Source organism: Phyllobates terribilis, unplaced genomic scaffold (assembly GCF_046119375.1).
Source record: "Phyllobates terribilis strain yellow unplaced genomic scaffold, ASM4611937v1 Scaffold_71__1_contigs__length_7168151, whole genome shotgun sequence".
NCBI lineage: Eukaryota > Metazoa > Chordata > Amphibia > Anura > Dendrobatidae > Phyllobates > Phyllobates terribilis.
The window spans coordinates 2324303-2468481 of NW_027362831.1; the positions used below are offsets into that span (position 1 = coordinate 2324303).

A 144179-nucleotide genomic window follows, 5' to 3' on the forward strand; every position below is an offset into this window, starting at 1 on the left:
CAGTACAGAATATATACATACTCACCCTATATACATACAGTACAGAATATATACATACTGACCCTATATACATACAGTACAGAATATATACATACTGATCCTATACACATACAGTACAGAATATATACATACTGACCCTATACTCATACAGTACAGAATATATACATACTGACCCTATACACATACAGTACAGAATATATACATACTGACCCTATGCACATACAGTACAGAATATATACATACTGACCCTATATACATACAGTACAGAATATATACATACTGACCCTATACACATACAGTACAGAATATATACATACTGATCCTATATACATACAGTACAGAATATATACATACTGACCCTATATACATACAGTACAGAATATATACATACTGACCCTATATACATACAGTACAGAATATATACATACTGACCCTATACACATACAGTACAGAATATATACATACTCACCCTATACACATACAGTACAGAATATATACATACTGACCCTATATACATACAGTACAGAATATATACATACTGACCCTATACACATACAGTACAGAATATATACATACTCACCCTATAAACATACAGTACAGAATATATACATACTGATCCTATACACATACAGTACAGAATATATACATACTGATCCTATACACATACAGTACAGAATATATACATACTGACCCTATACACATACAGTACAGCATATATACATACTGACCCTATACACATACAGTACAGAATATATATACATACTGACCCTATGCACATACAGTACAGAATATATACAGTACATATTGATCCTATATACATACAGTACAGAATATATACACACTGACCCTATATACATTCTTTACCCTATTACCTTTTGTACATTGCTGATAAATCCGGACATAATGACGACACATGGACTGAAGAACAATATGGATGAGACTCGTCCGTGGTTTCTAGATGGAGTCGGCTCGTCTCTGCTGTGAAGGGTTTGTCCGGTCAGTCGGTGACGCTCTCAGGATTTCCCAGTGTTGATTAGCGCTGGGCTACAAATAAATGAGAAGCTCATTAGTCTGGGACATAAAATATCACAAATTACATAATTACATAATAAAAATTGCAATAAAATCAGGTAAAAAACAAGGAAACCTCAGGAAAGTGCAGAGCATTAGATTGTGACCATCAGATTAGTAATATGCAGAAGTATATGTAAAATAGGAAAGAAGAATTAATAACTGATTAAGTGCTAGTGCAATATATTCTCCCTGTATGGTAATAATTACCCGCAGTTTATAAATCATATAAAGTCTTTTCTCTATTGATCCACTATTCCCGTTTCATCACTTCTACACGTCTGTATAGTTTTGCACTGTTCTTACAATTTCTCAGCATGATTTCTCCATATTTCCATCATACATCCTTAGTCACAATTTCTTTTCACACATTTGGGCAAATTATTTTTCCTACACTAATTTCACTTATCCAAACAATAAGTATAATAATATTCTTCTCCCATGGGCTCTTTTTTTTTTTAAGTAGTTGTACAGTTTTCATAGTGATGGGTACACGCTATAACAGGGGTCTGAAACTCGGCTGGCTATATGGGCCGCACACGGAAAAAAATTTAATTTGGGGGGCCACATTCTTTGCAGGATAAAGTGACATTTTAAGTGATACCATTTTTTTTTCTATATGCCTTTTGAAAATTTTTGCTGTGTTTTTTTTATTTTTTTGTAGCTTGGGTCGTTACTGATGTGTCGATAACACAGCAGCATTTTTAGTGATAAAATATTTTTTCATGCTTTGTTTTGAAATTATTTATTTTTAATTTTTACAATTTTGTTTCCCTCAATTGACCACATACAGTAATATTGTCTTACAGTTAGCACCATATAGTAATTCTGGCAAACAGCTTGTAGTAATGTGCCCCATCCTGGTCCGCATCTGTCTCAATGTCACTCATCCAAGTCCCCATCTTGTAGTAATGCCACATCATGGTCCTCATCTTGTCGTAATGTGCCCCATCCTGGTCCCTATCTTGTCGTAATGTCCCCCATCTAGCTCCCCATATTGTATGTATATCCCCATCCAGGTCCCTATATTGCAGGAATGTCCCCATCCAGGTCCCCATATTGCAGGAATGCCCCCATCCAGGTCCCCATATTGCAGGAATGCCCCCATCCAGGTCCCCATATTGTAGGAATGTCCCCATCCAGGTCCCTATATTGTAGGTATGTCCCCATCCAGGTCCCCATATCGTAGGTATGTCCCCATCCAGATCCCCATATCGTAGGAATGCCCCCATCCAGGTCCCCATATTGTAGGAATGTCCCCATCCAGGTCCCCATATTGTAGATATGTCCCCATCCAGGTCCCCATATTGTAGGTATGTCCCTATATTGTAGGTATGTCCCTATCCAGGTCGCCATATCGTAGGTATGTCCCCATCCAAGTCCCCATATCGTTGGTATGTCCCCATATCGTTCGTATGTCCCCATCCAGGTCCCCATATCGTAGCAATGTCCTCATCCAGGTCCCCATATCGTAGGAATGTCCCCATCCAAGTCCCCATATCGTAGGAATGTCCTCATCCAGGTCCCCATGTTGTAGGAATCTCCCCATCCAGGTCCCCATGTTGTAGGAATCTCCCCATCCAGGTCCCCATGTTGTAGGAATGTCCCCATCCAGGTCCTCATGTTGTAGGAATGTCCCTATACAGGTCCCCATGTTGTAGGAATGTCCCCATGTTGTAGGAATGTCTCCATCCAGGTCGCCATGTTGTAGGAATGTCCCCATCCAGGTCCCCATGTTGTAGGAATGTCCCCATCCAGGTCCCCATGTTGTAGGAATGTCCCCATATTGTAGGAATGTCCCCATCCAGGTGGCCATGTTGTAGGAATGTCCCCATCCAGGTCCCCATATTGTAAGAATGTCCCCTTTGCCGTTTCTTCACACATACCTAAAATACTATGACAATGGGTGACGTGCGCAGCGATGTTCAACTTCCAGCGGTCTATCCAGGTAATTATTGTTTCCTTGAATATTCCATGTGCCTTGTGCACTTTTAAATATTGTTGCGCTGGATATTATTGTTTTAGATATTAGTACCTGGATGACAATAATATTGATTTAACATTGTCATAGTATTTTAGGATATGACCAGGAGTGTTTGATATTCATATCAACAGATCTCTTTATAATTACCTCCCATATATAATAATCTTTATCTGGCTAGTTGCACCCCGGTGACGTCTTTGATGATTTTATTTTATATATATAATATGTATTAATAAAATTTGTATATTTTATATAATGGACTGTAGTGATTGGCACTTTTTTTGCTCTGCAGATACCCCCCATTAGAATAGGAGATCAGTAGAAGAGTTGGGCTCCACACATATGCTGCAATAGATGTGCATCACATCTTACCCAGTGGTTGCATGGGAAGAGGCAATCTATGCCTTTTGCAGTCCCAATAATCTGGAGAGAGCCAACCGATCACACTACCAATTGATATTTCTGCATGGTGCCCCCCATTAGGAAAGGAGTTTCAAGGAAGAAGTGGACTTTACAGTATCCAAACATTCCATCTGCATTGTGCTCTGTACCACATACAGAAGAACTGCCAGTTCCAAAAGCTCCAGAAACATTTCCAGTCAAGGCAAGTGAGGAAGAAGAGGGCGCTTGTTGTCATGAAGCATCTTCCTCTCATGACCCAGACTTTCTGTCAGCAACCTCAACTAAACCACACCTTATAACAAAGTGAACTGAAAGATCTTGTTACAGATTTGGATCTGTCCCAAGAGTAAGGCTGAGCTCTTAGGGTTCACGCTTTAGCAGTGGAATCTCCTAGCGGACGATGTTCGGATTTCTTGGTTTCACAACCGTGATAAAGATCTTGTCCAATACATCTTCATGGAGGGCGATCTTGTGGCATGTAACAACATCAACAGTTTAATGGAAGCTCTGAAGATAAGTCATAATTCAGAGGAGTGGAGGCTCTTCATCGATCGTCCAAAACATCCGCTACCTTCAATTCCATTAGGTTATGCAGTCCACATGAAAGAAACCTATAACAACATGAAACAGCTGTTGAGGTGCCTGAACTATGACCAACATTTGCAGCCCCTCTGTGGTGACTTAAAAGTGGTTGCCCTCTAACTTGGTCTCCAGGTTGGATACACAAAGTACTGCTTCTTTCTGAGTGGAATAGTCATGCAAGAGAATATCACTACAATAAAAGACTTGCCTTTCCAACATTCACTTCAACCAGGGAGTAAAAATGTCCTGCATCCAGCACTTCTTGACCTAGTTAAGATTTTGTTGCCACCATTGAATATTACGTGGGCCTAATGAAGAACTTTGTAAAGGCAATGGATAAAAATGCAAAAGCATAAAAGTATCTCATTGATACATTTCTAAGGTTGAGTGAAGCAAAGATAAAAGAAGGAGTCTTTATTGGACCTCAGATTCGTAAGCTTCTTCAAGATGAGCAGTATGTCCATTGCAGGGCAAGGAAAAGGCTGCATGGGTAGCATTCACATTAGTGGTAACTAATTTTTTGGGAAACTCCAGAGTAGATAACTATGAAAAATTGGGAGAAATTCTCCTCAAAACATATAATGATCTTGGCTATAACATGCCCTTAAAGATTAATTTCTTACATTCGCATCTAGACTTTTTTCCACCAAACTGTGGAGCAGTAAATGAAGAGCACTGTGAGAGATTTCACCAAGATATTACGGCTATGGAGAAAAGATATCAAGAAAAATGGAAGCCATCAATGCTTGAACATTACCGTTATACAATTGTAAGAGATGATCCAGTGTAGGAGTACAAGAGACAAGCAAGAAAGAGTGGTCACTGAATGAGGAGCAAATGTTGTAGTGCAATTTCTGTATCTGTCAATAATTCGCAATAGTGTTTAGACAGGTTTTAGTTATTTGAATTGTTGCTAAGTTTCCTCTACATAAATATCAGAAGATTGGCATAGCAAAATATTCTGCATTTTTATATTTGCAAAAATAATAATGTTTCAAAGTACTGAAACTTTTATGCTTTCATTATATGTAGCAGTAAAAGGAAAACTCTTTGATTTCAGAGAAACAAGAGACAACTAAAAATTCTCATTGTGAGATTTGAATTCAGGAGGTCAAAATCATTAACAAATGGCTCATTTCATAAATGAACCTGACAACTTTTGAAAATATGTAGAACAGTGTATTCTGTTGTAATTCCCATTAAGATTAAGTAATCTGAATAAAATAAAATATACTATATATTATGACGTATGTATAATTGATTGCGTCACTTGCCATGCTGGAAGTGATACTCGTTTTTCACCAGACACATTTCAAAGATGCGTTCCATGTTCCTGAAGGCATCGGCAAGAATATCGGGGGTATAGCATTAACTTCACGTTGGATATTTTCCTTCAAATCTTCCGAAGTGCAAGGCTAGTTCTGATAAACTTTTCCTTTGAGCATACCCCAAAAGGAAGAAGTCTGGTAGTGTTAGATCCAGAAACGGTGATTGCCAATTACCCTGTTGCCGAAAAAGGACTCAATTTCTGCTGTGTTTCTTGCCAAGGGATGGAAGTCGCAAACAGAGGTTAAGCGCTACAACAGCTGTCTACCTCAATGCATCCTGGCTTGTTCGAAGCTCCATATACTGAGATTCATATTGCATCTGTTTAGATCAGATTGCTTTGTCATAGTAAGAGTTGTTACAGAATATTCAGGGCCTCATTCGAGTGAATTTCCTTCTATTACACACTTTCCATGAAGCTGCTGATGCCAATAGCTTACCAAGCTCATTGCATGAAGCCATTATTGTAGCATTATTGAAGCAGAAAAAGGATCCACTTGTACCTGATTCTTATAGGCCAATATTTTTACTACCCACAGACATCAAAATATTGGCCGAGATGTTGGCTCTGAGGTTGAGTAAATTTATTTTTACAATAAGCCACGCTGATCAAAATGGGTTAATGCCTATGAGGTCTAACATTGGTATGTTCACTTGAATCTCTAGATACCACGTGACAATTCAGGAGACAGGGTCATCGACTCGATGAATGCCACTAAGGCATTTCATAGCATAGAGTGAGAGTACCTCTGGTAGTGTTGGGAAGGTTCAGATTAGGACCTAAATTTATCTCTTGGATTAAATTGTTGTACCTGTAACCAAGGGCAAGGTTGAGAATCTTCTCACAAAGTCTTTGGGCAGGGTCACGCGGAAGAGGTGTACCTCGTCTCCCCTGCTCATTGTGATGGCCACAGAGCCGCTGGCAGCAGATATTGAAGAGCATTCAGACATTGCTGATTTTCGTTGTTAAGACGTGGAGAAAATGGTTGCCCTTTAAGCCGATGACTCATTGTTATTTTTAGCAGATGCTTCCTCTGCGTTATTAGTGGCAATATCCGTAATTGAAAGATTTGGATATTTGTCTGATTTGACCATCACCTGGTCTAAATCCATTCTACTTCCCATAGAGAAAATGTGTTGCTCTTTGATCGCTCCAACTTCTGTCAGAGGTCCAATATTTCGGACTAAAGAGAACGGCCACTGTCATGGATTACAAGACATAAATTATTACAAAATATAAAACAGAATATAGAGGTTTGGTCCAGATGAACTCTGTCATTAGTGGGACACACAAATCTTATTAAACTAGTATAGGTGCCACAGCTGTTATATATACTACACAATTCTCCAGTGTAGATTCCATTATGCTATTTACCCCAAAATAATAAGACATTTATATGGAATAAGCATCCAGCTCATAACTTAGAATCTCTGATGTGGGGAGGTTTGGCAGTGCTGAATCTTTGGATATATTTTTTGGCAACACAGTTGGAGCATATCCGTGGCTGAGAGGAGGAGGGAAAGCTCAGCACTTACAGCTCCAATAACAATCTAGTCTCAATTAAGTTTTAGAGACCTATAAATTTAGAATAACGCCATATCAAATGCTCACCCTTACCTTGATCCATAGGGTTTAGTGGAAAGTTGAGGTACTTTTAGGGTATGTGGAGGATCTCGAAACTGAGGAGCAGGGAAAGTCTGCAGTGGAAGAATGCTTTACATGGTAATGAAGTTGTTAGCACAACGTTGGATAGAGGCGAAGGGTCCGACTGTACAATAATTTATTTCTAAGATAAACTGGCATATAACTCTGGAGAAGGCAGTGTATACTAAATGAGGTGTCATATGAGTGTGATATTGATACATCTGGAATGGCCTACGTAGAGTTAATCTGGTTCCATCTAGGTTTCTTGTAGCTTATTATCAGGGAGAGGTGAAACGTTAATAGAACAAGTTAATTTCTCAGTTGGGGTTTGGGAGATGGAAGGTAGTGCTTAATATCTAAAAAATTATATAATGTCAAAATAGTACAGATGAGCGAATCGCTTTGCTCAACCCTGGTCCACGGTCCAAGTCCATGCTCTCTGGCCATGGACAGGAGCTGCGCGAGTTTCCTGAGCTTCCAGGTTCCCAGCCACAGCGTTTGACTAACTGGTCTAGCACCATCTGTGTGGCATGGTGCAAAGGTGATGACGTGTCAGCTCGGCAAAGCATAAACTGAGCCTAAGATTCCAGAGGGTAAAGAAATTCTAGCAGCTCCTGTCATCGGCCAGAGATCACTGACCTGATCCATGGACCAGGGTTGAGCGAAGCGATCTGCTCATTTCTACTAAACAGATAATGGGTCCTACATAGTCCTCCATACAGAATAATGAGTTCCACATAGTCCTCCATACAGAATAATGGGCCCACATAGTCCTCCATACAGTATAATGGGCCCACATAGTCCTCCATACAGTATAATGGGCCCACATAGTCCTCGACACAGAATAATGGGCCCCATATAGTCCTCCATACAGTATAATGGGCCCCACATAGTCCTCCATACAGTATAATGGGCCCCACATAGTCCTCCATACAGTATAATCGGCCCCACATAGTTCTCCTTTCATACTGTATACATGGCCCCGCATAGTGCTTCATACTGTTTATATGGCCCCGCATAGTGCTCCATATTGTACATATGACCCTGCATAGTGCTCCGTACTGTATATATGGACCTGCATAGTGCTCCGTACTGTATATATGGCCCTGCATAGTGCTTCATACTGTATACAGGGCCCCGCATAGTGCTCCGTACTGTACACTGTGTGCAGAATTATTAGGCAAATGAGTATTTTGATCACATGATATTTTTTATACATGTTGTCCTACTCCAAGCTGCATAGGCTTGAGAGCCAACTCCCATTTAAGTAAATCTGGTGATGTGCATCTCTGTAATGAGGAGGGGTGTTGACTAAGGACATCAACACCCTATATAAGGTGTGCTTAATTATTAGGCAACTTCCTTTCCTTTGGCAAAATGGGTCAGAAGAGAGATTTGACGGGCTCTGAAAAGTCCAAAATTGTGAGATGTCTTGCAGAGGGATGCAGTAATCTTGAAATTTCCAAACTTTTGAAGCGTGATCACCAAACAATCAAGCGTTTCATGGCAAATAGCCAACAGGGTCGCAAGAAGCGTGTTGGCCAAAAAAGGCGCAAAATAACTGCCCATGAATTGAGGAAAATCAAGCGTGAAGCTGCCAAGATGCCATTCGCCACCAGTTTTACCATATTTCAGAGCTCCAACGTTACTGGAGTATCAAAAAGTACAAGGTGTGCGATACTCAGGGACATGGCCAAGGTAAGGAAGGCTGAAAAACAACCACCTTTGAACAAGAAACATAAGATAAAACGTCAAGAATGGGCCAAGAAATATCTTAAGACTGATTTTTCAAAGGTTTTATGGACTGATGAAATGAGAGTGACTCTTGATGGGCCAGATGGATGGGCCAGAGGCTGGATCAATAAAGGGTAGAGAGTTCCACTCCGACTCAGACGCCAGCAAGGTGGAGGTGGGGTACTGGTATGGGCTGGTATCATCAAAGATGAACTTGTGGGACCTTTTCGGGTTGAGGATGGAGTGAAGCTCAACTCCCAGACCTACTGCCAGTTTCTGGAAGACAACTTCTTCAAGCAGTGGTACAGGAAAAAGTCGGTATCGTTCAAGAAAAACATGATTTTCATGCAGGACAATGCTCCATCACATGCATCCAACTACTCCACAGCATGGCTGGCCAGTAAAGGTCTAAAAGAAGAAAAAATAATGACATGGCCCCCTTGTTCACCTGATCTGAACCCTATAGAGAACCTGTAGTCCATCATAAAATGTGAGATCTACAGGGGGGGGAAACAGTACACCTCTCGGAACAGTGTCTGGGAGGCTGTGGTGGCTGCTGCACACAATGTTGATGGAAAACAGATCAAGCAACTGACAGAATCTATGGATGGAAGGCTGTTGAGTATCATCATAAAGAAAGGTGGCTATACTGATCACAAATTTTTTTGGTTTTGGTTTTTGCATGTCAGAAATGTTTATTTCTAAATTTTGTGCACTGATATTGGTTTACCTGGTGAAAATAAACAAGTGAGATGGGATTATATTTGTTTTTTATTAAGTTGCCTAATAATTCGGCACAGTAATAGTTACCTGCACAAACAGATATCCTCCTAAGATAGCCAAATCTAAAAAAAAAACACTCCAACTTCCAAAAATATTAAGCTTGGATATTTATGAGTCTTTTGGGTTGATTGAGAACATAGTTGTTCATCAATAATAAAAATAATCCTCTAAAATACAACTTGCCTAATAATTCTGCACACAGTGTATATATGACCCTGAATAGTGCTCAATATTGTATATATGGTCCTGCATAGTGCTCCGTAATTTATACATGACCCCGCATAGTGCTCCGTACTATATACATGGCCCCGCATAGTGCTCCGTACTGTATATATGGCCCTGCATAGTGCTCCGTACTGTATATATGGCCCTGCACAGTGCTCCTTATTGTATATATGGTCCTTCATAGTGCTCCGTACTGTATACATGGCCCCGCATAGTGCTCCATACTGTATATATGGCCCTGCATAGTGCTCTGTTCTGTATATATGGCCCCGCATAGTACTCCGTATTGTATGTATGGCCCTGCATAGTGCTTCATACTGTATACTGGACCCCGTATAGTGCTCCGTACTGTATATTTGGCCCTGCATAGTACTCCGTATTGTATATATGGCCCCGCATAGTGCTCCGTAATGTATATATGGCCCTGCATAGTGCTCCGTAATTTATACATGGCCCCGCATAGTGCTCCGTACTGTATACGTTGCCCCGGATAGTGCTCTGTACTATATATATGGCCCTGCATAGTGCTCCGTACTGTATATATGGCCCTGCACAGTGCTCTGTATTGTATATATGGCCCTGCATAGTGCTTCATACTGTATACAGGGCCCCGCATAGTGCTCCATACTGTATATATGGCCCTGCATAGTGCTCTGTATTGTATATATGGCCCTGCATAGTGACCTCACATTATAAAGGCCCCAGATTAAAAAAATAAATAAATACTCACCTATGCCATTCCAGCGCTGATCCCTGCCTACCTGTGGCCCACGAGCCATCCCCCTTTCACTAGCACCGCAGCTCCCGTCAGGCGGCGCGCCTTCCCGTCAGTCGGCGCGCCCTCCCATCAGGCCGCGCACCCTGATGGGTTTGGGCGTGAAAAGGAGAGTGGCCGCGGCAGTATTGCAGTCAGGCGGCACAGTTTGGGTCGCTCAGCCGAGGCGATGGCTGACGGCTGGGTGGCCCAAAACCGCAGCTAGAGGACCGACATGGAGAGCAATTGCCCCTCTGCCACCTGGCCCAGCCCGCCCCTGGAGATTCTAGTGAATTAAAGTGAGAGTGAGATGGAAAAAAAATTTGGAACCATGTTGAATTTTCCTTGGAGGATTCAACCTACAAAAATTTCACCTTACTTATCCAGGATGTCACAAAAGAACCAAGATGAACGTCTAAAGAACTAAAGGCCTCTTTTATCTCCTCAGTTAATGTCAATGTCCTTAATTTCACAATAAGAAAGATGATGGGCAGAAATTGCATGAGAGAGTTGCAAACCGTGGCTGACCAAAAAGAACATAAAGGTTTTGTGACACTAATCACTACTTACGGACAGACTGTGAGGCAGAGAAGTCAGACGTTGCGGGGTCAGTACCAAGAGAGCACATAGAAAACCATAGGGAATAGACAAAGACATAAGTCAGGTCATGGTCCGGGGTCAAAATACCAGGAGAGAGTGGATCAAGGCAAAAGGACAAGACGAAGGGATAGTCAGAACAAAGGGTCAGGCAGTGTAAGATCAGAACTCAGCACAACATAACCAGGCACTCACCAGGAAGCACATACTACCTCTGACAGGGATTAATGGCAGACAGCTCAGTTAAGTAGCTGGGCAATCTCCAGAACAGAGAACACCTGGAGAAAGTTCTTTACCTCCCAGTCACAGATTGGGCGGCAAAGGTGTCAATCAAGGTACCGACAGCTCAGCACGCCCTTCACAATATTGGATGCCCGAGCTGTCAGTCAAAACACCAACAATTCAGCATGACCCAGATTCCATAGTGCAGCAAAACAGTCATTCACTGAGTGGAGGAATTCTGACAGGCTTGACCCCCAGACTTTTATTATAATATTCTGTGAAATTGTGATTCAAAGGTGGAATTTTTTTGAAGACATAGGTCCCATCATATCTGATTAACACAGAATTCCACCATAATAACATCATACTAACAGACAAATGAGGTGATGTGATGGTGTGGAGCTGCTTCTACAAGAAGTGGCCGAGTTACCAGAATTGACGGAAACATGTATTCTGAACTCTATCACAAATTCACAGAAATTGGTCTCTCTCTGAATGACTAAAAAGAAACAAAACTAGGGTGTTGGAGTGGCTTAGTCAACGTCCTAACTTGAACTTCATTGAGATGCTGTGGCAAGACTTTCAACGAGAACCTTCCAATGTAGCCGAATAAAAACAATTCTGCAAAGACAAGTGTCCAAAATTCCTCCACATTGATGTAAAAAAATTCATCACAGGTTATCGCAAGCTAATGATTTGCAGTTGTTACTGCAGAGGATGGCATGACCAATTATTTGGTTTAGGAAAGCAATTATTCTTTTTTTACAAGGTGGATTTTTAGGGTTTGTATAAATCTTTAAACTTCAGTAAATGGAATGATCAATTAGAAGCTGCATTTTGTAGTTACTTGTTTAAACTTTATTTTATGGTAAAAATAGTTGGATGATCAAACATTTACATGTGACAAAAAAAGTAAAACTGAAAGAAACTACAAAAAGGCAAATACTTTTTTATATACATTTTTATAGGGGTTATCCCCTTTTAGAAAATCATCGTCTCCAACTGAAGTTTGTTAGAAAATAACCAATCACTCGTTACTCACCGTCCCAGGATCCAGCACTAAGTCTTTACCCATGTTCCTGGTGTCTGGTATTGGCTGTGGCACTGACTCAACATCGACAGCGCGGCGGTCAATCAGAGAACTCAGAAACTCTGAATGGGACGGTTCAGTTTCCACGGGCAGAGTCGCTGAGCTCACTGATTGGGTACCACACTTTTGCCATGAAGTCAACGCAGCATCCAATACTGGTCACAGGCAGCAGAGCCAGAAACTCAGTGTTGGACCCAGAGAAGGTGAGTGAAGAGTGGATTGTTATTTTATAACAAACGGCAGCATGGGACGAGGATTTTCTGAAAGGAGACAACCCTTTAAGTTCTTGACCAATGTTATATCTTTTCCTATCTCATCAATGATTTATTTTGACTATAAATTGAATGTCTGTTATAATTTTAGTACATAAAACAGATTGAAAAAATGCTGTCACTGAATAAATCCATTTGTTTTTAAGCAGATGTGATTTGTGTGTAAAACATTCAGGAATTGGAAATCTTTTTCCGGTAAAAGATTTCTCATGCAGAATTAGAGCTGGCTTTGATTAAAACACTCTCCGAATAGGGTAGATGAAAGTTTTCTCTTATATATTTGAGTTTTTTAATACTTATTAAGATTTGATTTCTTGGTAAGATATTTCTGACATTATTGCATGAAAATGGCTTCTCCCCTGTGAGAGTTCTTTGATGTCTAAAAACTTCTGACTAAAACATTTCCCACATTCTGAACATGAATATGGCATTGATCCTGTATGAACACTTTAATGGTTAACAAGAGATGATTTATCGGTAAAAAATGCCCCACACTCTGAACATGAAAATGGCTTCACCCCTGTGTGAACCCACTGATGTCTGGCAAGATGTGTTTTATTATTATATCGTTTCCCACATTCTGAACATGAGAATGGCTTCCCCCCTGTGTGAATTCTCTGATGGAATGGAGGCCCCCTTTAAACAGATGTTCAGAGAGAAGAGGCCCTCTCCTCTTCTCTCTATACACTGCCCCGATTGGACAAACCATCAGCAGATTTGGGTTTCATTATCTCTATGCTGACGACACCCACTCATACACTTCTTCCCCTGACATCACCCTAACCTAATACAAAATACCAAGGATTATTTGTCTGCTGTGTCTAACATCATGTCCTTCTTCTATCTTAAGCTGAATCTCTCCAAAACTGAACTTCTTGTGTTTCTCCCCTCTACTAACCTAACTCTACCTAACATTGAAATTACCTTGGAGGGTTCAACCATAACTCCCAAGCAGCACGCCTTGGGGTCATATTCGACACTAACCTTTCCTTTACCCCCCATATCCAATCACTAACTCACTCTTGTCACCTGCATCTTAAAAACATCTCCAGAATTCGACCTTTTATCATCTTTGAAACTGCTAAAACTCTTACTTTCGCTCTTATTCACTGTTGTCTGGACTACTGCAACTCTCTTCTGATCGGTCTCCCTCTTACCAAACTTTCTCCTCTCCAATCCATCCTGAATGCGGCAGCCAGGGTCGTATTTCTGTCCAGCCGCTTCACCGATGCCTCCACCTTGTGCCAGTCATTACACTGGTTGCCCATTTGCTACAGGGTCCAATATAAACTCATCGCTCTCACCCACAAAGCTCTCCACAGTTCTGCACCGCCTTAAATTCCTCTCTCATCTCTGTCTATCGCCCTACACGTGTCCTCCGTTCTACAAATGACCTAAGACTAACATCCCACATAATCCGAACCTTGCACCTCCGTCTCCAAGACTTCTCTCGCGCTGCGCCAGTTCTCTGGAATGCACTACCCCAGACGATCCGACTGATGCCTAGCCACCACGTCTTCAAGCGTGCTTTAAAAACCCATCAGCTTAAAAAAGCCTAGCACGTCAACTACTCAGTAAACTAACTTTCCCCTGTCCCCTCCTTCTAAATATTATTCAGAATCTGCGCCCTACTCTTCATCTGTCTCCACACCCTCCATGCACATGATAACTGCACTCGATACTTGAGTATTGCATTTAAACATACTGATATGAAAATCCCTATTTATTATAATTGCCAGACCTGAAATAACAAACACTTTTCACCTATTGTGTCCCCCCCATTTCCTTGTAGAATGTAATTTTGCGAGCAGGGACCTCACTCCTAATTTAACTGTTTAACTGTCTTACATTGTATTGAATTTATTGTCTGTACATGTCCCTGCTTAATTGTACAGTGCTGCGGAATATATTGGTGCTATATAAATATAAATTATTATTATTATTAAAGGCTTTCTGAGGCTGGATAAACCAGAAGATATTTCCAGCATTTAATCTCTTTCGGATGAATATTTTGAGCAGATTCAACAGAAGTAAATCTGCACCAGAAGGAAGGTGAGCAGCGTTCTCGACACCCATGGCACTGACCTTCCATCCTCCTAGGAATCTTCTGTTGTTTGGCTATATACCTCCATGTTATCACACAGTAATATTATCTGACATATTTACATAGTTAATACGAATGAAAAAAGACAAATGTTCACAAGTTTTAATCGGATGGGAGAAAATGAACGTACAACCATAATGCATGTTCTGTTCTGACCAAAAGAGCTAAATATTTGCTTCTGATCTCAATTGTCAATCTACTGGAGATTCATGAAAGCACCTTACATATTTACATCATTATTTATGTTATTGTTTTTAAAAAAGCATCTAAGTCTAAAAAACATCTATACGGTATAAAAACCCATCCAGACCGATGGTTTTGTCTAGTTCAAGTAAAGGAGCTAAAAAGCCCTCACCCTCCAAGTAATTTTGTCTTATCCTTTATCGTTGTTGTTTTACAAAGAACTGTCGATCAGCTTATATTTTATTGGATACAAATTACCTTTGATGTGGCGCATATACACTGCTCAAAAAAATAAAGGGAACACTCAAATAACACATCCTAGATCTGAATGAATGAAATATTCTCATTGAATACTTTGTTCTGTACAAAGTTGAATTTGCTGACAACAAAATCACCCAAAAATCATCAATGGAAATCAAATTTATTAACCAATGGAGGCCTGGATTTGGAGTAACCCCAAAAATTAAAGTGGAAAAACACCCTACAGGCTGATCCAATTTTGATGTAATGTCCTTAAGACAAGTCAAAATGAGGTTCAGTATTGTGTGTGGCCTCCACGTGCCTGTATGACCTCCCTACAACGCCTGGGCATGCTCCTAATGAGGTTGCGGATGGTCTCCTGTGCGATCTCCTCCCAGACCTGGACTAAAGCATCCGCCAACTTCTGGACAGTCTGTGGTGCAACGTGATGTTGCTGGATGGAGCGAGACATGATGTCCCAGATGTGCTCAATCGGATTCAGATCTGGGGAAAGGGCGGGCCAGTCCATAGCTTCAATGCCTTTATCTTGCAGGAACTGCTGACACACTCCAGCCACATGAGGTCTGGCATTGTCCTGCATTAGTAGGAACCCAGGGCCAACCACACCAGCATATGGTCTCACAAGGGGTCTGAGGATCTCATCTTGGTACCTAATGGCAGTCAGGCTACCTCTGGCGAGCACATGGAGGGCTGTGCAGCCCTCCAAAGAAATGCCACCCCACAGCATTACTGACCCACTGCCAAACCGGTCATGCTGAAGGATGTTGCAGGAAGCAGATTGCTCTCCACGGCATCTCCAGACTCTGTCACATGTGCTCAGTGTGAACCTGCTTTCATCTGTGAATAGCACAGGGCGCCAGTGGCGACTTTGCCAATCCTGCTGTTCTGTGGCAAATGCCAAGCGTCCTGCACGGTGTTGGGCTGTGAGCACAACCCCCATCTGTGGACATCGGGCGCTCATACCACCCTCATGGAGTCGGCATCTAACCGTTTATGCAGACACATGCACATTTGTGGCCTGCTGGAGGTCATTTTGCAGGGCTCTGGCAGTGCTCCTCCTGTTCCTCCTTGCACAAAGGCGGAGGTAGCGGTCCTGCTGCTGGGTTTTTGCCCTCCTACGGCCCCCTCCACGTCTCCTGGTGTACTGGCCTGTATCTTGGTAGCGCCTCCAGCCTCTGGACACTACGCTGACAGACACAGCAAACCTTCTTGCCACAGCTCGCATTGATGTGCCATCCTGGATGAGCTGCACTATCTGAGCAACTTCTGTGGGTTGTAGAGTCCGTCTCATGCTACCACGAGTGTGAAAGCACAACCAACATTCAAAAGTGACCAAAACATCTGCCAGAAAGCATTGGTACTGAGATGTGGTCTGTGGTCCCCACCTGCAGAACCACTCCTTTATTGAGGGTGTCTTGATAATTGCCAATAATTTCCATCTATTGTCTATTCCATTTGCACAACAGCATGTGAAATTGATTGTCAATCAGTGTTGATTCCTAAGTGGACAGTTCGATTTCACAGAAGTTTGATTTACTTGGAGTTATCTTCTGTTGTTTAAGTGTTCCCTTTATTTTTTTGAGCAGTGTATATATTCCCATGAGAAGAATCTGTGACTTCTCTGCATTTAGTGGTCACTACTCACCTGTGTAGTCATATGTAGGAATCTCCTCTTTACACTGCTCATCACCCCTCACATATGTCTCTGTAGTATTAATATGGGTCAGATCTTCACCCTGAAGTCACAGACAGATGGAGAAGTCTCATCTATGATCAGCTCTAATCCAGCCATCAACACCGTTCTCATTACACAAGTATAAAACATATAATACTGGTGGATAAAACAAGACTGAACACAAGACCTTCACAGCCGTCTACACATCATAGAGGAGATCTCATGACACCTTCTCTCCATCTACCTGATGATCCTGAGGAACATTAGGATCTTCTTGTTTACAGTCCTGTGGAAGAAGAGGACGGGGACATCTCTCTGGTGTTGTCCTCTTACTGGATAGATCTGGAGGAAACACATACAGGGGCTGAATTCATTCTTTCCATACAGATAATTATAGGCCGTGTGTATTTAGTCCTGTCTATTACCTGGTGATGTGAGGGGCTGGGGAACCTCCATCATGATGTCCTTGTACAGATCTTTGTGTCCTTCTAAATACTCCAACTCCTCCATGGAGAAATAGACGGCGACATCCTGACATCTTATAGGAACCTGACACATACAATGATACCGTCATCCCCCAGATCCCTTCATAGAGTTACTGTATAATGTCCCAGCATTCCCAGCAGTGTCACCTCTCCAGTCAGCAGCTCAATCATCTTGTAGGTGAGTTCTAGGATCTTCTGGTCATTGATGTCCTCATGTATCAGGGGGTGAGGGGTAGGCCCTGTGATTGGGCTCGGGGGTCTTTCACATCCCTCAGACACAGGGTCCTGACAGCGCTCACTAGAGGTCTTCTTCACTACTGTGTAATCCTGATTATGGAGAGACACATTATCTATCGTCAGCAGACAACTTCATCCAGCACCATGACAACCAGCACAGCAGAGTCCTGCATCCACTGAGGCCCCTGATCATGTGACCCCTGACTCCTCCCCTCCTGTGACGTCATCACAGGTCCTGTGCGCACAGAGCAGCCATATATGTGGTGGCGGCTCTGCAGGTGGAGGTATGTGGAGACCCCCATTACTGGGCGCAGGGGGCATTAACCCCTTCAGCACGGAGACTCTTTTGGGGTCTTGTGTTGCCCCTTTATAAGAATCATAAGGTTTTTGTTCTGTTTCCTGTAATAGATACATACGACCCAACTATGGAGACAGGAAGGGAGGAAACGTATTGTTCTCATAGTACAGGACCCCGTTACTGGCCCCACAGTGTAATGCCCCCATTATGCCCCTTATGCAGGATGTATGATGCCCCCCACACAGTGTAATGCCCCCATTATGCCCCTTATGCAGGATGTATGATGCCCCCACACAGTGTAATGCCCCCATTATTTCCCTTATGCTGGATGTATGATGCCCCCACACAGTGTAATGCCTCCATTATGCCCCTTATGCAGGATGTATGATGCCCCTATTATGCCCCTTATGCAGTATGTATGATGCCCCCAGACAGTGTAATGCCCCCATTATGCCCCTTATGCAGGATGTATGATGCCCCCACACAGTGTAATGCCCCCATTATGTCCCTTATGCAGGATGTATGATGCCCCCCACACAGTATAATGTCCCCATTATGCCCCTTATGCAGGATGTATGATGCCCCCACAGTGTAATGCCCCCATTATGCCCCTTATGCAGGATGTATGATGCCCCCCACAGTGTAATGCCCCCATTATGCCCCTTATGCAGTATGTATGATGCCCCACACAATGTAATGCCCCCATTATGCCCCTTATGTATTATGTATGATGCCCTCCACACAGTGTAATGCCCCCATTATGCCCCTTATGCAGGATGTATGATGCCCCCACAGTGTAATGCCCCCATTATGCCCCTTCTGCAGTATTTATGATTCCCCCCACAGTGTAATGTCCCCATTATGCCCCTTATGCAGTATATATGATGCCCCCCACACAATGTAATGCCCTCTTTATGCCCCTTATGCAGGATGTATGATGCCCCCACACAGTGTAATGCCCTCATTATGCCCCTTATGCAGTATGTATGATGCCCCCACACAGTGTAATGCCCCCATTATGCCCCTTATGCAGGATGTATGATGCCCCCACACAGTGTAATGCCCCCATTATGCTCCTTATGCAGGATGTATGATGCCCCCAAACAGTGTAATGCCCCCATTATGCTCCTTATGCAGGATGTATGATCCCCCCACACAGTGTAATGTCCCCATTATGCCCCTTATACAGTATGTATGATGTCCCCACACAGTGTAATGCCCCCATTATGCCCCTTATGCAGGATGTATGATGCCCCCACAGTGTAATGCCCCCATTATGCCCCTTATGCAGGATGTATGATGCCCCCACACAATGTAATGCCCCTTATGTATTATGTATGATGCCCTCCACACAGTGTAATGCCCCCATTATGCCCCTTATGCAGGATGTATGATGCCCCCACAGTGTAATGCCCCCATTATGCCCCTTATATAGGATGTATGATGCCTCCACACAGTGTAATGCCCCCATTATGTCCCTTATGCAGTATGTATGATGCCCCCCACGCAATGTAATGCCCTCCTTATGCCCCTTATGCAGTATGTATGATGCCCCCACACAGTGTAATGCCCCCATTATGCCCCTTAAGCAGTATGTATGATGCCCCCACACAGTGTAATTCCCCCATTATGCCCCTTATTCAGTATGTATGATGCCCCCACACAGTGTAATGCCCCCATTATGCCCCTTATGCAGTATATATGATGCCCCCCACACAGTGTAATGCCCCCATTATGCCCCTGTAATCAGGTGAACGGATACAACGCACAGACATACACAATGTGGAAGTAACTAATATAATTATTTATGTCCCTGATATGGGGGAATTGTGATAACTATAGCAACAGTGAAAAATGCAGAACAGGGAGATTACAAGATGAAATCTACAATATCAGATATACAATGAATTCTCCGGCTCACTAACTGTAATCGCAGCCTCTAACCATATGTTACTTTTATCTACTGACAAGGGTGATGGTCCGGACACATATAGGCCATTATGCTCTCCGGCGTGGAACACATAACTACGGGCATGAGCAGTCACGGGTATGAGTGGTGTGGCGGCAATCAGTTTATCTGGCGTTTCAGTGTAAAGCGCGTCACTTCCGGACATGCACACTAGGTGATGGACATTATCGAACCTCTAGCGCATGAGAAGTAGCGCAGGCGCAGTACATTATTGTAGACAGACTCCATTCTATATATCCTGTGACAATTCACCTCTAGGAAAGGGAATGGGTCTCCTAGTCTGGGGAGGGGTTTTGGATGAAGTGGGATATTTAAACATGGACACCTGACTGTATCAAGCCTCCTGTTGAACCTGTTGGGGAAACGCATCAGGGCGGATTATAGAAACATTCTTTGATGAGTCCATACTCTTTCCTATATACAGTGGGGAAAATAAGTATTTGATACACTGCCGATTTTGCAAGTTTTCCCACCTACAAAGAATCGAGAGGGCTGTAATTTTTATCATAGGTACACTTCAATGGTAAGACAGAATCTAAAACAAAATCCAGAAAATCACATTGTATGATTTTTACATAATTAATTTGCATTTAATTGCATGAAATAAGGATTTAATTCAATAGACAAACAGAACTTAATATTTGGTCTAGAAGCCTTTGTTTGTCAGACATTTCCTATAGTTCTTGACCAGGTTTGCCCACACTGCAGGAGGGATTTTGGCCAACTCCTCCATACAGATCTTCACCAGATCTTCCAGATTTCAGGGCTGTCACTGGACAACATTGAGTTCAGCTCCCTCAGAAGATTTTCTATTGGGTTCAGGTCTGGAGACTGGCTAGGCCACTCCAGAACCTTAAAATGCTTCTTACGGAGATCCTTTTTGGTTGCCCTGGCTGTGTGTTTCAACTCATTTTCATGCTGGAAGACCCAGCTGCGACCCATCTTCAATGTTCTTACTGAGAGAAGGAGGTTGTTGGTCAAAATCGCTCAATATATGATCCCATCCATCCTCCCTTCAATATGGTGCCGTCGTCCTGTCCACTTTGCAGAAAAGCACACTCAAAGTATGATGTTTCTCCCACCCTGCTTCACAGTTGGGACGGTGTCCTTGGGGTTGTATTCATATCCTTCTTCTTACAAACATGGCGAGTGTAGTTGATACTAAAAAGTTCTATTTTGGTCTTATCTGAGCACATGACCTTCTCCCATGCCTCCTTTGGATGATCCAGATGGTCATTGGCAAACTTCAAAGGGGTCTGGATGTGTGCTGACATGAGCAGGGGGACCTTGTGTGCCCTGCAGGATTTTAATCAATGTCAACGTAGTGTGTTAATAACAGTAATGTTTGACAATGTGGTCCCAGCTCTCATCAGGTCAATTATCAGTTCCTCCCATCTAGTTATGAGCTGATTCCTGACCTTTCTCAAAATCATCCTTACCCCACGAGGTGAGATCTTGCATGGAGCCCCAGACCGAGGAAAATTGACAGTCATCTTGTGTTTATTCCATTTTCTAATAATTGTGCCAACAGTTGTTGCCTTCTCAGTAGGCTGCTTGCCTATTGTCCTATAGCCCATCCCAGCTTTGTGCAGGTCTACAATTTTGTCCCTTAGCTCTTTGGTCTTGGCCATGTTAGAGAGGCTGGAGTGTGATTGAGTGATTGTGTGGACGTGTCTTTTATACAGATAACGAATTCAACCAAATGCAATTAATACAGGTAATGAGGGCAGAGTAGGAGGGCTTCTTAAAGAAAAACTAACTGGTCTGTGAGAGCCAGAATTCTTGCTGGTTAGTAGGCGATCAGATACTTATTTCATGCAATAAAATGCAATTTAAAAAATCATACAATGTGATTGTCTGTTTTTTTATTTTTATATTCTGTCTGTCACAGTTGAAGTGTACCTGCGATAAAAATTACAGACCACTCCATTCTTTGTAGGTGAGAAAACTTGCAAAATCAGCAGTGTATTAAATACTTATTTTCCCCACTGTATATACCATGAGGCATATCTGGTCCTATTAAATTTATCAGTGCATTTTTTATATATATATATATATATATATATATATATATATATATATATATCTCTATCTATCTATCAGGGTCAACTAGGGCTTTTGAGGGACAACCACCAGTGAGCGGGGACGCCATTGTTGTTCCTTAGTCTGCCAGCCTCCCCGTTTAGGCAGTATCAGCTTTGCTTAGGTACAGGATAGGGTACGGTAGTGACTGTATCAATTATTCAGCAACATCTTTGTTTACATCTGTTTATACACAGTTGAAACCAGAAGTTTACATACACTATATAAAAAAGACACATCTGCATGTATTTCTCAATATCTGACATGAAATCAGAATAAACCTTTCCTGTTTTAGGTCAATTAGGATTACCATCATTTTTAATATCTGCCAAATACCAGAATAATGAGAGAGAATGTTTTAAGGCATTTTTATTACTTACTGCAAAGGCAAAAGTTTACATACATTTCATTAGTATTTGGCACCATTGCCCTTAACCCCTTTACAGCCTGTGGTGTATTAGTACGCACCAGGCTGTCACCCCCTGTTAATCGCGGGCTCCGGCGCTGAGCCCACACTGAACCGGGCACATGTCAGCTGATTTTTACAGCTGACATGTGCCTGCAACAGCCGCGGGTGGAATTGCGATCCACCCGCGGCTGTTAACATGCTAAATGCCGCTGTCAATCTCTGACAGCGGCATTTAACATCGCCGCACCGGAAGCGCATCACTTATCCTGCCCATCGGTGACACCGGGTCACTGATGGGTGTGCATGACAACCCTGGGTCTGCAGCAGACCCCAGTGGTTGTCATGTGCTGATCGCTATGAGCACCACCTAGTGGTCGGCGCTCATAGCACAGGGGCATTTCTGCTACATAGAGGTGATCTGCTCATCACCTCTATGTAGCAGAGGCGATCAGACAAGTGCTGCTTCTAGTCTCCTATGGAGACTATAGAAGCAAGAAAAAAGTGAAAAAAAATGTTTTTAAAAATATTTAAAAAAAATTTAAAATATAAAAGTTTAAATCACCCCCTTTTCGCCCCATTCAAAATAAAATAATTAAAAAAAAAACACATACACATATTTGGTATTGCCGTGTTCAGAATCACCCGATCTTTCAATATAAAAAAAGAATTAATCCGATCGGTAAACGGCGTAATGAGAAAAAAATTCAAAACGCCAGAATTACATTTTTTGGTCGCCGCAACATTGTAATAAAATTCAATAACGGGCGATCAAAACATCAGATCTACCCCAAAATGGTATCAATTAAAACTTCAGCTCGGCGCGCAAAAAATAAGCCCTCACCCGGCCCCAGATCCCAAACTTTGGATTTTTTTTTCACCATTTAAATAAAAAAAGAACCTATACATATTTGGTCTCTACGAACTCGTAATGACCTGGAGAATAATAATCGCAGGTCAGTTTTAGCATTCAGTAAACGTGGTAAAAAAAAATTAAAATAAATATCATATTGCACTTTTTTCACAATTTCACCGCACTTAGAATTTTATTCCTGTTTTCCCATACGCGATATGGTAAAACCAGTAATGTCGTTCAAAAGTACAACTCATCCCGCAAAAAATAAGCCCTCACACGGCCATATTGACCAAAAAATAAAAACTCTATGACTCTGGGAACAAGGGGAGCAAGAAACAAAAATGCAAAAACGGAAAAGGCTCGCACCTGCCTTTTCAGCTTTGCAAAAAATTTTCAATAGGATTGAGATCAGGGCTATGTGATGGGCACTCTAAAACATTGACTTTGTTATCCTCAAGTCACTTTGTTACCATTTTGGCAGTATGCTTCTGGTCATTGTCCATTTGGAAGACCCATTTCCGCTCAAGCTTTAACTTCCTGGCTGAGATGTTGCTTCAGTATTGCCACATAATCTTCTTTTCTCATGATGCCATCTATTTTGTGAAGTGTACCAGTCCCTCTTGCAGCAAAACAACTCCACAATATGATGCTGCCACCCCCGTGTTTCACATTTGGGATGGTGTTTTTAGGCTTCCAATCTTCTCCCTTTTTCCTCCAAACGTAACAATGGTCATTATGCCCAAAAAGTTCAATTTTAGTTTCATCAGACCACAGGACATGTCTCCAAAAATTAAGGCCTTTGTTCCTTTGTGCATTTGCAAACATTAATCTGGCTTTTTTTTGTTTCGTTTGGAGTAATGGCTTCTTCCTGCAAAAGTGGCCTTTCAGCCCATGTTAATACCGTACTTGATTCACTGTGGTTATTGACACAATCTTACCAGCTTACACCATCATCTTCACAGGGTCTTTTGCTTTTGTCCATGGTTTAATATGCACATGTTGGACCAAAGCACGTTCATCTGTGGGACACAGAACTCGTCTACTTCCTGAGCCGTATGATGGCTGGACATTCCCATCTTGTTTGTTCTTGCGTATAATTGTTTGTACAGATGAACGAGGTACCTTCAGGTATCTTGAAATTGTACCCAAGGATGAGCCAAACTTGTGCAAGTCCACAATTCTCTTTGTGATATCTTGACTAATTTCTTTAGACTTTCACATGATGCTGAACAAATAAGTAGTGTGTTTCAGGTGTGCATTAAAATACATCCACAGGTGTGTCTCTAATCAACTCAGCTGTTGCCAAAAAGCTTCCAAACACATGGCATCATCATATGGACAATCCAGAATTGTTTAAAGGCATAGTATGTAAACTTTTGACTTTGAAGTAAGTAATAAAAACGCCTTAAAACATTCTCTCTCATTATTCTGGCATTTGTCAAATATTAAAAATTATGGTAATCTTAATTGACCTAAAATGGGAAAGGTTTATTCTGATTTCATGTCAGATATTGAGAAAAACATGCATATGTGTCTTTTTATATAGTGTATGTAAACTTCTGGTTTCAACTGTACATCCACAACAAGCCATTCAGCTTATTTTTTTTTCCTTAGATTTAAGTATATATATATGTTGTTAGTTCAGTTTTTAATGCATATATTTAATAAAGGTTTAAGAACAGGGCTGTGGAGTCGGTAAGCCAAACCTCCGACTCCAACTCCACGACTCCGATTCCCTCATACACGGCTCATGTTTAAGTGATAAATTTACTGTAGCTCAGATTCATCTCAGCTAAAAGTCTAGATCCTTAGATCAGGGATAGGACAGATATTTACAGGACATTTCATAACTTTCCCAAATTCTTATGAAAAAAAATATTCCCCACAAACTGCATTGAACTACTGTACCCAGTTTATTATATATTTTAGGAGTTGGAATTGGTCTATTTTATACCGACTCCGATTCCGACTCCACCAAAATGGACACAGACTCCGACTCCAGCTCCACAGCCCTGTTTAAGAATTTACTTTAGAGTGCTGTCCCCACAGCACTGCCTCTAAACACACTATGCTATGTGACGACACAGCATTTGATCTCAATTTTCCAGACATAAATTCAGTAGGCCAGGAGACATACGCTATTATTTTTTTGTTGACTTTTTAATTTGTGGTTGGTCAAGAAGCACAGACTATTGTTTGTATAAACCTGGATGTTGACACTTGAGTTGATATTTACTGCAACTTATTGTCTACTAGCTTTGCAAAACGGGTGCAGGGTCATTGAATAATGGATGTTTACTAATTATGTTGATTGACCATTGTGTGGGCCCTGTGGCTTGTTTTTTTCATAAAACAGAGAAGGATGAACTGTGCAGATCGATTAAATGTTCAAAACAATGAGTTAAACTCATCCCACCTCCCCCTGTGGATGATGACCTGAGCCACAGATGTAAATATAAAAAGTGATTTATATCTTTCTGCAAGAAGAATGAGAGTCAACTGCCAGAGCAACAGCTAAGACAACATGGCCCCATGAAGAGGGACACAGATTTGACTTTCTATAGGATGTCAGCTTAGGGGACCATGGCCCCAGCTGGAAGAACACAGAAGTGTTCCACTGAATATCACTGAACCCATGGATACGTTTGGTAAAGCTAGGATTGTGACCATCTGGTCATCTGACCCCCAAGGATACATTTGGGTCACCTGTTCCCATGGAGATGTTTGGGGTAGCCAGGTTGTCATGCTAGGTATGGGAAGGACCCAGCATACGATGAAGGGAAAAGGGGGGAAGCCCAGCAACTAAGGAAAGGGAGAGTGGAGACCCCCTAGGCAGATCTAACACCCTGACTCCCCTACACTTAGCTTTGAGAAGACACCAGAAAGATCACGACTAAAGTCCACAAAGGAACTCCAAGAAGAATCTAGCCGACTGCTAGAACTCCAGACCTGAACAGAGGAATTTACTCTATCACAAGCTATTCTCTGAAGAAACTGAGAGTTTTTAAAGATCCAGCTATGGTGTGTTAATTAGCAGCAGGAGGTCGAGATCACTGCTGGGTCCTAGAGAGGGAGGCATGATGAAAGGATCAAGAAGGTGTCTGCAAGGCCAAGTGCAGCAACATTCTACAGCCGGATCCAGAATGACTGTCTGTCAAACCTGACACACCCGTGACAGGTTGGGACCCTACGGTCACTTGGAACCCAGGGAGATGTTTGAAGTAGCCAGGTTAGGACCCTCCAGTCACCTGGAACCCATGGATATGTGCAGAGAAGCCAGGTTGCAACCCTCCGGTCACCTGGTCACGTACCTCTATGGACTGTCAGCTTTCTAAGCTTGTCATTACCTCCTCTCTGTGGATGCCCGCTAAAAGCGAGGTGCCATTGGTGGGGGTAGTCGGCCCTGGAAGCCCCGAAGTCTAAGCGGCTTTAATCCCCGCGAGTCAGCGGAAGGGTGGGACTTTGTGATTTTACACCATTTTGGGTATTTTGCTGGGACTGTTCTATATGTTATTGTCTGTTTGGTGGTTCAAGTATTGCCACACTGTTTTATCCTCACCCTGTGTTGTCCGAGCAGAATTCTGCTCACAGGAGACCCCCCGTGTCTCCGCATGGTACCATGTACCCCTTGTGAGGCAGTGACCGGGATCATATACGAGGGGCGTTATATATCACCCAGAATGTGTACAGAGTCCTATTAAATCCATTGGAGTGCATTGCAGTCACAAACTCACATGTGGCTGCAATGCAGGACTGAAGGTCAGCATTGACCTGGTCAGGCTATCTGGCTAAGGCTGATTAGTAAAACCCGGCAGGGCCTTCATTTCTTGGAGGAGGTTACAGGAAGGCAGTGGGGCGGGCTCCTCCCTCCAACCCGGGTTTCCAATGGCTCTTGCCACAGGTCCTTTAAAAACCCTGCAGTAAGGATTAGTGTTGTTCAGTGTTGGGACCTGCTAGGAGGATAGCAGGAAAACTCGGCAGGACTGTGTATAGCTGAACCCACGCCTGGGAAGGCTCTGCACCCGTCAGGCTCTGAGTGGCCCGGCGCGGCCGTTAACCACGGCATCCATTGTCTATAGACTTTCTGTTAACCCGGCTGCGAACCGGAGGACTTTTTGTTAACCCGTGAGTTGCTGAAATAAAAGCTGTTTATGTTGGACTTGCTTGGGTCACTGCCTCAGTTACTGCACGGTGTGAACACCGCTGCCTTACCATTTGGTGGAGAAAGCGGGCGTTGTGACTGAGGCATACCTCACCGGCAGCTGCATGACCACAATCCGGCCTGCCACCTTTCAGTTCCACCCCGTGGACAAAATGGAGGAGCTGTTAAAGCAGCTGGTACTCACTCAGCGGCAACAGCAGGAGCAGCACCTGAGTCTCCAGCGGCAACAGCAGGAGCGGGAGCAGCAGCATAATCAGCAGCAGCAGCAGCTACTGTACCAGCAGCAACAAAAAACAAAAGAACTGTTGCTGCAATAGATTGCTGCTCTGTGGGAGACGTCGACGGCACCAGCCCCGGAACGTCGAGAGGCCCGGGACAAGGTTCGCTCAGCGTTAAGGAAAATGGAACCGGAGGACGACATGGAAGCCTTCCTGACCATTTATGAGTGCACAGCAGAGCGGGAAAACCTACCAGCCAGCCAGTGGGCAGAAGTGGTGGCTCAGTTTCTGGTCTGCGATGCCCAAAAGGCCTACTTCGACCTCAGTCGGGAGGACGCCCAGGACTACTAGAGGCTCAAAGGTGAGATCCTTGCCCGACTGGGGGTCAATACATACGTGAGGGCTCAGCGCGTATTTTCATGGGCCTATGTGGAGACCCGACCCCCCCGGTCTCAGGCTTATGACCTTTTGCAGCTGGTAAAGAGGTGGCTCCAGCCTGAGTCTTTCACTCCAGCCCAGATGGTGGAGAGGGTGGTGGTCGACCGGCTGGTGAGGACTCTGCCGGCCGCTATCCAACGTTGGGTGGGGAAAGGGGACCCCGGCACCCTCGACCAGGTGGTTAGCCTGATCGAGCACTACTCGGCCACTCAGGACTGCGTCCGAGACTCTGCCCCCTCGCGGCTGTCACGCCGATCCCTGCCAACCCAGGAACCGGGAAAGGGGTCACGCCCCTTTGCTGTGGACAGTCAGCACCTTACCCCTGCTGAAGGGGTACCCCGGAGTCAGAGTGGCAGGAGACCGGTTACCTCCCAAACGGTCATAAGACCTAACAGTACCTCCACCATTAGGTGCTTGCGGTGTCAGGGGCCGGGACATGTGGTTGCTAACTGCCCCCTGCCCCTAGTGACTTTGATACATGGGTCGCTGGTGGCAGGAGACAACCCCAGTGGACAGTCGGGGTTGTGTGTATCCATGGGGACCTCCGAGAGTACCCAACTGCAGAGGTAGGTTTGTCCACGCCATGTGGCGACATAAAACGTGGTGGGGGTGGTAAAAACTCTTCCCTATGGGACTGTGTTGGGAAGAGACCTGCCCCTGTTCTGGACTCTGTGGAAAAACAGAATCCACTCTCCCCTGGTAAAATTTGTTACAAGCGCTGTACCCGACGAATCCGAGTCAAGGGTACCTGCCATAGGGGTGTCCAACCTAGGGACAGAGTGTGACCCTGATAGGTCTCCCCTAGAGGTACTGGCAGGAGAGGTCGAGGAGACCCCATCAATCCCTGAGCTGGAAGTGGTTTGGGACAGCTCAGCTACAGGATCCTACTCTGACTCGGGCACGGGAAAGGATGTTAGAGGTAAATGGTGTAGCTCAACAGCCCGGTGCAGATACTGTATTTTCACGCATGGTAGTCAATGGTGAGTTGCTGTATAGGGTAGACAGAATCAGGGACGAGGTCGTGGAACAGTACCTCAGTCGTACCGTCGGGCGGTTCTGGAGTTGGCACACACCCACCTGCTGGGTGGACACTTAAGGGTTAAAAAGACGCAAGAGCGCATCTTGCAGGGGTTCTTTTGGCCGGGGATTTACGCAGAGGTCCAAAAGTACTGTGAATCCTGCCCCGATTGTCAGTTGACCACACCCACCCCAAGTTTCCGTAGCCCATTGGTACCTCTGCCAGTGATAGAGGTACCTTTTGAACTGATTGCAATGGACTTCGTAGTGCCCATTGTAAAATCTGCTCGTGGCCATTAACATATACTGGTGGTCGTCGACTATGCCACCCGGTACCCGGAGGCTATACCGCTACGCCACACCTCGGCGAAACTGATTGCACGGGAGCTGTTTTCCATGTTCTGTCGCCTTGTACTACGTAAGGAGATCCTGACCGGTCAAGGGACCCCTTTTATGTCCAAGGTGACAAGGGAACTGTGCAATCTGCTAAAAATTAAACAATTGCACACCTCGGTGTACCACCCTCAAACCAACGGGCCAGTAGAACGGTTCAATAAAACCCTCAAGTCCATGTTAAAAAAGGTGGTTTCTAAGGACGGAAGGGATTGTGACATGTTGCTACCCTATTTGATGTTCGCCGTCCGTGAGGTACCCAGGCTTCCACAGGGTTCTCTCCCTTTCAGTTATTGTACGGCAGACACCCTAGGGGTCTGTTGGACGTAGCCAAAGAGACGTGGGAACAAGAGCCGACTCCACATAGGAGTATAATTGAACATGTGGCTAGTATGCAGGACCGGATTGCGGCAGTCATGCCCATCGTAAAATAACATCTGTTAGATGCCCAGGCGGCCTAGAGGCACACATATAATAAAAGAGCCATGGTCAGGACTTTTAACAAGGGCGATCGGGTGTTAGTACTGGTACCCACAGCCGAGAGTAAGCTCATGGCCAAGTGGCAAGGGCCATATGAGGTTCGAGAAAAGGTGGGGGAGGTAAATTACAGGGTGTATCAGCCCGGAAGGAGGAAACCTGAGCAGCTTTACCATGTAAACCTGCTAAAACCTTGGAAAGATCGAGAGTGTTTAGTTACAGATGTCACTTTGGGCATATCGCCAGAGAGTTCTCTACCTTCAGCCAGGGATGCGTCCGGAGGAGAGGTCAAAATAAGTGATGCTCTCACTAAACAGCAGTGATGGGAGGCTCGCTCGCTGGTGCAGCAGAATACCGACGTGTTCTCAGAGCTACCGGGTAGGACTACAGTTCCCAGCATGACATTGTCACCGAACCTGGGGTAAGGGCGTGAATGAGACCGTACTGGGAACCCGAAGCCCGGAGGCAAGCCATCACGGCTGAGGTAAATCAAATGGTCCAGTTAGCGTCATCGAGGAATCACGGAGTGAGTGGTCTAGCCCCATCGTACTGATTCCGAAACCAGACGGATCTTTACGCTTCTTTAACGATTTCCGGAAATTAAATGAAGTGTCAAAGTTTGACCTTTATCCAATGCCCAAGGTGGATGAGCTGATTGAGAGACTGGGGCAGGACCAGTACTTTACCACGCTCGATCTCACCAAGGGTTACTGGCAGGTACCTCTCACGAAATCGGCGAAGGAAAAGACCACCTTAATAACGCCGGAGGGTCTATATCACTATGCGGTCTTACCTTTTGGGTTACATGGGGCCCCGGCTACATTCCAGAGGCTGATGGACATAGTGCTCAAGTCCCATCAGAAGTCCGCGTCCGCGTAGCTAGATTATATTATCATCTTTAGCACCGACTGGCATACGCATCTATCCCAGGTACAAGTGGTGCTAGATTCTGTCAGAGCTGCGGGGTTAACGACAAACCCCAAAAAATGTGCGATAGGCCTAGAGGAAGCCCGATATTTGGGGTATGTGATTGGCTGAGGAATTATCAAGCCCCAAATCAATAAAGTTGAGTCCATAAAAAACTTGCCTAAACCGTCAATTGCAAACCAGGTGAGGGGGTTCCTTGGCATCCTTGGGTATTACCGCCGGTTTATACCTAATTTTGCTGGGAGAACGGCGGCCCCGACCGATCTCTTGAACGGGAAAAAATCGGTAATGGTTCGATGGAACCCTCAGGCAGAAGAAGCCTTTCAGTCCATGAAGTTGGCCCTGTGTGGACAGCCGGTCCTCATCAGCCCCAACTTCAAGGAAACCTTCATTGTACAGACAGACGCCTCGGAGGTAGGCCTACGGGCGGTATTGTCACAAAACGTGAATGATGAAGAGCACCCGGTCACCTACTTGAGTAGAAAACTTGTCCCGGCAGAGAAAAACTATAGCGTGGTAGAGAAGGAGTGTTTAGCTATTAAGTGGGCCTTGGAATTGCTACATTATTATTTACTTGGGCGTCAGTTCCACTTGGTGACGGACCACTCACCCTTGGTATGGATGAGGAATGCCATGGAGAGGAATGTGAGAGTCACCAGGTGGTTCCTGTCACTGCAAAATTTCAGTTTCTCTGTAGAACATCGCCCTGGGAAGTTGCAGGCAAACGCGGATGCCCTGTCCCGGGCACCCTGCACAAGATTGAAAGAGGGAGGGCATTTGTGAGGCAGTGACCGGGATCGTATACAAGGGGCGTTATGTATCCCCCAGAATGTGTACAGAGTCCTATTAAATCCATTGGAGTGCATTGCAGCCACAAACTCACCTGTGGCTGCAATGCAGGAATGAAGGTCAGCATTGACCTGGTCAGGCTATCTGGCTAAGGCTGATTAGTAAAACCCGGCAGGGCCTTCAATTTTTGGAGGAGGTTACAGGAAGGCATGGGGTGGCCTCCTCCCTCCAACCCGGGTTTTCCAGTGGCTCTTGCCACATGTCCTGTAAAAACCCTGCAGTAAGGATTAGTGTTGTTCAGTGTTGGGACCTGCTAGGAGGATAGCAGGAAAACTCAGCAGGACAGTGTATAGCTGAACCCACACCTGGGAAGGCTCTGCACCCGTCAGGCTCTGAGCAGCTCGGATCGGCCGTTGCCCACGGCAACCATTGTGTATGGACTTTCTGTTAACCCTGCTGTGAACCGGAGGACTTTCTGTTAACCCGTGAGTTGCTGAAATAAAAGCTGTTTATGTTGGACTTGCTTGTGTCACTGCCTCAGTTACTGCATGGTGTGAACACGGCTGCCTTACACCCTCCAACTACCACACTGCTAATTAATAAATTCACACTTAGCCCCATTCTTAGTGCAGATTATAATGAACCCAGGACCCATGATATATTTCTCACACGATAATAGGATAGACAGGGGAATACCATCAATAGCCGCCATGGTGTCTGTGAATTGAGAGGGCTCGTGCGGCTCAGCACCGGGCACCCTATCCTTCCACAACATCACAATTTCAGCGATATCCAAATTCCCATGACGATGGTACCATTGAATAGAATAGTGAATCAGGGAGTCACAAGCCCCTTGATCCACCATTCAGCCTTCGCCTGTGAGTCTGAGACTCCGTGATCTGCAGGCACAATGACGTCACAACATCACAACTGTGGTATGGAACCTCAGTACTCACACTGCACAGACCGGAGCAGCACACCTCGGGAACGGGGTTGGTAGAGTAGTGTGTGTGTGATTTTTATTTTAATATCAGGAATTGTGCGGGCATCATATTAAGTGAAAGGCTGTGGGGAATCATATTCAGTGAAGGACTGTGGGGCTCTCATACTGAATAGACGGCTGGTGGGGACCATTATACTGACTACTAAGTGGGGGGCTGTGGTGGACTGTAAGAGCCTCTATACTGATTGGGTGTCCTCATTTTGTGTAGCAGGCTGTAGGGGCCCTCATATTGTGTGGGGTCTAGGGGGGGCCATCATACTGTGTGGGAGCTTTTATTCTGAGCTACATGGGCACAGAGGAAAACAATTTCATGGTGATGTGTCAGATAGGGATAAGTGAGACCTTTGGTCTATCTGGTTGCAGACTTGAATTGATATCTTGTGTGACAAGAGGAGAAATCGGTACGTTCTGAAGAAAAGCAAAGATATAATGGCAGTCAGTGGGAATCTGGATTCCTTTCAGGGAGCATTGCGAAGATAAAGAGGAGGGTGAGGTTCTTAGCTCAGGTCAGGAGGCCTACTTAAACGGTACCTAGCTTTGCCCAAGGACAGCAGAAGGTCTGGAGACTTAATTACAGGGATAAAACTTTGCTAAGTTGAGCAGCAGGATGAGGTCCTTAGTCAGGCCAGGAGGCCTACTTAAACAGTACAGAACTTTGCCCTGGGGGGAGGGTCAGAAGGACTAATTGAAGGGGATTAAGTTAAGGAAGGATTCCTTATCTTAGACAAACAGGATTTAAACAAAATATTGTCTATACTAGAGAGGAAGCTACAGTGTCACCAAACAGGGACCCCAGTTCTCCTATGGAGAGCTGAAGATGCAGTGCCTCAGCAAGGAGTGTGTGGCCCTCATTGAAAGGACTTTGAGAGTACGAGTGAGGAGTCATACCGATGCACCTCAGCCAGTGAGGTCCTCAAAAATAAACTGGGAGCTGAGAGTAGCTCTGAGGGGCTTTAGCCACACATTATAACTGTATGGTCCCCACAGGAGATGATAGGCCTTTTGTTTGATGGACTTTTGTAGCTTGTAACACATGTAACCGTAAACTTCTCTGCATAATGCAGAAGAAGCATTCATAAAGTGTTGTTCCTGCTATCCGATGTACATACTTCTCATCAAGTTCTTGTTAAGTAAAGAAAAGTTTATATTTGCAATTTTGTCTCCCTCATTCATCTCCATTATTATTATTATTATTATTATTATTATTATTATTTATTATTATAGCTCCATTTATTCCATGGCGCTCTACATGTGAAAGGGGTATACGTAGCTTGTCGGAAGAGGTGGGTCTTCAGGTTCCTTTTGAAGGTTTCCACGGTAAGTGAGAGTCTGATGTTTTGGGGTAGAGAGTTCCAGAGTAGGGGCGATGCACGGGAGAAATCTTGTATGCGATTGTGGGAAGAGGAGATAAGAGAGGAGTAGAAAAGGAGATCTTGTGAATATCGGAGGTTGCGTTCAGGTAAGTACCGGGAGACTAGCTCACAGATGTATGGAGGAGACAGGTTGTGGATGGCTTTGTATGCCATGGTTAGGGTTTTCATCTGATTATTTTTATTGAGGAAATTTTACAATTATAGGTTAAGGGGAAAAAAGGCAAAAGAAAACAAAAAAACAGTATATATCAAACAAAAAATATATATAGAAAGGGAGGAATGAGAGGAAAAGTTAGGTAAGTGGGGAAGAAAGGGAAACCGGTGAAGGAAGAATATGTAAAGGGAAAGAGGATCAAAGGGTGATATATAGGCCACTAAGAATGCACTTTTACTTCATTTACATTACTAACTTGTATAAGATATAACTGAAAAAAACTATTAAAACAATACATATATACATATATATGATATTCTGGTCCAGTTTGATTTCATATTTTGTATGGGAGAGGCAATGACCTTAGAGGGAAATACTTTGCTCCACAAGTACCATCGGTTATTATAATGCCAAAGTGAATTATTTCTTATCGTAAAAGGTGTTGTGAGTTGAAACTCTATCAATTACATCTTCAATAGATGGTATATTACTTATATTACTAGATTTTCAATTAGTAGCTAATAAAATTTTTAATACTTGTGATATATGAATTATGATATATCTAGACTTAGGTGGAAAGTCGTCTATCTCTATAGATAGCAAAAGCAGATGTGGAGCGAACGGAATGGTTGAATTCGTAATTTTTATTAGTAAATCATGAACATCTTTCCATATTGCTCCAATTTTGGGACAATCCCAAAGATATGATAAAGGTTTGCTCTTATTCCACAACCCCTCCAACATAAGTCTGAATGGTCTGCAAAAACCGAATGTAGTCCAGTAAGAGAGTAATACCATCTAGATGTTAGTTGAAAATAGGATTCGTGGAGTGATACATTGATAGTGGAAGTATAAGTATACTTAATTGCTTTTTTGCCATTTCTCTGGAGTAAATTGGATATTTAGATCTTCTTCCCATTTAAGTGAATAAGGTGATTTTACAAAGACTGAGTCTAGGTTACATATAGTATATATTTCTTTTTTGTTTTCCATAGGTTGTGGTTAGTTATGTTTTGTAGTAAAAGAAGAATATTCTTGGGTATAGTGAAAGGAATTTTAAAATGATTACTTAAGTATTTCCTAACCTCTAAGAAGTTATAAAATTCTTCTTCAGGTATATTGTAATCCAATCTTAGAGCTAAGAAGTTGATTATTGAATTTTGCTTGTTATCTTTTAGTAATATTGAAAAATCAGTTATTCCCAATTTTTCCCATTGGAAAATTAGGTAATGCATAATTTAGTATAGAGATTGGCAGTAACTTCAGGGGTATCTCTATTCGAGGTGCCGTAGATCTTTTTATTAATTGTTTCCATGCTAGTATTGTGTCCCTATTCAAGGGGTGAGTTGGAGTAGGTAGTTTAGGATCCAATATTGATGCTAATATTAAAGAGGATAAGGGAGAATTTTTATTAATTGAGATTTCCAAATCTACTCAAGAAATTTTATTAGCTTTTAAACACCAATGTCTGCTTTTCATTATTAAGTTGATTAGATGGAAAGCCTGTAGATTTGGTAGACCAATTCCATCTCTTAATTTATGTTTTGAGAGAATCTTTTTTGAAATTCTTGGTATATGTAAGACTACATATTTGTTTCTGTAGTTTGGTCAACCATTGGTGGGGCCAAAATAATGGTATAGCCCTTTATATAGAACTAGCTATTGAACCCGTTCTACGCCCAGGTGGGGGCATTTTTTTGGTACATGGTCTCCCATGCTAGTATGTGCTGCCCCCCTCCTGGTATTTCCGCTGCCCCCATCCTGTCTCCACCATCCTATCCTGGTATGCATGTCACCCTCACCCCCAATCCTGGTATGCATGGCACCCCTCACCCCCAATCCTGGTATGCGTGGCACCCCTCATCCCAAATCCTGGAATGCGTGGCACCGCTCACCCCCAATCATGGTATGCGTGGCACCCCTCATCCCCAATCCTGGTATGCGTGGCACCCCTCATCCCCAATCCTGGTATGCGTGATACTCCTCACCCCTATCCTGGTATGCGGGGTACTCCTCACTCCTATCCCGGTATGTGTGGCACCCCTCACCCCCAATCCTGGTATGCGTGGCACCCCTCACCCCCAATCCTGGTATGCATGGCACCCCTCACCCCCAATTCCAGTATGCATGGCACCCCTCACTCCCAATCCCGATATGCATGGCACCCCTCACCTCCAATCCTGGTATGCATGGAACCCCTCATCCCCAATCTCGGTATGCATGGCACCCCTCATCCTTATCCGGGTATGCATGGTATCCCTCATCCTGGTATGCATGGTGCCCCGCATTCCTATCCTGGTATGTATGGTACCCCTCATCCCTATTCTGGTATGTATGGTACCCCTCATCCCTATTCTGGTATGTATGGCACCCGTCACCCCACCAATCCTGGTATGTATGGCACCCCTCACCCCACCAATACTGGTATGCATGGTCCCCTCACCCCACAATCCTGGTATGCATGGTCCCCTCACCCCCCAATCCTGGTATGCATGGTCCCCCTCACCCTCCAATCCTGGTATGCGTGGTATCCCTCACCACCCAATCCTGGTATGCGTGGTACCCCTTAACAACCAATCCTGGTATGCGTGGTACTCCTCACCCCCCAATCCTGGTATGCGTGGTACCCCTTACCCCCCCAATCCTGGTATGCATGGTACCCCTTACCCCCCAATCCTGGTATGCATGGTCCCCTCACCCCCCAATCCTGGTATGCATGGTCCCATCACCCCCCAATCCTGGTATGTGTGGCCCCCTCATCCCTTTCATGTTGTACACACATGCAAAAAAATAAACACTTAGGCTGCATGCCCACGTTGCGGATTACAAGCGTTTTTGCTGCGGATTTTCCGCAGCGGAAACGCTTGTAAAACGCTTGGTAATCCGCATCCCATGGTCCCCAATGAGAATCCGCAAGTTCTATGCCCATGCTGCGTTAAAAAATCCGCAGCATGTTCATTAATTTTGCGTTTCCGCATGCGGAATTGCCTTATATAATGCAATAAAAAACGCAAGGCAATTCCGCATGTCGAAAACGCGTGAAAAACGCGCGATAAACGCTTGCGGAATTCCACATGCATTTTTCCGGGAGAGGACATGCGAAAATGAAGCAGAAATTTTCTGCTTCATTTCCGCAACGTGGGCACATAGCCTTATACTCACCTTTCTTCCCTGTGCTCCTGTGTTGTGTCCTGTTCTGCTGGAGGCCGGGGGAGTATTGCGGCGCCGGAGCACCGCGCTATCCGGCGCCATTTTGCTGAAGACACACTGCAAATGTGTCTTCAGTAAAATGGCGCCGGATAGCGCTACGCACATGCGCTGATCCGACGCCTCACTCCTGCCCCGGTCTCCGGCGAAGAGAGGCGCTGCGGCAACGCTCCCCTGGTCAGGTAAGTATGGCGCCGGAGATCGCGGTATGCGTTCCGTCTCTACGCATACTGCGATCTCCGGTGCCATACACACTCCTCTTACCTGTAATGGCTGGATGCCTGCTTCTGTCTGCATGCGCAGTCTATAAAGGCTTCAGACAGAGACACTCATCCCCGGTTATATTATAGATGATTCTACCTAACCAGGAAGTTTCTTTTCCCTTGATATTGTCAATATTTTCCTGGGTTTCTTTGTAAATGTCAGACAGGTTTATATCAATTATTTTATTACCTGGGTTTGTCAATGGTTAGGGTTTTGAACTGGAGTTTCTGGGTAATAGGGAGCCAGTGAAGGGATTGACAGAGAGGAGAGGCCGGGGAATAGCGGGGGGACAGGTTGATTAGTCGAGCAGCAGAGTTTAGGATAGATTGGAGGGGTGCAAGAGTGTTAGAGGGAGGCCACAAAGCAGGAGGTTGCAGTAATCTCCATACTATTTGGTCTAGGCCTGCAAGTATAATGGCAGCATGCAACCTGCAGAGAGTTGGGAGATATGACTCTGCTATATATATATATATATATATATATATATATATATATAATGTACATACTTTATTATTTTCCTTTTCACATTGAGGGGCCCAATTACAGCTATTGCTGTGGGACCTGTGATTTCTATCTATGCCACTGTGTATAGGATAATAAAGCATAATAAAGTTGTTATGGACATGATTTACCTAACATTGTGCAGTGAGTCTGTTTTCCCCAAAGAGACGGATATTTCTTGTTGCAAGAACTGTGATATTATTTTTCACATTAAACCTTTCTTTAAATTTTTTGAAACTACTGAATAGTGCGATCATACAACATACAAGCCTCTGATTGCTCCGGTGATGCACTGTACTACTGTAGTGCCGTGTATTATCACTGCCTGTCAGTGTAATACTAACGGCCCCATACACGAGATAAGTGTTGGCTGAACGGTCATTTAGCAGACGGCTATCTCTCCCGACTCCCCCATACACACAAATATTTCAGCTTTCCTGTGGTCTGTATGAGAGAATCGCCTCCAGGCTCCTCTAGGGAAGAACAAATGGATTAGCCTCTGAAATTCAGGATGCCATATCCTTCTCTGAAATAAGTATTGTTAAGGGGGCGCTGGTGGACTCACAACCCTGACCTGCTGCTGATACGGGCAGTGAACCAAAAAGACTGCAAGGGTTTAAATAGTAAATGTATAGAGTATCTGCGCTGGTCCTGGCCTACCAGGACCAGCGCAGATACTCTATACATTTACTACATATCCTTCTCTGCCCTGACATCATCTGTCCGGAGGTCCCCAAATACATTATATAGTCAACCAAATCCCCGAAATCAGTGCTTTCATGCAACTTTCATCTATGGGAGCGTTAAAAGGTAACTTATTGGATGTTGCCTCTGGCTCGGCCTATTAAACTTCTGTACATTGCAGGCCCAGACACCATTATTAGGCATTTAAGTATCGTAGTAACTAGACATCTTCATACTATCGAGTACTTGGGGGGAGGAGGTGCATTGAGCTGAATTCTGTCAAACCTTCTTAGATGCCATGTTTGCTTTTGACAGCAGCAAGTGGTTAAACTGCCAGGGTTTTTGTTGCAGCAGCACCTCTACTATCCCTGCGGTGTACATCTACTGGTGAATCTCACAAAATTAGAATATCATCAAAAAGTTAATTTATTTCAGTTCTTCAATACAAAAAGTGAAACTGATATATTACATAGAGTCATTACAGTCAGAGTGATCTATTTCAAGTGTTTATTTCTGTTAATGTTGATGATTATGGCTTACAGCCAATGAAAACACAAAAGTCATTATCTCAGTAAATTAGAATACTTTATAACAACAGCTTGAAAAATGTTTTTAAAATCCAAAATGTTGGGCTACTGAAATGGTTGTTCAGTAAATGCACTCAATACTTGGTCTGGGCTCCTTTTGCATCAATTACTGCATCAATGTGGCGTGGCATGGAGGCGATCAGCCTGTGGCACTGCTGAGGTATCATGGAAGTCCAGGTTGCTTTGATAGCAGCCTTCAACTCTTCTGCATTGTTGGGTCTGGTGTCTCTCATCTTCCTCTTGACACAGTACCCCATGGATTCCCTATGGGGTTATGGTCAGGCAAGTTTGCTGGCCAATCAAGCACAGTGATACTGTTGTTTTTAAACCAGGTATTGGTACTTTTGGCAGTGTGGACAGGGGCCAAGTCCTGCTGGAGAATGAAATTTCCATCTCTCAAAAGCTTGTTGGCAGAGGGAAGCATGAAGTGCTCTAAAATTTCCTGGTAGACAGCTGCGCTGACTTTGGTCTTGATAAAACACAGTGGACCTACACCAGCAGATGACATGGCTCCCCAAACCATCACTGATTGTGGAAAATTTGCACTAGACCTCAAGCAGCTTGAATTGTGTGCCTCTCCACTCTTCCTCCAGACTCTGGGACCCTGATTTCCAAATGAAAATTGAACTCTGGGACCTTGCGGAGTGTGTCAATGACAGCCTTCTGGACATCTGTCAAGTCAGCAGTTTTCCCCATGATTGTGGAGCCTACTAAAACAGACTAATGGACCTTTTAAAACGCTTAGGAAGCCTTTGCAGGTGATTTTTGTTAATTATTTTAATTTACTGAGATAATGACTGTTGTGTTTTCATTGGCTGTAAGTAGTGTTGAGCGAGTATGTTCTGTTAACCCTTTCGCCGAGTACACTCAGGCCGAGCTCCGAGTATTTATAGCTGCTCGGTGATATGCTTGAATCCCTCCCGTGTGCATGATTTGCGACTGTTTGACAGTTTTATTACATGGGAGGAATGTCTATTTCTTACACATTCCTCTCATGTAATAAAGCTGTCAAACAGTTGCAAATCATGCACACGGGAGTGATTCAAGCATATCACCGAGCAGCTGTAAATACTCGGAGCTCGGCCCGAGCATACTCGGACAGAACATACTCGCTCAACACTAGCTGGAAGCCATAATCATCAACATTAACAGAAATAAACACTTGAAATAGATCACTCTGTTTGTAATGACTCTATATAATATATGAGTTTCACTTTTTGTATTGAAGAACTGAAATAAATTAACTTTTTGATAGTCTAATTTTGTGATATATTCTGATGCCCAAAATAGTTAATTTTTTTTAACCCCTTTAAAGCCCAAGACGTACTAATACGTATCTGCGCCCTGGAACTTAAGAGCCACATACGTATTAGTACGTCATGGTTATCGTGCAAGCACACAGGCTGTGCGGGCACGATCACCGCCGGGTGTCAGCTGATTGTCACAATTGACAGCCGGTGCTATGTGTTAGAAGCGGTCCCTTACTGCTCCCCGCACATTAACCACCACAATGCTGCTATCGAATTCGATCGCAGCATTGTGGAGGTGATCGCGATACTCACCTCTCCTGCCGGCGTCCAAAGCAGTCTGCCGTGGCTTCCTGGATGTTGCCATGATGACCGGATGTCATCATGACAACATCCGGGTCACCAGACAGCAGGAAGATACTTTGGTCATGCGCAGTGCATGACCAAAGTATCTTCTGCATTTGCAGCGCTGACAGCCTGTATAGCACAGGGATGGTGCTCCATACCTATGCTATACAGGCGATCAGAATAAAAAAAGTGAAAATCTCATAGTGGGACAAAGAATAAAAGTAAAAAAAAGTGTTAAAAAACGGAAAAAAAAATTGTAAAAATATAAAACAAAATTTAAAAAAATAATCCACCAAAAGGAAAAATATAATGTACCCATCAATAAATAGTATTATAAAAAAAACAATAAAAGTACACATATTTAGTATCGCTGCATCTGGAACCACCTGACCTATAAAACTGTCCCACTAGTTAACCCCTTTAGTGAACATGGTAAAAAAAAAAAAAAAAGAAGCAAAAAATAATGCTTTATCATCATACTGCCAACGAAAAAATGGAATAACATGCGATCAAAAAGACGAATATAAATAAAAACGGTGCCACTGAAAACATCATCTTGTCCCGCAAAAAAAAAAGCCGCCATACAGCTCCATCAGCCGAAAAATAAAAAAAGTTATAGCTCTCGGAATAAAGTGATGCAAAAAAATTTTTTTTCTATAAAATAGCTTTTATTGTGTAAAAGCGCCAAAACATAGAAAAATAAATGTGGTACCGCTGTAAACGTACTGACCCGAAGAATAAAACTACGTTATCAATGTTACCACATGCGGAACAGAATAAAAAAATGGAAAAAAAACAATTCCTGAATTGTCGCTTTTTGTTTATTCTGCCTCCCAAAAATCGAAATCGAAAGCGATCAAAAAATGTCACATGCTTGAAAATGGCACCAATAAAAACGTCAACTCATCCCGCAAAAAAACAAGCCGTCACATGACTCTGTCGGCCAAAATATGGAAAAATTATAGCTCTCAAAAAATTGCGATGCAAAAACTAGATTTTGCAAAAAAATGCGTCTTTTAGTGTGTGACAGCTGTCAATCATAAATACCCGATATGAATCTGGTATCGCTGTAATCGCACCGCCCTGAAGAATAAAGTCGTCTAATCACTTTTACTGTAAGAGGAACGGTGTGAAAAATAAACTCTAGGGTTAGGGTTGTGCTAGGGTTAGGGTTAGGCGTTAGGGTTGGGGTTAGGGTTAGAGTTGGGCTAGGGTTAGGGTTGGGATTTTTTTCAAAAGTAAAAAAAAAAGATTATGATATGGCGACTAATGTTGAACGCAAGTGCTCGCTATTTGAGTTTGCATCGGGTGCTCGGATATGCACTGAGTATCGCGGGTGCTCAAGTGACATGATTGAGTCTCTGCCCCATATTCTTTGCAACCAAAAAATCCTTGCGGGGATTGCCTGCCATGCACGAGCGATCCTCACATGTTTTTTTGGGTGGCTAATAACCGTGAAACATGTGGGCGGGGAGTCGAGCATGTCACTCGAGCACCCGCGATACATGGTGCATAACTAAGTACCCGATGCAAACTCAAGTAGTGAGCACTTGCGCTCAAGACTAATGACAACTTATTCAATATGATGACCTAATGTTATCAAATTCTGTGTCATACCTCTGGGTTCAAAATGTTCACTTTACCCCTTGATAAAATCCTTCAGGTGTGTAGTTTCCAAAATGGGATCACTTGTGGGGGGGGGGGGGGGGGGGTTCCACTATTTAGGCACATCAGGGGTTCTCCAACCGCGACATGGCGTCCGCTTTCGATTCCAGCCAATTTTGCGTTTTAAAAGTCACACTGGGGTATTGGTGTACTCAGGAGAAATTGCACAAAGGTTTTTGGGGTCCATTTTCTCCTCTTACCCTTGTGAAAATAAAAAAATTGGGGCTAAAACGTCATTTTTGATACATCTAGATAAGTTCCCTGATGGGTCTAGTTTCCAAAATGGTGTCACTTGTGGGGGATTTCCACTGTTTAGGCACATCAGGGGCACATCCGCTAATTATTTAAGCAAATTTTACATTCAAAAAGTCAAATGGTGCTCCTTCCCTTCCGAACTGTGCCGTATGCCCAAGCAGTGGTTTTCCCCCACATATGGGGTATAGACGTACTCAGGAGAAACTTCACAACAAGTTGCATGGTGCAATTTCTCCTGGTACCCTTATGAAAATGCAAAACTGGGGCTGAAAAACATTTTTGTAGGAAAAATGTGAAAATTTTATTTTTACGACTCCATGTTATAAACTTCTGTGAAGCACCTGGGGGTTCAAGGTGCTCACCACACATCTAGATAAGTTCCCTGAGGGGTCTAGTTGCCAAAATGGTGTCACTTGTGGGGGGTTTCCACTGTTTAAGCACATCAGGGGCTCTCCAAACGCAACATGGCGTCCGCTAATTATTCAAGCAAATTTTACAATCGAAAAGTCAAATGACGCTCCTTCCCTTCCGAACCCTGCCGTGAGCCCAAACAGTGGTTTTCCCTCACAAATGGGGTATCTGCTTACTCAGGAGAAATTGCACAACAAATTTTTTTCCTGTTGCCCCTGCGAAAATAAAAAAAATTGGGTCTAAAGTAACATTTTTGAGAAAAAAGTTAAATGTTAATTAAATGTTAATTTTTTTCTTCCACATTCCAAAAATTCCTGTGAAGCATCTGAAGGGTTAATAAAGTTTTTGAATGCGGTTTTGAGCACCTTGGGGGTGCAGTTTTTAGAATGGTATCACTTTTGGGTATTTTCTGTCATAAAGACCCCTCAAAGTGACTTCAAATGTGATGTGGTCCCTAAAAAAATGGTTTTGTAAATTTTGTTGGAAAAATTAGAAATCGCTGGTCAACTTTTAACTCTTATAGCTCCCTAATAAAAAAAAAAATTGGTTCCAAAATTGTGCTGATGTAAAGTAGACATGTGGGAAATGTTATTTATTAACTATTTTGTGTGACATCTCTCTGACTTAAGGGCATAAAATTTTGAAAATTTCAAAAATTTCTAAACTTCCGCCAAATTTCCATCTTTTTCACAAATAAACGCAAGTGATATCAAAGAAATTTTTACTACAATCATGAAGTACAATATGTCACGAAAAAACAATCTCTGAATCAGGGGGGTCCGTTGAAGCGTTCCAGAGTAATTACCTCATAAAGTGACAGTGGTCAGAATTGTAGAAATTGGCCTGGTCATTAACGTGCAAACCACCTTGGGGGGTAAACGAGTTAAACAAACGTTTAATGTTTTCAAAAATGATAAAATGTGTCTAATGCTTTTTGCATGTTTTTTCTTTTTGAAAGAATTGTTGGTGCCACTTTTCTTTTGAAACATTTTAATTTCTGCTTTTTTTCTAGTGTTTTTCTTGTAATATAGGAAAGCTTAAGGCCAGAAATAAACCCCATAAATACTGTACATGGAGACTTTAGTGTCAAATAATTTCTGTCTGCAGTATTTGTGCAAACAAAAAAACTCTTATAAATGCCTCATACTTCTGTGTGTGAATCAGACATGAGATCTAACGTGATAGAAGATTACAGTCTGGGGAAGATGGGAAACATTTATATAGACGGCCGGTGGAGATGTAGTCAGTGATGGACTCTGGCTAACTATGTTTCTACAGCCGTAGTAGAAGATGAAGATGTCGTCCTCATCATGAAGTAATTATTTCTCATGTCAAGTGCAATGAATATCTCCTGCAGTATTGCTAATGCCGATTCCAGTGTCGGTAAATGAGTTGAGAATTAACATTATGGAAGATAAGTCTATGAGAAACGTATTCAACTGCAGACTCTGAAGAAGAAACTGCTTGTTATCTGTGACCTAAAATATATAGGTTTTATTTGTAGTTGTAAAGAAGAAAATTAAATACTTTAAATAATAAATCTCCTGTTTCCCCTATTATCTCCAGTAATTGTATCATTACACAGGATTTTTATGTTACATTGGCTCATCATCTTCTCATTCAGGTATTTACAATATCAGATCCACGCAGTGAAGATCTTCTATATAAGAGAATTTTCCTGATTTACCCATCAAATATGGATATGGATAGAAATAAGATGGCGGAGAGGATATTACACTTTGCCCTTGAAATCATCTTCCGGCTTACTGGAGAGGTGAGAGATTCTGATGACATCACATTACATCATTCTTATAATTTCTGTAAAGCACTGTGGAATTAATGGCGCTATATAAGTGAGTACCGTATTTTTCGGACTATAAGATGCACTTTTTTCCTCCAAAATTTTGTAGGAAAGTGGTGGGTGCGTCTTATAGTCCGATATACATAAATACTGTGGCTGCAGGTGGTGGAGGATGTGGGGGGAGCAACAGCAGCAGAGTAGCAGAGCACATGAAGCATCAGCCGCATGCTGCAGCCTACACTGTACCAGCTAAAGAAAATTAATATTCACTGATCCCCATGCCCAGTATTCCTGAATTCATGAATACTCATGGACTTTAATAGTCTACAGTGTGCGTGCTACTAGGGAGAATGAATGGTGACTGCTCCCCACACACACAGTCCCAGCGTGGGGAGCAGTGACTATTCCGGCACAGCTGATCACTGTGTGAGGGCGCATAGCAGGGACGCCATGCGCGGTTCACACAGTGAGAACCCTGTCGGCAGCAGAGTTGGACGCAGCGCTGGAGGAGAGATGAGGTGAGCATGATTGTTTCTTTTTTTGTATGCAGCGTGACAGGGATCAGGGGAGGCCATACATACAGGGTTGAAGGGTGCAATACATACTATGATGAGGGATGACGGGGGCCATACATACCAGGATGGGGGATGAAGGCTACCATGCATACCAGGATGGGGAATTGGGGTGCCATGCATACCAGGATGGTGAATTGGGGTGCCATGCATATCAGGATGGGGATGAGGGCCACATATTACAGGAAGGAGGGGGCCATATACACATGTGGTCAAAATTTTTGGTACCCCTCGTTTAATGAAAGAAATACCCACAATGGTCACAGAAATAACTTGAATCTGACAAAATTAATAATAAATTAAAAATCGATGAAAATGAACAAATGAAAGTCAGTCATTGCTTTTCAACCCTGCTTCCACAGAATTAAAAAAAAAATTTAACTCATGAAATAGGCCTGGACAGAAATGATGGCACCCCTGAAAATAATGTGACAAAAGGACATGTTAAATCAAGTTGTGTCCACTAATTAGCATCACAGATGTCTACAATCTTGTAATCAGTCAGTGGGCCTGCATATAGGGCTACAGATACTCACTGTGCTGTTTGGTGACATGGTGTGGACCAAACTCTGTTACGGATTCGGGTGGTGGAACCTCTGTGCTGCGGTGCAAGGAGGGAACAGAGAGGCGTAATTAGGTATCAACTCAGACTGACCAAGCTCGTACGGCGGCTCAATCGACTCCGTGACTAGGGAAGGACCGAGAAGAGGGACCAGGTGCTACTCTGGGCCAGAACTTGTATGAGACCAGGTGACTCCCACGGGTCAGAAGGCAGGGACTGACCAGTATAGTAGATGGGCACAGCAGGCAGGCTGGCGGGTGATCCAGGTAGACGGACTGCCAGACACGGCAGGTAACAAGCAGGAGCCTCCAGGTAGGCACGGCAGGTAACAAGCAGGAACCTCCAGGTAGGCACGGCAGGTAACAAGCAGGAACCTCCAGGTAGGCATGGCAGGTAGCAAGCAGGAGCCTCCAGGTAGGCTGGCTGGTAGGCACGGCAGGTGCTACCAGGTAAGCAAGCGGGTTGGCAGGCATGGCAGGTAACAAGAAGGAGCCTCCAGGTAGGCTGGCTGGTAGGCACGGCAGGTAACGGGCAGGTGCTTCCAGGTAAGCAGGCGGGCAGAGCCCATAGACTGACTGGCGGACTGAACGGAAGACAGACTGTTGGGCTGGAGAGTAGTCAGGCTGGCGGACTGGACTGGTAGTCAGGCTGGCGGACTGGACTGGTAGTCAGGCAGGCAGCGGAACCTGAGGGCTGAAGCAGAGGTAAGTACACAATGCTACAACTTTGCTCGGGCAAAGTGCCTTATATATGGGAGGTCCTCTGGCCATTGGCCGGGGACTCCTTAGGAGGGCGCACTCGGCCCCTTTAAGAAGGAGGGAGCGTGCGTGCCCTAAGCACAGTGCCCGGGAAGCTGCGTGCGCCGGCAGCCGCAGGAGTGCCGGAGGACGCTGGGCGGGGAGCGTGGCGGAAAGAGGGACGGCATCTCTACCTGTCAGGGGGCAGAGACGTCGATACTACACACTCAACATGGACCAGAGGAAGCAAAGGAAAGAGTTGTCTCAGGAGATTAGAAAGAAAATTATAGACAAGCATGTTAAAGGCAAAGGCTATAAGACCATCTCGAAGCAGCTTGATGTTCCTGTGACTACAGTTGCACATATTATTCAGAAATTTAAGATCCATGGGACTGTAGCCAATCTCCCTGGATGTGGCCGCAGAAGGAAAATTGATGACAAATCAAAGAGACGGATAATACGAATGGCAACAAAAGAGCTCAGAATAACTTCTAAAAAGATTAAAGGTGAACTTCAAGCTCAAGGAACATCAGTGTCAGATCGCACCATCCGTCATTGTTTGATCCAAAGTGGACATCATGGGAGACGACCAAGGAGAACACCATTGTTGAAAAAAAATCACAAAAAAGCCAGACTGGAATTTGCCAAACTACATGTTGACAAGCCACAAAGCCTCTGGGAGAATGTCCTATGGACAGATGAGACGAAAATGGAAGTTTTTGGCAAGGCACATCAGCTCTATGTTCACAGATGGAAAAATGAAGCATATCAAGAAAAGAACAATTTCCCTACTGTGAAACATGGAAGAGGCTCTGTTATGTTCTGGGGCTGCTTTTCTGACACATGGTGTCTTGAATTTGTGCATGGTACAATGAAATCTCAAGACTATATCAAGGGATTCTAGAGAGAAATGTGCTGCCCAGTGTTAGAAAGCTTCGTCTCAGTCGCAGGTCATGGGTCTTGCAACAGGATAATGACCCAAAACACACAGCTAAAAACACCCAAGAATGGCTAAGAGGAAAGCATTGGACTATTCTGAAGTGGCCTTCTATGAGCCCTCACCTTAATCCTATTGAGCATCTTTGGAAAGAGCTGAAACATGGCGTCTGGAAAAGGCAACCTTCAAACACAAGATAGCTGGAGCAGTTTGCTCATGAGGAGTGGACCAAAATACCTGTCGAGATGTAGAAGTCTCATTGACAGTTACAGGAATCTTTTGATTGCAGTGATTGCCTCAAAAGGTTGTTCAACAAAATATTAAGTTAAGAAGAACCATCATTTCTGTCCAGGCCGATTTCATGAGTTTAATTTTTTAAACATTTCTGTGGAAGCAGAAAAGCAATGTCTGACTTTCATTTGTTCATTTTCATAGATTTTTAATTTATTATTACTTTTGTCAGATTCAAGTTATTTCTGTGACCATTGTGGGTTTTTCTTTCATTAAATGAGGGGTACTAACAATTATTACCTGTCTCTCCATAACCAGGATTACACAGTAGTGAAGAAGACCTCTAGTGAGCACTGTCAGGACCCTGTGTCTGAGGGATGGGGAAGACCCCTGAGCCCAATCACAGGGCCTCCACCTCATCCCCTGATGCATGAGGACATCAATAACCAGAAGATCCTAGAACTCACCTACAAGATGATTGAGCTGCTGACTGGAGAGGTGACACTGCTGGGAATGCTGGGACATTATACAGTAAAGCTATGAAGGTATCAGGGGGATGACGGTATCATTGTATATGTCAGGTTCCTATAAGGTGTCAGGATGTCGCCATCTATTTCTCCATGGAGGAGTGGGAGTATTTAGAAGGACACAAAGATCTGTACAAGGACGTCATGATGGAGGTTCCCCAGCCCCTCACATCACCAGGTAATAGACAGGACTAAATACACACGGCCTATAATTATCTGTATGTAAAGAATAAATTCAGTCCCTGTATGTGTTTCCTCCAGATCTATCCAGTAAGAGGACAACACCAGAGAGATGTCCCCGTTCTCTTCTTCCACAGGACTGTAAACAAGAAGATCCCAATGTTCCTCAGGATCATCAGGTAGAGAGAAGGTGTCATGTGATCTCTATAATATGTAGATGGCTGTGAAGGTCTTGTGTTCAGTCTTGTTTTATCCACCAATATTATATGTTTTATACTTGGGTAAAGAGGACAGTGGAAATGGCAGGATTAGAGTTGATCGTAGATGTGACTTCTCCATCTGTCTGTGACTTTTACAATATTTGTTTCAGGGTAAAGATGTGATGCATATTAATACTACAGAGACATATGTGAGGGGTGATGAGTGGTGTAAAGAGGAGATTCAAACATATGACTACCCAGGTGAGTAGTGACCACTAAATGTAGAGAAGTTACCAATTATTCTCAGTCACCGGCTGTAGTTGCTTTATCATTGGTGCAGGGTCTGCTGTATCACAATCGTGTGATCACCATTTTGCCTCTGGATCACAACATTCTCCTCCACCCAAAACTTTTCAAATGACTTTGGGTATTTAAAGCCCTTTTCTATTGAACTTGCAACATGGACAATCCACCTACACTCTGGGATTAGAAGACTCTGAACGTTACCTGCCCAGATCTGTAATTTCAAAAATCAAATGTCAGCATAGGTAGAATGTGCTGACAAATTAGAAAATCACTTGAAGAGAAATTATGATTGGCCTCTTAGAGAAAGTGAATTGTAATGATGCTGTTGACTTCTTAGAACCCTGATATCTTATTGGATGAATCTACCTTCTCTCCCTTCTGTGCTGCTGAATGTGTTCATAAGGTCCCTACAAGACCAGGTCCAGTCTTTCTGGCCAAACTCTATTTTTATAATCGACAATATTAAATGTGCAGTGAGGGCCAAGTGTGAATTTCTGTACAATAACAACAGAGTTTCCCTTTATCGTGACTTTTCAATTTCTTTTAAAACCAACTAACTTCAAAAAGGATTGCGATAAGCTGCTTAAAAAACATTACACCTCTGCCGTGATATATCTCTGTGCCATGATATATCTCTTGGACCAGAGAGTCCAAGAATAGGTGCATTCTATATGCTTCCCAAAATCCACAAATGTGGTAATCCAGGAAGACCAATAATTTCATGTGTGGGCACCCTTACTTAGCAAGTTTCTGGATGGATAGAGCGTGTTCTTAAACCACTGGTAAAGATAACACCCAGCCACATTCAGGACACAACGGACCTACTGAATAAACTAGCAGCTATAGGTCCTCTACCAGAAGAGCCCATCCTGGCCACCATGGATGTGGAATCTTTGTACTCTAATATCCTATACCAGGATGGATTAAATGCCTGCAAAATCTTCATGGAAAATACAAGAATTGATGCTGATTCTGTAGTGAAACTTACAAAATTCATTCTCACCCACAATTACTTTCAATTTGATAACAACATATATCTACAGGAGACTTGTACAGCGATGGGTAGAAAAATGGCTCCACAGTATGCAAATCTTTTCATGGCCAAGCTTGAAAGTGACTTTTTGTCCTCATGTCCCATCAGCCCTCTGGCCTACTATCGTTGCATTGATGATATTTTAATCATCAGGACGGAGTCTGAGCAACAGCTGAAGACGTTCCATGAACACTTTAATCAATTTCATCCCACCATCAACCTAACACTCAACTACTCCTGTACTGAAATGAACTTTTTCGACACCATCATCAAGCTACAGAACAATGAAATAGAGACATCCTTGTACCGGAAGCCAATCAACTGTCCAGCATACCTTAAATGGGACAGTTTCCATCCAAAACACATAAAAAGCTCTATTGTCTACAGCCAAGCCATCAGATACAATCAGATATGTTCCAACCCTATGGATAGAGGCAAACACCTTGGTGGCCTCAGAAAGACCTTTTTGAATCAGGGCTACCATCCAAGAACAATTGAGAACCAGCCACCACAATATCAAGGAATCATCTCCTACATTACAAAACTAAACAAGAATGCAACCGATTGCCTCTAGTAGTTGCCTACAATCCAAATCTGGAGGCACTAAGGAGAGCTGGACGGAAACTATAACCCTTATTACAAAAAGATGCCCGATTACAATCCATATTTCCAGACTCCCCACTTCTGTATTTCAGGCAGCCCCCAAATCTAAGAAGCATCATTGTCAGAATCTCCCTGTCATCTCAACCAGCTACAGGTACCTTTCCTTGCAACCAGAAAAAATGTAAAACCTGTCTGTTTATAATTACCACAGACAAGATAAAGATCCCCAACTCACATCAGGACTACAAGATCCCAGGTACTTTCAGCTGTATCACATCCAATGTAGTGTACTTAATTATATATACCAAATGTCCAGCTGGATGTGGGGAGACAGGGCAAAAACTTAGGACAAGAATGAATAATCATCACCACACAATAAAAGAAAAAAGAATATATCTACTTGTGGCTAAGCATTTTTGTCTCCCTAATCACTGCATTAAGGACATGAAACTACTGGTATTAAAAGGTAATTTCAAATCTCAGAGAGAAAGAGTCTGGGAATAAAAAATAATGGTGACGTTTGATACCTTCAGAGCAGGAATGAATGTGTCGCATGGATTTATGTCATTCTACATCAACTAAGGAATGTGCCCATCAGACTTGTGGGGTCATCATAACACTGGACCTAGTCACAATAAAACCTTCACACTCCTTATCTATGAACTGCTAAAATATTTACAGCCAGAACTGTTTATCTCCCATAGTAATAGCTCTGCTTTTCATCACCTGTCTCATCTATTGCATTGTTTCTGTGTCCTATTGTGTATAAATATGTGACTCTCCAGATTTTCGGTTATACTAGCCTGATGAAGAGGCCTAAGTAGTCTCAAAAGCTTGCAACTTGTTACCATCTTTTCAGTTAGCCATTAAAAAGTATCAACCACTGAGGACTCTCAAATCTAAATATTTTCAATCATATCTCTAAGCTAAATTTAAGACACCTCGGCTCTGCAGTATTATGAAAAGTTATCTCTGAGGGTCTAATATTTCTTTTTGAAACTCATTTAATAGAAAATATTGTCCCTTATGATAGTTCAGATTGCCAAGAGCCACAGAGACCCATACTGAAATTACCCCAGAGAGGTTTCACCACTAGGTGCTCATTTTTTTACTGATGAAGACTGTTGAGTTTGATAATTTCAGTAGATGTGTTATTGTCTATACTCAGTTTTTTACTACAGTAGTTAGTGTCCAAAATACTCTGATTTAACCCCTTCTTGTAGCCAGTTTTGTGTTCCTAATCAGGACCCATTTTTCAAATCTGACGTGTGTGAATAATTCCAAAGTTATCACAACATAATGACAAAGGATAATAGGAAACAAATGGACCTTACAGATTACTTCCAACTTCTCTTGAATCCAACAATCCCCTACATATGGTTGTACCATACTGTCTGGGCACATAGCAAGTTAAGAAAAGAAGGAGCACCATTTAGCCATTTGATTGCAGATCTCGCTGGAACAGTTTGCAGACACAATGTATTGAGGGCACTGTTCATGTTCACCTGGCAGCTCAAAAGATGACTACCATGAACAAGTTTGGCACTCTCTACTCCGTTTTCCAGATCCCACGGATTGCTTTGCTCATCACCCTTTGACCCCACTACATGGATCTAGAATTGCACAGAGACCCCTAAGCTTGGGCCACGGTGTTACCTGCTGTTTTGTGGTGTGAGATGGGAAGAAGAATAGTCAGGTAGCCGGGTTAGAACCATGAGGGCAGAGAAAAATCAGAAGACACAAGAGCATTCAGTAAATGGGCCGGGGTCACAAGTACACAAGCTGGGAGCTGAGCACAGAGGACTGAACCAGAGGAGAACAAGGCTGTATGTGACAGCTTATGGCAATATGCTTCCAGCTTTAGTAGGGCATGGTGCTCTACAGTTGGCTGAAGGAGGTAACAGATTACTGCAGCTGGACAGCACACACACTCATACTGCCAGTCTGGATGGTACTACTGGTCCCAGCAACCCTAATCTTAGTGGCTGGACAGAACATGCACCGCCCAGAGCTTCTAGCTCCTATTTCTCCTCCATTACCTGCGCCGCCTGCAGAATGAATAATGCGGCTCCTGGTGACAGAAGCAGACTTTGCAGGAGCAGATCCCAGAAGAGATGGGACACACCATTTGCAGAAGCCCTAATATAACAAAATGGCATAAAACCAGAGCAGTAAAAATCCCCATAAAGTGACTCCATTTTGGACATTATAACCCTCAGTGAATTAATCTATAGAAGTAGTGACTATTTTTGACTCCACAGCCACTTTCCAGAAATTAGCACGCAGTGGATGTTGCTGAGTGAAAATTGCAAATATGCAATTTTATACCCCAACACAACACATAGTGCCCAGATTGTGCTCCAGGAGACACACACACACCGTAAATTAAGTGGGTTCATCTCACTGTAGTAATGCCAAATACATAGATGCTAAATGTGATTTGAGTACACTGCAAGGCTCAGAAGTGAGGGGGAGATTTGACTTTCTGAGAGTGGATATTGGTGGATAGGTTTATGGAAGCCATGTTGTTTTTCAAGAGCTTTTGAGCTGCTAACGTGGAAACCTCAGTTTTTCCACTGATAGATGATGAACCAGAGTGGGGACTTTTTTGTGAGATGAGTAGAAGTTTTTATTGATATTATTTTCACCAACATAACATTATTTGGTGGCTTTTTATTCCACATTTAAGAGGCAGAATGAACAAACAGTTGAACACCACGCTCCACTGGTTCATCCTGTGAAGTTTTTGTGACGAAACAGTTTCTAATCTTAATTAGCCAGATGTCTAGATTTGTTAAGCCAAGAGAAATACACTATTGTGTTTGTGAATGTATGTATTTTTCTTTGGCTGGTCAAGAAGGACATACTATTATGTGTATAAACCTAAATGTTGACTTCTCTTGGTCTGGAAACAATAATGTTTGTTAATATGCTAATTACATATTGTATTAAAGCCAGCTAATTGTTGATTTACAAGAGTCACCCTGCTATACCAACTATGTAAATTGATTAAATGCACAAACAATGTGACCTGAGCCCAGTGGAATAATATCTTCCCTTTTTTTGACCTGTGAATGTGTACTTGAAAGGACAATCGTAACTATCTAAGAGACATATGACTCTGTAGCAGTCAGAATGAAAAAGGAGAATCAGAGAGACTTTAGGACATCAGGTTGGTAGCATGGCTCCATCCAGAGAGACACAGATTTGGATTCTACATGATTCCGACCTAAGGGTGCACGGCCCTGACTGGAAAGATATGGATCTGCTCCATTGACCATCAGAGCGCCCATGGATACTTTTGGCGAGACCAGGTTGGGACGGTGAAGTCACCTGGCCCCATGTATATGTTGTTTGGGGTTTCCAGTTGAGACCCTCCAGTCGCCTGGAACCCATGGAGACATTCGAAGAAGCCATATTGGGATCTGCCGGTCATCTGGCCCCATGGAAACTCTCAGAGACCAGAGTGGGACCTTCATGTCCCCTGGCCTTGTAGCTCAATGGACTATCAGCTTCCTAAGCTTGCCGCTACCTCCTCTGTGTGGGGGCCTGCCAAAAGCGGGGGGCCACTGGTTGAGGTAGTTGGGCCTGGAAGTTCCAAAGTCGTAGTTGTTCTACTCCCAGGCGGGCCAGCGGAAGAGTGAGACTGTGTAATTTTGCACCATCTTGGGTATTTGCCGGGACTGTTCTATGTGTTTATTGTCCGTTTGGTGGTTTTACCCTCAACATGTGTTGTCTGAGTAGTATTATGACCATGGAAGACCCCGGGTCTTCACAGTTTCTTATTAGACTATGAACTGTCATTGTCTTAGTGAATAATTCTATAAATTTACATAACTTGCTATTTTTACAGAGAGTTTAAGTAGAAATGTTCAAAAATATAAAATTCAAGGATATTTTTTGTTCAAAAATAATAATTGGTTTTATTCTTGGCAGATGACTGTACCAGGAGATCAGAGGGACAGCTGGTATCTTCAATTTTTAAATCAGATGTTCTTGAGATCCAACAGAATACAATTGAAGTGAATGCCATTACTCCAGATGTACCATCATTCCTTCACAGCAAAAATCTGTCATCTGATCCTTTGAAACAGGTCCTGTCTTCAGATTCATTACCAACTACTAAGGAAAATCAAAGTCACAAAATAAGCATTAAAAAACAAATTGCTCCTAAAGCAAAGACGAAATTTTCACGCTCAGAATATGGGAATAGTTTTCCTCTCCAAAAGTGTTTTCCTAAACATCAAAAAATTCACAAAGCAGAAAATAGATTTTCTTGCTTCAAGTGTGGGAAATGTTTTAGGCAGAAATCAAATCTTGTAAGGCATGAGAGAACCCACACAGGGGAGAAGCCTTTTTCCTGTGCAGAATGTGAGAAATGTTTTAACCGGAAAAGTAATCTTGTAATACACCAGAAAACTCACGGAGGTGAGAAGCGTTATTCATGTTCAGAATGTGGGAAATGTTTTAACGATAAATCATACTTTGTTAAGCACCGGAGAACTCACACAGGTGAGAAGCCTTATTCATGTTCAGAATGTGGGAAGTGTTTTAACGATAAATCATATTTTGATAAGCATCAGAGAACCCATACGGGTGAGAACCCTTATTCATGTTCAGAATGTGGTAAGTGTTTTAACCAGAAAGGACATCTTGATAGCCACTGGAGAACCCACACGGGGGAGAAGCCTTTTTCCTGTTCAGAATGTGGGAAATGTTTTAACCACAAATCAAATTGTGTTAAGCACCAGAGAACTCACACAGGGGAGAAGCCTTATTCATGTTCAGAATGTGGGAAGTGTTTTAACGATAAATCTTATTTTGCTAAGCACCAGAGAAGTCACACAGGTGAGAAGCCTTATTCATGTTCAGAATGTGGTAAGTGCTTTAACCAGAAAGGGCATCTTGATAGCCACTGGAGAACCCACACGGGGGAAAAGCCTTTTTCCTGTTCAGAATGTGGGAAATGTTTTAACCACAAATCAAATTTTGTTAAGCATCAGAGAACTCACACAGGGGAGAAGCCTTATTCATGTTCCGAATGTGGGAAGTGTTTTAACGATAAATCATATTTTGATAAGCACCAGAGAACTCACACAGGTGAGAAGCCTTATTCATGTTCAGAATGTGGGAAATGTTTTAACCAGAAAGGGCATCTTGATAGCCACTGGAGAACCCACACGGGGGAGAAGCCTTTTTCCTGTTCAGATTGTGGGAAATGTTTTAACCACAAATCACGTCTTGTTGCGCACCAGCGAACTCACACAGGGGAGAAGCCTTATTCATGTTCAGAATGTGGGAAGTGTTTTAACGATAAATTATATTTTGATAAGCACCAGAGAACTCACACAGGTGAGAAGCCTTATTCATGATCAGAATGTGGGAAGTGTTTTAACCAGAAAGGGCATATTGATAGCCACTGGAGAACCCACACAGGGGAGAAGCCTTTTTAATGTTTAGATTGTGGGAAATCACCTTCCGTGTCAGCACCGTTCTTGTGGTTTTGAGACTTGCATTCTCGGGCTTATGTGAGGTTGCTTCATCACACAAGTCCTGCCCCAAATCGGCTTCAATCGGCTTCAACGTCTCTGCCTTCGGACGTGTTGAACATCAAAAGGAAGCCAGGGCTGCAACTGCGCTCCGACTTCCTCTTAATGTTTGATTTGTTTGAAGGTCGGGACAGTAACGCCAGCACTGATTGGGTGCAAGGCTCAAAATTACCTCACATGAGCCTTGGGAATGTAAATGCTGTCACCGCTGGATTGGAAAGTGTAAGTAAGTGTGTAATTGTTTTTATTTTAACAGGATCAAACATGAGGAATGAAAAGGGGTTGTCAATGTAGTGGACAACCCTTTAAACATCAAAAATCCCACATAGAGACTAGTCATTATCATACCTAGAGTGTGAAAATGATTTTCTGGAAAATCGTATCTTGTTGACCATCAAAAACAACTCAGACGGGGAGGGAAACTATATATGTTATTGTCAAACTGTACAAAAACAGTATAAATAAATGAGATATCACTTTAAACTGACTGTATTTTTTGGACTATAAGACACACTATTAGCAAGAAAAAAATCTTGCTAATAATTGAGAGCGTCTTGTAGACTGGAGACAGATTTCTGTGACAGAGGAGAACAATGAGACAGTGTCCTTCCTCATCACTGAAAGAACAGCTCCACACTTATCTGACTGATTGGTGCAGAGCAGGAGAGGAAGGTACTGGGACCTGCACTGAGTCTGCACATCCTGAGTGAGCAGCTGAAGAACCTTCGACCCGACTAGCTCAAGGACCTTTCAGATCATGTAATCAATCACATGACCTTAAAAGAATTACAAAATGGGGTCATGTGTGTATATATAGTGTATGTGTATGCAAATGTGTATATTTAGTAGAGCTGTATATATTTACTGTAAGTGTGCATACAGTGGCATGTAAAAGTTTGTGCACCCGTGGTCAAAATTACTGTTATTGAGAACAGTTAAGCAAGTTGAATATTAAATGATCTCTGAAATGCCTAAAGTTAAAGATGACACATTTCCTTTGTATATTAAACAAAAGAAAAAAATATATTGTAATTTTTTTACATTTTAAAAATTAGAAAAAGGAAAATGAGCCGATGCAAAAGTTTAGGCATTCTTTGAGATTTGTGTGCTTAGATAACTTTAACCAAGGTTTCAGACCTTAATTAGCCTGTTAGAGTTATGGATTTTTCATGGGTGTGTGGCCTATGGATATTGAAACCCTTTATCAGGGGGGTGCAATTATTAGGCAGCTTATTTTTCTCAGGCAAAATGGGCCAAAAAGAGTTTTAACTGACTATAAAAACTCAAAAATGGTTAAGTCTTACAGAGGGATGCAGCACTCCTTAAATTGCTCAAATATTGGATGTGATCACAGAACCTTCAAAAGTGTATAGGGTCACAAAAGAAAAAAAAAGAATAGCATTAACTGCAAAAGATTTCAGAAGACTCAAATGTGAAGCAACCAGGAATATATTATCCTCCAGTGCTATTGTATTCCAGAACAGCAGCCTCCCTGGAGGCCCAGAAGTACAAGATGTTCAGTGCTCAGAGACAAGGCTAAGGCTGAATACCGACCACCACTGAACAAGACACAAGAAAAGACTTGGCCAAGAAATATCAGAAGACAGATTTTTCAAAGGTTTTATGGACTGCTGAAAGTGACTCTTGACGGACCAGATGGATGGACCCGTGGCTGGATCAGTAATAGGCACAGACCTCAACTTCGACTGGTATGCTGGTATTATTACAGATGAACTAGTTGGACATTTTCAAGTTACAATTAGGTGTAAAATCAACTCCCAAACCCCCTGCCAGTTTTTAGAAGACACTTTAAGCAGAGGTACAGAAAAATCTTCATCTTTCAAAAAAAAAAAACAGTATTGTTCTGCAGGACAATTCTCAATCACAGCATCAAAGTCTTGACTGCTCGGTGTCGAAAAGGTCTTAAAGATTAAAAAATAATGACATATTGAAATGGCCTTTTCCTCATTGGACCTAAACCGTAGAGTGAACTTTCGAGCTTTTCTTAAACTCGATATTTATGGTGAAGGAAAACAGTCCCCTCTGTGATCAGTGTCTGGGACTATGGTTGGTGCTGCCCACAAAGATGATCGTCAACAGATTAAGAAACTAATGGACTCCATGGATGGATGGCTTATCACTGGTATTGAAAAGAATGGTGGATATATTGGTCACTGTTATATTTTTATTAAATGTCAGAAATGTATTTTTGGACATTGAGTTGTTTGGTTCTTATCCTCACTATACCAGATGAAAATAAACAATAAAGATGGAAAATTTACATTTTTCACATAGTTGCATAATAATTCTGGACACAGAGATATTCTCCTAAGACAACACCTCACTTTTACTTTCTTAAATATTCAGGTTTATTACCCTTTGAATTGACCAACAGCACTGGAGATGTTAAATAATAAAGGTAATCATCAAAAATGCAAATAATCGTGCACACAGTGTAGAGTAGGCGGTGGAGTTAGAAGACCTCTTCTTTCTAGAACTTATCATGGAGTGGTGAGATGTGTACAAATAAACCATTAAAATATTGTTACGGATCCGGGAGGTGGAACCTCTGTGCTGCGGTGCAAGGAGGGACCCAGAGGGGCGTAACTAGGTATCAACTCGGAGCGACCAAGGTCGTACGGCGGCTCAATCGACTCTGTGACCAGGGAGGGTCCGAGCAGAGGGACCAGGTGCTACTCTGTGGATGACCTTGTAAGGGAGCAGGTGACTCCCACGGTACAGATAGTTGGGACTGACCGGTATTGCAGATGGGCACAGCAGGCAGGCTGACGAGTGATCCGGATAGATGGACTGGCAGACACGGCAGGCGACAGGCAAGAGTCTCTAGGTAGGCTGACAGGTGGTCACGGCAAGTGGCGGGCAGGAGCCTCCAGGTAGGCACGGCAGGTAGCAAGCAGGAGCCTCCAGGTAGGCACGGCAGGTAGCAAGCAGGAGCCTTGGTAGGCACGGCAGGTAGCAAGCAGGAGCCTCCAGGTAGGCACGGCTGATAGCAGGCAGGTGCTTCCAGGTAAGCAGATGGACAGAGCCCATAGACAGACTGGCGGGATGAACAGAAGACAGACTGTCGGGCTGGAGAGTAATCAGGCTGGCGGGCTGGACTGGAAGTCAGGCTGGCGGACAGGACTGGAAGTCAGGCTGGCGGACAGGACTGGAAGTCAGGCTGGCGGACAGAACTGGACGTCAGGCTGGTGGACAGGACTGGAAATCAGGCTGGCAGACAGGACTAGTAGTCAGGCTAGCAGCGGGACCTGAGGGCTGAAGCAGAGGTAAGTACACTGTGAAACAATTATTTCTCGGGCACCTCCATTTTGGAGGAGGTGCCTTATATATGGGAGGACCGGGGACTCCTTAGGACGGCACGCGCGGCCCCTTTAATAGAGAGGGAGCGAGTGCGCGCCCTAAGCACAGTGCCCGGGAAGCTGCGCGCCCCAGCAGCAGCAGGAAGAGGAGCGCCGGAGGACGCCAGACAGGGAGCGCGGAGGTGAGAGGGACGGCGTCTCTGCCTGGCAGGGGGCAGAGACTCCGATGCTACAGTACCCCCCCCTCTACGCCCCCTCTTTTTTAGGCCAGAAAGAAATTTTTTAAGGAGAAGTGGGGCATGAATGTTCTCCCTGGGTTCCCAAGTTCTCTTCTCTGGGCCAAACCCCTTCCAATCCATCAGAAAAAAACGTTTTTCCTCTTACCCTCTTGGTGGCCAGAATGTTCTCTACCTCAAAAATGTCCTCAGTGGAAACCGGAGCAGGGGGAGCACCTGGATTGTTGGAAGAAGAATTAAACACAACTGGTTTGAGGAGAGATACATGGAAGGAGTTGGGAATCCGCAAGGTGGCCGGGAGTTTTAACTTGTAGGCCACTGGGTTGATTTTTTTGAGGACTTCAAATGGACCAATGAACTGAGGACCCAACTTATAGGAGGGTATTTTGAGCCGGACATGTTTGGAAGAGAGCCAGACTTTATCTCCCGGAGGGAATTGAGGCGGATCCAGACGTCTCTTGTCAGCATGTTTCTTCATGCGCTCAGAGGACTGAAGAAGTGCGGACCTAGTATTTTCCCAAATGGTGGAGAATTCGCTGACTAGAGACTCCGTGGCAGGGTTGTCCACCGAGGCGGAGATGGGAAACAGAATCCGGGGAAGTTGACCGTAGACCACAAAGAATGAGGATTTAAAAGTAGATTCTTTCTCATGGTTGTAGGAGAATTCGCCCCATGGTAGGAGCTCCACCCAATCAGTATGGTGAGCGTTAACAAAGTGCCGGAGGTAGCTGGTAAGGATTTGGTTGATACGCTCCACTTGGCCATTGGACTGTGGATGGTAAGCGGAGGAGAAATCCAGGGAGACATCCAGCAGCTTACACGTAGCTCTCCAGAAGCGTGAGGTGAACTGAACCCCTCGATCCGACACAATGTGGAGGGGTAGGCCATGGAGACGGAAGATATGAAGGATGAAGTCCTTAGCCAGCTCCGATGCAGACGGGAGACCAGGCAGAGGGATGAAGTGGGCCATTTTAGAAAAGCGGTTGGCGACCACCCAAATGACTGTACAACCGGCAGAAACAGGGAGATCTGTAATAAAGTCCATGGCAGTGTGCTGCCACGGCGCAGAAGGTACGGGAAGAGGCAGGAGGCGACCGGCTGGAAGATGTCTGGGAACTTTGTTGCGGGCACAGGACGAACAGGCCGAGACGAAGTCTACCACATCCTTGCACAGGGTAGGCCACCAGTAATGCCGGGTAATGAGCAGGAAGGTCTTCTTCTGACCGGCATGGCCTGCTAGCTTAGATGAATGACCCCAGTTAAGAACCTTCTCACGATCTGGAACCGCTACAAACGTCTTACCTGTGGAAGACGAGTCAGATCCAAGGGGGCCACATTCATCGCTTTGGAGGGGTCGATGATGTGCCTAGGCTCCTCCTCTTGATCGGAGGACAGGAAGGATCGGGATAAGGCGTCAGCTTTATAATTCTTGTCCGCCGGGTGGTAATGTAGGATAAAGTCGAAGCGGGAGAAGAACAAAGACCACCGGGCCTGACGCAGATTGAGTCTTTGGGCATTCTGGAGATATGCTAGATTTTTGTGATCTGCATAGATGATCACTGGGTATAGAGCCCCTTCAAGCAAATAACGCCACTCCTCCAGCGCCAATTTAATGACTAACAGTTCTCGGTCTCCTATGGAGTAGTTGCGCTCAGACGAGGAGAAGAGTTTGGAGAAGAAGCCACAGGTTACCATTCTCCCTGATAAAGATTTTTGGGTGAGCACCGCTCCGGCTCCGGAGGAGAAAGCATCAATCTCCATGAAGAACTGTTTGTTGCAGTCCGGACGGTACAGCACTGGGGCAGAGGAGAAGGCTTGCTTTAAGGAAAGGAAGGCCTCCTCAGCTTCGGGCGGCCATTCCTTGGGATTTGCTCCCTTACGGGTGAGCGCAGAGATGGGGGCAGTCTGGGAAGAGAAGTGTGGGATGAAGTGACGATAGTAGTTGGCAAAGCCCAGGAATCGCTGAATCGCCTTCAACCCCTTCGGACGGGGCCACTTTAGGACAGCAGAAAGCTTCTCAGAATCCATTCGTAGACCTGTCTGGGAGATAACATAGCCCAGGAATGGAAGAGAGGTCTGCTCGTAGAGGAACTTCTCAAATTTTGCATAGAGGTGATTCTGCCTGAGCCTAAGCAGGACCTGACGAACATCCCTCCGGTGTGTGGGAAGATCCGGAGAGAAGACCGAGATGTCGTCCAGGTACACCACCACGCAAGAATATAGGAGGTCACGGAAGATGTCGTTGACTAATTCTTGGAAAACGGCGGGAGTATTGCAGAGGCCGAAGGGCACCACACGGTATTCATAGTGACCGTCCCGGGTATTGAATGCCGTCTTCCACTCGTCTCCTTGACGGATCTGGACCAGGTTATACGCCCCACATAGATCCAGCTTGGTAAAGATCCTAGTGCCCTTAAGGCGGTCAAACAACTCGGAGATGAGCGGCAGGGGGTATTTATTTTTGACCGTGATTTGGTTGAGTCCTCTATAGTCAATACAGGGGCGTAGTGAACCATCCTTCTTTTTAACGAAGAAAAATCCGGCTCCAGCCAGGGAGGTGGATTTCCGGATGAATCCCCTGGCCAGATTCTCCTCGATGTAATCCGACATGGCCCGGGTTTCTGCCGACGACAGCGGGTAGATACGTCCACGGGGTGGAGTGGCACCGGGTACCAGGTCTATCGGGCAATCATATGGCCTATGAGGTGGCAGTGTCTCTGCTTCCTTTTTGTCGAAGCCAACTGCATAGGACCAGTAAGGTGCCGGTAAACCTTGTAGATTAGCCGGGGTGGGTGGAGGACGAACTGGGCGAACCGGGACCAGGCAGGTCTTATGACAATCCTGCCCCCAACGGTGTACTTCACCGGATTGCCAATTCAGCACGGGTTCATGTCTCTGAAGCCAGGGTAGACATAGCAATAGGGAGTGAGAGAGTCCGGAAAGCACATGGAAGGAGATCCTCTGAGTGCAGCATTTCCACCTGCAGAGTTATAGGTTCTGTGATGAGCAGGATGGTCACCGGAAGGAGTCTTCCATCCACGGAGGCGACTGCCAATGGTTCAGCCAGAGGTTTGGTGGGAATGTGATATTTCTCTACCAGGGACTGGGAAATGAGGTTCCCAGCAGCTCCGGAATCCAGGTGTGCAACTTCAAAGTAGCGGTTCTCTCCCCAGGAGATAGAGACAGACAAAGTCAGGGAAGGAGAGGGTTTACTTTTGCCTAGGACGACCTCTCCGAGCGGTCCTAGACACTGGAGTTTCCCGGCTTTACCGGGCAGGAACGAATGAAGTGCTCCTTACTGCCACAGTAGAAACAGCTCCCCTCGGCTCGGCATGACTCTTGGCGAGATTTGACCATCTTGGTCTGGTCGATCTGCATAGGTTCGGGCGAGGGTGCCCGGGGAGTTGCTGATTGAGAAGCAGGTCTCTGGAAAATAGGAGCAAGATGAGGAAATCTTCTCTCCAAGGTGACCTCCTTGGTACGTTCTTGGAAACGGAGGTCAATCCAGGTAGCTAGTGACACCAGGTCATCCAGGGAGGTAGGAATATCCTGGGCGGCTAACTCGTCCTTAATCCGACCAGAAAGGCCCTCCCAGAAGATAGACACCAGGGCTTCATTGCCCCAGGTAAGCTCAGAAGCAAGGGTGCGGAAGCGTATGGCATACTGGCCCACGGTGAGACATCCTTGGTGGAGACGGAGCAAAGAGGAGGCAGTAGAAATCCTTCGTCCTGGTTCATCGAAGACCCTCCAGAAGGCAGAGAGGAAAGCTGGAAGATCAGACACCATGGAATCTTCTCTCTCCCATAGGGGGTTAAGCCATGCCAGTTCTTCCCCGGTGAGGTGAGACATGATGAACGCCACCTTGGCCCGGTCGGAGGAGAACTGATGTGCCAAAAGTTCAAAGTGCAGCGTGCACTGGTTCAGAAAGCCCCGACATGAGACGGGGTCACCTCCAAAACGAGGAGGCGCAGAGAGCCGGGGACCTGGGTTGGATGCTGTGGTGTTGGTGGGCAGCGGCGCTGCGGGAACGGGAGTCGCACGACTCGAGGCGTACACAGGTGGGACAGACAGCGTGTCCAGGCGGGAGTTGACATTCCGCAGGAAGTTCAGGATGGTTTCCTGTTGGGATCTCTGACGAGAAACCTCCTGGTACAGGTCAGTAAGCAAGGGGGTTTGGGGGCCACTGGGTTCCATAGCCCGAGCAAACTGTTACAGATCCGGTAGGTGGAACCTCTGTGCTGCGGTGCAAGGAGGGACCCAGAGGGGCATAACTAGGTATCAACTCGGAGCGACCAAGGTCGTACGGCGGCTCAATCGACTCCGTGACCAGGGAGGGTCCGAGCAGAGGGACCAGGTGCTACTCTGTGGATGACCTTGTAAGGGAGCAGGTGACTCCCACGATACAGATAGTTGGGACTGACCGGTATTGCAGATGGGCACAGCAGGCAGGCTGACGAGTGATCCAGATAGATGGACTAGCAGACACGGCAGGCGACAGGCAGGAGTCTCTAGGTAGGCTGACAGGTGGTCACGGCAAGTGACGGGCAGGAGCCTCCAGGTAGGCACGGCAGGTAGCAAGCAGGAGCCTCCAGGTAGGCACGGCAGGTAGCAAGCAGGATCCTTGGTAGGTACGGCAGGTAGCAAGCCGGAGCCTCCAGGTAGGCATGGCAGGTAGCAGGCAGGTGCTTCCAGGTAAGCAGACGGGCAGAGCCCATAGACAGACTGGCGGGCTGAACGGAAGACAGACTGTCGGGCTGGAGAGTAATCAGGCTGGCGGGCTGGACTGGAAGTCAGGCTGGCGGACAGGACTGGAAGTCAGGCTGGCGGACAGGACTGGAAGTTAGGCTGGCGGACAGGACTGGAAATCAGGCTGGCGGACAGGACTGATAGTCAAGCTAGCAGCGGGACCTGAGGGCTGAAGCAGAGTTAAGTACACCGTGCAACAACTATTGCTCGGGCACCTCCAGTTTGGAGGAGGTGCCTTATATATGGGAGGACCTCCAGCTATTGGCCGGGGACTCCTTAGGACGGTGCGCGCGGCCCCTTTAAGAGAGAGGGAGCGAGCGCGCACCGTAAGCACAGTGCCCGGGAAGCTGCGCGCGCCGGCAGCAGCAGGAAGAGGAGCGCCGGAGGACGCCGGGCGGGGAGCGTGGAGGTGAGAGGGACAGCGTCTCTGCCTGGCAGGGGGCAGAGACGCCGATGCTACACATTTTATTGGCTGTACAAAGACTGTTGCGTTCTTTATATTGTTAAATTACCTGAATTATTTTATATCTTTCGTAATCCCAACTGATAGCACATAGGTATCTCTGTATGACCTGAAGATGTATGAAGAGCTCTACCATATTATTGCTTTATACCAGCATCACAATGCTATTAATTTTTTTTTATTACACAGAATTTTATAGATTTTACACCAACTCATCTTCAATCCACTCAGATTCCCACAATATGAGATACTAATAATTTATCTATATCACTTTCCTAGAGAAGAATGGATAGAGACAAAACGAAGATGGCAGAGAGGATATTACACCTCACCCTAGAGATCCTCTTCTGGCTTACTGGAGAGGTGAGAGATTCTGATGACGTCACATTACGTCATTCTTATCTATGGGAATAACAGATGTACAGAACTGGAGAGGTGAGGACTCTGGAAATGTCTGGAGTGAGATTTATTAATGTGTCTCTCCATAATCAGGATTATACAGTAGTGAAGAAGACCTCTGGTGAGCGCTGTCAGGACCCTGTGTCTGAGAGATGGAGAAGACCCCTGAGCTCAATCACAGGGCCTCCACCTCATTCCCTGATACATGAGGACATCAATGACCAGAAGATCCTAGAACTCACCTACAAGATGATTGAGCTGCTGACTGGAGAGGTGACACTGCTGGGAATGATGGGACATTATACAGTAATGCTATGAAGGGATCAGGGGATGATGGTATCATTGTATGTATCAGGTTCCTATAAGTTGTCAGGACTTCACTGTCTATTTCGCCATGGAGGAGTGGGAGTATTTAGAAGGACACAAAGATTTGTACAAGAACGTCATGATGGAGGTTCCCCAGCCCCTCACATCACCAGGTAATAGACCGGACTAAATACACAAGGCCTATAATTATCTGTATGGAAAGAATTAATTCAGTCCATGTATGTGTTTCCACCAGATCTATCCAGTAAGAGGACAACACAAGAGAGATGTCCCTCTCATCTTCTTCCACAGGACTGTAAACAAGAAGATCCCAATATTCCTCATAATCATCAGGTAGATGGAGAGAAGGTGTCATGTGATCTCCTCTATAATATGTAGATGGCTGTGAAGGTCTTGTGTTCAGTCTTGTTTTATCCACCAATATTATATGTTTTATACTTGGGTAATGAGGACAGTGGAAATGGCAGGATTAGAGCTGATCATAGATGTGACTTCTCTATATGTCTTTTACAACATTTGTTTCAGGGTGAAAATCTGACCCATATTAATACTACAGAGACATATGTGAGGGGTGATGAGTGGTGTAAAGAGGAGATTCCTACATATGACTACCCAGGTGAGTAGTTACCACTCAATGTAGAGAAGTCACAGATTCTTCTCAGTCACCGGCTGTGGCTGCTTTATCGATGGTGTAGTCCGGCCATGTCATAATTGTGTGATCACCATTTTACCTCTAGACCACATTTTCCTCCATCCAAAAATGTTCACATTACTTTGTGTAATTGTGAAAGACCTTTTCTAGAGAACTTACAACCTGGAGGATCTACCTACCCCCTGGTATTAGGAGACGCTGACCGTTACCTGCTCAGATCTGTAAACTATAAAGCCAAATGAAAATCACTTGATCAATGTTTTCAATCCTAAGGAATTCAGATTACTGCACAATCTCTCCTGAAACGAGGGGCACTAATACTTTCTCTACTTTTATGGTCAGAACTAATAGTAGCTCCAATGGTCCACCATAAATGAGTACTCTCCCGGAGTAAACTCCAGTTTAGTGTTGAAGCTCTCACTTATTTATATGTTGTTGTTGCGGATATAACATATCTTTTATTCTGTCTTTTTTTACAGGTTCATACTGTATGGTAGTTTGATTGTGGTGGGATCGGCTTGACTCACTTATGTGACTCTGTAACTCTCTAGTCTTTAAAAGAAGGTCTCCATTACATCTTCCCAATGCCCGAGGTCTAAATTTAAGACACATCAGCTCTGAACTATTATAAAAAGTTCTCCTTCAATGTCTAATATTTCTTCTTGAAACTCATCTGACAGAAAATATTGGCCCTTACGATAGTTTAGATTGCCAAGAGCCAACGAGCCCCATACTCTAATTACCCTAGAAAGGTTTCACCACTGGTTACTCATTTTTTACTGATGAAGAATGTTGAGTTTGATCATTTCAGTAGATGTGTTATTGTCTATAGTCAGTTTTTGGATACAGTAGTTAGTGCCCAAAATACTCAGATTTAACCTCTTCCCGCAGCCGGTTTTGTGTTCCTATCCAGGGCCCATTTTCAGATCTGACATGTGTCACTTTATGTCGTGATTATTGTTGAGTGAGCACTAAAATGCTCGAAGCTCGGACCGAGCTCACCGTGATTCTCGGGTGCTCGACCCGAGCAACGAGCCTAATGTTAGTCTATGGGAGACCCGAGCATTTTTGCGGTGGCACCCCCGGCAGTCTGTAGAAAGCCTAAAAAGTGCCCAAAACGATAGTGACAGTGCTCAAAAGTCAAGGGGACAGCATGGGGATCACCCCAGGAAGCATTTCTGACCCTCAGGTCACTGCTGTCAACAACGTGGTCAGAGGTATTAAGTCACTTTTACGGGCTCACAATAAAACGTTCAAAAACGAAACTGAAACGGTTTTCCTGTGAAATATGTTAAGGAACTTCCTTTAAAGGGTAAAGAGACTTGTGTATAAGGTAAAATAAATAACCAAAAGCAAAAATACTCCTCCACACCTTGGGCTATGTTCACAAGTAGCATTTTTTATGCGTTTTTGAACTTTTGTATTGCTTTCAACCGTGACAAATGCATTCACTGGGAAATGTCATTTTAACATTTTACAATCTTATCTGGCTATGTGCTGTGTGACACATGCATACAGTGCTGAAAAGACATGGGAACAGCATGGGGAAGACCCCTGGAAGCATCTCTGACACCCAGGTCACTGCCTAAAAATGTGCCCATCAGAAGTGATCAGAAGATGCAGACATGCAACTATCCCCATGCAAGTCCTTCTCCCAGGGCAGTGTTCAATTGTACCTCCCCCATTCCTTGCAATGCAAGCGCAAGTATGCAGCCTGCCACCCACCCACCCCCAGGCTGCAATACCATACTGCTAGCTTGCTTGCACTTGAAATTGGGCCTTTTAGGCATGTGGAGGAAGACGCCGGCCACCATGTCATGGCTGCGTCGGCGGCCTGGTATCCATACTCAGTCCCCAGCCGCCCGGCGGTCGGGTGTCCACGCTCGGTCCCCAAACGCCCCGCGGCCGGGTGTTCATACTCCGTCCCCAGCCGCACCGCGGCCGGGTGTCCATAAACGGTCCTCAGCCGCCCCTATTTCTCCTGGGACCTTCCCCCACACTTTTCTTAGCCTGGCCTGCTTTAGGGCAGCATTGGACGAGCCCACCAGAGAACTAGACTCCTCCGGTGGGCCCTGGCTTCTCCATCAGGGGAGTTGAGAGTGCCAAGGTGAGGAGCATGATGATGATGATGATAGAAGGAAGCATCTGCTTTGTTTTCTTGGAATGCAAGCGTAAGTGTGCAAGCTGCCACCCACCCACCCCCAGGCTGCAATACCATACTGGCATGTGGAGGCAGATGCCGGCCACCATGTCATGGCTGCGTAGGGGGCCTGGTATCCATACTCAGACTCCAGCCACCCGGCGGCCGGGTGTCCACGCTCGGTCCCCAGCCACCAGGGGGCGGCCGTGTGTCCATACTCGGTCTCCAGCCACCCCTATTTGTCCCGGTGCGCCTTATACACAAGCATGCATACCAAAACATTACCTGTGCCCTCCCCAGTGCATTTAGTGAGAAGGACAGCCTAACCACAAACACGTGGACAAGTGAAAATGGCCAGGGATGGTCCATCTCACTGATGCCTTCACACTGGGTTAATATTGTGGAAGCCGGGACACAGTTGGACACTGGGATGCAACACGTCCTCCAGACATAGAGGATTGCGAGTCCTCGGTCACTTAGGCTTCAACACAAGGTTCAGAAGGTAGACAGCAGCAGTGCTCGGCCTCCTACACAACGAGTAAATTATTCATGATCATGAGGCCATCCATCTCCTTAGCTTTCTGTTCCTTGGAATTCAAAGCACATGTATGTAGTAGTGGCTAGGCCTGAGGTGGTCAGCGTTTTGGCGCATATCCTACCTCCTCCGAGGATTGCTGGATGTTTTCCTGCTACTATCTTAGTTCTCTGACTCCCGTTAAAACAAAGCTTCAGGTGATGAATGATGGATGACATAGTAACATAGTTTGTAAAGCCGAATAAAGACTTGCGTCCATCAAGTTCGACATGTTAGTTCAGTAATTGCTAAAGTTGATCCAGAGGAGGGCAAAAACCCCAAATGATTTAGCCAATCTTCACCGGAGGAAAAATTCCCTCCCGACTCTGAAACCAGCAGTCAGAATAAATCCCTGTATCAACCTACTATTTTATTTCATTTTTAAGTATATGCTGAAATCTGCCTGGTATCTAGAAATGCATCCAGTCCCCGCTTGAACTGGTGTAGTGAATCCGACATTACCGTCTCCTCACTCAGTGAATTCCATATTCTCACTGCTCTTACCGTAAAGAACCCCTTCCTATGCTGGTGCTGAAACCTTTTCTCTTCCAGTCTTAGTGAGGGCCCTCTTGTTACCGTAATATCCCTCCTTTTGAACAAATCCCGGGCAAGATCTCTATACTGTCCCCTAACATATTTGTACACATTTATTATGTCCCCCCTCAACCTTCTCTTTTCCAGGCTGAATAGTCCTAGTTTTGCCAACCTCTCTGGGTATTGCAGTCCCTCCATTCCCTTTATTAATTTTGTTGCCCTCCTTTGTACCTTTTCAAGCTCATTTATATCCTTTCTATATATTGGGGCCCATAACTGAGCACAGTATTCCAAGTGTGGTCTGACCAGTGCTTTGTACAGTGGAAGAACAATGTTCTCATCCTTTGCAGCTATACCTCTTCTGATACATCCCATTACCCTGTTTGCCCTTACAGCAGCGGCCTGACTTTGGGCACTCCAATTTAGTTTGCTATCAATCAAGATGCCCAAGTCCTTCTCCATCTCTGAATTCCCCAATGATTTCCCATTCAGTGAGTACTGGTGACTTCCATTTTTCCTTCCCATATGTATGACCTTACATTTCTCCTCGTTAAACCTCATTTGCCATTTAATGCTCCACCTACCCAGCTTATCCAAATCCCTCTGTAGGTCTGCACTGTCCTCTTTTGTATTAATTGTTTTACATAACTTTGTGTCATCTGCAAATATTGATATTTTACTATTTATCCCGTTGACTATGTCGTTAATAAAGATATTAAATAACATTGGGCCTAGTACAGACCCCTGTGGTACCCCACTAGTGACGCTTACCCAATCTGAGTATATTCCATTTATAACCACCCTCTGCCTTCTATCCTTTAGCCAGTTAGCTACCCACTTGCAGACATTTTCCCCCAGCCCCATCATTCTCATTTTGTATACCAACCTATTATGTGGCACGCTATCGAACGCTTTTGAGAAGTCGAGATACACGACATCCACTGGTTCCCCCTGATCTACTCGAGAGCTAACCTCCTCGTAGAAGTCAATCAGGTTTGTTTGGCAGGAGCGATTCCTCATGAATCCATGTTGGTTCGGGATTAAAAGATTATTAGCATCAAGATGCTCCGTAATTGCTTCTTTAATTAAGCTTTCAAAAATTTTGCCCACAACGGACGTCAGACTCACCGGCCGATAGTTTCCGGCGTCACTTTTCGCTCCCTTTTTGAATATTGGCACTACATTCGCCTGTCGCCAATCAAGTGGTACAGACCCAGTCTCAACAGAGTCCTTAAATATAAGATATAACGGTCTGTCTATCACATTACTTAGTTCCCTTAGTACCCGTGGGTGTATGCCATCAGGTCCTGGTGATTTGTTTATTTTAATGTTACTGAGGCGTTTCTGTACCCCAACTTGGGTTAGATTTGTCATACTTAGTGGAGGATTAAGTTTGTCACTTCTCATTTCTCCTGTTAGTTCGATTTCCTTTGTGAAAGTTGTCGAAAAAAAATTATTTAATAGATTAGCTTTATCCTCATCTTTCTCTATGATTTTGCCTTCCTCACTTTTTATCGGTCCAATATTATCCGATTTAATCCTTTTACTATTTATATACGTAAAGAACAGTTTGGGATTTGATCTACTTTCCCTAGCAATACGTTTCTCTGTTTCCTCCTTCGCTATTTTTATTTGTTTTTTACAGGTTCTCGTTTTTTCCTTGTAACACATTAGTGCCTCCTTACTGTTTTCCTGTTTTAATCTCTTGAATGCCTCTTTTTTGCTATTTAACGCCCCTTTTACGTTCTTGTTCAACCATATTGGTTTCCTCTTATTTCTGGCCCTTTTATTCCCATACGGTATATACCTCTCGCACTGAGTATTCAGAATTCTTTTGAAGGTTTCCCATTTACTATTCGTATTCCTTTGATTAAGAACTTTGTCCCAGTCAATAAGTTGAAGGCTTTCTTTCAGCTGATCAAACTTCGCCCTCCTAAAGTTTAATGTTTTTGTTGTTCCCTTATTGATAACCCTACTGAAGGGCATTTTGAAGTCGATAATATTATGGTCGCTATTACCTAGGTGCCCCCCTATCTGTACCTCAGTTATTCTATCAGGCCTATTAGTCAATATTAAGTCCAACACGGCCTTCCCTCTCGTTGGTTCCTGCACTAGTTGGGAGAGATAATTATCCTTAATATTTGTCAAGAACCTTTTTCCTTTCTGAGATCTACAGGTTTCTGTTTCCCAGTCAATATCCGGGTAGTTGAAATCCCCCATTACAATCACTTCATTATGTTTTGCTACTTTGTCTATTTGTCCTAATAGCAGATTCTCATTCTCCTCTGTTATATTTGGTGGCTTATAGCAGACCCCCAGTAATATTTTATTAATATTTTTAGTTCCCTCTATCTCTACCCACATGGACTCGACCCCCTCTTCTCCCTCTCCTATATCTTCCCTTAGTCTGGGTTTTAGACATGACTTTACATATAAGCAGACTCCTCCGCCTTTCCCCTGTTTCCGGTCCCTTCTAAATAAACTATAATCTAATAAATTTACCGCCCAGTCGTAGCTATCGTCTAGCCAAGTCTCTGTTATACCTACGATGTCATACCTCTCCTCCGATATAAGCGCCTGCAGCTCATCCGCCTTATTGGTCAGGCTTCTTGCGTTGGTCAGCATGCAAGATAAAACTTTGGGGTTATTTAGCATCCTATTCTTCTCTAACGATCTAACTGTACTATCCCCACCCCCCTCTCCACCCTCATTATATTCACTTCTCCCCTTCCCCCTTGCTTGCCTCACATCCCACATCCCACCTATTTCCTTGGTCCCCCCCCCCGTCTCTAGTTTAAAAACTCCTCCAACCTATTAGCCATCTTCTTCCCCAGCACTGCTGCACCCTCCCCAATGAGGTGCAGCCCGTCCCTACGGTAGAGCCTGTAGCCGACCGCGAAGTCGGCCCAGTTCTCCATGAACCCAAACCCTTCTGCCTTGCACCAACTCTTTAGCCACTTATTCACCTCCCTAACTTCCCGTTCGCGCTCCTGTGTGGCTCGCGGGGTTGGTAGTATTTCTGAGAAAACTACCTTGGAGGTCCTTGCCCTAAGCTTCCTACCTAGGTCCCTGAAATCATTTTTAAGGACCCTCCATCTACCACTCACTTTGTCATTGGTGCCGATGTGGACCATGACCGCTGGGTCTTCGCCAGCCCCACCCAGTAACCTGTCAACCCGATCCGCGATGTGCCGGACTCGAGCGCCAGGGAGGCAGCACACCATTCGGCGATCTCGGTCTTTGTGACAGATTGCCCTGTCTGTCCCCCTAATAATAGAGTCACCCACTACCAGAACCTGTCTTGCCTGCCCTACACTTCCCCCTCCCCCTCATTACTGGAGCATACACTCCCCCGGCGGTCAGAGGATCTGTCGTGCTCCAATAATGCCGGTTCTGAACCAGCCTTCCTATACTTCTTCCCTCTATCCCTCCTAACTGTTATCCAGCTCCCTGCCTGTTCAGCCTGTTGAGGTGGTGGCAAAGGAGAAAGAGCAGGAGGAACAGGGACCATTCACATCAATATCAGGCCAGTCAACCACACATGTCTTGTAGGATATGTTTCTGTACCAAAAGGAGCTGTTCGGCTACACAGTTATAGGGCATACAGTGAGTGCAATGCCTACCAAAAATTTCGAGGCACTCCAATGCCCCATGGAAGTGACATGGAGGTCAGAGGGCCTTAACTAAACCTTTTTTCCATTTATAGCAACTGTATCTCCTGTACACTGTTGGCCTAAGCAGTGAATGGAAGGCTTTCCAAAAATTATGAGAAACTGCAATGCCCCTTGAAACAGACGTGGATTACAGCGTGCTAAAAACCTTCTACCCATTATTGGGGAGTGGGTCTCCCTTAGTTTTCGCCCATGCATTGAAAAGCAAAAGCTGACTAAAATTAGGAGGAAATGCAATGCCCGTTGGAAGAGTCGTGGAGGTTAGAGGTAATTAAAAACAACATTTCAATGCCCCTTGGAAGAGCTGTGGAGTTCAACGTGGTTTAACAAGACGGTTTTAATGCCCCTTGGAAGAGTGGTGGAGGTCGCAGCTGATTAAAAAGACAATATCAATGCCCCTTGGAAGAGCTGTGGAGTTCAGAGTGGTTTAACAAGACGGTTTTAATGCCCCTTGGAAGAGACGTGGAGGTCACAGTGGTTTAACAAGACGGTTTTAATGCCCCTTGGAAGAGACGTGGAGGTCACAGTAGCTTAACAAGACGGTTTTAATGCCCCTTGGAAGATTGGTGGAGGTCGCAGTGGTTTAACAAGACTGTTTTAATGCCCCTTGGAAGAGACGTGGAGGTCACAGTGGTTTAACAAAACGGATTTAATGCCCCTTGGAAGAGACGTGGAGGTCACAGTAGCTTAACAAGACGGTTTTAATGCCCCTTGGAAGAGTGGTGGAGGTCACGGTGGTTTAACAAGACAGTTTTAATGCCCCTTGGAAGAGACGTGGAGGTCACAGTGGTTTAACAAGATGGTTTTAATGCCCCTTGGAAGAGACGTGGTTACAGTGGTTTACCAAGACGGTTTTAATGCCCCTTGGAAGAGACGTGGAGGTCACAGTGGTTTAACAAGACGGTTTTAATGCCCCTTGGAAGAGTGGTGGAGGTCGCAGTGGAATAAAAAACAATATCAATGCGCCGTGGGGAAGAGACGTGGAGGTCACAGTAGCTTAACAAGACGGTTTTAATGCCCCTTGGAAGAGTGGTGGAGGTCGCAGTGGAATAAAAAGACAATATCAATGCCCCTTGGAAGAGCTGTGGAGTTCAGAGTGATTTAACAAGACGGTTTTAATGCCCCTTGGAAGATTGGTGGAGGTCGCAGTAGTCTAACAAGACAGTTTTAATGCCCCTTGGAAGATTGGTGGAGGTCGCAGTAGTCTAACAAGACGGTTTTAATGCCCCTTGGAAGAGACGTAGAGGTCACAGTGGTTTAACAAGACGGTTTTAATGCCCCTTGGAAGAGACGTGAAGGTCACAGTAGCTTAACAAGACGGTTTTAATGCCCCTTGGAAGATTGGTGGAGGTCGCAGTGGTTTAACAAGACAGTTTTAATGCCCCTTGGAAGAGACGTGGAGGTCACAGTGGTTTAACAAGACGGTTTTAATGCCCCTTGGAAGAGACGTGGAGGTCACAGTAGCTTAACAAGACGGTTTTAATGCCCCTTGGAAGAGTGGTGGAGGTCGCGGTGGTTTAACAAGACGGTTTTAATGCCCCTTGGAAGAGACGTGGAGGTCACAGTGGTTTAACAAGATAGTTTTAATGCCCCTTGGAAGAGACGTGGAGGTCACAGTGGTTTAACAAGATGGTTTTAATGCCCCTTGGAAGAGACGTGGAGGTCACAGTGGTTTAACAAGACGGTTTTAATGCCCCTTGGAAGATTGGTGGAGGTCGCAGTGGTTTAACAAGACAGTTTTAATGCCCCTTGGAAGAGACGTGGAGGTCACAGTGGTTTAACAAGACGGTTTTAATGCCCCTTGGAAGAGACGTGGAGGTCACAGTAGCTTAACAAGACGGTTTTAATGCCCCTTGGAAGAGACGTGGAGGTCACAGTGGTTTAACAAGATGGTTTTAATGCCCCTTGGAAGAGACGTGGAGGTCACAGTGGTTTAACAAGACGGTTTTAATGCCCCTTGGAAGAGATGTGGAGGTCACAGTAGCTTAACAAGACGGTTTTAATGCCCCCTGGAAGAGTGGTGGAGGTCGCAGTGGAATAAAAAAACAATATCAATGCGCCGTGGAAGAGACATGGAGGTCACAGTAGCTTAACAAGATGGTTTTAATGCCCCTTACAAAAGCCATGCAGTACAGCATCTTAAAAACATTATTCCCATTATTGGGGAGTGGGTCTCCCATAGTCTTTGCCTATGCCTTCCAAGCAAAAGCTGCCAAAAATAAGGACGGAGGAACTTGCAATGCTGGCAAACAAGAGCCATGCAGTACAGCATCTTAAAAACATTATTCCCATTATTGGGGAGTGGGTCTCGCATAGTCTTTGCCTATGCCTTCCAAGCAAAAGCTGCCAAAAATTAGGACAGAGGAACTTGCAATGCTGGCAAACAAGAGCCATGCAGTACAGCATCTTAAAAACATTATTCCCATTATTGGGGAGTGGGTCTCCGATAGTCTTTGCCTATGCCTTCGGATCAAAAGCTGCCAAAAATTAGGACGGAGGAATTTGCAATGCTGGCAAACAAGAGCCATGCAGTACAGCATCTTAAAAACAGTATTCCCATTATTGGGGAGTTGGTCTTCCATAGTATTTGCCTATGCCTTCCAAGCAAAAGCTGCCAAAAATTAGGACAGAGGAACTTGCAATGCCCCTTACAAGAGCCATGCAGTACAGCATCTTACAAACATTATTCCCATTATTGGGGAGTGGGTCTCCCATAGTCTTTGCTTATGCCTTCCAAGCAAAAGCTGCCAAAAATTAGGACGGAGGAACTTGCAATGCCCCTTACAAGAGCCATGCAGTACAGCATATTACAAACATTATTCCCATTATGGGGGAGTGGGTCTCCCATAGTCTTTGCTTATGCCTTCCAAGCAAAAGCTGCCAAAAATTAGGATGGAGGAACTTGCAATGCCCCTTACAAGAGCCATGCAGTACAGCATATTACAAACATTATCCCCATTATTGGGGAGTGGGTCTCCCATAGTCTTTGCTTATGCCTTCCAAGCAAAAGCTGCCAAAAATAAGGACGTAAGAACTTGCAATGCTGGCAACACGGACCACGGTCACCCTGGTGGTATAGTGGTGGTGGAGGCTGAGGATAAGGAGAAGAGCATAAAACAGCCGAAATGAGGAAGCGTATACCCATGTGTGGATGTGAAGCGGTGCATGTGAATACACCTCCCGAAATAGCACAGTGGATTTGACTTTATGTTACTCTGCTGTCATTTGGTGGTGATGAGAAGTCTGGCCCAATCCAGCCCTTGTTCATTTTGATAAGGGTCAGCTTGTCAGCATTTTCAGTTGACAGGTGAGTGCGCTTATCAGTTATAATTCCACCAGCGACACTAGAAACACGCTCCGATAACACGCTAGCAGCAGGGCAGGCCAGGACCTCCAAGGCGTACAGAGCGAGTTCATTCCAAGTGTCCAGCTTGGATACCCAATAATTAAAAGGCACAGAGAATTCACAGAGGACGCTGGTACGGTCGGCAAGTTACTCCCTCACCATCTTTTGAAACTTTCCACTCCTTGTGAGAGTACCCCGCGCCTTAGGGCCTGTCCGAAGGGAGGGTCTGAGAAAACTCTCCCAGAATGTTGACAGTGTTCCCCTGCCTCTGCTGGATTGGAGTTGCGTCTCTCTCGCCTGTACACCTTGGTTGGGCAACGAACTGTGACCTCTGCCGCTAGCGTGTTCAGATGGGAATTTTTTTAACAGTTCTGCAGCAAGGGCCTTCTGGTACTGCCCCATTTTTGTAGACCTCTCCACCTCAGGAATAAGAGAGTGAAAGTTCTCCTTGTAGCAGGGGTCTAAAAGTGTCACCAACCAGTAATGACTGTCACCCAACATTTTGACAACACGAGGGTCACGATTAAGGCAGCGTAAAATAAAGTCAGCCATGCGTGACAGACTGGTAACGGGCAAGATATCCGTGTCCTCACCAAGATGATGACTGACCATGCTGTCCTCCTCCTCCCCCCTGTCCTCAGGCCACCCACGCTGAACCGACGGTATGACAGTTGTACAGGTACTACCGTCTACAGAGCATGATACCAGCTCCTGTTCTTCCTCCTCCTCCTCTCCCTCATTGTCACCCAATGCACGTTGGGATGAGATGAGGCTGGGCTGTGTGTAATCGATCGCTATGGCTTCTTGATCCATCTCATCATACTCTGGCTGCAATGCCTCCTCTTTAATTCTCTGCAGAGAGCGTTGCAAAAGACAGACAAGTAGAGTTCCAACGTGTGGGGACATCACACACCAGTCGGTGTGACGGAAGCTTCAAACGCTGCTGCAACACAGCAAGGGCGGCGGAAGCTGTAACCGACTTGCGAAAATGAGCTGACAGGGGGCGTACTTTGACAAGCAGATCTGGCAACTCGGGGTACGATTTAAGAAACCGCTGAACCATGAGGTTAAGCACATGAGCCAGGCATGGTACATGTGTGATCTTGCCTCGCCTCAGCGCCGCCACCAGGTTACGGCCATTGTCACACATGACCATGCCTGGATGTAAGTTCAGTGGTCTCAGCCACAGATCTGCCTGCTCTTTCACAGCTGTCCACAACTCACAAGCAGTGTGAGGTTTATCACCTAAGCTTATGAGTTTCAGCACAGCCTGTTGCCGCTTGGCTGAAGCAGTACTGCAGTGCTTCCAGCTTGTAACTGATGTGGTGATATCTGAGATGGAGGCTGAACATGAGGAGGAGGAGGATGATGCGCAGGATCTGTACACTGTGGGGGCAACTCTGACTGACATAGGGCCCGCAATCCTCGGTGTGGGGAGGATGTGTTCCGTCCCAAGGTCCGACTGGGTCCTGGCTTCCACTATGTTTACCCAGTGTGCTGTCAGGGAGATGTACCGTCCCTGGCCACAAGCACTTGTCCACGTGTCCGTTGTCAGGTGGACCCTCCCAGTAACTGCGTTGCTGAGGGCACGGCAGATGTTTTGGGACACGTGCTTGTGTAGTGCGGGGATGGCACACTGGGCAAAATAGTGTCGGCTGGGGACCGAGTACCGAGGGCCGGCCACTGCCATAAGGTTGCGGAAGGATTCCATCTCCACCAGCCTAAAAGGCAGCATTTCCAACGCAAGCAGTCGTGAAATGTGCGAATTTAGGACTGTGGCCTGTGGGGCGTTGGCTGCGAATTTGCGCTTTTGTTTAAAGGTCTGGGATATGGACAATTGAACGCTGCAGTGGGACGTGGATGTTGATGCTGTTTCTTGAGAAACTGCCATAACAAGTGAAGACTGAGAGGAGGGGGCATCTTTGCATGCAGTATGGACAGGGGATTGCCTTGCACGCACAACAGGGGGTTCTCTTACACGCACAACAGCGGAAGAAGCAGTGGTGACACCCGCTGACACTGGTCGTGGACCCTGGGGTTCACCCCACAAAGTCGGGTGCTTTGCTGACATGTGCCTGATCATGCTGGTGGTGGTCAGGCTGGTAGTTTTGTCACCCCTGCTGATGCTGGCCTGGCAGGAGGTACAAATGGCCTTTTTGGGGTTATCAGCAGAGTCTTTAAAAAAATTCCAGACTCTGGAAGACTGACCGGTTGTACTGGCAACGTCCCTCGTGTTGGTGTTACGGGGAACGGTTGCCCGCCTTCTGTCTGCGGCCACCACACTGCTTCTTCTTGTTTGTTGGGGTACTCTGCCTCCCTCCCCCCTGTGTGCTGCTGGCCTCGCTCTGTGTCTCCTCCTGCCAGGTTGGGTCAGTTACTATATCATCCACCACCTCGTCTTCCCCTTCCGCACCCTGGTCCTCCTCCTGACTTTCTGGCAATTGTGTCTCATCATCGTCCACCTCTTGTGACACTTTCCCACCGTCGCCTTTGTGTGACCGTGGCAGCTCAAATATTTGGGCATCGCTACATGGGATCTCCTCTTCCACCACTTCAAGCGGAGTAGGCGAGGGGTCCAAATATGGAAATGGACCAGTGAACAGCTCTTCAGAGTGTCCAAGTGTGGGATCAGTTGCTGTCTGACGACACTCGGCATGGTGGGAGGAAGGAGCATCAGGGTGAGGAGGAGTATGCGGTCGAGACTCACGGCTACTAAGACTTGACCGTGTGGAAGACAGACCGGAGGTGGTGGTGCCCAGGTAACTGGAAGTATTATCTGCTATCCAATTAATAACCTGTTCACACTGATCAGTTCGCAATACTGGTGTTGTTGTGTGCTTCCCTAGTAATTTGGTCAAGAACTGGGAGTGAGACGATGTGGCTGTTGGTTGTGGCACATTTTCACCTTGGCCACGGCCCCGTCCTCTGCACGCTGCGGCATTACAGTGACTGGCTGGCAATCCCTGCATGTTCATTGGCTCTGTAAAGAGCGCCAAAGATGCAGGGCGGAGAACCGAGCTCCTACCCGAATAACCCGGAAATGCTCGGTGCTTGCCGACCTTCCCGAGTAGCGTGATGCTCGGGCGAGTACCGAGCAGTGTCGAGCATGCTCGCTCAACACTAGTTGTGATAAATTTGGAATACTTCCCCAAGGATAATAGGAAACAAATGGACCTTACAGATTATTTTCCAACTGCTCTAGAATGTGACAATACCCTATATACGGTTGTACACTACTGTCTGGGCACATGACAGGTTAAGAAGGGAAGGAGCGACATTTAGTTTTTGGAATGCAGAACTTTCTGGGATAGTTTGCCGACACAGTGTATTGGGGGCACTGTTCATGGTCACCTAGCAGCTCAAAAAATGGCTATCATGAACAAACTTGACGCTATATACTTAATTTTCCAGATCCCAGGGATTGCCTCGCTCATCACCCTTTAACCACAAGAAGAATCGTCAGGTAGTTGGGTCAGAACCAGGAGGGCAAAGAAAATACAAAATCAGAAGACACAAGAGTAGTCAGTAAACGGGCCGGGGTCAGTCACAACAGGAAACAAATACACAAGCCGGGAGCTGAGCACAGAGAACAGAACCAGAGGAGAACAAGGCTGTATCTGGCAGCTTCCGGCAGTATTCTTCCAGCTTTAGTAGGGTATGGTGCTTTCCAATTGGATGAAGCAGGGAGCAGATTACTCCAGCTGGACAGAACACACACCCATACTGCCAGACTGGATGGTACTACTGGTTCCAGGCAACCTAATCTTAGGGGCTGGACAGAGCCTGCACCACCCAGAGCTTCTGGTTCTGACGTCTCCTCCATTTCCAGCACTGCTGGCAGAATGATTAAGGCGGCTCCTGGTGACAGAAGCAGACGTCGTGGGAGCAGATCCCAGGGGAGATGGGACACACCATTTACAGAATCCTTAATATATCAAAATGGCAGAAAACCAGAGCAGTAGAAATCCCCATAAAGTGACTCAATTTTGGAAATTATAACCCTCAGTGTATTAATCTATAGGCGTAGCGATTATTTTGACTCCACAGGCACTTTCCGAAAATTAGCACGCCATGGATATAAGAGAGTGAAAATTGCACATTGACCATTTTATTACCCAACACTAGTGTTGAGCCACCCCCGTAGTGTTCGGGTTCGGTTCGTCGAACACCGGGATGTTCGAGGAACTGTTCGTCGAACACCTTAGAACACCGTCGAACACCGTTAAAACCAATGGCAGGCAAACAAAAACACATAGAAACACATAGAAAACACCTTCAAATGTGTCCAAAAGCTGACAAACTGCTCAGAAGACGCTCTCTTTAAAAAAGCCGGCCGGCAATTCAGCAGCGGCATACACCGGTACCCGACAATTTAGACAAGAAGGAATAGAGCATCACACATAGATTAGATAGATAGAAACATGTCAGTCACATATATAATAAGTACAGTGACAGTGTTGGTTACTGTACTTGTCATTTAGTGTAAAGGATTTATTTAAGAAAATAATAGTGTTTTCATGCACTGTCTCTTTAAAAAAGCCGGCCGGCAATTCAGCATCTGTACCCGACAATTTAGAACAGAAAGATAGAGAATCACACATAGATTAGATAGATAGAAACATGTCAGTCACATATATATGAAGTACAGTGAAAGTGTTGGTTACTGTACTTGTCATTTAGTGTTAAAATAAAGGATTTATAAAAAAAAAAAATTGGCGTGGGGTTCCCCGTAATTTTAGTCTCTGGCGGAGGTTAAGCAGATGGCTGGGGCAGATGTTTGAAGCCTGGGAAGAGGGTAATACCCACGGAGCTTCCCAGGCTACTAATATCAGCCCCCAGCTGAATACCTAGCCTTTACTAGCTATTAAAATGGGGGAACCCCCCAAAAAATGACGTGGGGTCCCCCCTATTTTAATAGCTAGCAAAGGCTAGGCAGACAGCTGGGGGCTGATATTAATAGCCCAGGAAGGGAGCCATGAATATTGGCCCCCTCCCAGGCTAGAAACACCAGCCGTCAGCCGCCCCAGAAATGGCGCATCCATAGGATGCGCCAATTCTGGCACTTAGCCTCGCTCTTCCCTCTGCCCTGTAGCGGTGGCAGTGGGGTAATAGGGTTGGGGTTGATGTCAGCTTATAATGCCAGCTGACATCAAGCCCAGGTTAGTAATGGAGAGGCGTCTATAAGACACCCCCATTACTAACCCCATAGTCAAAGTTAAAAGAAAACACAAACACCCAGAATAAAGTCCTTTAATTGAAATAAACACACAATTCTTTATTGTTCTAAATTAAACCATACTTACCGTCACGCCCATTCCAGCTGAAGCCAATGATCTCCTGCAATAAAAGAAAAATAATAAAGCAACCTCATCCTTACCTTTCCATGGTTCCCACGACAGCTTCAGCTCTGCTACATCGAGATGACAGGCTGGACCGCAGCAGAAAGCTGCCATCCAGCCTGTCATCCCGCGGACACTGAGAAGCGCAGGCATGCTTGTGCTCCTCCGTGTCTGGCTGTGACGGCATAAAGATGAGCCGAGGTCATGTCCAATGAACTCTGCTCACCTCATGCACGTCACCGACAGCGTGGGAAAATTCTCCTGCACTCAGCGCTTCAGCGTGAGAATTTTCCCACGCTGTCAGTGACGTGCATGAGTAGCACAGTAGTGTTTAACTTTGGCGGCAAGATCAGTGATTGGTCGCGGGTCAATAACCATGGTGTTACAAAGGTCCGGACATTTGTGTTAAAAATCGCTGATTGGCCGCTGGCGCTGCCCGCGACCAATCACCGATTTGGGCGCCAAATTTAAATATCGGCCGCGACCAATCACCCATCTTGGCTCCACATTTAAACACCGCTGTACTGATTGGTCGCGGACGCTATTTAAATGTGGCGCCAAAATCGGTGATTGGTCGCGCCCAGCGTCGGCAACCAATCAGCACAGTGGTGTTTAAATGTGGAGCCAAGATCGGTGATTGGTCGCGGACGATATTTAAATTTGGCGCACAAATCGGTGATTGGTCACGGGCAGCGCCAGCGACCAATCAGCGATTTTTAACACAAATGTCCGGATCTTTGTAACACCATGCGGATACTGTGGGGACATCAGCGGCTAGGGTGTCAAGGGAGGACCGGGGAGCGGCGCTGCGGGTCGGGATACTTCTGCTGCGAGCAGTCGCTCATCTCCCGGCTTCTCGCAGCGGAAGTATCCGACCAGGCAGCGGCGCTCCCCGGTCCTCACCAATACGATTCGCTAATTTGTCACGCTCTCCGCACGCGACCAATCAGTGATCTTGGCGCTAAAGTTAACCACCGCTCTGCTGATTGGTCGCGGACGCTGCCCGCGACGAATCACCGATTTGGGCGCCACATTTAAATAGCGGCTGCGACCAATCAGCGAGCTTGGCGCCAAATTTAAACAACGCTCTGCTGATTGGTTGCGGACTCCAGCCGCGACCAATCAGCGAGATTGGCGCCACATTTAAACCCCGCTCTGCTAATTGGTCGCGGATGCCGGCCGCGACTAATCAGCATTATTGGCGCCAAATTTAAACACCGCTCTGCTGATAGATCGCGGTCGCTGGCCGAGATCAATCAACAATATTGCCGCAAAATTGAAACACCGCTCTGCTGATTAGTCGCGGTTGCCGTCCGCGACCAATTAACAGTATTGGCGCCAAATTTAAACCCTGCTCGGCTGATTGGTCGCGGTTGCCGGCCGTGACCAATCAGCAGTATTGGCGCCAAATTTAAACCCCGCTCTGCTGATTGGTCACGGTTGCCGGCCGCGACCAATTAGCGATTTTGGCGCCAAATTTAAACACCGTTCTGCTGATTGATCGCGGTCGCTGGCCGAGATCAATCAACAATATTGCCGCAAAATTGAAACACCGCTCTGCTGATTAGTCTCGGTCGCCGTCCGCGACCAATTAGCAGTATTGGCGCCAAATTTAAACCCTGCTCGGCTGATTGGTCGCGGTTGCCGGCCGCGACCAATCAGCAGTATTGGCGCCAAATTTAAACCCCGCTCTGCTGATTGGTCACGGTTGCCGGCCGCGACCAATTAGCGATTTTGGCGCCAAATTTAAACACCGCTCTGCTGATTGGTCGCGGCCGGCAATTGCGACCAATCAGCATTATTGGCGCCAAATTTAAACCCCGCTCTGCTGATTGGTCGCGACCGCCGGCCGCGACTAATCAACATTATTGCCGCCAAATTTAAACACCGCTCTGCTGAATGGTCGCGGTCGTGACCAATCACCATTATTGGCGCAAAATTTAAACCCCGCTCTGCTGATTAGTCGCGACCGCCGGCCGTGACCAATCAGCGATATAGTCGCCAAATTTCAACACCGCTTTGCTGATTGGTCGCGGTTGCTGGCCGCGACCAGTCAGCGATTTTGGCGCCAAATTTAAACACCGCTCTGCTGATTGCGCCGGGTCTGCCGCATACATATTCTAGAATACCCGATACGTTAGAATCGGGCCACCATCTAGTTTCATGAAATAATTTAAAAAAAAATTGACGTGGGGCTTCGCACTATATTTGTGTCCAGCCAGGTACAGCAGGCAGGAACGGGCTGCCCCCAACCACCAGCTGCCTATTTGTACCTGGCCGGACACAACAATATAGGGAAGCCCTTTTTTCTTAATTATTTCATGAATTTCAAGAAATAATTAAAAAAAAAAAAACGTGGGGCTTCGCCCTATTTTTGTGTCCAGCCAGGTACAACTAGGCAGCTGGGGGCTGGAATCTGCAGCGCAGGGAGGCCCAAGCTCCCCCGCCCCCCCCCCCCCCGCTGCAAATTGCAGTCCGCAGCCACCCCGGAAAATGGCACGTTCATAGAAGCGCCATCTTCTGGCGCTGTACCCAACTCATCCAGGGCCCTGGTGCGGTGGCTCACTGGGTAATAAAGGGGTTAGGGCCAGCTTGGCATTATCAGCTGGCCCTAAGCCCGAAATTCATGGGGTCACGCCAATATTAGACATGACCACCATGAATTTCTAGTAAAGTATTTAAAAAAAACACAACACCCAGAATAAAGTCCTTTCATTGAAAAAAACACACAATTCTTTATTGTTCTAAATTAAACCATACTTACCGTCACGCCCATTCCAGCTGAAGCCAACGATCTCCTGCAATAAAAGAAAAATAATAAAGCAACATCATCCTTACCTTTCCATGGTTCCCACGACAGCTTCAGCTCTGCTACATCGAGATGACAGGCTGGACCGCAGCAGAACGCTGCCATCCAGCTTGCCATGCCGCACAGACTGAGAAGCGCAGCCATGCTTGAGATCCTCAGTGTCTCGCTGTGACGGCATCCAGATGAGCCGAGGTCATGTCCAATGAACTCGGCTCACCTCATGCACGTCACTGACAGCGTGGGAAAATTCTCCTGCACTCAGCGCTTCAGCGTGAGAATCCTCCCACGCTGTCAGTGACGTACATGAGGTGAGCTGAGTTCATTGGACATGAGCTCACCTCATGCACGTCACTGACAGCGTGGGAAAATTCTCACGCTGAAGCGCTGAGTGCAGGAGAATTTTCCCACGCTGTCAGTGACGTGCATGAGGTGAGCCGAGTTCATTGGACATGACCTCGGCTCATCTTTATGCCGTCACAGCCAGACACTGAGGAGCACAAGCATGCCTGCGCTTCTCAGTGTCCGCGGGATGACAGGCTGGATGGCAGCTTTCTGCTGCGGTCCAGCCTGTCATCTCGATGTAGCAGAGCTGGAGCTGTCGTGGGAACCATGGAAAGGTAAGGATGATGTTGCTTTATTATTTTTCTTTTATTGCAGGAGATCATTGGCTTCAGCTGGAATGGGCGTGATGGTAAGTATGGTTTAATTTAGAACAATAAAGAATTGTGTGTTTATTTCAATTAAAGGACTTTATTCTGGGTGTTTGTGGTTTTTTTAACTTTGACTATGGGGTTAGTAATGGGGGTGTCTTATAGACGCCTCTCCATTACTAACCTGGGCTTGATGTCAGCTGGCATTATAAGCTGACATCAACCCCAGCCCCATTACCCCACTGCCACCGCTACAGAGCAGTGGGAAGAGCGAGGCTAAGTGCCAGAATTGGCGCATCCTATGGATGCGCCATTTCTGGGGCGGCTGACGGCTGGTGTTTCTAGCCTGGGAGGGGGCCAATATTCATGGTACCCTTCCTGGGCTATTAATATCAGTCCCCAGCTGTCTGCCTAGCCTTTGCTTGCTATTAAAAAAGGGGGGACCCCACGTCATTTTTTTGGGGGGGTCCCCCATTTTAATAGCTAGTAAAGGCTAGGTATTCAGCTGGGGCCTGATATTAGTAGCCTGGGAAGCTCCGTGGGTATTACCCCTTCCCAGGCTTCAAATATCTGCCCCAGCCGTCTGCTTAACCTCCGCTAGAGACTAAAATTAAGGGGAACCCCACTCCAATTTTTTTTTAAATAAATCCTTTATTTTAACACTAAATGACAAGTACAGTAATCAACACTGTCACTGTACTTCATATATATGTGACTGACATGTTTCTATCTATCTAATCTATGTGTGAAGCTCTATTCCTTCTATTCTAAATTGTCGGGTACAGATGCTGAATTGCCGGCCGGCTTTTTTAAAGAGACAGTGCATGAAAACACTATTATTTTTTTTAATAAATCCTTTACACTAAATGACAAGTACAGTAAGCAACACTGTCACTGTACTTCATATATATGTGACTGACATGTTTCTATCTATCTAATCTATGTGTGATTCTCTATTCTTTCTGTTCTAAATTGTCGGGTACCGGTGTATGCCGCTGCTGAATTGCCGGCTTTTCATGTTTCAATGTGGGCACTGTTCCCATCGATTTGGGCAATCACTCTAATGCCACAACCACCATGGCTGTGGCATTACAGTGAGTGGCAGGCAATCCCTGCATGATTGGTGCTCAAAATAGCGCCAGACATGCAGGACACGCTTTTGGTGCACGAACAGTTATCGAACATAACCTCGAACAGCCAAATTTTTTGCAAATCGTTCGGGTTCGTCGAACAACTCGAACACCACCCAAAACAGCTCGAATTTGAGATTGGCGAACAGCTCTAGTCGAACACCGCTCATCTCTACCCAACACATAGTGCCCAGATTGTGTTCCATGAGACACACACCATAAATTAAGTGGGTTTTTCTCACTATAGTAATGCTAAATACATGGATGATAAATGTGATTTGGGCACACTGCAAGGCTCAGAAGCGAGGGGGAGAATTGACTTTGGGAGAGTGCATATTGCTGGATTGGTTTATGGATGAGTAGAAGTTTTTATTGGTATCAGTTTCGCCTACATAACATTTTTTGGTGACTTCTTATTCCATACTTTGGAGGCAGAATGAACAAACAGTTGAACACCATGCTCCACTGGTTTATCCTATGAGGTTTTCTATTAGACTGAACTGTCATTCACTGTCATTCTGTCAATAACTTGCCATTTCTACAGACATTTTAAGTAGAAATTGTCAAAAATATAAATTTCAAGGATATTTTATTTAAAATTAATAATTGTTTAATTTCTTGGCAGATGACTGTACCAGGAGATCAGAGGGACGGGAGATTTTTAAATCAGATGATCTTGAGATGCCACAGGATACAATTGAAGTGAATGCCATTACTCCAGATATCCCATCATCTCTTCACAACAAAGATCTGTCATTTGATCCTTTGAAACAGCCCCTGTCCTCTGATTCATTACCAACTACAAAGAAAAATCAAAATAAGAAAATAAGCATTACAAAACGAACTGCTCATAAAGCAAATAAGTCATTTTCACTTTCAGAAAATGGAAATAGTTTTACCCTCGAAAACTCTTTTCTTAAACATCAAAAAATTCACACAGCAGACAATAGATTTTTTTGTTCCAAATGTGGGAGATGTTTTAACCAGAAAGCGCATCTTGATGTCCACCAGAGAACACACACAAGGGAGAAGACTTTTTCATGTTCAGAGTGTGGGAAATGTTTTATCCAGAAATCAGATCTTGTTAGACACCATAGAACTCACACAGGGGAGAAGCCTTTTTCATGTTCAGAATGTGGGAAATGTTTTAACCAGAAAGCCCATCTTGATATCCACCAGAGAACCCACACAGGTGAGAAGCCTTTTTCATGTTCAGAATGTGGGAAATGTTTTAACCAGAAATCATATTTTGTCAAGCATCAGAGAATTCACACAGGAGAGAAGCCTTTTTCCTGTTCAGAATGTGGAAAATGTTTCAACCTCAAAGCAAATCTTAATAGCCACCAGAGAACCCACACCGGGGAGAAGCCTTTTTCATGTTCAGAATGTGGGAAATGTTTTAACCGGAAACCAGATTTTGTCAAGCACCAGAGATCCCACACAGGGGAGAAACCTTTTTCATGTTTGGAATGTGGGAAATGTTTTAACCAGAAAGAACATCTTAATATCCACCAGAGAACCCACACAGGTGAGAAGCCTTTTTCATGTTCAGAATGTGGGAAATGTTTTAACCAGAAATCAGATCTTGTTAGACACCAGAGAACTCACACAGGGGAGAAGCCTTTTTCATGTTCAGGATGTGGGAAATGTTTTAACGTTAAATCAGCGTTGGTTAAGCATCAGAGAACCCACACAGGAGAGAAGCCTTTTTCATGCTCAGCATGTGGGAAATGTTTTAAACAGAAAGCACATCTTTATAACCACCAGGCAACCCACACAGGAGAGAAGCCATTTTCTTGTTCAGAATGTGGAAAATGTTTTACATTGAAATCAAGTTTTATCAGACATCAGAGAACTCACACAGGGGAGAAGCCTTTTTCCTGTTCTGAATGAGGGAAATGTTTTAACCTTAAATTGGCTGTGGTTAAGCATCAGAGAATTCACACAGGGGTGAAGCCTTTTTCATGTTCAGAATGTGGGAAATGTTTTAATGATAAATCCGCTTTGGTTAAGCACCAGAGAACTCACACAGAGTTCCTATTCTTTTTTTTTAATCCAATAAATTTTTATTCAGATATTGGTTTTGGTTCAGTGGTTTTTTTTTTGATTTTTTTTACAAAACAAGAAACCAGTACATACAATAATAAAATAAAATATCATACCATAGGGATCACATACATGCATTTTTTATTATTATTTATTTATATAGCGCCATTGATTCCTTGGTGCTGTCCTTAAGAAGGGGTTACATACCAAATACAGATATCACTTACAGTAAACTAACTAACAATGATAGACTGGTACGGAGGGAAGAGGACCCTGCCCCTCCTGGCTTACAATCTACAGGAATGGGGAAGGAGACAGTAGGTTCAGGGGTTGCAGTAGCTCTGGTGTTGTTGAGGTGGCAGCAAGCAAGGTCATGGCAGGCTGTAAGCTTGTTTGAAGATATGGGTTTTCAGGTTCCGTCTGAAGGATCCAAGTGTGGCGGATAATCGGACGTGTTGAGGCACAGAATTCCATAGGACAGGGGATATTCAGGAGAAATCTTGGAGGCAATTGCGTGAGGAACGAATAAGTGTGGAGGAGAGAAGAACGTTTTGGGAGGACCGGAAATTACATGAGGGAATTTATCGGGAGATTAGTTCAGAGATGTATGGAGGATAGAGGTTATGGGTGGCTTTGCAGGTCAGTGTTAGTAGTTTGAACTGGATACGCTGGGCAATTGGGAGCCAGTGAAGGGATTTGCAAAGGGGGGTAGCAGAGGAGTAGCCCGGCGAGAGATGGACTAGTCGTGCAGCAGAGTTAAGGATGGACTGGAGGGGTGCGAGAGTGCTAGCAGGTAGGCCACAGAGGAGGATGTTGCAGTAGTCGAGGCAGGAGATGATGAGGGAATGCACAAGCAGTTTAGTAGATTAAGGGTTGAGGAAAGGACGGATTCTGGAAAAAATTTTGAGCTGGAGGCGACAGAAGGTGGCGAGAGCTTGGATGTGGGGTTTGAAGAACAGGGCAGAGTCAAGGGTTACTCCGAGGCAGCGGATTGTCGGTACAGGGGAAAGAGTGATGTCATTTATTGTGATAGAAAGATAAGGTGGGAAAGATATGCAAGATGGGGGAAAGATAATGAGTTCAGTTTTGTCCACATTGAGCTAGAGGTAGCGGGAGAAGAAGGAGGATATGGCTGCTAGACATGCTGGGATTCTGGACAGCATAGAGGTGACATCTGGGCCAGAGAGGTAGATCTGGGTGTCATTAGCATACAGATGGTACTGGAAGCCTTGGGACTTTATGAGCTGTCCCAGGCCAAGGGTAGATTGAGAAGAGTTGGGGTCCTAGGACAGAGCATTGAAGGACTCCAACAGAGAGGGGGCGGGGTGAGGAGGTAGTATGGGAGTGGGGAATGCTAAATGTGCGGTTAGAAAGATATGAGGAGATCCAAGATAGGACAAGGTCTGTGATGCCAAAGGAAGAGAGGATCTGTAGTAGGAGGCAGTGGTCAAGTGTATCGAAAGCAGAGGACAGGTCAAGAAGAAGGAGTACAGAGAATTGTCTGTTAGCTTTGGCTGTAATTGATTTTGGTAAGGGCAGTTTCGGTGGAATGGTGGGGGCGGAAGCCGGATTGTCGGTTGTCAAAGAGAGAGTTATATGAGAAGTGGGAGGAAAGTTCAGTGTGAACGTGTTGCTCAAGGTGTTTGGAGGCAAATGGGAGCAGTGATATGGAGCGATAGCTGGACAAGGTGGTTGGGTCGAGGGATGGCTTTTTGAGGATGGGCGTGATTGTGGCATGTTTGAAGGCAGCGGGGAAGGTACCAGAAGATAGTGATAAGTTGAAAAGATGGGTTAGGGATGGGATGAGTGTGGGGTTAAGGTTGGGGAGGAGGTTGTATGGGGTCGAGTGCACAAGTGGTGAGGTGTGATTTGGAGAGGAGACGAGTAAGGTCTCTTTCCGTGATGTTGGGAAGGGCGGTTATGGGGGTAGGGCAATGGTGTGGAAAACAAGGGGGTTGTGATGGTCGAACAGTAAAGACTTGCCGTGTTTGGTCCATCTTGTTTTTGAAGTGTGTAGCAAACTTCTCAGCAGAGATGACGGAGGTCAGAGGGGGCAGTGAAGATCGGAGGAGAGAGTTAAAAGTGTTGAATAGCTGTTTGGGGTTGTAGGATAGGGAAGAAATGAGGGTTGTGAAGTAGGCCTGTTTAGCAGAGGTGAGTGATGATTTGAATGCAAATGTTCCTTGTTTGAATGCAGTGACGCTTGTCGAAGCTGTTTAGTGAGATTGTTGTGCCAGGGTTGCCTGTTGACTCGTCGCGCTCTACCATGCATAAGAGGGGCGACCGAGTCAATAGCTGATGCGAGAGTGGCACTGTAGAAAGTAGTGGAGCTGTCTGTGTCATGAAGTGAAGATATGGATGTCAGTGGAAGAACAGAGTCAAAGAGTGTGTGGGTGTCTAGATGTGCAAGGTTTCTGCGGGGGAGTGGCAGTTGCTGGACATGGGTGACAGGTGAGGAAGACAGGGATGAGAAAGTGAGTATATGGTGGTCAGATAGGGGTAGGGGGGAGGTTGTGAAGTTATATAGGGAGCAGAGTCGGGTGAAGATGAGGTCTAGTGTGTGACCGTCTGTGTGGGTGACTGAGGAGGACCACTGAATAAGTCCAAGGGACGAAGTAAACGACAGGAGTTTGGGTGCTGCTGACTGGCGAATGTCAGTGGGGATGTTAAAATCGCCCATGATGATTATGGGAATGTCAGCAGAGAGAAAGTAAAGAAGCCAGGTGGAGAATTGGTCAATAAAGGCAGCGACCGAGCCTGAAGGTCAGTATATGACAGCCACTTGGACGTTGGAGGGAGAGTAGATGTGGACAGAGTGGACTTCAAAAGAAGGGAGAATAAGGGAGGGTAGAGGAGGAGTAGGGCTAAAGGTGCCGTTGTTAGAAAGGAGAGGACCCACTCCACCATGTCTGTTACCAGGACGAGGAGTATGGGTGTAGTGCAAGCCACCGTAACACAGCGCAGCAGGGAAGGCAGTGTCGGAGGGTGTCAGCCATGTCTCTGTGATGCCCAGGAAGGAGAGATGACGAGAGGTAAAGAGGTCATGGACAAAATGGAGCTTGTTGCAGACAGAGCGGGCATTCCAGAGTGCTCCAGAGAGAGGGAGCAGGGGGGTGGGCGTCAGGGGGACCGGTTTTGCGTACGAGAGGTTGCGGTAGTTTGCAGTTGGTTTGCTGCGATAGGTGGGCAAATTGGTGGAAGGTGCAAGCTGTGGGGGTCCAGGATTGAGAGATATGTCGCCAGCAGTGAGGAGAAGCAGAGAGAGGGAGAGCCGGTGGGAGAAGTAGGGTGTTCAGCTTGTGTTACGTTTTGGTAGGATAGATCTAAGGTTGAGGAGCAGGTCTGTAGATGAGGTCAGGTGGGGAGGTAAGACGGAAGGAGAGATGATGATTTGGTTAGAGGGTGCTGGGGTTTGGGGATAGGTAAGGAAAGTGAGGATTAGTGGGGCAAAACAGTAAGGGCATATATAAGCATAATGAATGTTAACTGTGAATGAGATAGAGAATCTAAGTTCAAATAGTAAATAGTTATCCGTACCTTCTGGTCAATTCTGGCCCATATCTGGCATATTTCATTTTTAGCCCCTTAAAAACCTACCCTTTGAAAGCCAGACCCGTCTGCGCCAGACTTGGCTCGCTTGATTTATGGAGCTCTGGCCAGCAAATTAGGTGGGTCAGATGTGCAGGAGGGCAGGAGCCGCAGGAACACTGCTCACAAAAGCATGGGTGGAGGGGGGATGTAATTAGGACACAGAGGCTAAATGTATTCAGGAATCAGACAGCTAGAGACCAGTGTGTATTGGGATCAAAGGATTGAGGTGATGAACATGCAGATTGGATCAAACGTACCAAGGACAGATAGAATGAAATTAGCTGGGATCTGTGGATACACAGCAGATAATGGATGCAGGGAACATACCGGGAGACAGATGGATACAGTTTGGAATGCATCTCTCCTATATATCTTTTCAGCTTGCCCATTACCGTCTGATAACTTGCAATTACTATATCTTACAATTAACATTCCACATTCTTGAAATCTCTTATATAACCATAATATTGTAATAAACATTATAATCCTATACACATATATACGTGTGCTATATTACCCATACCACATGTTAAGGAATTCCAATGCACATTACAATGAAACATTAGACCTCGCCAATACCCCCCTTCCCCTATAATTCAAATTGTCTCTCCAACAATAACCCCCTTGATGGCATTCCAGGTGCATCCAACCATAAGCCCCATATTTTCTCTAATTTATTCATTCAGTTTTGTTTTTTATATACCCCTTTTTCTAATCTGATAATATTATTTATCCTATTTTTGCATTCACTAATTTCTGGAGGTGAGGGGTTAATCCATTTGGATGCAATATGTTTCCTAGTTTTAAATAAAATACGTGAAATCCCTATTAAAATTGGGTCAAATTCCATATCATCCTCTAATATACCTAATAGGCATTTTTTGGGTCTGGTTGAATATCTATTTTATATACCCTCTTTATAATAGACAGAACTCCTTTCCAGTATTTACCTATCTCCCGGCATTCCCATAGCGTATGTAATAGGCCCGCAGCATCCATTTTACATCTTGGACGTTCAGCAGCAGTCCGGTATCCTATGTTACATAGGAATCTAGGTGTCTTATATTTCCTGTGTATTAATATGATCTGGGAGAATCTCTGACCCTCATGTAAAGATAATTGGGGTACCAGGTCTAATACCGCTCTCCTCAGAAATTGGACCTATATCTCCATCCATTTTTGTCTAGTTGGAGAAGGAAATATTTTTAAATAATTATCAAGAAGGACTCAGTAAATATCAGAAATATACGACCCTTAGTATTTCCCTTCTCTAATACCAACTTAACAAAAGTATTATTTTCTACCCAAAAGGGAGTCCATCTTGATTGTGCATTAAATGAATGCCGAAACTGTAGATATTTATACAATTGTTTATTTGTCAACCCAAACTCCCCCTTTAATTGATCAAAGGACTTAAGTATCCCTTCAGACAATGTTTTATATCGTATATACAGTACAGACCAAAAGTTTGGACACACCTTCTCATTAAAAGATTTTTCTGTTTTTTCATAACTATGACAATTGTACATTCACACTGAAGGCATCAAAACTATGAATTAACACATGTGGAATTAGATACTTAACAAAAGAGTGTGAAACAACTGAAAATATGTCTTATATTCTAGATTCTTCAAAGTAGCCACCTTTTGCTTTGGTGACTGCTTTGCACACTCTTGGCATTCTCTTGATGAGCTTCAAGAGGTAGTCACCGGAAATGGTCTTCCAACAATCTTGAAGGAGTTACCAGAGATGCTTAGCACTTGTTGGCCCTTTTGCCTTCACTCTGCGGTCCAGCTCACCCCAAACCATCTTGATTTGGTTCAGGTCTGGTGACTGTGGAGGCTAGGTCATCTGGCGTAGCCCCCCATCACTCTCCTTCTTGGTCAAATAGCCCTTACACAGCCTGGAGGTGTGTTTGGGGTCATTGTCCTGTTGAAAAATAAATGATTGTCCACCTAAACGCAAACCGGATGGAATAGCATGCCGCTGTAAGATGCTGTGGTAGCCATGTTGGTTCAGTATGCCTTCAATTTTGAATAAATCCCCAACAGTGTCACCAGCAAAGCACCATCACACCTCCTCCTCCATGCTTCACGGTGGGAACCAGGCATGTAGAGTCCATTCGTTCACCTTTTCTGCATCGCACAAAGACACAGTGGTTGAAACCAAAGATCTCAAATTTGGACTCATCAGACCAAAGCACAGTTTTCCACTGGTCTGATGTCCATTCCTTGTGTTCTTTAGCCCAAACAAGTCTCTTCTACTTGTTGCCTGTCCTTAGCAGTGGTTTCCTAGCAGCTATTTTACCATGAATGCCTGCTGCACAAAGTCTCTTCTTAACAGTTGTTGTAGAGATGTGTCTGCTGCTAGAACTCTGTGTGGCATTGACCTTGTCTCTAATCTGAGCTGCTGTTAACCTGCGATTTCTGAGGTTGGTGAGTCGGATAATCTTATCCTCAGAAGCAGAGGTGACTCTTGGGCTTCTTTTCCTGGGGCGGTCCTCATGTGAGCCAGTTTCTTTGTAGCGCTTGATGGTTTTTGCAACTGCACTTGGGGACACTTTCAAAGTTTGCCCAATTTTTCCGACTGACTGACCTTCATTTCTTAAAGTAATGATGGCCACTCGTTTTTCTTTACTTAGCTGCTTTTTTATTGCCATAATACAAATTCTAACAGTCTATTCGGTAGGACTATCAGCTGTGTATCCACCAGACTTCTGCACAAAACAACTGCTGGTCCCAACCCCATTTATAAGGCAAGAAATCCCACTTATTAAACCTGGCAGGGCACACCTGTGAAGTGAAAACCATTTCCGGTGACTACCTCTTGAAGCTCATCAAGAGAATGCCAAGAGTGTGCAAAGCAGTCATCAAAGCAAAAGGTGGCTACTTTGAAGAACCTAGAATATAAGACATATTTTCAGTTGTTTCACACTTTTTTGTTAAGTATATAATTCCACATGTGTTAATTCATAGTTTTGATGCCTTCAGTGTGAATGTATAATTTTCATAGTCCTGAAAATACAGAAAAATCTTTAAATGAGAAGGTGTGTCCAAACTTTTGGTCTGTACTGTATGTTATATATGTTTTATATTGTATAAATTTCTTTATCCACCCAACTTCGGAATCCCTCTAATTTATAGAACTCTGCATATTTATTATTAAACCATATAGGTGTAGATTCATTGCTGTCTCCTATTTCCATTATATCTTTACCCCTATCCCAGACCTTGTAGAGTAGAGCAAGTGTAGGGTATATTGATTTCTTGTGTGCGAGGTCATTCAGTTCCACTATATGAATAGGAATATTCCAAGATGTTCCTGAAGTAATTAACCGCTTAATACTATTTGGGTTTGCAGCACTTTGCCACCCACCCAAATGTTACAATTGCGCTGCCATATAATACAGTGGGGCAAGAAAGTATTTAGTCAGCCACCAATTGTGCAAGTTCTCCCACTTAAAAAGATGAGAGAGGCCTGTAATTGACATCATAGGTAGACCTCAACTATGAGAGACAAAATGAGAAAACAAATCCTGAAAATCTCATTGTCTGATTTGGAAAGAATTTTTTTTCAAATTTTGGTGGAAAATAAGTATTTGGTCAATTACAAAAGTTCATCTCAATACTTTGTTTTATATCCTTTGTTGACAATGACAGAGGTCAAACGTTTTCTGTAAGTCTTCACAAGGTTGGCACACACTGTTGATGGTATGTTGGCCCATTCCTCCATGCAGATCTCCTCTAGAGCAGTGATGTTTTGGGGCTGTCGCTGGGCAACACAGACTTTCAACTTCCTCCAAAGGTTTTCTATAGGGTTTTGATCTGGAGACTGGCTAGGCCACTCCAGGACCTTGAAGTGCTTCTTATGAAGCCACTCCTTTGTCGCCCTGGCAGTGTGCTTGGGATCATTGTCATGCTGAAAGACCCAGCCACATTTCATCTTCAATGCCCTTGCTGATGGAAGGAGGTTTGCACTCAAAATCTCACGATACATGAGCCAATTCATTCTTTCATGTACACGGATCAGTCGTCCTGGTCCCTTGGCAGAGAAACAGCCCCAAAGCATGATGTTGCCACCCCCATGCTTCACAGTAAGTATGGTGTTCTTTGGATGCAACTCAGCATTCTTTCTCCTCCAAACACAACGAGTTGTGTTTCTACCAAACAGTTCTACTTTGGTTTCATCTGACCATATGACATTCTCCCAATACTCTTCTGGATCATCCAAATGCTCTTTAGCAAACTTCAGACAGGCCCAGATATATAATGGCTTAAGCAGGGGGACACGTCTGGCACTGCAGGATCTGAGTCCCTGGCGGTGTAGTGCGTTACTGATGGTAGCCTGTGTAACGTTGGTTCTGGGATTTTTGCTCACCTTTCTTGAGATCATTTTGACCCAACTGGGTGAAATCTTGTGTGGAGCCCCAGATCGAGGGAGATTATCAGTGGTCTTGTATGTCTTCCATTTTCTAATTATTGCTCCCACAGTTGATTTCTTCACATCAAGCTGCTTGCCTATTGCAGATTCACTCTTCCCAGCCTGGTGCAGGGCTACAATTTTGTTTCTGGTGTCCTTCGACAGCTCTTTGGTCTTCACCATAGTGGAGTTTGGAGTGTGGCTGTTTGAGGTTGCAGACTGGTGTCTTTTATACTGATAACAAGTTCAGACAGGTGCCAGTACTACAGGTAATGAGTGGAGGACAGAGGAGCCTCTTAAAGAAGAAGTTACAGGTCTGTGAGAGCCAGAAATCTTGCTTGTTTGTAATTGACCAAATACTTATTTTCCACCAAAATTTGAAAAAAAAATTCTTTCCAAATCAGACAATGTGATATTCAGGATTTGTTTTCTCATTTTGTCTCTCATAGTTGAGATCGACCTATGATGTCAATTACAGGCCTTTCTCATCTTCTTAAGTGGGAGAACTTGCACAATTGGTGGCGGACTAAATACTTTTTCTCCCCACTATATATTAGTGCATTAAAAATCGCCAAAACACCAGATTCCTTGTCACTTTGTAGCTATTCAAATTTTATCCTAGCCGATTTCTTTTTTCCATATAAGAGAACGAAACTTGCTATGAATTTTCTGAAAATGGGAATTATGGATCCAAATAGGGGCATTATGCAGAATGTATAAGAGTTGGGGCATCAATATCATTTTTAATAAGTTCCCTCTTCCTACAGCTGATAATGGTAATCTCCACCACGCATTGATTTTCTTTTTATACTTTTCCAGAAGAAGATATAGATTCAGTACAATGTAATCCGGAGATCTTTTTGTTATATTTATACCAAGGTATTAGAATTTCTCAACCGTTTGTATTCGTGTGTGTTCTAATATGCTGGAATTAGGGATATCCTCAAATGGTAGAATAACCGACTTATCCCAATTAATGGACAGGCCTGACCATTCACCAAACTCTCCAATAATGTTCAGAATAGGATCAATAGACTAATGGATATCACCTGCTGTACATATATAACTGTGTATTATACAATCACTGTATTTTATGTAGTGTGGGCACCCGCTTCTGCAGTGCCACCATGTAACCAATTGCTTATGAAATAAAGGTTTTTGACCAAAGTCGTGTTTGGTGTTTCTGATTATTCCCAAATGTTCTGCCATTCATATCCTAGCATGGATATGTCACCATCTTATTGGTACTAGACAATTGTCTGATACGAAGATACTTTCCTTTGGTTTAATATATATTATTTGCTTCGTTCAATTTTTGTTTTGTTGTGGTAACCCCTTTACCCCCGAACGTGGTTTGCACGTTAATGACCAGGCCAATTTTTACAATTCTGACCACTGTCACTTTATGAGGTAATTACTCTGGAACGCTTCAACGGATCTCACTGATTCTGAGAATGTTTTTTGTGACATATTGTACTTCATGATAGTGGTAAAATTTCTTTGATGTGACTTGCGTTACTTTGTGAAAAAATCAGAAATTTGGCGAAATTTGAATTTTCATGCCCTTAAATCAGAGATTTATGTCACACAAAATAGTTAATAAATAATTCCCACATAAAACACACGTCACCCACTATAGGCAATACTAGGGGGTATAATGGAGTCTAGACACAATGAAATTTAAAAAATTACAGTTTTTATTAAGTCATATATTAATGAAAAAAGTTTTTTTCCATAGAAAAAAACAATGATTAAAAAGTTAAGCAGGAAAATTTTCAGCTGTCCAGGATTATGTATATGGGACTCAATCCAAAGGCTCTTGTAGGATCGAGGGTAGGGTTAAGATATTTATTCCCTCAATGAATATATAGATATCAGCAATCCAGCTTTTAATGCTTACTGGCCAGAGGGTATAAAGTACAAATGCCCTATAAAGTGCCAGTGCCAGCAGCATGGGCATGTTACCCTAATAGATATACAGATATCAACAATCCATTTTTTTGATACCTGATGACCAGAGTGTATAAAGTGCAAATGTCCTATAAAGTGTCAGTGCCTGCAGCATGGGCTTATTGCCTCAATATAGCTATATCAAAGGGACATTCAGATAATAATATTGTGCTGAGACCCAACCACTATATCCCCAGTTGTCATAATGTCAATTACTTACAGCCAGAGGAGAGAGAAAGTGACCCAGTGATCCTGGTGCTGCACCCCGATGCCGCCGTTTCGCCACGCTTCTTCCAGGGGGCGTTAACCACTATAGCTTAACTGGCTCCTTAAATACACTGTGTTCCAAATTATTATGCAAATAATATTTTCTCAGATTTTCCCAAATTACCTATATGAATTGCAGTCATTGTAATTTTCCAGTCAAATAACTATTAGAGTACAATTGAAAGGTTTTTGTACAAACTGCCTATGATAACAGTATATTTTTAAAAAAATGAAAAACTCAAACTGCACTCTAAATGCATGTTCCAAATTATTATGCACAGCAGAGTTTTCAACCTTTTCATTTTAATAAAGAACAAAAAAAATGGTCTTTTTTGAAATTATAAGCATTAGCAGGTTATTACAAACTGAAATCAAACAGTTTTCAACTCAAAACTTTATTCTAGGTGATGTTACATTTGCACATAGGACCCCTTGTTCGAAAGGAGCTTCTGAACTCTCTCGTCCATTGAATTTGTCAGGTTTTGGATTGTTTCTGCTTTAATTGTTTTGCATGAGGACAGAATACCCTCCCAGAGCTGTTGCTTAGATGTGAACTGCCTCCCGCCATCATAGACACTCCTTTTGATGATGCTCCAGAGGTTCTCAATGGGGTTGAGGTCAGGGGAGCATGCTGGTCACACCATAAGTTTGTTCCCTTTTATGCCCACAGCAGCCAGAGATGTAGATGTGTTATGTGCAGCATGAGACGTGGCATTTTCATGCATGAAAATGATCTTGCTGCGGAATGCACTTCTTAAACCATGGAAGTGCTGTTTGAGAAACTCAACATACATTATGGAGTTCATCTTTACCCCTTCAGGGATCCTAAAGGGGCCGACAATCCCTCTCCCCATGATTCCAGCCCAAAACATTACTCCACCTCCTCCTTGTTAGCGCCGTAGCCGTGTTTGCATGGGGTGTCCATCAACCAGCCATCCTCCACTCCATCCATCTGGACCATCGAGATCATTTCATGCATGATAATGCCCCGTCTCATGCTGCACATAACACATCTGCATCTCTGGCTGCTGTGGGCATAAAAGGGGACAAACTTATGGTGTGGCCAGCATGCTCCCCTGACCTCAACCCCATTGAGAACCTCTGGAGCATCATCAAAAGGAGTGTCTATGATGGCGGGAGGCAGCTCACATCTAAGCAACAGCTCTGGGAGGGTATTCTGTCCTCATGCAAAACAATTGAAGCAGAAACCATCCAAAACCTGACAAATTCAATGGACGAGAGAGTTCAGAAGCTCCTTTCGAACAAGGGGTCCTATGTGAAAATGTAACATCACCTAGAATAAAGTTTTGAGTTGAAAACTGTTGGATTTCAGTTTGTAATAACCTGCTAATGCTTATAATTTCAAAAATGACCATTTTTTTGTTCTTTATTAAAATGAAAAGGTTGAAAACTCTGCTGTGCATAATAATTTGGAACATGCATTTTGAGTGCAGTTTGAGTTTTTTATTTTTTTTTTAAACATACTGTTATCATAGGCAGTTTGTACAAAAACCTTTCAATTGTACTCTAATAGTTATTTGACTGGAAAATTACAATGACTGCAATTCATATAGGTAATTGGGGAAAATCTGAGAAAATATTATTTGCATAATAATTTGGAACACAGTGTAGTTGCTATGAAATGTTTTTTTTATTCCTACAAGTTTGATGCGTTCCTGTCCCCGGGCCCGCAAGAAATCCCGCCTCCTGCGTGAATTACAATGTCTCCCCCCTCCCCTGCATGTCAGTGCCCTGTGACGTGCTGTTGCCGTGGCCAAATCCCGCACCTGCGCACTTCTCCTTTTACCCTAGGCGCACTTCTTCCTGCCGTCTATGTTCATTTCACTGGAAGAATCTTGTGCGCAGGCGCCAGGAAGTCAGAGCGATACCAAATATGTGTCGTTTATTTTATTTTTTTTTCATAATATTAATTTATAAGTACAATTATATATTTTTTAAAAAATATTTTTTCAACTTTTTTTTTAACTTCTTTACTTTGTCCCACTGTAGGACTTTCACTTTCTACAGTCTGATCGCAGTTATCTATAATATAACCGGGGATGCGTGTCTCTGTCTGAAGCCTCTATAGACTGCGCATGTGTGACGCGCAGTCTGGCTCCAGACAGAAGCATGCATGGAGCCGTTACAGGTAAGAGGAGTGTATGGCGCCGGAGATCGCTCGGTATGCGTAGAAACTGAACGCATACCGCGATCTCCGACGCTATACTTACATACTTACCTGATTGGGAGGAGCGTTGCCGCGGCGCCTCTCTTTACCGTAGACCGGGGCAGGAGTGACGCGTCGGATAAGCGCATGCGCATAGCGCTATCCGGCGCCATTTTATTGAAGACACATTTGCAGTGTGTCTTCATAAAAATTACGCTAAACAGCGCGGTGCTCCGGCGCCGCACTCCTCCCCCGGCCTCCGGCAGAACAGGACGCAGCAGCGCTCGAGCACAGAGAAGAAAGGTGAGCATAACTGTTTATTTTTTTTGTATGTGTGTACAGTGTGAAAGGGATGAGGTGGCCACACATACCAGGATTGTGGGGTGAGGGGACCATGCATACCAAGATTGGGGGGTGAGGGGACTATGCATACCAGGATTGGGGGGTGAGGGGTGCCACGCATACCAGGATTGGGGATGAGGGGTGCCACGCATACCAGGATTGGGGATGAGGGGTGCCACGCATACCAGGATTGGGGATGAGGGGTGCCACGCATACCAGGATTGGGGATGAGGGGTGCCAAGCATACCAAGATTGGGGATGAGGGGTTCCATGCATACCAGGATTGGAGATGAGGGGTTCCATGCATACTAGGATTGGGGATGAGGGGTTCCATGCATACCAGGATTGGGGATGAGGGGTTCCATGCATTCCAGGATTGGGGATGAGGGGTGCCATGCATACCGCGATTGGGCATGAGGGGTGCCATGCATACCGGGATTGGGGATGAGGGGTGCCATGCATACCAGGATTGGGGATGAGGGGTGCCATGCATACTGGGATTGGGGATGAGGGGTGCCATTCATACCGGGATTGGGGATGAGAGGGGCCATGCATACCAGGATAGGTATGAGGAGTGCCATGCATACCAGGATTTGGATGAGGTGCCATGCATACCAGGATTTGGATGAGGGGCCATGCATACCAGGATGGGGATGAGGGGTGCTATGCATACCAGGATGTGGGTGAGGGGTGCCATGCATACCAGGATAGGGATGAGGGATGGGGTACCATGCATACCAGGATAGGGATGAGGAGTACCACACATACCAGGATTGGGGATGAAGGGTGCCACACATACCAGGATTGGGGGTGAGGGGTGCCATGCATACCAGGATTGGGGGTGAGAGGTGCCATGTATACCAAGATTGGGGGTGAGGGGTGCCATGCATCCCAGGATTGGGGGTGAGGGGTGCCATGCATCCCAGGATGGGGATGAGGGGTGCCATGCATACCAGGATTGGGGGTGAGGGGTGCCATGCATCCCAGAATAGGATGGTGGGGACAGGATGGGGGCAGCACAAATACCAGGAGGGGGGCAGCACATACCAGCATGGGAGACCATATACCAATAAAAATGCTCGCCACCCGGGCGTAGAATGGGTTCAATAGCTAGTAAGATATAGCAGTGCAGGATCACTGTTATACCTTGTAACCTGTCAGCCCTGCAGACACAAGCTAGTTTGACCATGCACTATGCATGATCAAACTAGCTTGCAAGTATCTGATCACCCGGATGTTGTCATGACGAAATCGGGTCACCATGGCAACGATCGAGACCCCGCGATGACATCTCCAATCCAAGGTAAGAAGGGCTGTTTTTCCTCTCCCTTCTCCCGAAGTGCTACGATCTACTTCAATCACAGCATTTCGTGGTTTAATGTGCTGGGGACAGTGCGGGACCGCTCTTGGCAATGAGTACCAGGTGTCAGCTGTCAGAATCAGCTGACACCCGACGGCAATCATGCACGCACAGCCTCTGTGCGGGTGCAATCGCCTATACGTAATAGTATGTATCTGGTCCATAAGGCCCAGGGTACAGGGACGTATTATTACTGACCACGTCATAAAGGGTTTGATGACATCACAGTGTCCTATTGAAGGTTCCTGAGATGGTATTTCTGTGCCTTTTTGTTTCGGTTGGTGTTTCCTTTTCTCCTGTGCTGTTTTTTCTTGTTTGTTTCTCTTGTAATAGGAGTTTTTTAGCTCCTGAATAGACTCCAATAGACTCTGTTGCTCCAGCTGAGGTATCTGGGTCAGAGGAACTAAAGGTGACCTTGTTAGGTGTACGATGCATATTGGAGCTATATTTATGGTTTCTAAGGATGGATCTAGGGGATTTGCCGGTTTTGTCCCACCTTCCCCACTCATCAGCTTGATCTGTGGATTAATCATGGGAATCACGTTCTAGTTTTATAATTTCCATGATTTTCTCTTCTGCTTTGCTAATTTTAGCATTACTTTTATTAATGAAATCTTCAAAGTCCCAAAGTCTTTCTTCCAGTGATAATTCCAATAAATTCTTTCAGCAATCCTGGCTTGATCTGACCGGCTTCTATAACTGTGGAGCGCACCGCTGTAAGGCTTGTGAATGCGCCCAGAAGTCTAAATCATTTATCCTCTTAGCGCCCGAGACAATTTTCACCTTAATGACCAGGCAGAATTTTTGAAATCTGAACAGCGTCACTTTACGTGGTAATAACTCATGACACATTTTACTTTATGTTAATGGTAAATTTAAGTCCATATTTTTTGCATTTATTTGTGAAAATATCAGAATTTGAGACAATTTTGAAAATGTTCCAACTTACAATTTTTATATCCTTAAGCCAGTTAGTCCTGCTGTACTAAATAATTAATACATAACATTTCCCATATGTCTACTTTACATCTGAATCATTTTTCAAATGTCATTTTATTTTGTTGGGATATTAGAAGGGTTAAAGGTTTAGCAGCAATTTCTAATATTTTCAAGAAATTTCCAAAACCTGTTTCTTTAAGGATCTATTTAGATATAAATGGACTTTGAGGGGCTTATTTATCTGAAACTCCCCAAAAGTGCCACCATTTTAAAAACTGCACCCCTCAAATGCTTCAAAATTGCGGTCAGGAAATTTTTTAACCCTTCAGGTGCTACACAGGATTTAATGCAAAGTGGAATTAAAAAATATAAATTTAAATCTTGCTTCTAAAATGTTGCTTTAGCCCCACATTTTTCACTTTACAAAAGATAGCATGACAAAATGGACTCCAAAATTTGTTATCCAGTTTCTTCTAAATTAATTGATACCCCCATATGTGCTCAGAAACCTCTGTTTGGACAAACGGCCGGGCTCGGAAGGGAAGGAGCACTATTTGAATTCTGGAACACAAATTTGGGTGAAATAAATTGTGGGCACTGTGTCGCATTTGCAGGGCCCCCAAAGCGCAGAAAATCCCCCCCACAAGTTACCCCATTTTGGAGACTACACAGCTGAAGGATTTTATCCAGGAGTATAGTGAGAATTTTGAACCCACAGGTACTACACAGAATTTGATAACATTAGGCCGTCATATTGACAATTTTCATTTTTTTCACAAAAATTTTATTTTAGTCCCAAATTTGTAATTTTCACAATGGATAATAGGAGAAAATGGACCCCATAATTTGTAACACAATTTTTCCTGAACACGATGATGCTCTATATGGGGTAAAAAACGTCTGTTTGGGCACATGGCAGGGCTAAAATCAGTAAGCAAACTATTTGTCTGGAATAAATTGTGAATGCCATGTTGCATTTGTAGAGCCCCCGACATGCGAAAACAACAGAAACCCCCCCACAAGAGACCCCTCAATGAATTCATCTAGGGGTGTACTGACCATTTTTAACCTGCAAGTGATTTATGAAACTTTACAACATTTAGATGTGAGAACAAAAAATAAAAATGTTTCCACTAAAATACTGTTTTAGCACCAAATTTATAATTTACATGAGGCGTAATGGGGGAAACTGGACCCTACAATTTCTCCCGAATGTGGCAGTACCCCATATGTGGTTGTACACTTCTGTTTGAACACACAGCAGGGATCGGATGGGAAGGAGTGCTACTTGGCTTTTAACCCCTTTCTGACATTGTCAGTAGTGTTGATCAAACATGTATTGTTAACCCTTTTGGCGAGCATGCTTGGGTGCTTGCCGAGTATTTGCGGTGTGCTCTGCATCTTTGTTAGTGGCGCCGCGACTGCATGTGTCTCAGCAGTTTATCAGCTGTGACACATGCAGCCGCGTGTGTAATAATACGTCCGTGTGCCCTGAGCCTTATGGACCAGGTACGTATTATTATGACATGGCAATCAGGCCCACACATAGGCTGTGAGGGAGCGATCGCAGCCAGGTGTCAGCTGATTCTGCCCGCACTGCTCCCGGCACTTTAACCCCCTAAATGCTGTGATCGGTGCCCCTCTGCTCTTGGATCGGAGATCCCGCACCATCAGCGCGGGGTCCCGATAGTTGCCACGGTGACCCGATGTCGTCATGACGACATCCGGGTCACCAGACACCAGCAAGTTAGTTTGATCATGCGCAGTGCATGATCAAAGTAACTTGTGTTTGCAGAGCTGACAGGTTATAATATATAACAGTGATCCTGCACTGCTACACATTATAGCTGCGATCAGACAGCAGAAAGTGAAAGTCCCATAGTGGGACTAAGTAAAAAAGTGAAAAAAGGTAAAAAAAAAAAAGAAAAAAAAAAAGTTGTAAAAATTATATTAAAAAAAAAATATATATATATATTTTTATATGTGTGATACATACACACTGTACCCATAAATAAATATTATTATGAAAAACAAAAACAAAGATAAAACAATAAAAGTAAGCATATTTAGCATCGCCACGTCCAGAACGACCTGACCTATAAAACTGTCTCACTAGTTAATCCTTTTAGTAAACACGGTAAAAATAAAAAACAAAGCAAAAAACGATGCTTTGTAATCATACCGCCGACCAAAAAGTGAAATAAAAAGCAAAGAAAAAGACGAATGTAAATAAAAATGGTACTGCTGAAAACTTCATTTTGTCCCGCCAAAATCAAGCCACCAAACAGCTCCATCAGCTGAAAAATAAAAAAGTTATAGCTCTCAGAATAAAGCGATGCAAAAAAATTATTTTTTTTATAAAATAGTTTTTATTGTTTTAAAGCACCAAAACATTAAAAAAAAAGATATAAATGTGGTACCGCTGTAAACGTACTGACTCGAAGAATAAAGCTGCCTTATCAATTTTACCACACACGGAAAGGCAAAGAAATACAAAAAAAAAAATTCCTGAATTGTTGGCTTTTGTTTATTCTGCCTCCAAAAAATCGGAATAGAAAGCGATCAAAAAATGTCACGTGCCCGAAAATGATACCAATAAAGACGTCAACTCGTCCCGCAAAAAACAAGCCCTAACATGACTTTGTCGGCTGAAATATAGAAAAATTATAGCTATCAAAATATGGCGATTCAAAAACTAGTCTTTAAGCGTATTTTAGTGAGTGACAGCTGTCAATCATAAAAACCCGATATGAATCTGGTATAGCTGAAATCGCACCGACCCGAAGAATAAAGTCGTCTAATCACTTATACCGCATGAGGAACAGCATAAAAAAATAAGATCAATTCTTCACCTGCTGATTAGTTTAATTCTGCCTCCCAAAGATCGCAGTAAGGCTCTGTTCACATTTATCCTGCGTTCTGAGGGCTTACACCGGAGTTTCTATGTAAATCTCTGAAATACGCGATTCAGACAGAACCCCCTGCGGCCTGCGGAAGACTCCCTGTAATGAGGCAGATGGAGGCACCGTGGACGCCGTCCGGCCTGTGATCCCACGGTGTCACTCTTTTAATTAGATGTGCATAAAAATGCCAGTAGCCACAGTTTTGTGAACCTCTGAAAAAAAGGACACCGCTAAACAGAGGCCAGAGTAACTCTGCTGCTTCATTATAGTGAATGGATCCCTCGGGGTAGGGTTAGGGTTGTGTTAAGGTTAGGATTATGGTTGTGTTAGGTTTGGAATTTTTTCAATAGTAAAGAAAAAAAAATGACGACGATATGGCGATTAGTGTTGAGTGTAAGTGCTCGCTACTTGAGTTTGGATCGGGTGCTTGGGTATGCTCTGAGTATCGCGGGTGCTCGGGTGACATGCTCGAGTCTCCGCCCCGCATGTTTTGTGGCTGCCATACACGAGCAATCCCCACATGTTTTTTTTTGGGGTGTCTAACAAACGTGAAACATGCGAACAGGGACTCGAGCATGTCACTTGAGCACCTGCGATACTTGGAGCATACCTGAGTACCCGATGCAAACTCAAGTAGCAAGCACTTGCGCTGAAGACTAATGACAACTTATTCAATATGATGACCTAATGTTATCAAAATTCTGTGTTGTACGTCTGGGTTCAAAACGTTCACTATACCCATTGATAAAATCCTTGAGGGGTGTAGTTTCCAAAATGGGGTCACTTGTGGGGGGTTTCCACTGTTTAGGCACATCAGCGGCTCTCCAAACACGACATGCCGTCCACTCTCGATTCCAGACGATTTTGCGTTCATAAAGTCACACAGCGCTCCTTCCGTTCTGAACCCTGTCGTGTGTCCAAACAGTGCTTTTTCCCCACATTTGTGGTATTGGCGTACTCAGAAGAAATTGCACAACAGTTTTTGGGGTCCATTTTCTCCTCTTTCCCTTGTGAAAATAAAAAATTTGGGGCTAAAAGATCATTTTTGTGGAAAAAGTTTGATTTGTTTATTTTCACGGCTCTACGTTACAAACTTCTGTGAAGCACCTGGGGGTTCAGCATGCTCACCACACATCTAGATAAGTTCCTTGAGGGGTCTAGTTTCCATAATGGTGCCACTTGTGGGGGGTTTCCACTATTTAGGCACATCAGGGGCTCCCCAAATGCAACTAGGAGTCCGCTAATTATTCAAGCAAATTTTACATTCAAAAAGTCAAATGGCGCTCCTTCCCTTCCGAGCCCTGCCGTGCGCCCAAAAAGTGGTTTCCCCCCACATATGAGGTATCGATGTGCTCAGGAGAAATTGCACAAATTTTGTGGTCCATTTTTTCCTGTTACCCTTGCGAAAATAAAAAAAATTGGGTCTAAAGTATTTTCTGTCATAAAGGTTCCTCAAAGTCACGTCAAATGTGATGTGGTCCCTAAGAAAAAGGTTTTGTAAATTATGTTGGAAAAATGGGAAATCGCTGGTCAACTTTTAACCCTTATAACTTTTTAACAAAAAAAAATTTTGGTTCAAAAATTGTGCTGATGTAAAGTAGACATGTGGGAAATGTTATTTATTAACTATTTTGTGTGACATATCTCTCTGATTTAAGGGCATAAAAATTCAAATTTCTGATTTTTTCACAAAGTAATTGAAGTGATATCGAAGAAATTTTAACACTATCATGAAGTACAACATGTCATGAAAAAACAATCTCATAATCAGTGGGATCCGTTGAAGCGTTCCAGAGTAATTACCTCATAAAGTGACAGCGGTCAGAATTGTAAAAATTGGCCTGGTCATTAACGAGCAAACCACGTTCGGGGGTAAAGGGGTTACCACAACAAAACAAAAATTGAACGAAGCAAATAATATATATTAAACCAAAGGAAAGTATCTTCGTATCAGACAATTGTCTAGTACCAATAAGATGGTGATATATCTATGCTAGGATATGAATGGCAGACCATTTGGGAATAATCAGAAACACCAAACATGAGTTCGGTCATAAACCTTTATTTCACAAGCAATTGGTTACATGGTGGCACTGCAGAAGCGGGTGCCCACACTACATAAAATACAGTGACTGTATAATACACAAACAGTTATATATGTACAGTAGGTGATATCCATTAGTCTATTGATCCTATTCTGAACATTATTGGAGAGTTTGGTGAATGGTCAGGACTGTCCATTAATTGGGATAAGTCGGTTATTCTACCATTTGAGGATATCCCTAATTCGAGCATATTAGAACATACACGAATACAAACGGTTGAGAAATTCTAATACCGAGTATAAATATCACAAGAAGAACTCCGGATTACATTGCACTGATTCTATATCTTCTTCTGGAAAAGTTTAACCCCTTTCCAAACTTGTGTTTAATAGTACGCACAAGGTAGTGACCCCCCGGTTCAGCACAGGCTCCGGCCTTGAGCCCGCACTGAACCGGGACATGTCAGCTGATTTATACAGCTGACGTGCCCACAACAGCCGCGGGTAGAATCATATTCTATCCGCGGCTGTCAACTAGTTAAATGCCGCTGTCAATCTCTGACACCGGCATTTAACTCGCACTTCCGGGAAGCGCGTTGTTAGCACTGCCCATCGGTGACCCCGTCACATGATTGCGGGTCACCGATGGGTTGGCATGAAAACCCGCGGTCTTCAGGAGACCCCTCTGGTAGTCATTTCTAGATTGCTATGAGCGCCGCCCAGTGGTCGGTGCTCATAGGAAGAGAGCATTTCTGCTGCATACAAGGGATCTGCTCGTCCTCTGTATGCAGCAGAGCCAACAGGCAAGTGCTGCTTCTAGTCTCCCATGGAGACTATTGAAGAAAGCAAAAAGTGTAAAAAAAATGTTTTTAAAAATATTGGAAAAATATATAAAAGTTTAAATCTACCCCCTTTAAAATAAAATAATAAAAAAACTACATATTTGATTACACTGTGTTCAGAATCGCCTGATCTATAAATATAAAAAAATAATTAATCCGATCGGTAAACGGAGTAACGAGAAAAAAATTCTAAACGCCAGAATTACGTTTTTTGGTCGCCGCAAAATTGCAATAAAATTCAATAACGGGCGATCAAAACATCGTATCTACCCCAAAATAGTATCAATAAAAACATCAGTTAAGCACGCAAAAACGAAGCCCTCACCCGGCCCCAGATCCCAAAAAGTGGAGACGCTACGGGTCTCGGAAAATGGCGCCTTTTTTTATTATTATTTATTTATTTTTAGCAAACTTTGGATTTTTTTCACCACTTAAATAAAAAAGAACCTGTAAATGTTTGGTGTCTACGAACTCGTAATGACCTGGAGAATAATAATGGCAGCTCAGTTTTAGCATTCAGTGAACGTGGTAAAAAAAACAAAACAAAAAGAAAAACGACTGTGGAATTGCACTTTTTTTGCAATTTCACCACACTTGGAATTTTTTTTCCCTTTTGTCCGTACAAGATATGGTAAAACCAATGGCGTTATTCAAAAGTACAACTTGTCCCCCCAAAAAAAGCCCTCACATGGCCATATTGCCCGAAACATAAAAAAGTTATGGCTCTGGGAACAAGGTGGGCAAAAAACAAAAATGCAAAAACAGAAAATCCCAAGGTCATTAAGGGGTTAAAGAGAAAATCGATGCGTGATGGAGATTACCATTATCGGCTGTAGGAAGAGGGAACTTATTAAAAATGATATTGATGCCCCAACTCTTATACATTCTGCATAATGCCCCTATTTGGATCCATAATTCGCATTTTCATAGCAAGTTTCATTCTCTTATATGGAAAAAGAAATCGTCTAGGATAAAATGTGATTATCTACAAAGTGACGAGGAACCTGGTGGATTGGCGATTCCTAATGCACTAATATATTATATTGCAACATTTGGGTGGGTGGCAAAGTGCTGCAAACCCAAAGAGTATTAACGGGTTAATTACCTCAGGAACACCGTGGAATATTCCTATTCATATAGTGGAACTGAATGACCTCGCACACAAGAAATCACTATACCCTACACTTGCTCTACTCTACAAGGTCTGGGATAGGGGTAAAGATATAATGGAAGTAGGAGACTGCAATGAATCTACACCTATATGGTTTAATAATAAATATGCAGAGGGCTATAAATTAGAGGGATTCCGGAGTTGGGTGGATAAAGGAATATATACGATATAAAACATATTGTGTGAAGGGAAACTTAAGTCATTTGATCAATTAAAGGGGGAGTTTAGGTGACAAATAAACAATTCTATAAATATCTACAGTTTCGGCATTCATTTAATGCACAATCAAGATGGACGCCCTTTTGGGTAGAAAATAATACTTTTGTTAAGTTGGTATTAGAGAAGGGAAATACTAAGGGTCGTATTTCTGATATTTTATTGAGTCCTTCTTGATAATTATTTAACAATATTTCCTTCTCCAGCTAGACAAAAATGGATGGAGATATAGGTCCAATTTCTGAGGATCATTGGGGAGCGGTATTAGAACTGGTACCCCAATTATCTTTACATGAGGTTCAGAGATTTCCCCAGATCATATTAATACATAGGAAATATAAGACGCCTAGATTCCTATGTAACATAGGATACCGGACTGCTGCTGAATGTCCAAGATGTAACATGGATGCTGCGGGCCTATTACACACGCTATGGGAATGCCGGGAGTTAGGTGAATACTGGGAAGAAGTTCTGTCTATTATAAAGAGGGTATATAAAATAGATAACCAGACCCCAAAAATGCCTATTCGGTATATTAGAGGATGATATGGAATTTGACCCAATTTCAATAGGGATTTCACATATTTTATTTCAAGCTAGGAAACATATTGCATCCAAATGGATTAACCCCTTAATAACATCTGACGTACTAATACGCTTCTGTGCCCTGGGACTTAAGAGCCAGACCCGTATTAGTACGTCATGGCGATCGCGCGCGCACACAGGCTGTGCGGGCGCGATCGCCGCCGGGTGTCAGCTGATTGTCACAGCTGACACCCGGTACTATGTGCAGGTCCTGCACCGCTCCCAGCACATTAACCCCCGCGATGCTGCGATCAAAGTCGATCGCGGCATTGCGGGGGCAAGGGGAGGTGATCGGCGATACTCACCTCCTCTTCCGGCTTCCAGCACAGTCTGCAAAGGCTTCCCGGGTGTTGCCATGATGACCCGATGTCGTCATGACAACATCCGGGTCACCAGAGAGCAGGAAGATTGCTTGGGCATGCGCAGTGCATCTCCAAGCAATCTTCACACTGTGCACTTCTGACAGCCTTCATGGCATAGGGATGGTGCTTCATTCCTGTTGCCATGCAGGCGATCAGAAAAAAAAAAGTGAAAAAGTGAAAGTCCCAGAGTGGGACAAAGTAATAAAGTGTATAAACTGTGTGAAAGTGGAAAAAAAAAAAATGTGCAAAAATATTATAAAAAAATAAAAAAATAATACACCAAAAATAAAAATATAATGTACCCATCAATAAATATTATTATAAAAAAACAACAACAAAAAAAAAAAACAATAAAAGTACACATATTTGGTATCGCCGCGTCCGGAACAACCTGACCTATAAAACTGTCCCACTAGTTAACCCCTTCAGTGAACACGGTAAAAAAAAAAAAAACGAAGCAAAAAACAATGCTTTATCACCATACCGCCAAACAAAAAGTGGAATAACACACAATCAAAAAGACGCATATAAATAAAAATGATAAAAATGATACCGCTGAAAACGTCATCTCGTCCCGCAAAAAACAAGCCGCCATACAGCTCCATCAGCCGAAAAATAAAAAAGTTATAGCTCTCAGAATAAAGCGATGCTAAAAAATATTTTTTTCTATAAAATAGCTTTTATTGCGTATAAGCGCCAAAACATAGAAAAATAGATACAAATAGAACATAGAAAAATGATACAAATGTGGTACCGCTGTAAAAGTACTGACCCAAAGAATAAAGCTACCTCATCAATTTTACCACACGCGGAACAGAATAAAAAAAATAAAAAAAAAACAATTCCTGAATTGTTGGTTTTTGTTTATTCTGCCTCCCAAAAATCGGAATAGAAAGCGATCAAAAAATGTCACGTGCCTGAAAATGGCACCAATAACAACGTCAAGTCATCCCGCAAAAAACAAGCCTTCACATGACTGTCTGCCAAAATCTGGAAAAATTATAGCTCACAAAATATGGCGATGCAAAAACTAGATTTTACAAAAAATGCGTCTTTTAGTGTGTGACAGCTGTCAGTCATAAAAACCCCATATGATTCTGGCATTGCTGTAATCACACCGACCCGAAGAATAAAGTCGTCTAATCACTTATACCGCACAAGGAACGGCGTCAAAAATAAACTCTTGGGTTAGGATTGGGCTAGGGTTAGGGCTGGGTTTGGGGCTAGGGTTGTGCTGGGGCTAGGGTTGTGCTGGGGCTAGGGTTGTGCTGGGGCTAGGGTTGTGCTGGGGCTAGGGTTGTGCTGGGGCTAGGGTTGTGCTAGGGCTAGGGTTGTGCTAAGGCTAGGGTTGTGCTAGGGCTAGGGTTGTGCTAGGGTTAGGGCTGGGGTTGGGATTTTTTTCAAAAGTAAGAAAAAAAGATGACGATATGGCGACTAGTGTTGAGAGCAAGTGCTCGCTACTTGAGTTTGCATCGGGTGCTCTGGTATGCATTTAGTATCGTGGGTATTTGAGTGACATGCTCGAGTCTCTGCCCCATATGCTTCGCGGCCAAAAAACTTTACGGGGATTGCCTGCCATGCACGAGCGATCCCCGCATGTTTTTTTTTGGGTGTCTAATAACCGTGAAACATGCGGAGCAGGGACTCGAGCATGTCACTCGAGCACACGCTGTACATGGTGCATACCTGAGTACCCGATGCAAACTCAAGTAGCGAGCACTTGCGCTCAAGAATAATGACAACTTATTCAATATGATGACCTAATGTAAACAAATTCTGTGCCGTACCTCTGGGTCCAAAATGTTCACTATACACCTTAATAAAATCCTTGAGGGGTATAGTTTCCAAAATGGGGACACTTGTGGGGGAGCTCCACTGTTTAGGCACATCACGGGCTCTCCAAACGCGACATGGTGTCCGCTAACAAATTGAATGGAAAATCGGCTCAAATTGTTAGCGGACGCCATGTTGCGTTTGGAGAGCCCCTGTGTGCCCAAACATTGGAGCTCCCCCACAAGTGACCCCATTTTGGAAACTAGACCCCCCAAGGCACCTATCTAGATGCATAGTGAGCACTTGGAACCCCAGGTGTTTCACAAATTGATTCATAAAAATGAAAAAGTGTTTTTTTTTTCTCTTTTTCATTTTTACGAATCAATTTGTGAAGCACCTGGGGGTTCCAAGTGCTCACTATGCATCTAGAAAGGTGCCTTGGGGGGTTTAGTTTCCAAAATGGGGTCACTTGTGGGGGAGCTCCAAAGTTTGGGCACAGAGGGGCTCTCCAAACGCAATGTGGTGTCCGCTAACAATTTGAGCCGATTTTCCATTCAATTTGTTAGCGGATACCATGTTGCATTTAGAGAGTCCCTGTGTGCCCAAACATTGGAGCTCCCCCACAAGTGACCCCATTTTGGAAACTAGACCCCCCCAAGGCACCTATCTAGATGCATAGTGAGCACTTGGAACCCCCAGGTGCTTCACAAATTGATTCGTAAAAATGAAAAAGTGAAAAAAAAAACACTTTTTCATTTTTATGAATCAATTTGTGAAGCACCTGGGGTTCCAAGTGCTCACTATGAATCTAGATAGGTGCCTTGGGGGGTCTAGTTTCCAAAATGGGGTCACTTGTGGGGGAGCTCCAAAGTTTGGGCACACAGGGGCTCTCCAAACACAACATGGCGTCCGCTAATTATTCAAGCAAATTTTACAATCAAAAAGTCAAATGGCGCTCCTTCCCTTCCGAGCCCTGCCGTGCGCCCAAACAGTGTTTTTTCCCCAAATATTGGGTATCTGCGTGCCCAAGGGAAATTACACAACAAATTTTGGGGTCCATTTTTTCTTGTTACACCTATGAAAATAAAAAAAATTGGGTCTAAAGTAACATTTTTGTGAAAAAAGTTAAATGTTCATTTTTTTCTTCCACATTCAAAAAATTCCTGTGAAGCACCTGAAGGGTTAATAAAGTTCTTGAATGTGGTTTTGAGCACCTAGAGGGGTGCAGTTTTTAGAATGGTGTCACTTTTGGGTAATTTCTGTCAAAAAGACCTCTCCAAGTGACTTCAAATGTGATGTGGTCCCTAAAAAAATGTTTTTGTAAATTTTGTTGGAAAAATGAGAAATCGCTGGTCAACTTTTAACCCTTATAGCTCCCTAACAAAAAAAAATTTTGGTTCCAAAATTGTGCTGATGTAAAGTAGACATGTGGGAAATGTTATTTATTAACTCTTTTGTGTGACATATCGCTCTGATTTCAGGGCTTAAAAATTCAAATTTTGAAAATTGCAAAATTTTCAAAATTTTCGCCAAATTTCCGTTTTTTTCACAAATAAACGCAAGTGATATCGAAGAAATTTTTCCACAATCATGAAGTACAATGTGTCACGAAAAACAGTCTCAGAATCAGGGAGATCCGTTGAAGCGTTCCAGAGTAATTACCTCATAAAGTGACAGTGGTCAGAATTGTAAAAATTGGCCCGGTCATTAACGTGCAAACCACCTGCGGGGCTTAAGGGGTTAACCCCTCACCTCCAGAAATGAGTGAACTCAAAAATAGGATAAATAATATTATCAGATTAGAAAAGGGGGTATGTAAAAAATGAAACTCAATGAATAAATTTGAGAAAATATGGAGCTTATGGTTGGATAGACCTGGAATGCCATCAAGGGGGTTATTGTAGGAGAGACAATGACTTATGGGAGAAGGGGGCTAATGGCGAGGTCTAATGTTTCATAGTAATGTGTATTGGAATTCCTTAACATGTGGTATGGGTAATATAGCACACCTATATGTGTATAGGATTATAATGTTTATTACAATATTATGGTTATATAAGAGATTTCAAGAATGTGGAATGTTAATTGTAAGATATAGTAACTGCAAGTTATCAGACAGTAATGGGCAAGCTGAAAGGATATATAGGAGAGATGCATGTATGTCATCCCTATGGTATGTTATCTTATTATTATATGTACTGGTTTCTTGTTTTGTCAAAAAAAACTAAGAAAGAAAATCTCAATAAAAATATATTGGATTAAAAAAAAAAAAGATTAGGAAAAAGGCTTCTCCCCTGTGTGGGTTTTCTGATGCCTAATCAAATGGGATGTCTGGTTAAAACATTTCCCACAATCTGAACATGAAAAAGGCTTCTCCCCTGTGTGAGTTCTCTGGTGCTTAACCAAAGCTGATTTATCGTTAAAACATTTCTCACATTCTGAACATGAAAAGGGCTTCTCCCCTGTGTGGGTTCTCTGGTGTGTAACCAAAGCTGATTTTTGTTTAAAACATTTCCCACATTCTGAACAGGAAAAGGGCTTCTCCCCTGTGTGGGTTCTCTTGTGACTATCAAGAATCATTTTACAATTAAAACATTTCCCACAATCTGAACATGAAAAAGGCTTCTCCCCTGTGTGAGTTCTCTGGTGCTTAACCAAAGTTGATTTATGGTTAAAACATTTCCCACATTCTGAACATGAAAAGGGCTTCTCCCCTGTGTGGGTTCTCTGGTGTGTAACCAAAGCTGATTTTTGGTTAAAACATTTCCCACATTCTGAACAGGAGAAAGGCTTCTCCCCTGTGTGGGTTCTCTTGTGACTATCAAGAATCATTTTACAATTAAAACATTTCCCACATTCTGAACAGGAAAAGGGCTTCTCCCCTGTGTGGGTTCTCTGGTGCCTATCAAGATGGTCTTTCCGGTTAAAACATTTCCCACATTCTGAACAAGAAAAAGGCTTCTCCCCTGTGTGGGTTCTCTGGTGATCAACAAAAACTGATTTCTGGTTAAAATATTTTCGACATTTGGAACAAAAAAATCTATTGTCCACTGTGTGTATTTTTTGATGTTTAAGAATAGACTTTTCGAGGGTAAAACTATTTCCATTTTCTGAATGTGAAAATGATTTCTTTGCTTTAGGAGCAGTTCGTTTTCTTATTTTATTTTGATTTTCCTTAGTAGTTGGTAATGAATCAGAAGACAGGACCTGTTTCATAGGATGAGATGATTGAGGTTTGCTGTGAAGGGATGATGGTATATCTGGAGTAATGGCATTCCCTTCAATTGTATCCTGTGGGATCTCAAGAACGTCAGATTTAAAAATCTCTTGTCCATCTGATCTTCTGGTACAGTCATCTGCCAAGAAAAAAAACAATTATTAATTTTGAATAAAATGTCCTTGAAATTTATATTTTTGAACATTTCTACTTAAAATGTCTAAACAAACACATCCCTGGGCTACATGCTAATCCAGGGAAATGAAGAGATATATGCTCAAGTTTAAATATTCCTCTATTTTTTAGATTTGTGTCTAATAAAATAGATTTTTAAACTTGAGCATATTTTTCTTCATTTTCCTGGACTAGCATGTAGCCCAGGGATCTGCTTGTTTAGATTGATTTAGAAGTGGTATGCAATCTTTATTTATTTTTCTATGGGATTCTTGTGTTAATTGTACTTAAAATGTCTGTAGAAATGAGAAGTTATTGACAGAATGAAAGTTCACAGTCTAATAGAAAACCTCATAGGATGAACCAGTAGAGCGTGGTGTCCAACTGTTTTTTCATTCTGCCTCCAAAATATGGAATAAGAAGCCATCAAACAATGTTATGCAGGCAAATATGATACCAATAAAAACTTCTACTCATTTCACAAAAAACAAGTCTCCACTCAGGTCCATCATCAGTCAATGGAAAAACAGAGGTTTCCACATTATTAGTGGCTCGTAGGCTCTTAAAAAGAAACATGGCTTCCACAAACCAATCCAGCAATATCCGCTCTCCCAAAGTCAGATCTCCCCCTCGCTTCTGAGCCTTGCAGTGCGCCCAAACCACATTTAGCATCCATGTATTCAGCATTACTATAATGAGAAGAACCCACTTAATTTATGGTGTGTGTCTCCTGGAGCACAATATGGGCGCTATGTGTTGGGCAATAAAATAGTATATTTGCAATTTTCATTCTCCAACATCCACTGCGGGCTAATTTCCGGAAAGTGATAGTGGAGTCAAAATAGTCACTACTCCTATAGATTAATTCACTAAGGGTTATAATTTCCAAAATGGAGTCACTTTATGGGGATTTCTACTGCTCTGGTTTTCTGCCATTTTGTCATATTAGGGTTTCTGCAAAAGGTGTGTCTCATCACTTCTGGGACATCTACTTCTCCTCCTGCTTCGACTTGTGTGACATCTGCTTCTGTCACCAGGAGCCGCCTTATTCATTCTGCAGGCGGCGCTGGTGATGGAGGAGACGTTAGAACCAGAAGCTCTGGGTGGCACAGGCTCTGTCCAGCCACTAAGTTTAGGTAGCCTGGGACCTGTAGTACCATCCAGTCTGGCAGTATGGGTGTGTGCGCTGTCCAGCTGGAGTAATCTGCTCCCTGCTTCAGCCAACTGGAAAGCACCGCACCCTACTAAAGCTGGAAGCATATTGCCGGAAGCTGCCAGATACAGCCTTGTTCTCCTCTGGTTCAGTCCTCTGTGCTCAGCTCCCGGCTTGTGTATTTGTTTCCTGTTGTGACCCCGGCCCGTTTACTGATTACTCTTGTGTCTTCTGATTTTGTATTTTCTCTATCCTCTTGGTTCTGACCCGGCTACCTGACTAGTCTTCTCCCCATCTCACTCCATAGAACAGCAGGTAACACCATGGCCCAAGCCTAGGGGTCTCTGTGTTAGTCCAGATCCATGTAGAGGGTTTAAATGGTGATGAGCAAAGTAATTTGTGAAATCTATAAATGGGGTAGATAAGACAAGCCTGTTCGTGGTAGCCATCTTTTGAGCTTCCAGGTAACCGTAAACAGCGCCCCCAATACATTGTGTTGGCGAACTATTCCAGCAAGATCTGTATTCAAATAGCTAAATGTCGCTCCTTCCCTCCTTAACCTGCCATGTGCCCAGACAGTAGTGTACAACCGTATATAGGGGATTGTCAGATTCAAAAGAAGTTGGAAAATAATTTGTAAGGTCCATGTGTTTTCTATTATCCTTTGTGAAGAATTTCAAAGTGTTACGGGTCCGGGTGGTGGAACCTCTGTGCTGCGGTGGAAGGAGGGACCAGAGGGGCGTAAATAGGTATCAACTCGGAGCGACTAAGGTCGTACGGCGGCTCAATCGACTCCGTGACCAGGGAGGAACCGAGCAGAGGGACCAGGTGCTACTCTGGGACCGACCTTGTATGAGAGCAGGTGACTCCCACGGGTCAGAAGTCAGGGACTGACCGGTATTGCAGATCGGCACAGCAGGCAGGCTGACGAGTGATCCGGGTAGATGGACTGGCAGACACGGCAGGTAACAAGCAGGAACCTCCAGGTAGGTACGACAGGTAACAAGCAGAAGCTTCCAGGTAGGCTGGCTGGTAGGCACGGCAGGTAACAGGCAGGAGCCTCCAGGTAGGCTAGCTGGTAGGCATGGCAGGTAACAGGCAGGTGCTTCCAGGTGAGCAGGTGGGCAGAGCCCCTAGACAGACTGGCGGACTGGACCTAGTAGTCAGGCTGGCGGGCTGGAACTGGTAGTCAAACTGGCGGGCCGAACCTGGTAGTCAGGCTGGCGCGCCGAACCTGGTAGTCAGGCTGGCGCGCCGAACCTGGTAGTCAGGCTGGCGGGCCGGACCTGGTAGTCAGGCTGGCGGGCCGGACCTGGTAGTCAGGCTGGCGGGCAGGACTGATAGGCAGGCAGGCAGCGGAAACTGAGGGCTGAAGCAGACGTAAGTACACTGTGCTACAACTTTGCTCGGGCACCTCCATTTTGTAGGAGGTGCCTTATATATATGGGAGGACCTCAGGCCATTGGCCGGGGACTCCTTAGGACGGCGCGCGCAGCCACTTTAAGAGGGAGGGAGAGCGCGCGCGCCGTAAGCACAGTGCCCGGGAAGCTGCGCTCGCCGGCAGCTGCAGGAACAGGACGCCGCCGGGCGGGGAGCGCGGCGGTAAGAGGGACGGCGTTTCTGCCTGTCGGGGCAGAGACGCCGATGCTACACAAAGTTATCACCACATAAAGTGACACACGTCAGATTTGAAAAATGGGGCCTGATTAGGAACAGACAACTGGCTGCAGGAAGGGGTTAAATCAGAGGATTACTGAAGTCAAAAACTGTGACTATACACAATAAAACATCTACTGAAATGATCAAACTGAACAGTCTTCATCAGAGAAAAATGAGTAACTAGTGGTGAAACCTCTCTGGGGTAATTAGAGTAGGGGGCTCAGTGGCTGTTGGCAATCTAAACTATCGTAAGGGATAATATTTTCTATCAGATGAGTGTCAAGAAGAAATATTAGACATTTAAAGTGAACCTTTTTATAATACTACAGAGCTGAGGTGTCTTAAATTTAGATCTCGGGCATTTGGAAGAGGCAATGGAGATCTTTTTGAAAGACTACAAGGGAGTTACAGACTCACATAAGTGAGGCAGACTGATCCAACCACAATGAAACTACATACATTTATGGTGGACCATTGGAGCTACTATGAGTCCTGACCAGAGTAGGGAAAGTATTAGCGCCCCCATTTCAGGAGCGATTGTGCAGTAATCTGAATTCCTTAGGATGAAAACATAATGGAATTTATGACGTGGAGTGAATCCATGAAACCAGGGCTGGAGCCAACACATCTCCTGCAGGCGAGAATAAATGTATATTACAACCATCAGCCAAGCACAGCTTAGAGATATATCATGGCACAGGTGTAATGTTTTCTGTATAGTTTATCACAATCCTGTTTGAAGCTCTTTAGTTTTAAAATAAATTGAAAAATCAGGATAAAAGGAAACTCTGCTGTTATTGTATAGAAATTCACATTTGTCCCTCACTGGACATTTAATGTTGTCGATCATAAAAGTGAAGGTCGGCCAGAAAAACTGGACCAGGTCTTGTAGGGACCATATGAGCACATTCAGCAGCACAGAAGGGAGAGAAGGTAGATTCATCCAATAAGATATCAGGGATCTAGGAAGCCAACAGCATCATTACCCTCCGCTTTCTCTTACAGGCCCATCATAATATTTTTCTTCAAGTGATTTTCTAATTTGTCAGCACATTCTACGTACGCTGTCATTTGGCTTTATAGTTTACAGATCTGGACAGGTAACGGTAAGCGTCTCCTAATCACAGGGTGTAGGTGGATCTTCCAGGTTGTAAGTTCTACAGAAAAGGGTTTTCACAATTTCCCAAAGTAATTTGAACATTTTCAGACGGAGGAGAATGTTGTGGTCTAGCGGCAAAACGGTTATCACACGATTGTGATACGGCCGGACTACACCACCGATAAAGCAGCCACAGCCGGTGACTGAGAAGAATCTGTGACTTCTCTGCATTTACTGGTTACTACTCACCTGGGTAGTCATATGTAGGAATCTCCTCTTTACACCACTCATCACCCCTCACATATGTCTCTGTAGTATTAATATATGTCAGATCTTCACCCTGAAACAAATTTTGTAAAAGATACAGACAGATGGAGAAGTCTCATCTATGATCAGCTCTAATCCTGCCATCTCCACCGTTCTCATTACACAAGTATAAAACATATAATACTGGTGGATAAAACAAGACTGAACACAAGACCTTCACAGCCGTCTACACATCATAGGGGAGATCTCATGACACCTTCTCTCCATCTACCTGATGATCCTGAGGAACATTGGGATCTTCTTGTTTATAGTCCTGTGGAAGAAGAGGACGGGGACATCTCTCTGGTGTTGTCCTCTTACTGGATAGATCTGGAGAAAACACATACAGGGACTGAATTCATTCTTTACATATAGATAATTATAGGCCGTGTGTATTTAGTCCTGTCTATTACCTGGTGATGTGAGGAGCTGGGGAACCTCCATCATGATGTCCTTGTACAGATCTTTGTGTCTTTCTAAATACTCCCACTCCTCCATGGAAAAGTAGACGGCGACATCCTGACACCTTATAGGAACCTGACACATACAATGATACAGTCATCCCCCCGATCCTTTCATAGCGTTACTGTATAATGTCCCAGCATTCCCAGCAGTGTCACCTGTCCAGTCAGAAGCTCAATCATCATGTAGGTAAGTTCTAGGATCTGGTCATTGATGTCCTTATGTATCAGGGGGTGAGGTGGAGGCCCAGTGATTAATCTCTGGTTATGGAGAGACACATTAATAAATCTCACTCCAGACATTTCCAGAGTCCTCACCTCTCCAGTTCTGTCCATCTGTTATTCCCATAGATAAGAATGATGTAATGTGACGTCATCAGAATCTCTCACCTCTCCAGTCAGCCGGAAGAGGATCTCTAGGGTGAGGTGTAATATCCTCTCCGCCATCTTGTCTCTATCCATATCCATCTTTGATGGGTAATTCAGGAAAATTCTCTTATATAGAAGATCTTCACTGAGAGGATCCGATATTGTAGAGACCTGAATGAGAAGAAGATAAGTTGATAGAACATCATAAAAATCCTGTTTAATAATACATCTATTGGAGATAATGAGGGGAAACATATAAGGAGATTTATTATTTTACAGTATTTAGCTTTTTTTCTTTACATCTAGTAATAAAACCTATATATTTTAGGACACATACAACAAGCAATTTCTTCCTCGGAGTCTGCAGCTGAATACGTTTCTCATAGACTCACCTTCCATAAAGCTAATTCTCGTCTAATTTTCTGACACTGGAATTGACATTAAGAATAACCTCGGCACTCAGTGGTTCTTATAGAAATTTTTTTTTTAATGCAGTCCCTATTAAGGCCTTTCGGCTGTAAGGACTGTAATTCATGAATCCAGTAGGCTTCTATACGTTTGAGAAGGCTCACTCAGTCGCCCCCCCCACCCCCCCACGTGGTGTCAAAACTTTTTCCAATACCTGGTATTTGACTTGAGAAATACTATGTCCTGCCGTGATAAAGTGTCGGGGAATGGGTAACATTAGGTTTTTGCACCAAATTGTGGACTTGTGCTTTGAAATCCTATCCCTTATGGGCTGTATCGTCTCCCCCACATAGATTCGGCTGCATGGACATTTAATAAGATATACCACATATGACCTGTCACATTTAAAGTACCCTTTGATGTTGTATAGCTTGCCAGTTTGTGGGTGGTGAACAATGCTACCCCTGAGGAGATTGTTGCATTGACGACATTGGAGACATGGGAATGTGCCCATTTTGGGATTCTGCAAAAAAACGTTGTTTAGGACCTTGGTGCGCTGCGCCCAAATCGGAACGTACCAGAGAGTCTCTAATATTGGTTGCTCTCTTAAAACACGGTAGGAAGGGTTGTTGCAACGCAGAGATCGTGGGATAGCCGGTTTGTAAGATGTTCCTGTGTTTCCTAATGGTTTTATGTAAGATGTAGGTGAAGGGGTGGAACGTGTGAATGAAAGGGATTCTGTCCTCAGTGTTTGGATGATCAGTTCTGGTATTCGACGCATGGGGATGCAAGAAGCTAGGTGGATTGCCTCATTCAGTGAATTGGGTCGTCATTTCTTGTAACATCTGATTGTGGATAGTTTCACTGGACACTATTTGTTTGACCCTCTGAAATTGTGATATAGGTATAGATTTCTTCATCATCATCTTGGATGATTGCTAGAAAAGTGTAATAGGCCATTGCGATCGGTGGGCTTGGAATAAAGGTCAGTTAGGTGGCCCTGTGTATCCTTGATCACCATAGTATCAAGGAAATTAACACGGCTTGAATCATATGTCATGGTGAAGCTAAAATCTGGCCATGCGGAGTTCAGTGTGGAGAAAAACCTCTAAGGATTCCAAGGGACACCCCACCATATGCAAAAGATGTCATCTATGAAACGTTTCCAGAGAATGGAATGTTCTTGAATAAGTGGATTAGAGTAGACCACCTGACTCTCGAAGGCTGACATGTAGCAATATGGGGGGGGCCACATTGGTGCCCATCACGGTGCCCTTCGCCGAAAGGCCTTAATAGGGACTATGACCTACTGGCCTTTATATAAGTTTTTTTTTATTTTTTTATGTTTGGAGTTTGGTTCTCATTGAACAATTGGTATAGAGAAACTTGTCACCCAGGGATCTTACGTGACCTTTTGTTGAAATGTATTTTACGTTTGGAAATGTGGTCTTCAATTTGAATAGGTGAATAATATACATGTTTTGATCTCCATATCCTACTCATGTATTGTCTCCTTTATTGCAGATTATTCCTCTCTGGCACACTCTTGTCTCCTCTCCTGGATCCTTCTCCATTCCATCAAAGGCTCTGGCTCATGACCATGGGGTCTTATGCTCTATACTGGAGGAAAGCACGTTCTCTCTCCCTGGCACTCAAACTTCCGGCTCACTGGAATGCATTTACACCGGCCTGTGGAACGCACAGCTTCCTGGGAGCAGCGCATCACTTCCGGTGATGTCACATGTGCACTTCCGGAGTTCACACTACACAGCACTGCGGGATTGGCGGCGATTGGTCAGCCGCCCTCACTATTCCCGCCGCCCGCCTTTAGATACCATCCTGCCCCTGAAAATGCGCACAGCACCAGGAACTAGAGGTAGACACAATGTTCCTCTAAGCCACTACGTGCAGCACCACTTTATAACCAGGAACTAGGGGTCACAGGTATGTTACATCCAGCTCTATTCTAATAAACACTTCGGCCAGCGTAATAGAGGTCACGAGTATGGAGTGCGGAAGAGCCGCAACTCACACCCCATAGTCGCAGGAAAAACCTGCCTACTCAAAATGAGTGTAAAAACACAAGAAAAAACTGAGTGTAAGGCATATATGAAAAACTTTATTAGTAAAAGTTTAAATACATAATATTACATGTATAATAGATAAATGCAGATGGGGAGGCGATACGGATACAAAAAAGCACGTAACAAGTATCCACAGCTAACAAGTGTAGCAGGATAGTAAAAAGAGGGGGAGAAGAAAGAGCGACCCAAGGGTAACATGTGTTAATTGATGACAGAGTAGGAGAGGTATATGTAGAAGGATATCAATAATTCAAATAATGCTGGATAAATATCACATTTTTCCCACAGTGGGGCAAGAGTAGGTATAATCCATAATAGAGGATACACTCACCAGTATAATCGCCAGGGGACGCTCAAAGGGGGGGCAAGGGGACAAGGCAGGAGCAGACCAGTGTGGGACCTGCAGGCCTCGATGCGCGTTTCGCAAGTTCGCTTTGTCAAGAGGCGTGACAAAGCGAACTTGCGAAACGCGCGTCGAGGCCTGCAGGTCCCACACTGGTCTGCTCCTGCCTTGTCCCCCTGCCCCCCCTTTGAGCGTCCCCTGGCGATTATACTGGTGAGTGTATCCTCTATTATGGATTATACTTACTCTTGCCCCACTGTGGGAAAAATGTGATATTTATCCAGCATTATTTTAATTATTGATATCCTTCTACATATACCTCTCCTACTCTGTCATCAATTAACACATGTTACCCTTGGGTCGCTCTTTCTTCTCCACCTCTTTTTACTATCCTGCTACACTTGTTAGCTGTGGATACTTGTTACGTGCTTTTTTGTATCCGTATCGCCTCCCCATCTGCATTTATCTATTATACATGTAATATTATGTATTTATATTTTTACTAATAAAGTTTTTCATATATGCCGTACACTCAGTTTTTTCTTGTGTTTTTACATCCAGCTCTATTCTGTCTATCTCTGCCTCCACAGTCCCTCTCAGCTGTTAACTCTGAGTCTGCCACTCTCTGCTCCTTTCTGCGGACCCAAGCACCAGTGTCCCCATATCTCCACACTTTTGAATTCCTACCTTTGAATACCATCCAGCAGTCTAATAGATCTCACCGCTCTTCAATTTGTATATATACTTGCTCTATACTATGATGTATCCGCATTAATGGGGTTTGATGAAATATTATTTACTGTTTGACAGCATGTTTATTGTTTAGGTTAAACAAGAGATATTATCATGTCATTTCGCTATGATCCATTTGTATATGCTTTTTTATTTTATTATTTATTATTATTCTTTTATTTATTGTTTTGTTCTTTGTGCTATTTCCAACAGTTACTGATGAAGGTCAGATCGACTGAAACGTTTATTTTGTTTTTGGACTGCATTAACCCCTTCGCAACCCTGGGATTTTCTGTTTTTGCATTTTCGCTTTTTGCTCCCCTTGTTCCCAGAGCCATAGCGTTTTTATTTTTTGGTCAATATGGCCGTGTGAGGGCTTATTTTTTGCGGGACGAGTTGTACTTTTCAACGCCATTACTAGTTTTACCATATCCTGTACGGGAAAACGGGAAAAAAATTCCAAGTGCGGTAAAATTGCAAAAAAAAGTGCAATACCACAGATGTTTTTTTTTATTTTTTTTTTACTACGTTCACTGAATGCTAAAACTGACCTGCCATTATTATTCTCCAGGTCATTATGAGTTCTTAGACACCAAACATGTGTAGGTTCTTTTTTATTTAAGGGGTGAAAAAAAATTCCAAAGTTTGGTAAAAAAGAAAAAAAAAATGGCGCCATTTTCCAAGACCTGTAGCGTCTCCATTTTTTGGGATCTGGGGCTGGTGAGGGCTTATTTTTTGCACACCGAGCTGAAGTTTTTATTGATACCATTTTGGGGTAGATCCGATGTTTTGATCGCCCGTTATTGCATTTTATTGCAATTTTGCGGCGACCAAAAAACGTAATTCTGGCACTTCGAATTTTTTTCTTGTTACGCTGTTTACCAATCGGATTAATTCTTTTTTTATATTGATAGGTCGGGCAATTCTGAACGTGGCGATACCAAATATGTGTATGTGGTTTTTTTTGTTTTTTTTATTTTGAATGGGGCGAAAGGGGGGTGATTTAAACTTTTATATTTTTTAAAAAACATTTTTTTACACTTTTTGCTTGCTTCTATAGTCTCCATAGGAGACTAGAAGCAGCACTTGTCTGATCGCCAGTAGATCCCCTGCATGCAGCAGAAATGCTCCTATGCTATGAGCGCCGACCACTAGGTGGCGCTTATAGCGACCAGCTCATGACAACCACTGGTGTCTGCTGCAGACCCAGGGTTGTCATGACCACCCATCGGCGACATGCGATCATGTGGCGGGATCGCCAATGGGCGGGGTAAGTGACGCGCTTATGGCGAGTCGCTGTTAAATGCCGCTGTCGGTGATTGACAGCGGCATTTAACATGTTAACAGCCGCAGGTGGATCACAATTCCACTCGCGGCTGTTGCGGGCACATGTCTGCTGTAATAATCAGCTGACATGTGCTTGGTTCAGTGCGGGCTCAGCGCCGGAGCCCTCACTGAACTGGGGGATTACAGCCTGTGCGTACTATTACGGCACAGGCTGTAAAGGGGTTTAAAAAAAAATTCTATAAGAACCATTGAGTGTTGAGGTTATTCTCAGTTACAGTACAGGTTTGAACCCACCTGGAGCACCTCTGTCCGGTAGTGCAGCAGTTATTATCTTATACTGGAATTGACATTAGGAATTCTGCAGGAGATATTTATGTCACGTGACATGAGAAATAACTTCATGATGAGGCAACATCTTCTACTACGGCTTTAAAATTATATTTGGCCACAGTCTGTCACTTACTACATCACCACCGGTCGTCTATATGAATGTTTCCCGTCTTCCCCAGACTGTAATCTTCTATCACGTTAGATCTCATGTCTGATTCACACACAGAAGTTTGAGGATTTTATAAAAGCTATTTTGTTTGCACAAACACCTCAGACAGAAATTATTTGATACTAAAGTCTACATGTATAGTGTATAATGGGGTTTATTTCTGGCCTTAGGCTTTCCTATATTACAAGAAAAAAAAAACAGAAAAAAAGCAGATATTAAAATGTTTCAAAAGAAAATTGTCACCAACAATTCTTGTAAAAAGAAAAAAAAATGCAAAAATCAGAAGACACATTTTATTATTTTTTAACAAGTTAAACATTTGTTTTTGGTTTTATATGAACTCTTTTGGGCACCAGAACACAGATGTACACCGCAGGGATGGCACAGGTGCAGCAGCAATAAAATCCCTGGCAGTTTAACCAATTGCTGCTGCAAAAAGCAAACATGGCATCTAAGAAGGTGTGACAGAGTTCGGCTGAATGCCCCTCCTCCTCCAAGTACTCGATAGTAGGGGGCTGCCTAGTTACTACAATAATTAAATGCCTAACAATGGTGACTGGGCCAGCAATATACAAAAGTCTATTAGGCCGGGCCAGAGGCAGCGTCCAATAAGTTACCTTTTAAAGCCCCGATAAACATTAGACTACAGTTGCATGGAAGCACTGATTTTTGGGGTTTTGGTTGACTATATAATGTATTTGGGGGCCTCCATACAGTTGCAGTCAGTCATACAAACCACAGGAAAGCTGTAATATTTGTGTGTGTATGGGGGAGTCTGGAGAGATAGCCGTCTGCCAAATGACCGCTAAGCCAACAATTATCTCATGTTTATGGGGCAGTTAGTATTACACTGACAGGCAGGGATAATACACGGCACTACAGTAGTACAGTGCATCACCGGAGCGATCAGAGGCTTCTGTGTTGTATGATAGCACTAATGAGTGTTTAAAAAAGTTTAAAAAAAGTTTTAAAGTGAAAATATCACAGTTTTAGCAAAAATAAATATTCATCACTATAGGGAAAACATGCATATAATGGGAAAATGGAGAGGGAGGTCAGCTCACTGTTTATTCAATGCACCTTGTCTGAAGATCACCGCATGGAGCCGCCCTGGTCAGGGACATTTCAAGGTTCAAGTAGAGAAAGGAGGACAGATGGATTCTCCAGCATTGTCTATATTGTTAAAACCTCACATTTATTGTAAATTCATAAAAACTGTTGTGATGGCATACCACCAAGTGCCGACCAAACCAATGCTTATTCCTGATTTACAACATGTGAGTCTCGGTGATACTTTTATATCCTTCCATTTGGAACGCCTGGGTGTCCATTGATTACTGAGCACGACAATTTAACCCTGTATTGTATGGAAGTAAAAGATAATACACAAATACAACTCATGCATGAGACATTCAATAAAATCACTGGAAATCAAAGACAAATACAATTAATTGCACTGTAATATTAATCCGGTCTGATGTTCATTCCCTGTGGGGCTCTAGTTTGTAATATAAATATCTAATATGACTTTCTATTTAAGATTTTTCTTTTCATATCTCCACCTCTTAATGGTTTATAAGACTTTTCTATTCCTAATATCTGAAGGATCTGATATCCCCTTTATGTTTTTGTGAAAAGTGTCTTGAAACCACAGACAGGTTTAATGTTGTGGGATTGATTGTGTCAGATAAATGTCTTCTAATACATGTTTATAGCGGATCTGACATGCATCCCACATATTGCGGATAACTCTCTATACACTCTATTAAATAGATGACCCCTATAGTGGTACAATTGATGAAATTGTGTATTGCAAATTGTTGTCCCGTTAGGTTTTCTTCAAATGTGTCGGTTTTATTAACATAGTTGCATGCTTTACAGGGTGCATGTCCACATGTAAAAAACCCTTATAGGATAACCAAGTCGCCAAATACTGGCCCATAAAGACACACTTTGTCACTCTCGTATTCCCTACTGATTGAACCCCTGGACCAGTCTAAAACATGCTTCCAATCTCAATGGGAGAGACATCTGGGTTGCACCTTAACCCCATTACCCCTGAGGGTGGTTTGCACGTTAATGACCAGGCCAATTTTTACAATTCTGACCACTGTCACTTTATGAGGTAATTACTCTGGAACGCTTCAACGGATCCCCCTGATTCTCAGATTGTTTTTTCATGACATATTGTACTTCATGATAGTTGTAAAATTTCTTCGATATCACTTGCGTTTATTTGTGAAAAAAAAGGAAATTTGGCAAAAATTTTGAAAATGTTGCAATTTTCAAAATTTTTAATTTTTATGCCCTTAAATCAAAGAGATATGTCACACAAAATAGTTAATAAATAACATTTCCCACATGTCTACTTTACATCAGCACAATTTTGGAACCAAAAATTTTTTTCAGTAGGGAGCTATAAGGGTTAAAAGTTGACCAGCGATTTCTCATTTTTCCAACAAAATTTACAAAACCATTTTTTTAGAGACCACATCACATTTGATGTGACTTTGATAGGCCTTTATGACAGAAAATACCAAAAAGTGATGCCATTCTAAAAACTGCACCCCTCAAGGTCCTCAAAACCACATTCAAGAAATTTATTAACCTTTCAGGTGCTTCACAGAAATTTTTGGAATGTGGAAAAAAAAAATCAACATTTAACTTTTTTCACAAAAATGTTAAGTAAGACTCAAATTTTTTTATTTTCGCAGGAGTAACAGAAAAAAATGGGCCCCAAAATTTGTTGTGCAATTTCTCCTGAGCACACAGATACCCCATATGTGAGGAAAAACCACTGTTTGGGTGCACGGCAGGGCTCGGAAGGGAAGGAGCGCCATTTGACTTTTTGAATGTAAAATTTGCTTGAATAATTAGCGGACACCATGTTGCGTTTGGGGAGCCCCTGATGTGCCTAAACAGTGGAAACCCCCCACAAGTGACCCCCATTTGGGAAACTAGACCCCTTAGGAAACTTATCTAGATGTGTGGTGAGAACCCTGAACCCCCAGGTGCTTTACAGAAGTTTATAACATTGAGCAGTAAAAATAAAATTTTCACATTTTTCCAACAAAAATGTTTTTCAGCCCCCAATTTTGCATTTTCATAAGGGTAACAGAAGAAATTGCACCATGCAATTTGTTGTGCAATTTCTCCTGAGTAAGCAGATACCCCATATGTGGGGGAAAACCACTGTTTGGGTGCACGGCAGGGCTCGGAAGGGAAGGAGAGCCATTTGACTTTTTGATTTGTAAAATTTGCTTGAATAATTAGGGGACACCATGTTGCGTTTGGGGAGTCCCTGATGTGCCTAAATAGTGGAAACCACCTCTTCCCTTTCCCCAGTGATCCATTTTGGAAACTACACCCCTCCAGGATTTTATAAAGGGGTATAGTGAACATTTTGAACCCAGAGGTACGACACAGAATTTGATAACATTAGGTCATCATATTGAATAAGTTGTCATTAGTCTTGAGTGCAAGTGCTTGCTACTTGAGTTTGCATCAGGTACTCGGGTATGCACCAAGTATCGCGGGTGCTCAAGTGACATGCTCGAGTCCCTGCCCCTCATGTTTCACGGTTATTAGACACCCAAAAGAAAACATGCGAGGATAGCTCGTGCATAGCAGGCAATCCCCGCAAGGTTTTTTTGGCTGTATAACAGCTGCAAAACATTTGGGCCAGAGACTCGAGCATGTCACTCGAGCACCCGCCATACTCAGTGCATACCCAAGCACCTGATGCAAACTCAAGTAGCGAGCACTTGCGCTCACTAGTCGTCATATCGTCATCATGTTTTTTTCTTTATTTCTGAAAAAATCCCAACCCGAACCCTAGCCCAACCCTTGCCCAACTCTAACCCTAGCCCAACCCTAACCCTAGCACAACCCTAACCCTAAAGTTTATTTTTTACACCGTTCCTCGTGTGGTGTAAGCGATTAGACGGCTTTATTCTTCGGGTCGGTGCGATTACAGCAATGCCAGATTCATATCGGGTTTTTATGATTGACAGCTGTCACACACTAAAAGATGCATTTTTTTGCAAAGACTAGTTTTTGCATCGCCATATTTTGAGAGCTATAATTTTTCCATATTTCAGCCGACAGAGTCATGTGACGGCTTGCTTTTTTGCGGGACAAGTTGACGTTTTTATTGGTACCATTTTCGGGCACGTGACATTTTTTGATCGCTTTCTGATTTTTAGAAGGCAGAATAAACAAAAAACAACAATTCAGGAATTGTTTTTTGGCATTCTTTTTTATGTCGTTCTGCGTCTGGTAAAATTGATAAAGTATATTTATTCTTCGGGTCAGTACGTTTACAGCGGTACCGCATTTATATATTTTTTTTTATATTTTGGCGCTTTTACACAATAAAAGCTATTTTATAGAAAAAAATAATTGTTTTTGCATCGCTTTATTCTGAGAGTATAACTTTTTTATTTTTCGACTGATGGAGCAGTATGGCGGCTTGTTTTTTGTGGAACAAGATGACATTTTCAGCGGTATCATTTTTATTTACATTCGTCTATTTGATCGGCGGTATGATGATAAAACATCGCTTTATGTTTCGTTTTTTTTTTTTACTGTGTTCACCAAAGGGGTTAACAAGCAGGACAGTTTTATAGGTCAGGTCGTTCCGGACGCAGCGATACCAAATATGTGTACTTTATTGTTTTTTTTCATAAGATTATTTATTTATGGGTACAATATATTTTTATTTTATTATTTTTTTTAAAAATATTTTTACAATTTTTTTTTTCACTTTCTGACATTTTTATTATTTGTTCACATTGTCCCACTATGGGACTTTCACTTTTTGCAGCCTGATTGCCTGCATGGCATAGAGAGAAGCAGCTCCCTATGCCATGCAGCCTGTCAACGCTGCACAGGGAGAAGTTACTTTGGTCGTGCACTGCACATGACCAAAGTAACTTCCTGCTTCCTGGTGACCCGGATGTTGTCATGATGACGTCGGGTCACCATGACAACAGCCGGGACCGGACTCAGACGCCGGCAGAGAAGGTAAGTATTGCGCTTACCTCCTCTTGCCCCCGGAATGCTGCGATCGATTTCAATCGCAGCATTTCGGGGGTTGGCTCATGGCACATAGCACTGGGTGTCAGCTGTAACAATCAGCTGACACCCGGCGGCGATCTCGCCTGCACCGCTTGTGTGCGGGCGAAATCGCCAGGGCGTATTAATAAGTATCAGGCCCATAAGGCCCAGATACGTACTAATACGCCCTGGGCCAGAAAGGGGTTAAAGAGGGATCAGTGGAAGCGAATCTTCACCTTGACACACAAATGATCAATCAGCTCACGATTTCAGGAGGCCAGCTATAAACTGCTTTCTCGGTGGTACTTTATAGGGTCCCAACTCGCCTACACTCTATATTCCCAGATGCTAGTCCCATGTGTTGGAGATGTGGGGAGGAGGAGAGTGACCTACAACATATTTTCTGGACCTGTAAACTTTTTTCCTTTCTGGAGGAAAGTTCTACTAGTGATTAGTAAATTCACTGATCTTATTTCAGACCTTGACCCAGCTTTCGTCCTTCTCCATCACAGCAACATCCCTTTAAAAACATATAAGAAACTCGACACTGAGACTCTTGATCACGTCTGCTAGAGCATGTATTCCCTTGCTATGGAAAAGTAACACTATCAAGACAATCTCACTATGGTTCACCAAAATAAATGAGATTATGCTAACGGACGAACTCCCCTCCATGATCAATATCTCCCATGATAAATTTTATAAAACATGGTTCTACTGGAGTTTAAATCTTCCGCTGATTACCTTGACCTCATAGGGGAAAGCTAAGTCTATACTTCAGGAGCCTATCTGACAGTACCCTAACCCTCTTACCCATACATCCCTTCCCCCACTTCCCTTTGTCTTTGTGTGTATTTGTGTTTTTAGTTTTAACTACTCGTTCTTTCTTTTAGAACCCTTATTTGTTAATCCACATGAATATGTAATGACTTAATGTTTAAGTCTGAGTCACCACGCTGGTATATCCTAAAACACATTGAACCAATGTTCTACCAGCGACTCTACTTTGGATTGTGTTTACTTATTTCATTTTCAAATGTTTTGGAAATACTGGTTATTGTTATGGTTATGGGGTCATATTTGACCTACTACTTGTTGCACAACTAGTACCCGGTGTTTGTATTTGTATTTCCTTTTCAAAACTTAATAAAGATAAATTTATAAAGGATAATCAAGTCACATTGCGTTTGATATTTGTTTCTTGAAAATAACTAGGTGAAAGTTTTCCGCCCAGTGTAGAAGCCTTTTTGGATACAAAACTCAAACAAAATATGCAGAAGAATTTACAAAGTCTGGAGGATGGATCTCAGACATCAAAAAAACTAAGTTTGAAAGAGATATCAAAGACTACGAGTCAAATTCAATTTACACATGGAAATGGAACAAACCAAGAGCTACTGTTCTGAAATACAGGTCACACAATAAATTCAAAGGAAACAGAGGAGAGCGGAGGTCAGCTTCACAAATCCTAATGTGTCCATGGGTTCCTCTAATTATAATTCTATGAGGACTAATCTGATGCATCAGTGGGATCAACTAAAGACAGAACAAAAATAAATTCTCAAGTATTCCCCACAATTCAGCACAAAACAACAGGCCGGAAGGAAGCTCAAACGTGCCGGACAAGTGCGTTCCATGATGGAGTGCATCACGGTCTCCTATCTGCGAATGTGCATGTCAGGAAGCATGGGTTCCACACCGGAGCGCATATGGTATTGGATTGCATACCACCAACATAGAAAAATCCTATCTGTGAGATCAGCATCATGGGAGACTAAAAACAAGTATTGCACATCCTTGCATCATGCAATAGGCATCTAGATCTATTTTATCACTACAGAAAATATGGGATGATGGCCCACAGTATACTCCTAAATGGTCAAATTTGACCCCTATTGCATAGAGATACACAAGGAACACCACACTTCTTAATTATGAAATAGTAGATGTAGGATATAACTGATAAATAATTCTGATATAGAAGCTCAGATATCTCGATGAAGTACAATATGTGAACCCCATTCACTGGGAACTGAGTAGCAATAGGTAGAGTATAAAATCCAAAAATGTAATCCCGAATGGGGCTGCATTAACACGAAACAGGCATAAGAAATTTTCTCATTCAGTCCCTTAGGGGCTCGTGAATCCAGTCTAAAAATCCACTCACTTTCTTTTTTGAGGACACATCTATTGTGGTCACCTCCTCTCACATTGGGTTTAACCACCTCAATGATACAAAAGGAGATGTCTCCGGTTTCACCTCGATGTACACTGTTCATGTGTCTCGCTAATGGGGTGTCCCGACCATGGCATATATCACCCAAATGCTCCCCCACCCTCCTCCTAGACTCCCTCTTGGTCTTGCCTACATAATCTAGGGGGCAGATGCATGTGGCCATATATACAAGTTCTGAGGTTTTACAGTTGGAATAATCCCTCTGAAAAAAGTTTTTACTCGTGGAGGAACTCGAGAAAGATTTACATGGTCTCATCCAACTAAATGTACAACATTTTCCACATCTAAAGAAACCGCAGATTCTTTTATCTAGCCAAGTCCCCTTGGGTGCAGTTTTTTTTGTAGAAACTATGCAATAAATGATCCCTAATTGACTGACCCTTTCTGAAAGTTATTGTGGGTGTAGATCCCACAGGACCTCCAGGTCAGGGTCAGCCACAAGTATATCCCAGTGTTTTCTGAGGATATGAAAGATACAGTCACTCTGATTGTTGTAAGTTTTTCTTACTCGTGTCGTCCAATCTTTTTCTTGGTCACTTGGGTAGGCATGGAGGAGTGTCTGTCTCTCCAATTTTTCTGCAAACGATGCGGAATCCAAAATGTACCAGGAGTACCCTTTTTCCCTGAATCTGATGTTCAAGTCTATTGCCTGTATATTAAAATCCGTGACATTATGGCAGTACCTTCTCAACTATAAAAATTGGCCCTTGGGTATTCCTCTTTTTATGGAGATGGGGTGGTGGCTATTCCACTTCAATAGTTTATTAGTGCTTGAAGGTTTATGGTAGATGAGTGTCCCTAGGGTCCCATTCCAATCTTTCTTAATTAGAACATCCAGGAAAGGCAACTGGTAATAATTAAATTCAGATGTAAATCTCAGGCCCACTCTATGGATGTTGAGTTCCCTGACAAATTCAAAAGATTGTTCACTCGTCACTGACCAGATGATAAAAATGTAGTCAATATATTTGTACCATACCCCAATATATGAATGCCACCACTTATGATCATCCCTGAATATTGTGGTTTTCTCCACCAGTCCAGGGATAAGTTAGCATACGAGGGGGCACAGAGGCTCCCCATCGCAGTACCCCTGAGCTGGTGGAAGTACTTCCTGTCAAAAAGAAAGAAGTTATGAGTAAGAGTGAATTTTAGAAGATCCTCCATGAAGTCATTATGTCTGCTACACTCTATTGACCTCGATTTCAAGAAATGTCTTACTCCTCTGATATCATCCTCATGCGGTATATTACTGTACAAAGCCTCGATATCTAGTAAGGCCTGCACCCCTACATGCCTGTATACAAGCTCGAGGGTATACATGTAGGGGAGCAGGCAAAGGGAAAAACATTTTACAGAGGGCTTATTCCAACTGCAAGACCTCAGGCGGTACTGTGAGAACATTATACTGTGTGGGGGCATCATACATACTGCATAAGGGGCATAATGGGGGCATTACACTGTGTGGGGGCATCATACATCCAGCATAAGGGGCATAATGGGGGCATTACACTGTGGGGGCATCATACATACTGCATAACGGGCATAATGGGGGCATTACACTGTGGGGGGGCATCATACATACTGCATAAGGGGCATAATGGGGGCATTACACTGTGTGGGGGCATCATACATCCAGCATAAGGGGCATAATGGGGGCATTACACTGTGGGGGCATCATACATCCAGCATAAGGGGCATAATGGGGGCATTACACTGTGTGGGGGGCATCACACATACTGTATAAGGGGTATCATGGGGGCATCATACATACTACATAAGGGGCATAATGGGGGCATTACACTGTGGGGGGCATCATACATCCTGTATAAGGGGCATAATGGGGGCATTACACTGTGGGGGGCAGTAAAGGGGTCCTCTACTATGAGAACAATACGTTTCCTCCCTTCCTGTCTCCATAGTTGGGTCGTATGTATCTATTACAGGAAACAGAACAAAAACCTTATGATTCTTATAAAGGGGCAACACAAGACCCCAAAAGAGTCTCCGTGCTGAAGGGGTTAATGCCCCCTGCGCCCAGTAATGGGGGTCTCCACATACCTCCACCTGCAGAGCCGCCACCACATATATGGCTGCTCTGTGCGCACAGGACCTGTGATGAGGTCACAGGGGGGAGGAGTCAGGGGTCACATGATCAGGGGCCTCAGTGGATGCAGGACTCTGCTGTGCTGGTTGTCATGGTGCTGGATGAGCTGAAGTTTATGTGTGGGGTCAGGAGGGGTTTACAGTGTGGATGTAGCAGAGCCGTGTGTGTACGAGGTGTACGGAGCAGAGCCGCGTGTGTACGAGGTGTACGGAGCAGAGCCGCGTGTGTACGAGGTGTACGGAGCAGAGCCGCGTGTGTACGAGGTGTACGGAGCAGAGCCGCGTGTGTACGAGGTGTACGGAGCGGAGCCATGCGTGTACGAGGCGTACGGAGCGGAGCCGCGTGTGTACGAGGCGTACGGAGCGGAGCCGTGTGTGTACGAGGTGTACGGAGCAGAGCCGTGTGTGTACGAGGTGTACGGAGCAGAGCCGCGCGTGTACGAGGCGAACGGAGCGGAGCCGCGCGTGTACGAGGCGAACGGAGCGGAGCCGCGCGTGTACGAGGTGTACGGAGCAGAGCCGCGCGTGTACGAGGTGTACGGAGCAGAGCCGCGCGTGTACGAGGTGTACGGAGCAGAGCCGCGCGTGTACGAGGTGTACGGAGCAGAGCCGCGCGTGTACGAGGTGTACGGAGCAGAGCCGCGCGTGTACGAGGTGTACGGAGCAGAGCCGCGCGTGTACGAGGTGTACGGAGCAGAGCCGCGCGTGTACGAGGTGTACGGAGCAGAGCCGCGCGTGTACGAGGTGTACGGAGCAGAGCGCGCGTGTACGAGGTGTACGGAGCAGAGCCGCGCGTGTACGGAGCAGAGCCGCGCATGTACGAGGTGTACGGAGCAGAGCCGCGTGTGTACGAGGTGTACGGAGCAGAGTCGTGTGTACGAGGTGTACGGAGCAAAGTCGTGTGTACGAGGTGTACGGAGCGGAGCAACGCGGAGGTGTACGGGGCGGAGCCGCGCGTGTACGAGGTGTACGAAGCGGAGCCGCGCGTGTACAAAGTGTACGGAGCGGAGCCGCGCGTGTACGAGGCGTACGGAGCGGAACCGCGCATGTACGAGGTGTACGGAGCGAAGCCGTGTGTACGAGGTGTACGGAGCGGAGCCGCGTGTGTACGAGGTGTACGGAGCGGAGCCGCGTGTGTACGAGGTGTACGGAGCGGAGCCGCGTGTTGACGAGGTGTACGGAGCGGAGCCGCGTGTTTACGAGGTGTACGGAGCGAAGCCGAGCGTGTACGAGGCGTACGGAGCGGAGCCACGCGTGTACGAGGCGTACGGAGCGGAGCCGCGCGTGTACGAGACGTACGGAGCGGAGCCGCGCGTGGACGAGGCGTACGGAGCGGAGCCGCGCCGCGCGTGGACGAGGTGTATGGAGCGAAGCCGTATGTGTACGAGGTCTATGGAGCGGAGCCTCCTGGCGGGCAGAGATGCCGTTTTCCTCACCGCCACAGTCCCGGTCCGGCATCCTCCAGCTCCCCTGCACCTGCTGCTGCTGTTCCACGCACCGCGCACAGCTTCCCGGGCACTGGGCTTAGGCCGCGAGCGCCGTCCTAAAGAGTCCCCGGCCATTTGCCGAAGGACCATTCCTATATAAAGCACCTCCTCCAAAATGGAGGTGCCTGTGCAAGGTTGTTGTTTGTGTGCTAACACTGTCCTCAGCCCTCAGGTCCCGCTGCCTGTCAGTCCTGCACGCCAGCCTGTCTGTCAACCGTGCCCGCCAGCCTGTCTGTCAGCCGTGCCCGCCAGCCTGTCTACCCGGATCACCTGTCAGGCCACCTGCCGTGCCCGCCTGCTCGCCAACCCAGATCACCCATCTGGCTACCTGCCGTGCCCGCCTGCTTGCCAACCCGGATCACCTGTCAGGTTACCTGCCGTGCTCTCCCGCTGTACCTGTCAGCTTCAGCCATCTGACCCGTGGGAGTCGCCTGCTCTCACACAAGGTCGGTCCCAGTGTGGCACCTGGTCCACCTACCCGGTCCCTCCTTGGTTCACGGAGTCGACTAGGCCGCCGTGCGACCAGGGTCGGTCCGAGTAGGCACTTAGTTACGCCCCTTTGGTCCCTCCTTGCATCCCAGCATAGAGGTTTCACCACCCGGATCCGTAACAGTTTGCACAGGCCATGAAACCCGGTGGCTCCCAGGCTCCTTTGCTCTCTGACCTGTACCAACAGGATACTATCCTGTCCTATCTGCGGACAGTCAACTCCCATCTGGACGCGCTGTCCACCCCTACTGTGTCCACCTCTATCCAAGCGGCACCCGCTCCAGCGGCACCTCAACCCTGGGCGCTGTGGACCCTGGCTCTCTGCGCCTCCACGTTTTGGTGGTGATCCCGTACTATGTCAGGGCTTCATAAATCAGTGCACGCTGCACTTTGAACTCCTGACACACCAGTTCACCTCCGACAGGGCCAAGGTGGCGTTCATCATGTCTCACCTCACTGGAGAGGCGTTGGTGTGGCTTAACCCTTTGTGGGAGAGAGGGGATCCTCTGGTGTCCGATCTTCAGGCTTTCCTCGCGGCCTTCTGGAAGGTGTTCGATGAGCCTGGACGAAAATCTCCTACTGCCTCCTCACTTCTCCGACTCTGCCAAGGGAGTCTCACTGTGGGCCAGTATGCCGTACATTTCCGAACCCTCGCATCTGAACTTGCCTGGAGTAATGAGGCCCTGGTGTCCACCTTTTGGGAGGGCCTTTCCGGACGGATCAACGATGAGCTAGCCGGTCGTGACATATCTCCCTCCCTGGACGACCCGGTGTTATTAGCTACCCAGATTGACATTCTTTTCCTGGAACGCGCTAAGGAGATGAACCGTGAGAGGAAACCTCCGCGCCTCGCTCCCGTCATCCAAAGTCCAGTCTCGCAACCTGCACTCCCCCGGGTGTCTTCTCCAGAGCCGATGCAAATTGACCAAGTCAAGATGGTCAAGTCTCACCAGGAGACCCGTCGTGCTGAGGGGAGTTGCTTCTATTGTGGCAATAATGAGCATCTTATCCGCTCTTGCCCAGTGAGACCGGGAAACTCCAGTGTCTAGAACTGCTCGGAGAGGTCGTCTTAGGCAAGAATTTTTCCTCTCTGCCCTTGACTCTGTCCGTTTCCGTTACCAGTGGTGAGACCCGCTTTTTTGAGACTACCCATCTTGATTCCGGAGCTGCTGGGAATCTCATCCAACAGGCCATTGCGGAGCATTTTCAGATTCCTACCATACGTCTGGCGGACACTTTAGCAGTCTCCTCTGTGGATGGAAACCTTCTCCCTGAAACCATCTTGCTGGTCACTGAGCCGGTAACTCTTCAGGTGGGAATGCTGCACTCTGAGAAGATCTCCTTTTACGTACTGTCCGGTCTCTCTCATCCCATCTTGCTTGGCCTGCCTTGGTTACAAAGACATGAGCCCGTCCTGAACTGGAGCTCGGGAGAGGTGCTCCGTTGGGGTCAGGAACGCCATAAGACCTGTCTGGTTCCAGTTCGTCCTGCTCAACCCCTGTCTACTCCGGCTAACCTACCTGGCCTGCCAGCACCCTACTGGTCCTATGCGGATGTTTTTAATAAAAAGGAGGCAGAGACACTACAACCTCATAGGCCGTATGATTGCCCCATCGATCTAATACCTGGTGCTTCACCTCCTCGCGGGCGAATCTACCCCTTGTCACTGGCCGAGACCCGTGCCATGTCTGAATATATCGAAGAAAATCTTGCTAGGGGATTTATCCAGAAATCCACCTCTCCGGCTGGAGCAGGATTATTCTTCGTCAAGAAGAAGAACGGCTCTCTTCGTCCTTGTATCGACTATAGGGGCCTCAACCAGATTACCTTCAAGAATAAGTACCCCCTGCCACTCATCTTGGAGCTGTTTGACCGCCTAAAGGGCGCAAAGGTCTTCACTAAACTCGACCTGCGTGGGGCGTACAATCTGGTCCGGATACGCCAGGGAGACAAGTGGAAGACTGCATTCAACACCCGGGATCGTCACTACGAGTACCGCGTGATGCCCTTCGGTCTCTGTAATGCTCCAGCCATCTTCCAGGAGTTAGTAAACTATATCTTTCGAGATCTCCTGTATTCCTGCGTGGTGGTGTACCTGGACGATATCTTGGTGTTCTCCCCTAATCTGCCCTCTCACCGGAGGGATGTTCGTCAGGTACTGCTGAGGCTCGGGAAGAATCGACTGTATGCTAAGTATGAGAAATGCCTCTTTGAGCAGACCTCCCAGCCATTTCTGGGGTATATCAACTCGGAGACCAGACTGTGGATGGATCCCGAGAACATGTCTGCTGTCTTAAAGTGGCCCCGACCAGAGGGGTTGAAGGTTATTCAGCAGTTTCTGGGATTCACTAATTATTACCCCCTCTCCATTCCTCATTTCTCCTCCCGGACAGCTCCGATCTCTGCTCTTACCCGTAAGGGAGCAAATCCCAGGGAGTGGTCTCCTGAGTCAGAGAATGCCTTTATCTCTCTTAAGCAAGCCTTCTCCTCAGCTCCTGTGCTACACCGTCCTGATGGCCATAAACAGTTCTTCCTGGAGGTTGATGCCTCTTCCTCCCGATCCGGAGCAGTGCTCACCCAGAAATCCTCGTCCGGGCGAATGGTGACCTGCGGCTTCTCCAAACTCTTCTCTCCGGCCGAGCGTAATTACTCCATAGGAGATCGAGAACTGCTGGCCATCAAATTAGCTGTGGAGGAGTGGCGCTACTTGCTTGAGGGGGCTCTGCACCCGGTGGTCATCTACACTAACCATAAAAACCTCACGTATTTGCAGACCGCCCAGAGACTTAACCTTCGTCAGGCCAGATGGTTTTTGTTCTTTGCTCGATTCTGCTTCAATCTCCATTACCGCCCGGCAGACAAGAACATTAAAGCCGATGCTCTATCCCGCTCTTTTTTGTCTTCCGAACTGGAGGAGGAGCCTCTACACATCATTGATCCCTCCATCTACCTACTGGTAAGACCTTTGTAGCGGCTCAAGATTGGAAGAGGGTCTTACTCTGGGGCCATTCATCCAAACTGGCTGGCCATGCCGGCCAGAGGAAGACACTTCTGCTCATTGCCCAGCACTATTGGTGGCCCACCCTGCGCAAGGATGTTGCGGATTTTGTCACGACTTGTTCCTCTTGTGCCCGTAACAAGATACCTAGGCACCTTACAGCCGGTCACCTCCTTCCTCTTCCCGTGCCTTCCGCTCCATGGCAACATATTGCAATGGATTTCATCACGGATCTCCCTGTATCGGCCAGTTGTACAGTCATTTGGGTGGTCGCCAACCGCTTCTCCAAGATGGCTCACTTCATCCCTCTGCCTGGTCTTCCGTCTGCACCTGTGCTGGCTAAGGACTTCATCCGTCAAATCTTCCGTCTCCATGGCTTACCCCTCCACATTGTCTCGGACCGAGGAGTTCAGTTCACTTCTCGCTTTTGGAGAGCCACGTGCAAGCTGCTGGATGTCTCTTTGGATTTCTCTTCTGCCTATCATCCTCAGTCAAGTGGAAAGTATCAATCAGATCCTTACCAGCTTTCTTCGGCACTTTGTCAACGCTCACAATAGCGATTGGGTTGAGCTCCTGCCCTGGTCCGAGTTTTCCTATAACAACCATGTGAGTGAGTCCTCTGCTAAGTCTCCATTTTTTGTGGTCTACAGTCAACACCCCCGGATTCCGTTTCCCATCTCCACTGCAGTGGACAATCCTGCCACGGAGTCTCTCGTCAGTGAATTTTCTGTTATTTGGGAAGACACTAGATCTGCGCTTCTTCAGTCCTCCGAGCGGATGAAGAAGCATGCTGATAAGAGACGTCTGGATCCGCCTCAATTCCGTCTGGGAGACAAGGTCTGGCTTTTCTCCAAATATGTCCGTCTCAAGATACCATTATATAAGTTGGGTCCACGGTTCATCGGTCCGGTCGAGATTCAGAACCAAATAAATCCAGTGGCTTACAAGCTGAAACTCCCGGCCTCCTTACGGATTCCCAACTCATTTCATGTGTCTATCCTCAAACCTGTTGTCCTTAATTCTTTCTCTGATGATCCAGGTACCGCTCCAGCTCCAGTCTCCGCTGAGGACGTCTTTGAGGTAGAGAACATTTTGGCCATCAAGAGGGTAAGAGGAAAGACTTTCTTTCTTGTGGATTGGAAGGGGTTTGGAGGTGCCTGTGCAAGTTTGTTGTTTGTGTGCTAACACTCTCCTCAGCCCTCAGGTTCCAGTGCCCGCCAACCTGTCTGTTAGCCGTGCATGCCAGCCTGTCTGTCAACCGTGTCCCGCCAGCCTGTCAGCCGTGCCCGCCAGCCTGTCTGTCAGCCGTGTCCCGCCAACCTGTCTACCCGGATCACCCGTCTGGCTACCTGCCGTGCCCGCCTTTTTGCCAACCCGGATCACCCGTCAGGCTACCTGCCGTGCTCTCCCGCTGTACCTGTCAGCTTCAGCCATCTGATCCGTGGGAGTCGCCTGTTCTCACACAAGGTCGGTCCCAGTGTGGTACCTGGTCCACCTGCCCGGTCCCTCCTTGGTTCACGGAGTCAACTAAGCCGCCGTGCGACCAGGGTCGGTCAGAGTAGACACTTAGTTACGCCCCTCTGGTCCCTTCTTGCATCCCAGCACAGAGGTTCCACCACCCGGATCCGTAACAATGTCATGTGTTTGGAAGCTTCTCAGACACACCTGTGGATGTATTTTAATGCACACCTGAAACACACTGCTTCTTTGTGCAGCATCATGGGAAAGTCTAAAGAAATCAGCCAAGATACCAGAAAGAGAATTGTGGACTTGCACTTGTCTGGCTCATCCTTGGGTACAATTTCAAGATACCTGAAGGTGCCTCGTTCATCTGTACAAACAATTATACGCAAGTATAAACAAGATGGGAATGTCCAGCCATCATACCGCTCAGAAAGGAGATGGGTTCTGTGTCCCAGAGATGAACGTGCTTTAGTCCGACATGTACATATCAACCCAAGGACCAAAGCAAAAGACCTTGTGAAGATGATGGCGGAAGCTGGTAAGATTGTGTCAATATCCACAGTGAAACGAGTACTATATCAACATGGGCTGAAAGGCCACTCTGCCAGGAAGAAGCCATTACTCCAAATGAAACAT

General features: G+C 44.4%; 2 protein-coding genes across 2 annotated transcripts; one reads left to right on the forward strand and one right to left on the reverse strand.

Moving 5' to 3' along the window:
• The first annotated feature begins 17831 nt into the window (after positions 1–17831).
• On the forward strand, positions 17832–91427 carry LOC141194443 (uncharacterized). Its single transcript, XM_073662364.1, has 13 exons — positions 17832–17916; positions 44988–45137; positions 48522–48701; positions 48785–48908; positions 48992–49089; positions 49281–49371; positions 54989–55146; positions 65646–65729; positions 65859–66038; positions 66121–66244; positions 66328–66425; positions 66618–66708; positions 87563–91427. Exons 2-13 carry the CDS (start codon positions 45060–45062, stop codon positions 88828–88830), a joined length of 2574 nt encoding a protein of 857 aa, XP_073518465.1. The 5' UTR covers positions 17832–17916; positions 44988–45059; the 3' UTR covers positions 88831–91427.
• Positions 91428–115423: 23996 nt separating this feature from the next.
• On the reverse strand, positions 115424–137145 carry LOC141194450 (uncharacterized). The gene is made up of 7 exons (XM_073662372.1): positions 137061–137145; positions 122374–122523; positions 122143–122244; positions 121936–122059; positions 121755–121852; positions 121466–121556; positions 115424–117270 (listed from the first exon to the last, which is right to left on the reverse strand). Exons 2-7 carry the CDS (start codon positions 122449–122451, stop codon positions 116189–116191), a joined length of 1575 nt encoding a protein of 524 aa, XP_073518473.1. The 5' UTR covers positions 122452–122523; positions 137061–137145; the 3' UTR covers positions 115424–116188.
• Between the last annotated feature and the right edge of the window lie 7034 nt (positions 137146–144179).

Excerpts from the sequence above, each read along its gene's own strand:
- LOC141194443 (XM_073662364.1), top strand. The coding sequence starts at position 45,060 with ATGGATATGGATAGAAATAAGATGGCGGAGAGGATATTACACTTTGCC. Across the intron at positions 45,138-48,521 it reads TCTTCCGGCTTACTGGAGAG|GATTACACAGTAGTGAAGAA; the intron begins GTGAGAGATTCT and ends CTCCATAACCAG. Across the intron at positions 55,147-65,645 it reads CATCTGATCCTTTGAAACAG|AGAAGAATGGATAGAGACAA; the intron begins GTCCTGTCTTCA and ends TCACTTTCCTAG.
- LOC141194450 (XM_073662372.1), bottom strand. The coding sequence starts at position 122,451 with ATGGATATGGATAGAGACAAGATGGCGGAGAGGATATTACACCTCACC. Across the intron at positions 122,245-122,373 it reads TCTTCCGGCTGACTGGAGAG|AGATTAATCACTGGGCCTCC; the intron begins GTGAGAGATTCT and ends CTCCATAACCAG. Across the intron at positions 121,853-121,935 it reads CCAGCTCCTCACATCACCAG|ATCTATCCAGTAAGAGGACA; the intron begins GTAATAGACAGG and ends TGTTTTCTCCAG.